At 40.6% G+C, this 142,823-nt stretch overlaps 5 protein-coding genes across 8 annotated transcripts; 2 read left to right on the top strand and 3 right to left on the bottom strand.

Moving 5' to 3' along the window:
* Positions 1–31,840: 31,840 nt before the first annotated feature.
* Positions 31,841–46,793, bottom strand: SLC7A9 (solute carrier family 7 member 9). 2 transcript variants are annotated; one of them, XM_039383046.1, is made up of 14 exons: positions 45,554–46,793; positions 44,656–44,961; positions 44,338–44,464; positions 43,036–43,183; positions 41,872–42,114; positions 40,139–40,264; positions 39,716–39,815; positions 38,246–38,290; positions 37,799–37,922; positions 35,509–35,612; positions 34,573–34,669; positions 33,696–33,845; positions 32,968–33,142; positions 31,841–32,092 (listed from the first exon to the last, which is right to left on the bottom strand). In XM_039383046.1, the coding sequence occupies exons 3-14, from the start codon at positions 44,440–44,442 to the stop codon at positions 32,028–32,030; spliced, it is 1,482 nt and encodes a 493-aa protein (XP_039238980.1). In that variant the 5' UTR covers positions 44,443–44,464; positions 44,656–44,961; positions 45,554–46,793; the 3' UTR covers positions 31,841–32,027. The 2 variants fall into 2 exon arrangements, with proteins under 2 accessions (XP_039238980.1, XP_027600538.1); XM_027744737.2 differs by having other exon boundaries at positions 44,656–44,939.
* Positions 46,794–46,975: 182 nt separating this feature from the next.
* On the bottom strand, positions 46,976–79,942 carry CEP89 (centrosomal protein 89). 2 transcript variants are annotated; one of them, XM_027744732.2, is made up of 19 exons: positions 79,837–79,942; positions 77,746–77,852; positions 76,368–76,523; positions 75,628–75,829; positions 74,715–74,820; positions 73,094–73,125; positions 71,824–71,878; positions 70,536–70,754; positions 70,011–70,153; positions 69,627–69,677; positions 68,700–68,783; positions 67,820–67,923; positions 65,819–65,934; positions 65,040–65,220; positions 64,013–64,180; positions 63,219–63,360; positions 60,957–61,046; positions 55,879–56,048; positions 46,976–52,628 (listed from the first exon to the last, which is right to left on the bottom strand). In XM_027744732.2, exons 1-19 carry the CDS (start codon positions 79,873–79,875, stop codon positions 52,391–52,393), a joined length of 2,403 nt encoding a protein of 800 aa, XP_027600533.2. In that variant the 5' UTR covers positions 79,876–79,942; the 3' UTR covers positions 46,976–52,390. The 2 variants fall into 2 exon arrangements, with proteins under 2 accessions (XP_027600533.2, XP_027600534.2); XM_027744733.2 differs by having other exon boundaries at positions 73,094–73,122.
* Positions 79,943–80,037: 95 nt separating this feature from the next.
* Positions 80,038–83,665, top strand: FAAP24 (FA core complex associated protein 24). The gene is made up of 5 exons (XM_027744738.2): positions 80,038–80,116; positions 81,245–81,397; positions 82,186–82,325; positions 82,622–82,774; positions 83,349–83,665. Exons 2-5 carry the CDS (start codon positions 81,286–81,288, stop codon positions 83,589–83,591), a joined length of 648 nt encoding a protein of 215 aa, XP_027600539.1. The 5' UTR covers positions 80,038–80,116; positions 81,245–81,285; the 3' UTR covers positions 83,592–83,665.
* Positions 83,666–84,347: 682 nt separating this feature from the next.
* On the bottom strand, positions 84,348–114,123 carry RHPN2 (rhophilin Rho GTPase binding protein 2). Its single transcript, XM_039383045.1, has 15 exons — positions 113,790–114,123; positions 104,394–104,509; positions 100,478–100,606; positions 97,595–97,670; positions 96,788–96,865; positions 95,980–96,104; positions 94,888–95,054; positions 92,428–92,615; positions 91,016–91,172; positions 90,445–90,564; positions 90,154–90,348; positions 88,886–88,962; positions 88,093–88,239; positions 87,103–87,258; positions 84,348–85,851 (listed from the first exon to the last, which is right to left on the bottom strand). Exons 1-15 carry the CDS (start codon positions 114,033–114,035, stop codon positions 85,600–85,602), a joined length of 2,229 nt encoding a protein of 742 aa, XP_039238979.1. The 5' UTR covers positions 114,036–114,123; the 3' UTR covers positions 84,348–85,599.
* Positions 114,124–120,483: 6,360 nt separating this feature from the next.
* On the top strand, positions 120,484–134,192 carry GPATCH1 (G-patch domain containing 1). 2 transcript variants are annotated; one of them, XM_027732861.2, is made up of 20 exons: positions 120,484–120,687; positions 121,686–121,820; positions 122,105–122,190; positions 122,613–122,773; positions 123,121–123,218; positions 123,339–123,397; positions 123,715–123,960; positions 124,750–124,897; positions 125,599–125,678; positions 126,747–126,951; positions 127,535–127,819; positions 128,975–129,156; positions 129,464–129,591; positions 129,858–129,991; positions 130,317–130,486; positions 131,103–131,310; positions 131,996–132,106; positions 132,356–132,477; positions 132,969–133,114; positions 133,884–134,192. In XM_027732861.2, exons 1-20 carry the CDS (start codon positions 120,519–120,521, stop codon positions 133,903–133,905), a joined length of 2,895 nt encoding a protein of 964 aa, XP_027588662.2. In that variant the 5' UTR covers positions 120,484–120,518; the 3' UTR covers positions 133,906–134,192. The 2 variants fall into 2 exon arrangements, with proteins under 2 accessions (XP_027588662.2, XP_027588660.2); XM_027732859.2 differs by having other exon boundaries at positions 131,100–131,310.
* The last annotated feature ends 8,631 nt before the right edge of the window (positions 134,193–142,823 follow it).

Genomic DNA, 142,823 nt, shown 5'->3' with positions numbered 1-142,823 from the left:
TTATTTTGAATATTATGAATTTCTCAAGGATCAAATAAACTGTGCCTACAGGCTTTCTCCATGGTCTGTCTTCTTTTCAGGTGAAAGACCATTCCCACCCCATCAGAAAGTGAATATACATCGATGTGTGCTCTACCTAAGACTGAATGGATAATTGCTGCAACCTGCCTGACCACTGGATAATGTTATTTGCAGAGTTACAGGTTCCTCCTGTGAATGTTAAGAAGAGATTAGAGGTATGACTTTCATTTGAAAGGTATTCTGGTTATATTTGTGAAGGCTTGTTTGAACCTATTTTGCACAAGGTTTGCCAGTCTTTTTAAATGAAATTCAAGAACTTCTTCAACCTTTGGACAGACTGCAAACACTCTGTGGAGTCTCTAAAATTCACAGAACAGATGATGATGCACACACCATCTTTGAATTTGGTGTCCATGTTTAGTTTTATTTTAAGACATTTTGTCTTCTGTTGAAAGATCCTTTGTTTCAATTACTGTATAAACCTGGCAAACATCTCTTGTCTGCTCACATCTCTGCACACTCCCACTCTTTATTCTTTGTGTGCCCTTGGGTGGCTTTCCCCCATGTGGTTCAATTCATATCAACAGTTGTGATTGAAGAACGTTCATTTCTTTACTGCTCTTTTTGGTTTGTAGTTAAATGACTGGGATTTGAAATCAATGAGGCTCCTTCTCAGAAGTTGTTCAGCACTAGTTAGGTCACGTTCCTTGTGCATAATAAGGCACTGAACAAGTTAAGGTTAAATGGATTTTTTAATCAATACATACAGACCAAGAACCAACTCAATGTAACAATTTTTCCTCTCACCCCTTTCTTTTTAGAACAATTACTGATGAGAAGCATTTCAGGAACCATTTCTTATGGCTCACATAATTTTTTCATGCTCGTTTAACAGTTGTTTTATTCCACCATTTCCATTAGGGTACAAGTTCTTTGGGATAAAGCCCTAAGGATGGATATTACAGATATATGTGCTAAAAACTGTGTTGCCACTCAAACAGTGAAATGATAAAATGCACCAAAGGACCTACAGCTTCAGAAAGCAGAGTGGAAAACTTATTGTAGGTTTGCAATCACTGTATGAGCAAAAAGAACAAGATTGAGATCATAGAATAGAATCCCAGAATCATTAAAGTTGGAAAAGACCTCCCAAGGTCATTCAGTCCACCCTTTTCCTGGTGCCCACCTTGTCCCCCAGCCCAGAGCACTCAGTGCCACGTCCTGTCCTTCCTTGGACACCTCCAGGGCTGGGAACTCCAAACCTCCAAGGCCTGACCACCCTTTCCAGCAGGAAATTCCTCCTGATGTCCAACCTGCCCCTCCCCTGGCACAGCTGGAGGCCGTTCCCTCTCCTCCTGTCCCTTGTTCCCTGGGAGCAGAGCCCGACCCCCCCCGGCTCCCCCATCTATGATTACTTTATTTATTTTTAATTTAAAATTTGTTTGGAAACAACACTATATGGCACTACCTTAGCACAATGTGAATTTGGTGACCATGAACTAATTAAAGGTAAAACAAGGTGGGCTGAGGCATTGCACTGAGAGAAGTAAAATGGTTCCCAAGATGCACTTTATTTTCTTATACCCACTGTAGAGAGTTCCAGCCGTGCTGATTTCCTGCCAACGGTGCTTTTGCCATTTCAGCATCTGGAAGCCTGGCTGTTAAATAATCAATATTTATTATTAAACATGGAGAAACATTTACTAAACTTTCCTTGGAGATTTTTCCTGACATACCTTTGCCATCCCTTTGTTAATGAAAACTCTCTGAGCTGCTTTTCAAAATTGTTCAATGTATTTGCAGAAAGGAGGGCAGGAGAAGAGACTTTCCTAGTTCCAAACATCTCAAAATTAGCCAGATACAATAAATAGTGCTTAGCAAGTAAAAAACTTGAAATTAGCATACGACATTATGATATTACCTCTCTTAATAGTCTTAAACTTTTTTTGTTGTTGTTAAAAGAAGAGTAATTCTGAGTAATGTCATTGGAAGTCCATGGGAAAAATCCCATTTCCTTTATTGAGGAGCAGAGTCTCATAAGCATTTATTTCTTCTTCCAAGATATTCTGAGTGGTTCTGAGTTTTTATTCTGTTCTTTGCTGTAGATTAATAAACTGTTTAAACCTTTCTTGCTGTGATCTGATATTCTTAGCCTGGTATTAAAAGACTTGTCATTCCTTCAAATTTCACAACACGAGTGAAACATTTCATCTTTTCATCTTTTTTCATGTATAAAAAGATTTTGCTTATTAAAAAGAAAAAGGATCATATTCTAGATATCTGCTATCAAGGGCAGATTGGTGACTTTTTAGTGTCACACAAACATTAATCAAAAGCTGAGCTTTCGTGAAATCTTATTCTGAAATATGTTAATAGCATGTGCAATGTCCATTTCTTTTATGAAAATGGAAAAATATGGATTTTATAAAACTGGAAAAATATGGATTTTCTGCATAATCAAAGGAGACACACAGAGTATCCCAATGGTGTGTGTTCCTGTGAGACTCTTTGTCTATTCAATTAAATATTTCATTGTGTTTGGGGAAATTCTGGGCTTGATTTTAATTATAGGGGAAAAACATAGGCAGTTCTTTAGCCTATAAAAAAAACCCGTTTGACTTCAATTAAGGTTTCTCTCCTTGTATGTTGTTTATAATTATGTAAATAAGAATGAATTTTATATGGAGAGACATATATATATATATATCAGGAGCTAAATTTGTGATGTATGTGAGTCAGGACTTAAACTTGTTCAGTCACGTATTGCAGCACTGAGGCTCCTGAAGAATCCCATTTTTATCACTAAATGAAGGTAATATAGATAATTAAAGTCCAGCTAGACGTGTGGAATTCTTGAATAAGTTCCTTGTTTAACCAACACCTCTCAGCCCACTACTGTGAAGACAGTTTTCCCTTTGCTTTCCTCCCTGGCTCAGATAAAGCTGTTCTGTGCTGTTACCTGGTGGAATTCTAAGGAATTCATTGAAGATCCCATTGTATTCATGCTGAATGTGGAAGGAACCCACCGACTAATAATCTACCAAATGTTTTGGGATGAGAGGAAGAAGCAAACTGATCCCTTGAGCTTTCTCCTGAATTAGCATCAGGAGAAGCTCTGGTGGGAAAAGCACGGTAAATCTCACCCATTAGTGCACAGCCCCTTGGAATCAGGGGGTCTGCTGGGATTCTTACAGACCAGCCCTACAGAGATAGCCCAGCCAAGAGCCCAGCAACCTTCCTGAATGCCTGAGTGACAGGCGAGGCTGACACCCCCCCGACACAGGCTTTGGCTCCTCTTTGCAACAGGGGAGTTTTCCAGGTGAGAAACGCGGCATTCACTGCGAATCGCAGAGAGAGAAGGTCAGAACTGAGTGATTGTGTATTTACTGAGAATCCAAAGGCTTCAGTAACTTCACTGAGATATGAAACTTTCAGAATTTCCCTGGCTCTGCAGTAATCAAGATAACCTTCAAGTCAGTCTTGCAGAACTATCATGAACGTTACCAGCTGAGGCAGAAAGTTTGCCCATCTCTGCTGTGCTGTGGCAGCTGATGGGTTTTGAAGAAGAAGAAAATCCCTGGTGATATTTTATTTACCTCTTAGAAGAAAATCAGTTGTGAGGGCAGAGTGTTTGTGTGGAATCATCGCAGAATGGTTTGGGTTGGAAGGGACCTTAAACCTCATCTTGTTCCACCCCCTGCCATGGGCAGGGACACCTTCCACTAGCCCAGGTTGCTCCAAGCCCCGTCCAACCTGGCCTTGGACACTTCCAGGGATCCAGGGGCAGCCACAGCTTCTCTGGGCAAACTGGGCATTTTGCAGTGCCCTTGTTTGCACCTTTGGAGATACTTTCTTATTTGTGAAAGAGAAGAGGAAGGATTCCAATACCAAGTGGTTTAGTTGGGTTTTTTGGTTGCCTTTACATGTGACCAGGAGAGGTAAGTTTTCTTCATCTGGAAAAGCAGGTCTGTTGGGACAGTGTAAAATCCCACCTTGAATTGTAAGGCTTTAGTAAATACTCTTCCTGGATGAGGAACATTATTACTGGAGAGGCATTTTGCACTTTTTTCAAACACTTCACTATAGGAACATTTGTTGCCTTCCTTCCCAGGGACAAGGGTAGAATCCTGGGATTAATCATTCTTAGCCTAAATCCTTTAGTCACAATCTTCTCTTTTAAAACTGTGCTTTCTTGATGTTCCCAATTGGTTTTGCCACAAGTAGGAAAATTTCCTTTGGGAGCTCTTGCTAATTCAAGTGACTCAAAACAGCTCATTCAAAACAACCCTACTGTTTATTCACCCAGAAGAACATATGAAGGCCTTTTCCTCTGGGGTTTACATTAACTTTCCCACTTTTCTGAAAGTTTAAGCTCGTGCTTGACCCAGATACCTTGAGTTCAGAGGTGGGAGACACAGCATCTCTCTCTCCATAAAATATGACATCCCACTCTTCCCAGTTTGGGATAGCTCTGCCTAAGAGACTGTCATCCCCGTGAGATGAACCACAATCCATTTCTGCCAACTTGGTCAAAAACAGACTAATTTATCATAGGGAAGTCAATAGTGGTTGAAAAAATAAGTGGTCGGGTTTAATTTCTTATCAGGATATTTTTTAGTAACCTACATTTAGAATTAGGAGTGAATGTAAGCTGAAAAAAAGTCTCAGACATAGGATTTAATCTGCTCTGATTGCTGAAATGATGTTTAATTTGGTGAAGAGAAGGCAGATGCACATGTCAGGATACTTCTCGAGTATTTTAATTAGAAACTGCTGAAACATTTCTAGGCATTTTTATTACACCTCTGTGTGATATAAGGGCTTAGATAAAAGCCAGTATAGCAGTCTGCTCTTTTCCCAGTGTTCAGGAATGTCGGGACATGTGTCCCTGTTCATTCCAGAGTCTGTGCTGCTTAGTTTGTGTTCTCTGGGGAAGTCAGGACCTCTCCCCTCTGACAACTTCAGTTTTTCTAGTGTTTGAGTCATCTTGTCATCCTGTGTCATGGCATCAATCCATCTCCTGCTGCTATGTGGGGGTTTTGTGCCATCCTTAATATACATCCTTTGACTCCACTATTACACTTAATTTTTTTGATTTGATTTGATTTTGGGGCCCTAAAGATGCCAAGTTTCAAAATATGACTGGCATTACCAAGTGCAAACTCTTTAAAAATGTTGTTTCTTGTAAGAAGCTCATTTTGATGTTAAATAAATCTTGCACCACCACCTGCTTTTCTTTCTCGCTTTGGCTAAAATCATCATTATTTTAAAGGCACTGCTTCTAAAGTTTGGAAGTGAAAGATAATTTCATTTTACCATTTTTGAATTTTCTAAAATTGAAAAATAAAGTATCTTTTCTTCTGCCTTCTCCACCCAAGTCTAGCGCCAGACACAAGCAAGGAAATGGGATTTCAAATTTTCTATCCAGACTTACTCTACTGGAAAAAAAAACATTTTCTATTTGAAGTGGCGAATTTGTTTAACTTAACTTGATAAAAGCTAGAATTGGTGACAAGATGATTTAATACAGCCCTTGCTAACAACTTGCAGACATTACTAGTGTGTCAAAACAACATTGCTAGAGGCACTCTGGCATCAGGCTGGCCTGATAACTACAATGCAGGGAAACAGCTTTTTGGCAGCTATTTTATTCCTGAATGCTGCTGATTAAAGGGAGCTTGAGCCACTATTCTTTTTTTTGTCCCCCCCCTGATATTTTCACTCACGTGCACTTTTATTTTTGTTTACAACTAAAAAGGCAAATATTTTAAAATCAATACAACTGAAAACCTGGAAGCCTGTGTCTTTAGTAGATGCGAACTGGAATTTTAGGTTTAGTTTTTCTCCTACAGTCAGGCTGCTGTGTCTCTGCTGGGATCTGCAGCTCAGGGATACTTTGCAGCTAAAGAATTTCTGGGTTTTTACCTTTTGTCTTTGGCCACCTCCTCCAGGTGATGTGTATATGATCAAAAAGCCTTGACTTGATATGGGAGTAATTATTCTTGTCATTTTAATAGATATAAAGTGACGTTTGCTGATATACATATGTATAAATAGTTTTAATGGATGGTGTTGGACTTGAATCTTCTTCCTTTGATTTAAGAAACCTGTTGGGCTCAACCACAAATGCTATGCAAAACCTTCAATTTTGATGTGAAATAGAAATGCCATTGAATTTTAGACTGTATCTTATCCTTTCCCAGTTCTGTTCATTGCATTGGTAATGTCCAAAGATTTCTCTCGTAAGTGAAGAATTTGAAAGTGGAACTTCTACCTTTGCTTTTCTTCCTGTGTTCACCCAGGAAGCCACTGCTCTTTAGTTTGCATGCTTTATATTAGGTTTTCCAATTATGACAGCATTACACATCAAAAGTGTGAGGTTGAATTTTACTCGTAAAACGTGCTATTTTGATTATTTTTTTAAATTGTTTTGCATATCCTGTGTGCAGGCAAACGTGTGGGAGAGATTTGTGTAAGAGGGGATGGAAGGTTGTGGGTGCCAGAAATTGAAGCTCAAAACTCAAAGCCCTGGGATTGCTCAGAGGGGGATTTTTTCATGTTCTTCTCATCCCCAGAATGGCACAGACAGGCAAGCAGTCAATTTTGGGAATGCATTATGTGCTTGTGTAGACATCTGCTGTTCATGGTGCTACAGCCCCTTCTCCTGCTGAGCTGGAGTGGGCAACACAAACACAAGGTTCTCCTACATCTACTGGGCTCTTTGAGGTGCTGCTTTTAAAACACAACAGACCTGCTTCCTGACACTGAGAACAACTGCTTTTGTGCTGTGTTTGTGTGTGTTGTGGTGCAGATAGCTGAGCACAGGCACCTGTTGCTGTTTGGGACACACCGGTGTGACCGGGGCACCCAGAGCAGCCATGGCAGGGCAGTGAGGGTGGATGACACTGTTCTAGAGCAGCAAGTGAATATTTATGTAGAGAAGGTGTCACTAGATACCTACCTTAGTAATCTCAATTATTTCCCAAAGCTCATTCAGAACTAACTCAGGAACATGCATTAGACAGGTCTGTAAAACATATAAAAAATATCACTGAGTCCTGTGCCAGTTCTGAGCCTCTCATGACAAGAAAGACACTGAGGGGCTGGAGCGTGTCCAGGGAAGGGAACAGAGCTGGGGAAGGGGCTGGAGCACCAGGAGAGGCTGAGGGAGCTGGGGGGGCTCAGCCTGGAGAAAGGAGGCTCAGGGGGGACCTTCTGGCTCTGCAACTCCCTGACAGGAGGGGGGAGCCGGGGGGGGTCGGGCTCTGCTCCCAGGGAACAAGGGACAGGAGGAGAGGGAACGGCCTCCAGCTGTGCCAGGGGAGGCTCAGGTTGGACATCAGGAGGAATTTCTCACTGGAAAGGGTGGTCAGGCATTGGCAGGGGCTGCCCAGGGAGGTGGTGGAGTCCCCACCCCTGGGGGTGTCCAAGGAAGGATTGGACGTGGCACTGAGTGCTCTGGGCTGGGGGACAAGGTTGGACTTGATGGTCTTGGAGGTCTTTTCCACCATTAATAATGCTGTGATTCTATAATACCTCAGTGGAGTGAAATGCAAAAAGTAGTTAAAAGTGATGAAGAAATGAAATCACAGAGGAAACACTGTAGATAACACATGGCAACTCTTATTTTGCTATGCCTTGTTTTCAAGTGAACAGGTCTTTGTGTTTTAAATTGTAGGGACACTAGTAATAACTGATTACGTGGTTCCAGATGTTGCATCAGTAGTCACAGATTTAAAGATAACCCTTGATATTGTCTAAGGGCTAAATTACCTTCATTTTCCACTCTCATTAGTATTTATATGTATGTGAAATGTCCCATCTCAACACTGCACCACACATTTACATTCTAAACTCTGATATATGTTGAGTTACAGAACAAAATGCAAAAGATGTGTCAGTTCTGTGGCACATAAAAAAGAAGAAGTGAAATGGGCCCTTTCCTTGTACTCTTGACTTATCCATTCAAGCATTTTAACTGGTAGACTCCTTCTAATCCCCTGACAGCACCTGGAGGGGTGCTGGTAGAACACCAAAGGGATGGTGGGAGGATATGACATATGACACCAGGGCAAGATCTGAACTCAGACAAATGAAATCTGTCAGGCAGCTCCTCAAAGCCTGCCACAGTTCTTATCACTGCTTGGTTGAGCTGGCTTGATACACAGACTTATTGTATTATTCAGCTGGTTTGATTTTCCTTTTTATGACAACCTTACCCTGGAGACCATCCATCTCCTTGCAGTGTTGGAGAGCGACTCGAACTGAATGATATTTCAATATAATTTATAATCCTATAGTGTAAACAGAAGTGATGGTTGCTTCTAACCCCTGTGAAGAATTCCAATAGGTGCATTTCATCTCTTGTTTCTTGGAGGATTGGAAATACTTTGGATTTGGGAAGTTTTTCATAGTTTAGGATTGTAAGTCTTATAGCAGAAAAGCTGTGAAATACCCTGAAAAAGGCAGCATTTTTTTTCCCAATGTGCCCAGGCAGTTAATGGTGCATGTGAACAACTACAGCTGCAACAAATTATTTGCCAAAAATTCAAATGGTAGTTATTATTACCAGCTTTCTGGATAACGTGCTGGAATGAAGGGCCTAGCAGAAAAAAGTTGAGCTCAAGTGAAAGATCTGGAAGAAATCAGACAGGGTTGTCTTCTGTAAAACAAGCATTGACTGAGGAACTATTTTGGTTTTCACTCCTCCCATGAGCAACATCATATTTTTGTTCTGGTTACATTTGGGTCAGGCCAATAATGATATTTGACACGAATTAGATTGATCCATCTTTCTCAACTACATAGCACAAAAACAGGAGCCAGATTTAGTGTTTATATAAGTTGTGGCTGCCCCATCCCTGGAAGTGTCCAAGGCCAGGTTGGACGGGGCTTGGAGCAACCTGGGCTAGTGGAAGGTGTCCCTGCCCATGACAGGGGGTGGAATGAGATGATCTTTGAGGTCTCTCCCAACTCAAAACATTCTGTAAGTCTGTGAAAAAATTAAAAATAAATTTTATCATGTGGAGCCTCGTTTAACCATAATTGGTTAAGTTTCAGTATATTTTTGAAATACAGGTTATAAAATTCTTTAATGAAGCAGTCTGCAATTCAGTGTTTTATTTTTATTAATACAGTTACGTGTGTTAAGTACAAAGAGAGGCAATGTACAAAGGCTGTAACTGAAATAGAAGTGTACAATATAGCTCAATCTTAATCCTGTTAAGTAATTCTATTTGCTGATGCAATACAAGGCAAGTCAAGAATACATAGTCTTTTTTGCACACATGTTAAATGGCTCTATAATAATTCAAATGCTGACAACTGGCATTGTTCTCTGACTGGCAAACAAAACAACTATTTCGGTGTTTGATCCATTTTTTTTTATTGTGACTGTGTAAAATGACATAGTGCATCAAACATTTATAAAAAACAGGGGGAAAGTTTTTCTTCTATTCTGTGTTCAAATGAACTAACAAGTGCTGCCAGATTCACGTTTAGCAACACCTAAACAACAAACAACATTAAAAATAAATCCCTCTCCTGCCTGGCCGGGTGATTTTCTCTGACCAACGGTGAGAGGTGCACTGTTTTCTTGATCTTGGTTTAGTTAATACAAGCAGCCCACAAAACAATATGTTTCTTGGAAGACCCCATTTCAACCTCTTTGCCATTGCTCTGTTCTGGTATGTTAAAGCCTCAGAATCACAGAATCACAGCATTCCTCCAAGACCATGGAGTCCCCCCTGTGCCCCATCCCCACCTTGTCCCCCAGCCCAGAGCACTCAGTGCCACGGCCAGGCCTTCCTTGAAACCTCCAGGAATGGGCACTCCAAACCTCCCTGGGCAGCCCCTTCCAAAGCCTGACCACCCTTTCCAGGGAGAAATTCCTCCTGATGTCCAACCTGAGCCTCCCCTGGCACAGCTGGAGGCCGTTCCCTCTCCTCCTGTCCCTTGTTCCCTGGCAGCAGAGCCCGACCCCCCCCCGGCTCCCCCCTCCTGTCAGGGGGTTGCAGAGCCAGAAGGTCCCCCCTGAGCCTCCTTTTCTCCAGGCTGAGCCCCCCCAGCTCCCTCAGCCTCTCCTGGTGCTCCAGCCCCTTCCCAGCTCTGTTCCCTTCCCTGGACACACTCCAGCCTCTCCATGTCTTTCTCATCATGAGGCTCCCAAAACCAACCCCAGGACTGGAGGTGCCTCAGCAGTGCCAGCACAGGGACAGTCACTGCCCTGGTCCTGCTGCCACTATTGCTGGTACAGCCCAGGTGCCCTTGGCCTTCTTGCCCCCCTGGGCACACCCAGCTCACGTTCAGCCACTGTCACCAGCCCCTCCAGGGCTTTTCCAGCTTTCCAGCCCCCCTGTCCCAGCCTGGAGCTGCAGGGGGTTGTGGTGACCCAAGGGCGGGACCCAGCACTTGACCCTGTGGACCCTCACCCTGCTGTCCTCAGCCCATGGATCCAGCCTGTCCAGACCCCTCTGCAGAGCCTTCCTGCCCCCCGGCTAAACAACCCCCCTGCTCAACTGAGTGTCATCCTTGAGCTTACTGAGGGTGCCCTCAATCCCCTCATCCAGGTCATCCATAAAGATCTTAAACAGGACCAGCCCAACACTGAGCCCTGGGGAACCCCACTGGTGACCGGTTGCCAACTGGAGGTGGCACCATTCACTCCTGTGTCACTCAGCTCATGCCGTGATTAGAGGAAAATAATGAACAAGGTTCCCAAATGTCTTTTTTTTTTTCTGATTTTAAAAGAATAAAATGTTGCTAAGAGAGATTTTGGGGGAAAGGACAGTCACTGAATGCTACAAGGAGATATTCCAGCAGCACTCACAGGAGGTTTTGCACTGACACCACTCAGGTTCAGAAAAGTTAACTCACTGAGGCAAACAAAGGAGACAGAGCTCTTGATTATCTGACATTTGTGTGTGTTTGGGTGGCAGAGCTCAGATGTTAGTAACTGTTAGCATTTGTCTGCTGAGTCTAAATCTTCTTTACAGCCTTCCTACGACCTTGCTTAGTTTTATGCTGGATTTTTTCTCAGAATACAGTCAGTCTCAGCAATGTTCAGACTTCAGGAAAATTGGTTTTAGAGTTAAAATAATTAATTGGTAAAGCAGAGACAAAATCAACAGGACTGAGAGTTGCTTAAAGAAGAAGATTTTGATTCAGTCTTTCCTCTTACTCTGCCTTAGACTAACTTTTTGACCCAGCAATAAAATGTAACCAGTATTTCCTAGAGCTTGAGAATTTAACCTTTCTATTTTCCTTTGTTTTTCAAAAGGCTCCCTGAAACAAAAATGGTTCACTTCAGGTTGCAAATCAAAATAAATTAAACTCCTAAAGTTCTAGAATTGATGAGGAAAAATGAGCAAGTTTTAGTTTTAATTTGATCTGCACAATTTTTCTTAGTTTTTATTGTCTGGTTCAGCAGTTGAATCAAAAAGTAAATTATTCAAACAGCTTTAATGATACTCTCCTTCTGAACAAAGATTAAGTCATACTGTTCCCTGAAGGGGTACTAATAATTGTGCTGCCCAGGAGTGGCAGTAAGCCTCTTAGCACATAAGCAAAAATTAGGTATATATTATATATTATTAGAGAAAATAACATGTTAAAGGGACCCATCCCCGGGCTCATTTGTCTGGAGAACAAAATCTGTAGAAAAATAATCATTTTGCTTATCAACCACAAGTTGGCAAAGGGAAGGTCTGTGTAGGTGTGAAGGTCTGTCTTTCCCATAAAAATCCACATATCATAAAACACCTCTTGTGAGGAAAGCTGTGTCCATCTTGTCTAGGAGGCTGGTGCATTTTGGCATGAACATTCCATACCCATCAATAAGCAGAAGCTTCCATAGCCTGGAGTGACATCATAGCAGAATATGTGTGAAACAGAGCAAATAAATTCAATTTTATCTCAGTTTTTGGGAGCATTTGGCTACATCATTTTATTGCTATGATAGCTTTATCTCTGAAACATATCTGAAACAGTTATACGCATGGAAAATTATCATGTGAAGGGCTGTTTTTATATAGGGTAGCACCTAATTGTGGCTTTCCTGTGCCTGAAGGGAGCTGACAGGAAAGATGGAGAGAGACTATGTCCTGGAGTACCAGGACAAGGGGGAATGGCTTCCCACTGCCAGAGGGCAGGTTTAGATGGGATATTGGGAAGAAATTCTCCCCTGTGAGGGTGCCCAGAGAAGCTGTGGCTGCCCCTGGATCCCTGGAAGTGTCCAAGGCCAGGTTGGACGGGGCTTGGAGCAACCTGGGCTGGTGGAAGGTGTCCCTGCCCATGGCAGGGGGTGGGACTGGATGGGCTTTAAGATCCCTTCCAACCTGAACCTGCAGCCTGGGAATGCAGGAGTAGGAGAAGGAAGAGCAGGGTAGTGGGGAGTGCTATAGGGGAGGGTGCAGCATTAGGGGAACGTGGGGTTGGCTGTTAATTTGAGAGGAGAGGTGTCATACAAAGGCATGGGTGTAAACTCCTATTTGAAAGATTAATCTTCCTAAAAATAGACCAGTACTCCCACTTTGTACTTGGGTTTGGAGTTTATTTGCATTGAGTCAATAAGGTAAGAACCAAAAGCCACGTTGTTGAGGGCATATACATTTAAAAAAAAAAAAAAAAAAAAGCAAAAGAAAAAAAAAGGCAGCACAGTGTCCTTACCAATCAAAGTGTCCTTACCCAACCAAAGTGTCCTTACCCAATCAAAGTGTCCTTACCCAATCTGTGGCTCCCCCTTTGGTTGCTGAGGGCATGTTCACGTTTGGATTTCGGTTTCCCTCACCAATGAACATTTCCTTTCTCGATGTGCAGACGTGCAGTCTTTCCACTTCATATTGAGCTGGAGACCTTGAGGAAACACAACACTGAGCGACTTCTCCCTGTTGGAAAAGCCTTAGAAAATCCACCCAGCTGGAGCCAGCCCGGGGCACTACCAGGGGCAGTAACTGAGGAGCCAAGAAGGGGCAGCAATTTCTAGTGCACCCCAAGCAAAGGTCCCCGTGTTCTGTAGAGCTACGATGAGCTGGATGGAGCTCTGAGCAGCCTGGGCTGGTGGAAGGGGGCCCAGCTGTGGGGGTGCATCCCCCCCTCACCCACCCATGGCAGGGAGGTGGAACAAGATGAGCTTTAAGGTCCCTTCCGACCCAAACCGTTCTGTGATTCTCGCAGAGCTTTACTGCTCCCACTTCTGAAGACTGGCATAAGTTATCTTGGACATCGTGGCTCCTGATAAAGTTGCACTGATAAGAAACCAGCAGGTTCTCCTTCCTCCTTACCCTGGCATAAATTTTTCTCTGTCCTCTGAGATCACCAGTTAGTTCCCAGTTCCCTCCTCTTTTTTCCTCATCAGATTTTAAATTCTCGAGGCAGGGATCATCCCTTTCTCTAGTGCTCTTCTCTTTTCTTCCCTTTCCTCCCCAAAACTGAGAACACTGCCAGAACATTTAAAAAAAAAAAAAAAAAAAAAAAAAAAGGCAAGAAAGAACTCAGTAGCAAATATTCCCTTTTCAGATAGAATCATTACCATAGCCCAGCTATCCTTCAGCTACCAGCAGCTGCAAATGGAACGGGGAGATGTTAGTGTTCCCTTCTACTGATCTCATTATACAAACCACTAAGAGGAGCAAGGGAATACATTTGGAGAGCTTTCATGTGGTTAAAGCGACCGGGGAAATTCAGTCTTTGATATCCCCTTGTTCGGTGTATCTGCCTCACTTTGTGCTGCCCCTCAAAAAGCAAGGCTGAAAAAATATTAGAGGATTGTTGAAAGGGATTGGAAAAAATGAGAAAAGGCTCTAATTAAAAGGACAAAAATATACTTGGAAAGTGTTTCTCAGTGTTTTTAGTTCAAAACCAGACCACCTATCCAAATCTCCTCATTAAAAGTCAGATTCAGTTTTCATGCTGAGAGCTTGATCCCAGGTTTCTACCCAGCCAGACAAATACTTATTACTTTGATTCCTACATTACCAAGGTGCCTAACAGCCACTGATTGATGCGTGTGTTTGTGAGTTGATGGTCTGGGTAGGCAAAAATCAGCATCCCCAGTTGTTAAATTGGCAATGAAAGCTCAGAGGTCAAGAGATTTGTGCATAATTGCCTGGAAAGCAAGGCACAGTCCCTGTCTCTGGAATTCCATGTCACCCAATATAAAACCAAGGACCTTTCCTTCATCTTTTCTTTTTTCATTTTTTAATCTTATTTTTGATTTTCAACCCCGTGGTCTCTGTGCCTTGCTGACTCTCTTCTGTTGGCAGGCCCACGATGTTAGATAAGAACTATGGAAAATTTAGGATAAGAAGCAAAGTTGGTACTAGCCAAAGGTTTTCTTGGGTAGCTGTGGCACATGGTAAGGCTTGAGGGAAAAAAAAAATGTACCAAAACCTGACAAAATTTATGTGAAGTCCAGCTAAAGAAGTGCCAAAAACCCCCAATGGCTCTGTATAATTCACTGCCTTCAGAGTATGAGACTTTATATAACATGGGATATAAGGATGAAATGGAGCCCTTTACATTTCAGGCTGCTGGAGAAATGTATTTTCTTTAGGTTTTACTTTCTTTTTTCATTAGAAGAGTTTGTTAAGTCCCTGCACAATTCATTCTTGCTCTCCAGAGAATTCAGCTGCACAGTATTTCACTTCTCCAGTGTTTCCAACCTGGGGGGGATGTACTGAAATGTGACAGTAGAAGGAGATGTGTGCGTGGCCACTTTGATGGGAATTCCAAGTTATCCTCATAAATAGCTGTGTGGTTCCCCCAAGAATTCAGTCATTTCATTTGAATTATTCACTTGGAAAAAGATGCACTGGGTAGCTTTTAATCTAATTAGGCTATTAGCTACTAGTAGAAGATGAACATATCTAAATAGAAGGTGAATATGATATTTCAGTCAATCAGTCTGTGAGGTAAAGCACAAAGTTTTGTAGTTCTCCCCATGACCATTAAGCCAGAATCACTTAAACCCGAAAAACAAACCTGGAGGTTAAGCTATGTTTTGTGGAATTTAGCTACATGTTGCAAAATTGAATGAAAAACTTTATAGAGCGCAGAATTGATCTGTATGTATAAGAATTAAATATATATATATCTATAGAAAATATTCAGAGAGAATATATATAAAAATATATTTATTTATGCCTGAAAACATGTCCTCTAAATAATGTGTAGTTATCAGTTCTTACACAGTAAAAATAAGTACACCTGCTTGAAATTACTAGAATTACAAGGCTACGTTTTAATTTTACTAAATTATTGGGAATTGATGTAAAGGTTTATTTCACAGAACAAAAGCACTTAACCAGGACTTAATATTACTGTTCTGCGTCAGTGATAGTAACACTGGGACTTCAGTCTGCATTACTACAATGATTAATTAAAGGCCTTGTTCAGGATGAGTGAACATCATTATTGTTTTTAAATAGGAAAGGCAGATAACCATTACTGATTACTCCTCAATTCCCAGTCTTGCCTTTTAAAGACTAAAGAATACTAAAGTAGGTTGTATAGTTTTCATGAAGCTAAAAACAGAGCCAAGAATAATACTGTTAATATACAACACATACAAAGGTAAAGAGTGAGAGCTGGGTGGGCTTCGAAATTAAAGTTACAAAAATGCTGCACCTCTGTCAGTGTGAGTATTACTGCCATTTTTAGTGATATGGAAGAAATGTAGGGCTATAGCTTTCCTTTAAACAATTTTTGATAATTGCACAGCAGTTTTGAGAGTGCATTCCTGGATTCAGCAGCAGTGTTTAAAACATGTACATAAGCACACACAGACTACCTGGCCTAAAGAAAACAGAGACAGAAATTCTGTAAGCTCAAGTCTTTAAATATATCAGTAAGAATACTGAAATGCAAACCTGACCGTGAAAATCTACACACGTTGTTTAAAATATTTTAAATAATTATTTAAATATATTCAAATTATTATTTTAAATAATTGAAAAATCACTGAGAAATGCTGTTGTTGACTTGGCTGAAATCAGGAGTTACAGCCATAAGAAGTTTACAGTAAGGCTTCAAGCGGGCACAATAATTTTTAGGATGGATTTCTAGGGAGATACGAAAGCAGAACTCCAAATTTATTTTTTTTTCAGACTCATCTTGCAGAGGACACTTCATTTTGCACGTCTGAGTGGCTGGCTTTGGTTTCCAGGTAGGAGAACAGAGAGTAGATTTCTTAACTCAATCAACTGTATAAGCAGGTGCAAATTGTTCTGGCCTTACAGCACAGCAAAAAATGTACAGAGCTTTTAATGTCATGATGCCCAGAATGGAGCTGGAACTAGGAAGTATTGTAGGAGCACCTATGCAATGTCAGGGATTAGAAAGGAATGTTAGGGAATAGGATTCAAATCAGTCAAGACAAAGATGATAGATTTAATCTTCAGAGAAATCAGAAAGCTGGGGAAACATACATTTCTGGTTGTGAGAGGCTTCACACTTCATTTTTTCCTGGAAAGGGTGGTCAGGGTTTGGAAGGGGCTGCCCAGTGAAGTCCCCAGCCCTGATCTCTGGAGGTGTCCAAGGAACAACTGGACACGGCACTGAGTGCTCTGGGCTGGGTGACAAGATGGGGATGGGGCACAGGTTGGACTCGATGGTCTTGGAGGTCTTTTCCAACCTCAGTGATTCCGTGGTTCTGTACAAGTCTGTAGGGTCTTGCTTGGCCTCTGTTTTACTGAAGAAGGCATTTATTCCCTTCCTTCAGGGAAGAAATGTGGAACAGGTAATAGTCTGAGCTTTATCAGAGCATCACACAGTTTAAACATGATCAGAAAGGAAGAATAATGTCAATATTGTGTTCTTCTCTGGCAGTTCTTTGACAACAGGCCTTAAAATCTCGTTGTCCAGGTTCTCAGCATCCTTAACTGCTCTGATTCAGTAACATAATTTTGTCCTGCTGTATCCCTTCACCTGAGTCTTGCATCCTGTTTTTCCCCTCCAGTCATGATTTCCTTCTGGCACAGAAGTCCTAAATACTGCAGGGCTGGAGGGACTGTGTGTAACAGCTACACAGGGAGTAGCTCCCAGCAGCCCCTGCACCAAAAGGAGTTCAATAAGTACTTTGTTTGGCCTCAGCCACTGCTGCATCACGAAAAGGAGTGGAAGGAGCGTGTGTCCTTGTAAAGCAACAAGAGCAAGAGCACAGCTCTCCTCTCCAAGCTGTCCTCCGTGTGCAGCCTCCCAGGCAAAGCACAAAAGCACGGGAGGGAGGTCAAAGCTATTTGTAGTTATTATAGTGTTAATTTAGAGACATCAATAAGTCAGAGAAATGCTTTCTGAATGAATCCATTTAGAGCACACGTGGTCTGAAAAGATGAAACCTCTATTACGGGAAATGCATGCAGCAATAACAAAACCTCTCGAATCAGCTTTTAAACATAGTATTTTAGGGAAGACTTTTTTGGCCACGTGTTGCAAAGAACAGAAAACAACCTTTGTGGTTCACACTGGACCATTATATTCTGTTACCTGTCCTTCAGAAAACTACAATCAGCTTCAGCAGCTGGGCTGAAGCTACATCATAACAGTCTGAGTGACTAAGAATTCAAATTCAAAAGGAGATGCAAGGACAAAAATATCATCAAAAGGCATAAGTTCACAAATAAGTAAAAACCAGGCAAGTAAAAGAGATAATGTATTTTCTGATAAAGAACAGATTTCAGGCACCATAAAATGAAAGACAAATGGAAGATTCTGGTGGTAAAATGATTGCTCTAATGGCACATAACAAATCATTATGAAGTGTGTAAATCAGAGCAACTAATAGTTGATCCTAGAGAACATTTTTCAAAAAAACCCCTTAGCATTCAGGATCCCACTTGGCTACTTAAAACTTGCACAAATATAATCGCAAGTGAAACCATGAAGTTACCATTTCAATATTCTCTCTCCTTCCTTCAAAAGCACTTGCTTCCTTCAGCAACACTGGAGGACTAGAAAATACAATATGGATAAAATCCAGAAATATATCACCACAGAAGCATGAAATCTTTCAGATATTTGGTGTGGTACAGGTTAAATACATTAATTATTCAGTATCTAAGGGGTGATCTCATGGAATAAGCCACACTCTTGTTGGTTACAAGTGGCAGCAGATGCAGTTACCATCCAGTTGTTTTGTTTAGTATTAATGAAAACAGAGCTGAAATGGGAATTGATGCAAAGGGGAAAGATCAAGGTCTGTCTTCTGGCTGAGTCTTACTACTGACCTGGGAGAAAAACCTGAATTTTGACCCTTCCTTCAAGTTTCATGGGGAGCTCAATTAATTTTATAGGTTTTGTTTCTGGTCTGTGGGGCCACCTCAGAAGGGCAGGGTATGATATGTCTCCGTGTGAGATTACTCAAAACTTAACCTTAAATGCTTAAAAGTAATGTGTTTTTCTGCCTTTTTCTCCTAATTTGGAAGAACCACACTTATATTCCACAACTACTCTCTCAAGAATCAGAGAATCATGGAATCCCACAATGGGTTGGGTTGGAAGGGACCTCAAAGATCATCCAGTTCCCACCCCCTGCCATGGGCAGGGACACCTTCCACTAACCCAGGTTGCTCCAACCTGGCCTTGGACACTTCCAGGGCTGGGGCAGCCACAGCTTCTCTGGGCAACCTGTGCCAGGGCCTCCCCACCCTCACAGGGAACAATTTCTTCCTAATAGCTAATCTAATAACTAATCTAACTTATCTAACTCTGTCAGTTTGAAGCCACTCCCTCACGTCCTGTCTTTGCAAGGAATGCATTTCTAATTATTTATTATACACCTCTATAAATATTTAAGAAAATTTATGGTGTCTGTTTGGCTCTTTATTAGAAAGATCTGGCAGTTGTGTGTAAATGGGTTATTCAGTGTCCAGTGAAGTCACTGAGAGTCATGCATAGAATCAGGTTTAGTTTTGGAGGAGTTTCCTAGATGTTATGTCTTGAATCTGTTCTCTGTTATGATACACTTGTTCTTTCCAAGGTGAATTTTCATTGCCACCACAGTAGAAATTTATAAAACCTGGAGGAATTTTCCATGCTCTGCCCCATCCCCTGATATGTTGGTGGTGATCTGTCATTCAAGGATCGTATCATTTGTCTCCAGCAGCATTAAAAGGAGATTTCCCATTAGACTCCAAGACTCTGCCTGGCACGCACAAATCTTTTTTTTATTTGTTTTTAGAGTAAACAAAAATCCTTTACATTTCATTATTGGAAGATTAGGACATTCAAGATTGTTTTTGTGGATTTCTTCTGCCTTTAAACGAGCTCATATTCTGTTGGCACATCAATCAATTCTATAAAGAAAATATATAAAGGATGAAATTATCGAGCTTATATAAAGATTGAAAGGCTGGAAGCTGAAAAATGTAAATTCAAAGCCATTTAGCTCAGTGACATCAGCTGACTGTAAGTTAAATTTTTTATATATAGCCTGCATCTTACATATATACAATATATATATATATCTCCAGTAATATTCATCACTTCTCCTAGTTCTTCCTTATCCTAAAGGAGAAGGAAACTTTTAGTGCCTTTATATCAAAATTAGTAATAAGCAAGTGATAAGTGTTTCATTATTGTCTGTTTCAGAGTGAAATACTGGATGAAAATCGCCTCTTAAATTTAAATATTTCTTCATTTATTCCCCCAAACAGCATTTTTCAGTGTTTCTATGCAGTGTTTTTGTATTAAATACTTTATTTTGTGGTAAGTGATGCATTGCAGGCTGTCCCAAGCCAGGACTGGTTTTTCCCTCCCCATTTTCTCTCTCTTTTCCCTCCTCAAGTTCTGTTAAAAGTCAGCCAAGCCACCCTCTATTTTTGAAAGCTGGGCACAGAACTGAAACGTCCCTTTTTTTTTTCCCCACCTGTAGTAAATGTTCACTCTGGAAAACTAAGCTGGAGCTGCAGAAAAATGGGTTCGTTAAACGTTATTTGCACAGCAACGCACCACGAACGACTTTATTATTCTCTATTTAAATTGCTGTAAGTTAGAGGAGAAACTGGATTGAAATATTCAGAACAGCTGCCTGCAGTGGTTTCAGCTCTGTATTGAGGGTGACAAAATGAGGTGTTCGACTGGAGGATTTGGGCCGGTCTGTGTGACACCAGTACCATCTTCAGGCGAGTCAGAGCACGACAGATGAATTTCTCAAAGCCAAAAGGCCAGAGGGTAAATCGGTCTGAAAATCATTCCTTTCACCTTGTTCGGGTCTGGCGCTGCGTTACAGTAAAAAATTTTGTATTTTCGCCCACTCTCGAACCTACAAATGCTCGCACAATAATAGCAGGTTTTTAAATACGTGCGCAGATGTACAGCCTTAATATTCAGGGGGCGAAAAAAAGTGGATTAATTTTCGTTTTTTCACATACAGGCTGAACGCAGACAGACTGAGGGGACAGAGGTGAAAATTAGTAGTCAGTACTCATGTATTAATTTAAAATGTCATAAAATTTACCATTGACCTTGTTAAGCACTGCAGATCCCCACTGAGAATTTATTTGGATTTTTATGTGACTCAAAATTATGGAGAAGAAATCCACTAAGAACTGTGAAGTAAAACCACACCTGGCTGAGGAAACCCCTCGGTGTAAATTGCTGAGAGAGAACTTTGCAACTACTTGTCCTTCCTTGATACTTTTTCCTAAACAACTGGTTGGAACTCTGAGAGCTGAACAACTAAAGTAAAGGGGGCTTTCACCTGAGCCAGCCCAGATGTTCTCATTTATGTTGGAAGTGTTGTTGGTAACCAGGTTTTTGGACAGCACTTAGTTAATATGGTGATTTATACATTTTTAGAAGATTAATTGGACAGTGCACTAATATTGAAAAACCATCCTACCTCATTTTCCCCAGGACACACCAGGTTTAATTCCATCAATTCAAATATTTCAGATCGATTGCAGAATCAATTTTGTTTTCATGCTCCCTGAGAGAAAACCTTCTTCCACTTAAGTCTTTTTTTTTCTTTCTTCATACTTTGTTGTCCCTTGACTTAGTAATTTTTTTCAAGTTTCACTAAAATCAGTGTTTAAATGCTGCTTCTAGAAACAATCTGACCTTGCCAATCACTTCTTTGCTGTTGGATAACGTGTGGTACCTTCCAACTTCTACTTATGACATGCCTTTGAAATGGTCACTGGGGAGTGTTACTTCAGATTTTTATCCTTCACCCCTCAAATTCAATATTTATTATCAATGTGTCGTATGTTTAGGGTATTTAGTACTCTGTATATTAAAATGCCATAGAGTAATTTTAAAATGTCATTTTTTGAAGATTACAGTAACGGTAAAAAAGGTTGCACATAAAACATGTTCTATTTTACCTGGCTAAGGCTGTATTTTAATGAAGAATTATGGGTATGATGGCTGTTATTGCTGTATAAAACTGCACTGTGGTTCCCAGGAGATTTAGGGAACCTTTTCAACAGTTGGATCTTGAAGTTTTATTTTCTGTTTCAGAAAGGGAAAACTCATTCGAGGCTTTCAGGGTTCAGTGATTTTGAAATTAAGCTGCTATACAGAGCTATCACAGCACTCCTTATCCGTGTGGAAGCCCAAGCCAGACGATCCAAGCTAGAATTGTGTGTCTATAGGTCTCATTTCTCAAGCTACTGGTATGTGGATTAACATGTCAGAGAGAAACTGTAGCATCAGTATGAAATGCCTTTGTAAAAATATTTGCCAGCCCTTCCCACTGTCCACTGCAAAGCAGGCTGGTTCCTGAAATCCTCATTCATTTTTCCTGGGCACCTGGGAACATTCTGAAGCAACTCCATGCAAGCAGACTGGGAGTGCTTCTGAAAAGTTTTCAGGTGTCAGAGCTCTGCTGGGGGCAGATCCTGCTTCCCTTTGCTTCCTCAGCTTTGTATTTGAGCTCTGCTGAGGAAGAGGAGGAAGTTTGCTGTCTCTGTGATGCTTTGGCATTTGTTGGGTTTGGCACAGCCTGGTAACCTGCTCTTCCCTGCTGGAACTGCTCCTCCTTCAGTAGGAATTTGATACAAATATTTTTAACTGGGAAAATATTAAGGATGACTATATTCTATTCATAGTCCAAATCCAGTTCTTCAATCACTCTGCAGCAGCAATTAAATGCAGTGCAGGGCAATTTTCTCTGAAATAAATTTCACAGAGAAGTCCTGAATACAGCAGAACTGCACTTCTAGCTCTGCACTGTGATCCAAACCTGTGTCAGTATTAGAAAGGGTAAGAAAAGCCCATCCTTTGCTTTGGGTCAGTAGAAATGAGTGCCCAGTGCTGGCTGTGCTCCACAGCTCGTGGGAAATACATGGATGACAGTGGGAATAGCTGTACAGCAAGGGCTGTCAGAATTTATTTGCCAGAAACATTTCCTATTGCCCTGGATCAGTAAGACAGCAGAGGACACATTACAGCTCTAAGTGGCATTCTGGTTTAAACAGGGCTATAAACATGACCCTTCACCACAGATCTACAAAAGTATTGCCTTTGCTCTAATAAAAAGGCCTAATTTGGGTAAGAAGCCTTCTTAGATGGAAACCAGCAAAAAGAATTAAGGTGTGGGCTGATGCAAACCAGGAATTTTTCTTTGCTGCTGTACATTTAAGTTTATCCAAGTTACCCTAATTCTGGGGGATGTTTATTCATTCAACAAGGATGGGAACAGACAGTAACTCAATTCAGGGTGTCCCCAAGTGCCATCAGTGTCACACAGTTGTCTCTGGGACTCCTGGACTCAAGCCTTGGCTTCATGTTCTGAACAGGGAGAGACCATTAAACTCCTGGAAAGGCTCAGGTGAAAAATCCGGTTTAATTATCAGATCTGCTTTTATCATAAACACTGGGTTTAGGGGTAATAGTTGGAGTTTAAATTTGTTGATCTGATGCTCAATATTTTCTTTATGGCAAGTTTGTCTTTCATGATCTAAAATGATCTGCAAAGCTCTTTGAAGTCACTGGAGTTTTCTGTTGATGTCAAGAGTCTTTGGGCCGAGCACTGAGAGTCAAACACACTTGCACTCATTTGTGTAAAGGCACAATAAATCTGTGTTAATGGATAAGCAGAAGAACAGATTGTGTGATAATTCTGTGGGGTTTATATTAATGTATAAATGACTTTACATGTCTTTGCATTAATCTAAATCTTCCTTAACACCACTGCTAATCTAGTCATCAGGAGTTACAGCAATGCCCAAAGACAGAGAAAAAGCAGTCAGGTATCTCACTGTGTTAGTTGTATGCTTATTGCAGTCCTTGAACATGAAGGTATCTTAATTAAAACCAACCCTAATTCAAACAAATATTCTGTGGATGTATTATGAAAGCTCTGATTAATCTAGCAATGCAATGTTTGTTTAATCAAGATATTGCAGAGATACTTTTATAAAGCCTGATAAATTACACTGCAATCCAAGCTGGCAGCAGATATAGGTGATAGCTACCTAAATATTCAAATCCTTTTAGGAGAGATGTGTATACAGAAAATAGGCAGAATTGTTTACTTTTTAAAGTCACTAAAGCTGTCATTTAATGCAAATGAAATAAAGTTCCCAAATGTGAAACTAAATTATTTTATGACTACATATTTTTAATCATGAGAAAAAAACTGTCTAGACTAAAGTTCATTGTGATGAATATTATGATGATAAAGAGAACAGAAGTGATGACACTTGCTATGAGTGCTCACTAAATATGCACAGAATTATTTTGTGTTATATGTGTGAATGCCTTTGAAGAAATGCTGAAATTCAAACTTTTAGTGTCATGTGCCAGTGATTTTTTTTTCAGATTTTTAAAATGCAGGCTTGCTCTTGAACTTCAATTCATTATGTGAAATTTTGAGGGTTTCTGATGCAAATATTCTACTTTCTTTGCAGCCTGTACAATGCAGCTGTATGGTAATTATTGCTCTTGCCCTGCTTTTTCTAACAACCCTATTGCACTTCTGCAAAGTAAACTTACAATAAGTAAAGACTCCTCAGGAGAGTTAAGGAAAATAATTTTGCCAAGTAGCTCAGGATTCTGTCAATCACACAACTTTTCCAGGCTCACTTTGGAACAAGAAGTGCATATTCCTGTTGTTATCTACCAAGATCATTCCTGCCTGTTCTTACAGAAGAGGAGGAAGGAACATGGAGCTGCTGGAGCGAGTCCAAAAGAGGCACCAAGAGGCTCAGAGGGCTGGAGCAGCTCTGCTGGGAGGGAAGGCTGGGAGAGCTGGGATTGTTCAGCCTGGAGAAGAGAAGCTTTGGGGTGACCCCATTGTGGCCTTGCAGGGCCTGAAGGGAACTACAAGAAAGATGGAGAGAGACTCTGGACAAGGGCCTGGAGGGCCAGGACAAGGGGGAATGGCTTCACACTGACAGAGGGCAGGGTTAGATGGGATATTGGGAAGGAATTGTTCCCTGTGAGGGTGATGAGGCCCTGGCACAGGTTGTCCAGAGAAGCTGTGGCTGCCCCAGCCCTGGAAGTGTCCAAGGCCAGGTTGGATGGAGCTTGGAGCAACCTGGGCTGGTGGAAGGTGTCCCTGCCCATGGCAGGGGGTGGGATGAGATGATCTTTAAGGTCCCTTCCAACCCAAACCATTCTGTGATTCTATGACAGGAGGTCGAAAATGGAAAATGAAGCCAAAACCCATAAGTGATAATGGTTTTGGTACCATCTCAGAAAAAAAGTCCCTTCCAGCCTTATCCAGTGTGTGATTCCGTGGTGACACCTCCAGTAGGTGCTTCCCTACCCATAAATCGCAGCACAGAAATTAAAGTAAATGTAGTGCCTGCAATTAATGCAGGGCAATGCCACTAATGTCCATAAAAAGCCATCTGAAACTGCCTGAAATGATGGCTTTTGAAAACAACTTGCACTCCAATCACCCAGCTGCAGACAATTTTAGTAAAAACATAGCTGAGCTGAGCCGTGGGTTGATGGTGTTTCCATTGGCTGTGGTTTGCAAACCTCCTATTAATTTCCCAACTGAAGCTGCACAGTCATTCATCTTCAGAACAGCTATTCCGAGGATTTATGAAAGCATAATATGAAAATAAGACTAATGTATTATCTGAAAAGGGCATTAATATTCGTGGTACTGCCAGCATAAATCACAGGTCAAATGGTCATTCACATCAGAACAGGGAAGATTCCCTCAAGCCCACTAGAATGCAATTTATGTTACCTGTATTAAGAACTGAGCCAAAGTACAAAATCCTGTGGCCTGAACCTAAGAATATAATCCAGTATAACACCTCACAGAAAGACTGGAACAGGGAAAGGCAAATATACTCAAAAGAGAATACCTCCAGTCTTCCTGTGGGTTTGATCATTTGGAGTCAAATGCTTTTCTTGTACACTACAGAGTTGGGTTAAGAACTAAGAAACGCTTTTTGTTCTGAGACAGTGGAGCAGCAAGAGTTTTTACATAGTGGCTACTAGGAATGCTTTGCATTCCTTGGAGGTACCTAAAATAAAGAACATAGCTGATAGGAGTGCCACGGTTGTAGAAATGGGATAAAGCACTCCAAATCCCAGCTAGGTGAATCACAAGAAACTCCTGAAGCAGAGTTTATTCCAGGTCTGCTGTACATTAACCAATTGTAAATATGCTGGGTTCATGCTTTGTAGAATGATAAGAATGAAAACATTCTGAGGACATATTTTACAGAGGTGAAAAACCACCTTCCAATTTTATGTCTCTTTTCCTTTGAACGTTTTGAGGTTTATTTTTGCTTTGTGAGTGCACCAAGGGAAAACTGTTCCCAGCATCACAGAAATCAAGGTGAAATGCAGCCACTAGAAGAGTGGCCAGCAAAGCTACAGAATGATTGTTGATAGGGATGTTAAGAGTATCATTAAAAAATTGTAGGTGTGAAATGGCACTTGGTAGTAGATACCTCAACTGGAATGAGAGCTAAGAAGGCAAAAAACTTACTGAGCAGGCTTCAGTTTTCATATTTCCTGTGAGAAAAAAAGCCTTTATAAAGAATCTTTTAGGTGTGGGACATCCAGGGTGAGAAGTGTCAGGTTTACACAGCGTGGTACAAGAGTCAACCCCTTTCCATGAGAAATGCTGGGTTCCTTTAGTGCTTGCAGAGACCATTCCTGCCCACATCCAGGTCAGGAATTCTCTCTCTTGACAAGAGCTTCACAAGCAGCTCTTCATGGCCCTTGTATTTAAACTGAGTTATTAGTTTGCTTCTTGGAAAATAAACATTGAGTAAACATTAGTTATTTCTATTACCAGAAATTTCCTCAGAGATCTCATCTTAATGTTCTGGAAGTTTCCAACTGACTTTGTTCATTAGATATAAACCCACACACACATCCAGAGCTGTCCTAACTTCAGGAATGGTTTGTTCTAAAACCAGGACCAGTACTTGGCCAGAGTGAACTCAGCTGATTATTCTTTTGACTGTCACATGGAGATGCATTCAATTTTGGAGTCAAGGAGTGATGCTGGGAGCACTGGGAGGGAACTGGGAGCACTAGGATGGAGCTGGGAGCACTGGGGAGAGTGAAGAAGTGATACTGGGAGCAGTGGGAAGGAACTGGGAGCGCTGGAGGGAGTGAAGGAGTGATACTGGGAGAAGTGGGAGGGAAGTGGGAGCACAGAGGGGAGTTAAGGAGTGATATTGGGAGCGGTGGGAGGAAACTGGGAGCTCTGGGAGTGATACTGGGAGCAGTGGGAGGGAACTGGGAGCACTGGAGAGAGTCAAGGAGTGATACTGGGAGTGGTGGGAGGGAACTGGGAGCAGTGGAGGGAGTCAAGGAGTGATACTGGGAGCAGTGGGAGGGAAGTGGGAGCACTGCGGGGAGTTAAGGAGTGATACTGGGAGCAGTGGGAGGGAACTGGGAGCACTGGCAGAGTCAGCGGTCACACGGGGCAGCCCCAGGAGTGAGCGATGAGGGAGATGAGGGGGCGGGGCCCCTCAGGGATCACCTGGGCTCAGGTGCCGGGGGGAGTGGCCGGGGGACCATCCCGGGGTCTCTCGAGGATCGACGGTGAGAGGGCCGGGGGAGCACCGGGATGCAGCTGGAGAGGGAGCTCTGCCCCAGGAAGGTGCCGGGGCCAGCGCAGGAGAGGGGACCCGCATCTGAGCGGGTGGGGCAGCGTGGGGGGGTGCAGGGAAGGGCTTCCTCCTTTCCAACTCCTCTTCCCGGTTCCTCCCCAGTAACCACAAAAAAAAAAAAAAAAAAAAAAGCGGGGGGTTGGAAGGAAAAGAGTTTTAAATTGTGGGAAAAACCTCCTCTGCCATCACTGTGTGTGTTTAAATTGAGGGTGAACCCCCTTCATCAGAGATTTCAAATGAAGAAAAACTTGCCTTTAGGCAAGTTTTAGGGGATTCGTTCAATTGACAGGGATTTCCTAATTTTCTGTTATTTTCAGGTTTAAATGGAAGGAGAAAACGCTCATGGTGTCATTTTCTGGCTTTGAACTGAGGGCAAAAATCCCCATTTTTATCATCTTAAGGTTCAAGTTGAAGGGGACTCCCTGTTGTCCTGCATTTTTAAGGGTTTAAATGGAGAGGAACCTGGTTATGTGCCATTTGGGACTTAGAGGGGATGGGGGTGATGGGGATTCAGGAGGCGATGAGGCTTTTTGGGGGCGACTTGGAACCCTGCAAGTGAAGGACAGCCCTGTCCCCCAGGGAAGAAAGGCTGTAGCCTCGGGGTCTCAGGTGCAGATGATGGGCAGCTCAGGTCACTCCTCGGGCAGCAAGACCTTTCTGTCCTGGCACCTTTTCTTACGGAGCAATCCCTTGACATAATCAATTTTGGAGGTGGAAGGGAAATTTCTGATGCGGTTTCTTGACAGGGAATTACAGTTCTTTCCCATGGGAAGGAAAGCTCACAGCCCCAGTGTTTCAGTGGCAGATGATGGGCTGCCCAGGGCAGAAATAACCAGCCAAACCTTCCTGCCCTGGGAGCAAGCCTGGGATATATTCCATTTTGGAGATGGAAACCAAGTTTTGGTGGTGGTTTCTCGAACGTGTATTTATGGTTCTTTCCCTTGAGAAGGAAAGCACATTGCCCCATAACAGTGTTCTAGCATCAATCCTTGGTTATTTTCTATTTTTTTTTTTTTTTGGGGGGGGGATGTTTCATATTTCTTTTGAGATGTAGTGTCGTAGTTCCTCTCTGTGGCATGGAAACCAGTTTTAGATCCACACATTGGGTGATCTTGGTGTACTTAATTTTTTTTTCCTAGTTTACAATGCTATTGGTTAGAGCTTTTGATCCACTACAGGGGGAATGCAAAAACCAAGCTGTTGAGCTTTTTGTCCTGTTTTTTTACTCTCTGAGCTGTTAGTGGTGGGGTTTGGCTTAGGATCCTGACTCTGTGAGACTGAAGGATTATGATGGAATGTAGAGTTGAAAAGGAAATGCAGATCCCAGGGTGTGTGGTGCTCTTCAGTGGGTGCACTTGAAGGTGACCCAGCAACAGTTTGCTCCCCTGGCACTTCTGTGAGCTGTATGTTTTTCAGGATGTTTTTAATTTCGTAATCGGACTCTGTGAGAGGGAAAAAAATTATTAGTACACATAATTAATTGGGAAGGAGTTCACGTTTCCGTTTGAGTGCGGTGCAAATAAGAGTTCGCACATGAAAGGGGAAGGTCAGCCAAACCTTTCTGTCCTGCCGCACGTCGTTTGAGAGCGGTGACTAAACCTTTGGATCCGCACTTCGGGGGGTTGTTTTCTGTGCTTGCAGCGCCGTGCGGTGGAACTGTTGGAGGCTGGCACTGGGCAAGGTCCACTAGATAGCGCTGTGTGCTCGAGAAAGACGAAAATACATCAGGGTTCCCTCCAAAACACTGAATGTGACGATCCAAAGCTGAAAACGTCCTCCACTGCTCTCCAAGGAAATGTACGGGCACAGAAGATTTCGCTGCCTTCCCCTTGGAGCGTGTAAACCACCGCGAACACCATCTGCTTCTCAGCTCTATCTACCGTGGCATTCTTTCGATCTCACAGAGTCCAGAGTTTAACCAAAGAGTTTCCAGCTACAGCTGTCTCAGAGAAATGTGCCAGGACAGAGAAATGTGCCAGGACAGAGAAATGTGCCAGGACAGAGAGCTTTCACTGACCTTCCCCCTGGTCTGTGCAAACTCGTACTCGCAGCTCAGTCCCTGTCCCACACATTCAGCGTCGCAGGGTCCAAAGTGTCCATCTACATCCCACAGAGAAAAAAGTGTCGGGACAGAAGGAGTTCCTAGATTACCCCTTCTCCTTCCCTAAAAAAAAATATATATATATATATATATATAAAAAGAGGTCCTAGAACAAAAAAGACAGTGCTGGGCACACTCTTCCCATGCAGCATTAGACTGCACAACATGCACTGGTGGTGTGCTTTTTTTCCAGCTGTGGGCACTGTTACATTTTGGCTCTCTCGCTGAGCCCAGCTCCATAATTTTAATCTGAAAGCCAAAGGGGAGAAAAGAGTTACTGGGTTTCACAGGCACATCGAGGGGTGTCAACATCACCACGTGCACCGGGGCTACGAGCTTTCCTTTCAAGCTCTAAGTACCACCGCAGTCCTTCAGTCTGGCAGAGATCCTCTCCCTGAACTAACTGTATCAAGTGTAAATAGGTGCCTGCTGAGCCAGCTGTTGTTGTCTCCATATTTAGCTCTCATCCTTTGAAAAGAAGCTCACCCTCTGGAGCTGAGCACTTTCCTGCTCACCATCGTATTCTTTTCCTCTTGCAGAGCCCAGCTTCAAACCTTAATACATCCAGCAATTGCTCCCATACCAAAAGTCCTGGAACAAAAAGTCAGCTCTGGCCTTCACCTTCCCTTTGCAGTGTAGGTGTAGACCCACCCCGGTCTATGTGCTCAGCTCTGTGTACTCTCAAACACTTTCAGTCTCACAGAGCCCAGTTACAAAACTAAAAACGTCCCTCAGAAAAGGTTCTGGAAGAAAGAACCAAGTGCTGGAATTCTTTTGCAGCCTATAAACCGCACAGCAACCATGAGACGACTCGCCTTCCTTCCCGGCTATGTGCAGGATCACATCCTTTGAGTCTGGAAAAGCCGGGATCCAAAACTGTGGGACAAAAAGCTTTTACCTGAGCACTTTTACCTCTCATAGAAACACCACACGATGGCGGTGTGGACTTGCATAAATTCAGCCTCGGAGCCTCCCTGTATCTCGGGACTGAGCTGTCCCTCTTGTGGCTGCTTGGTCGTGCCAAAGCGGAGGACCAACAGTAAGTCACTCCCGTGCTTTGGAAGCATCGTGCTATGTTTTCCATCTGACCATTCGGTCAGCTGAAAAATTAAGTGGAAAGAGAAAATTTTCTGGAAGCCGTTCTCTTCAGCAGCTTCGTTTCCCGAATGGTCTGTCTCAACCTTTTGCCGATTTCTAGGCTTTTGTTTTTCTTACCGTGCCTCCCCCCCAGCAGTTTCATTGTCGTTTGGAAGTCGGAGTTAATCTAATGCTGTGATGGGTATTTGGGCTGTCACTTGCATGAGCAGGGCAAGGATTGTGTTACTTCATTGCCATCTTGGTTCTGTTAGACAGGACGAGCTACTAATTGCTTGAGCAATTACCCTGTTTGAAAAAGGAGAGAAAACTAATTGCCTATAAATAAATGGATAGGGCTGGGTGTAAATAAGTAGGGCTGTGTTTAAAGTGTTACTTAAAGAACAGCTTTGAGTTGCAGAGAGAGCATTTAAGAACTGTGGTTTCCATTTATCGCGTTGTGTAATTCAAGGTCGGGGTTACCAGCCTTTCTAGAATGAAGGTGTGGATCAATGAGATTTTGCCCACGGGTCTGGGAACTATCCAGAATACTTAGCAGAAATTCAGAAGTTGTGCTGACATGTGCAAGTATCGCTTTTGTGAGTGCTTGCAATTTTTTTTAAGCGTATACTTTAGTAAGACAAGAAAAATTATTTCATTTTGATTGAATATTTCTATGATTACTGGTAGAGAAAAGAGTGTTTGTGGTGCGTCTGCTTTCCTGTAACTATTCTTTAGCCACTAAACTGTTGAGGAACACACTTGGTCCGGGCAGCTCGGCTTGCAAACTGCAGGTCGAACTGCAGATAGAAATGCAGATTGAACTGTGGGTGGGAGCCCGAGACAAGGGGCCACGAAGTGCCAACCTTTGGGATAATAAAGGGCATGAGGATGGGTGATGCCAACCAGGTGAGGGGCCACAGAGACACAGCAGGAGCCCGGAATTGATGAGCTTTTGGATAACAAAGGAGATGAAGACCTGTTACCCAGCGAGGTGGAGGGACGCGGAGAAAGAGCCAAAGATTCGGAAGGAAGTGCATAAAATCTGCTTATATATGTTAATGTAAGATCTGTTTCTTGTATTTTATTTTCATCAGCTACCAGGTGGGGGGTTTCTACAATGATCATTACCTCACATTCATGCTAAGGGTAAATTCTGTGGCATTTAATTGTTCCGTAGCTCGGATGGCGTTGAGAAAACACACCTGAGAAATGAAGCTTTAGTTGATTTATCTTGTTTGAATGTAACTAAAAAAACCAAACGAACAAACCAACCCATGAAAAATCAGCTTCTGTCAACTGTGCTTTACATTTTTACTTGATTCCCACTTTCCCAGCCTTTAACTTTTTGACAGCTGGTCTGAGAACCTGAGAACAGAGCAGCTCTGGTGTGATATCTGTGCTTTCTGTGATGCTGTTAATAAGAGCTGTTAATAACAACTATGTTGTTTTTTTCATAGTGTCATCAAAAGCATCTCGACACTGTTGCTGCTAAGTTTTGCCACCTCCATAATTGAAAAGTTCCTCTTGTGTATTTTGAGTAATTTTCATGCAGAAAACAAGACACTATAACATACTAGCAAACAATGGAAACAGCTTTGCTGTAACCTGTCTTAGAAATCTTTTTTTATTATATATATTTAATGTTTTCAAGTACTAAAGGGTTGCAAAAATAACACACCAGTATGAACATAACAATTTAGCAAGTATATATATATATATATATCTGCCAAACTAAATCAAATCTACTTCAACCAATACAGCACTTAAAAGCAACCTGGTAGGAAGAAAATATTTCATGTGGCAACTTCCTCTGGTGGAACAACTTCCAAAAGCATCTGGAGGTGCATAGTGATGGGATCTGAGGGAAAAAGTTATTGTTAGAGGCTTTATGAGAGAGAACAATATCTCAATTCAGACTACTGAGTGAGAAAATTATCCTTCCAAGCAGTTGTCCTTTTTTATTCCTATTTCAAACTTAAAAAATAACAGCTGGGGAATAAAAATAGTCTTAAGATCCAAACTACAGCATTCCAGGTTTCCAAACTTGCTCTTACTAGAGTACAATGCTTCTAATTGCATAACTGAATTATAATTAATAATCCCAGGGGAGGGGAGAGACAGCTGATGGATTTTTTTGAATGTCTGTAGAACAACTAATCCTGTTCTATTCAGCCAGTTCCAATTAACCTCTTACCTGTGTATCCTGGTTTCCCTGAAATAATTACAAGGAGTTTTTCTGGAGACTAAGCAAAATCAGTTTATAACAGTCACTGGGTTCTTGCAGCTTTCACTGTACTCAGCACTGTGATCATTCTTTTATCTTAATGCTGTTAACATTTACTTCAGTAAGTATAATAAAAACTCTCTTTGGTGGCATCAGAATTTGTGTCTGCTAATCTCTAGTTCATGGCTAAAGCAATGTTTTGAAACACAGATAACCAGAAAACCAACTTCACAGACAGAATAGTTCTGTTAACTTTAAAATTCAGTTTCTTTGTGCTACTACAGTGCTGTGTTGCCTTTTTGTGAATTAAATTTAATTTCTCCTCAAGTCAGACATCCCTTTTCTTTCACAGGAAGGAGTAAAATAGAGTCTTCAGCAAAGCTCAATACACATTTGGGAAATTCCTTCCCTTCCCAGGACCAGACAAGGAGCTTCATCACAGTAATTAACCTCGAGCTTAGCAGATGTACTCTTGAGTTTGGAGCTGCCTACCTGAGGTATGTACTTACTTGATATTTTCTGGGCCCAGCTGAATTTAAAATGAACAAAAAGTGCATAAACTATGAGTCCACTGAGTATAAATAAAATACAGTACAAATAGGCCAGTTCAGGTGCACTGATGATTGGTGCCAACACCAGGACAATGGAGACCAGAGTCACTATGACAGGAATGATGACGGGCACCTGCAAGGCACAGAACACACAGTCACTGCTCCACTCTTTTGCTGATCTGACAGAAGCTGCCTGTATGAAAGAATATTTTGATTGCCTTTTTTTTTTTCCTTTTAAAATTTCTGGAATCAGATGGGGCAGTTGAAAGAGTAGCAAGAATATGGATGGAGAAAACTCTTCTGCTAAATCATTCGCTAAGATCTCTTTGTCAGTATTGCCAATTGCAGTGTAAAAATTTGCATTTTAATGAATCTGGGACCAAACTCCAGTGGAATGACCCGAGCTCTTATTTGGGATACTCTTGCAGTGTAGTCTGCAGACTGCAGGTTCCCATTCCTGGAAATTTGGCTTGTGCCCCGTGGTTTGTGCAAGTGAAAATCAACATAATGCACTCTTTCCTCAGCTCTTATGAGCTTTGTCCTGATGCATAACTACAAATAAATGGCTGGTGAGGGGATAAAAAAACAAGGAGTCTGCCCAAGGGTGCTGTTTAAATATATTAGGATGAGTTCATCTATAGCATTTATGGGAGTGGAGGAAAAGCCACGTGGAATGATGAACTTACCCTGATAGGCCTTTCAAGTTCCTTCCTTGTAAACCTCATAACAATGAGTGCAAATACTGTTAAACCATAAAATATCCAGACTGCAAAGCTAAAATAATTGATGAGCGTGTCAATGTCACCGGGAATGATATAAATAATAGCAATGGCCCCCTAAAAATGAAAACAGAAATTAATGTAGTCTATTACAGAACCAGGCAGAATTTTACTTACGTGTCACTACAGGTGCTTAGTGTTCCAAAGTGTGAACTGTGAATGCTTTTGCTCAACCATTGGAGTGTGAGTGTGTTGCAGCACCTTTAAAGGCTGTGCTCACATCCTGCCAGCACGTGGTTGCTTTTGTGTGCAATCTTATTCCATTTTAAGTCAAAAGACTCATAATTTCTACGCAGTAATCTGTTTTATTGTTGACTGCTTCTCTTGAAGATACTAAATGTGGTTTTAGGTTTTTAATGTTCCTGGGGTTGAATGTATCTTGTTATGCCCTGAAGATAAAATAAAAAACCCCAAGATGCTCTAGAATTATTTTTAAACATATTTACAGACTAGAATTTTTTTTAGTGAGATGTAAGTGTATTCTTCCATGGAGGAAACAGGGTAGTGAGAGTTTGCTTTTGAGCATCCTGGGAAAGGATTGCCTTATGGTAATCATACATTTAACTTTATGTTTTCATGCTGTTGAATCTTAAACATTTTGATTTTTAAAATCCGGTTCTGGAATGAATATATTCAAATGGAGAAGCTGGGAGGGGGTAATATAGTCTTTTTTCCAATTTTCTTGCCTGGGTACTCATGGATGCATGTCAGGACTGCTTGTAAGAAACTGTGTTGCCGGAGAATTTTTGTTGGTAGTTTCTCTGTACTCAGAATTTCTACTTACATAAAACATGATGGCAGGGGCTGGTGTTAAACGTTTAACACTGATGTAAGACAACACCTTCAGCGTGTGCCCCTCACGGCCTGCAACATAAACGAGTCTGCCAAAAGAAAAACAAGGAGGTGTCGTCAGTTTGGCACTTAAAATCAGATTTTAAGTGGCATTACTGAACAATAGATGAGTACCATTCATTTTCAGGTTTGTTTTATTGTGTGGCTATACAATCTGATTATAATTTTGTCAGTATTTTCTTTTTAAATATGTTTGCAGTGGATTGTAAGAAGGGAAATGGCCAGTATTAAAGCAGTGAACTAGAAACTGATTCTTAACCAGTATTAAAATAGGAAATTTGAAATTAATTTCAGAATCATTAGTTTGCACATTTAATAGAAGATTATTTTGGAGAAATGGAAACTGCTGTGTCCCTTTTAATTAACTAATTCCTTTTTCATTTGCTTCTTATCAAATAGCTACCTTGACAACTTTTTGTCACCAAATGGTTTTTACAGCCCTATTGCATTCAGTTGGATTTGAAATTTTAAAATATTTGAAGTAGTAAATGGAAGCATTGAATAACTGATAGAAAGGAATAGCTTCTCTTTCCAGTTTCCTTTATCTTTACTGGTGTAGTCGTGTTCTTACTGGTAATTTTTCACTGTTTAATTCTCAGCTTTAAAATTGATCAGAGGTGACAAAACCCTTCTGTACTATACCTGCTTTGAATTAAGAATATGACCTTATTTTCTAATTTGTCAAACCTGAATAGCCACTGTTTCTTTTTGAAAACTAATCAACATAGGTAGATTTACAGGTATTTTCAAATTACATTTTGTATAACGTGGATGGGAAGAATGTCTTTGTGTGGGTACATAAATGTGAGTATAACTTTTTACACCCTTCAAAAACTGTCCTTTGAAGATATTTAGAACAGGAACTTACCTGCCTGCAGTAAAACAGGTCCCATTGGCAGATCCAATTGTAGAAAATGCCACAAAGAGAGGAACTATCCACGAGGCTGGATAAAGGACTCTGTCTCCAAATGTCTGGGATATGGGATTAAAATCAGCCATTTTTGTCATTTTAACAACTTATACTGAGGTATCTTTTATTTATATATGTATATATAGTGTATATATATATATATATAGTGTGTATATATATATAGTGTGTATATATATATAGTGTGTATATATATATAGTGTATATATATGTAGTGTGTGTATATATATATAAAATATATATATACTTGATATATGGTTTACTATATATATGGTTTACTATATATAAAAACGAGCCATTAAAATTATTAAAATGAGCCATTTTTGTCATTGTAACAACTTATACTGAGGTATATTTTATTTTTATATATATATAGTGTATATATATATATATAGTGTGTATATATATATATATAAAATATATATATACTTGATATATGGTTTACCATATATATGGTTTACCATATATATGGTTTACTATATATATGGTTTACTATATATATGGTTTACTATATATATGGTTTACTACATATATACCTATACTTTAGGTGTATATATATATATACTCTTTGTGAGTGAAGTAAGTGGGTATCTGAGACATTCTACCAATAAAAACAGGTTGTATATTTTGTGTAGTTCCTAAGGAATGCTTTGCCAAATGAAAACCTGGATTAATTCATGGACCACTCTATAAAATGGAGTGGAGTGCTGTTGTTATGATGTTTAAGATGCAGCACCTGCAGGAAATACTGGAAGACAGATGTAAAAAGTGTACAGAACTGAAATGCTGTTAGAGCCACCTGCTTTGGGATGTGTCTGCCAAAAACCAAAAGGGCAGATGGCATTGCTACAGAGCACTGTCCATCCAACAAGCTGTTTGCAGCCCCTCCAGAGGCAGTAACAGCAGCAGTGACAGCCCCAGCCTGGGGGGAGCAGGGAGGGACAAACTCCCTGTGGTCCTTCAGTGCATCGAGTTGTCACCTGTGCCGTGGGATGGGAGTTGTTGCTGCAGGATAGATTAGGTCTCATGTAGGCACGTTGCTCTACTGCAAATTAATTTGAATTTAAATGTTTTTGACAGGAAGCTTTTGAGTTTTTAGGTGGGGGGTGGTTAACTTTTTTTTTTTTTTTTTAAGTAAGTCAGGCATAAAAAGAGCTTTGTTTTTGCCCAGCTCTGACATCAGTGCTGTTCCAAAGGGTACTCACAGCTGTGCAGACCTCTCTGTCCTTTTGCTCAGTGCCAGGTCTGAGATACTGTCAGTTTAAACTGATGAGTTCAATGCTAGATGTTTGTTCAGACTGTAAATTTAACGGTGTGCTGAAGAGGACTGGTTCTTAAACAAGGTATCATTTGACACGTACATTGCTGTACCCCCTGGTGCAAACAAGATACTGAAGATCTGAATTAGAAAAGCTTTCATTTTTAAACATTTCTAAGTATTTCAACATTAGTGTACTTCACTCTGCCACGCTGTGTTTTGCATGCTTGTCACATACTGTTTGTTTTCCCCAAAAACTAACATCATGAAAAATTGCTGCATGACCTCAACAGCTGCTTCAGAGACAGGTGTCCCACTGAAAATTTACTGAGTGGAAGTGAGGGGACAGGTGTATTTTTTTTTAGGATTTCAGAAATCTACGTCATCTTTAATTTTACCTATAACAGTATGTCTTGCAATAAGGTAAAAATTGTATCTTTCAGATTTGTTAAGGGAAAAAAAACCAAAAACAAACAAACAGAAAAAAACAACAACAAAAAGAATAAGGTGAAAGTGAATTATGGACTATTTGCTGTTATCTCCAGAACAACAAACTTTGATCTACTGTCATTTGGCATGTGCTTCTTTCTCAGAAATCCTGAAAACGCTGAAAAGGGCAAAGCAACTGTCAGATGTTATTTCTCTTTCCATTCTTTGATGCCTGTGGAAAGCCCTCTGAGCTGCACTGTTTACAAAACCTTAGCTGAACACTGCAGTATTTTGCTCCCTCTTTTTTTTTTCCCCGTTGGGATATGACAGAACTACTGTAGAAATTAAGCATTACTGAAATCTTAGAGTAAGAAATGACAGTAGATAAGGGGGGGGGGGGGAAGGTGACACTGATAGCTCAGACTGAAATTAAGTGTAGCTCAAGAAGAATTCCAGGTTCCTAAGGAGGAACTTCATGATGTGCAGGACTGGGATGCACACCAGCCCTCTTGAGATGCTCTGTTACAAAGTAAAGTGGCTTACCACAGCAACTGCCTGGGACTGCAGGAGTTCTGTTGAAGTCATGACGGTGAAATAGGAAATGTTGATCAGAACGTAACAAACTGTCACCAAGGGGATCCCAATAATTATAGAGAGCGGTAGATTTCTAAAGAATGCAAAAGTAAGACCCCATCAGCATTGCTGTATCATTTCTAGAGTTGTCATAGTACACTGTGGACTCTGCCACATATGCTCTTTAGGTGTATTTACATTTATTTTTTTTTACTGCAGAGCTATGGAAATCAGGATTATAAAAATATAAATTTATGCAGAAATACAAAGCCTGAAATACGTGCAAATTAGCTTTGTCTGTTAGTGCTCAAACCTTGAATAATTGCTGCTTTTTTAAAAAACAACCCAAAGTATATGCTTGCTTGTAGAAAAATATTAAGAGTTTGAATTTTGCCAATAGAAACAGTGCTCTCCTACCTGTAAGGATTTTGAAGTTCTTCTGTGATGTAATTGAGTTGATTCCTGGAAGGAAAAACATTCATATCTTAGCAGTTTGTTGTTTAAATACTTCTATACTCTGAGGTCAGGTGTTAATTTATGTTATTGCTTTTTACCTTTTCAGTTAAAAAAAAAGCCCAAACCACTATAACCAATCTTTTTAAGTGGGAAAACTGCAGGACAAAACCTATGTGAGCTTCTCATCCAAATGCCAGCCTCTTGATTCACCATGTCTGTCTCCATTATCTCTGAGATTTTGAGATATTGGATAAAATATCCCCGCATAATGAAAGGAAAATTTGGCAGAAATCTCAGATTTACAAGGTTGCCTTTTAACTTCAAGCTTTGCAGTACCTGAGTCTTTTCAAATAAAACCACAAGGGTGCTGAGGGCAAGGGGTGAAGCAAATCTGCTGATATTTCATCATCCTGTCTTTAGAAAACTGGCTTTAAGGAAAACCTCTTTAAGGATCACACCTATCTGAATTTTAATTTCCAAATAGTCATTTTTGCCACAGCATGTAGACCAGATTGAAACAAGATTTTTACTCCTCTACTCTAAAAATGTGAAGAAATGATTTTTACGGTTCAAAAGGCAAATTTTCAAATGTTAGTGCCTGGTGTTACCCATGCAAATCATTATTTAGGCACCAGCTTCTTTCCTCCTCAAAAAGTCCTCATGAATGTCTGAATTAGCAGACTTAAACGCCTGAGTTGAGACACTCAAGTTTGGCAATAGAACCCGAAAGAGTCACCTATTTAAAAATAAATTCGGTTTTAAAAGCTTTTAAGTGGGACTTGTTTTGGTGTAAGTCAAGATACATATATATATATATATATATATAAGTCAATAGTATAATATATATATTAAAATATATATTATATATATAAGATATAATATATATATATGTATTCCTTCCAAACTACAGACCTATATGCAGACTTTTGCAGTTTGAACATTTAAGAACAGCATTAATGGATTTGTGCCAACAGAGCCCTGGGCCAACTGACATTCCCTAAGAAAAGATCTGCAAGTTGAGCTTTATGACTTCTGATCCAATGTTCTTTTCTATGTGCTCTTGTACTGATCAAACACCACCAGATATTTCCCAAGAAATGGAATTTGGTGGGGTAACCTGTAGGGAAAGCTATTTTGCCTGAGACAATGGAACTAAATTGGGTTATATTTCTCCCATTACTAAAGTATGAAGTATAAAGCAGTAGGTCCTTTCAGGAATAATTTCAGAATAATTTCAGAATAATTTCTTTCCCTAATAAAAGGGGGTGGAGGTTTTGATGCTTTTTAACCAGTGGTGTTGTTTCTCCAAAATTCACCATGAGCTTCTCAATAACAAGTCAGATGTTAACTTTTCCCGAGTTCAATGGGGAGAGAGTGAACTGGTTAAAGGCTGGTAAACTGTAATTGTCAAGGCTAGTAAAGATTCCTCACCATCCATCATATGCCCAGAGTCCATTGTAAAATGCCAGACTGATAGAGCTGACAGAAATTTTACTGTCCTTGAAAGAATCTTTGAAGTTTTCAGTTTTTCCTGCAAATAAGATGTAAATTACGGGTCAGTGTTGAAACTAGTTCTTGTAATCCCCATCAGAAGAAGAAATATTCCATTATCTTTCTCATGTTTTTAAACTTCTCACTGTTAGAATACCAGAAGGTGTTAATTGATCTGTAGTGTGGCATTTCCCACCCAACCCCCTCCTCTAAAAGAAATTACCAAGAGATGCAGAACTAAAACCCTGAGTAAAGAGATTCAGGGCTGTGCCTTATTACTGTGCCACTTCCACTAGTGGGGAATTTATTAATGCTCACAGCAGAAGCTAAATTAATTTTTTCAAGGAATGTATAGTTGATTACCTTGTGCAAGGAGAACAATGCCACTTACAATAATGATTGTGACAATGATCATTTTAGCAGCCGTGAGAAAATTCTGGAGGTAACTTCCCAGCTTCACACTCAGTGAATTCACAATTGTAATCACCACTAAAAGAAATAAAATGAGGAATTTTTGCATTAAATATGTCAAAATTGAAAGGAAGGTTGCCTCTTTAACCCTAAACACACCCCCCTCCTTCAATACTGTACTGCTTTTTCCTCACACTCTGACTATATTATATAGAGTTTTTAACATACTGTGTTTGGATAACTTGTAAAATAGTGAGGAAAAACACTTTTCTGAATTAGATTTTGAGAGTACCCTTAACAAAAAAACACATTGAAGCTGCACAGCATTCTGATAAGTACAGAAATAGCTTATTATTTCTTCCTTTTCTGCTAGAGGTAAGCGTTCATTATACAGCTGTATCTATCTTTTAAAAAGGATAAAAAAACCTTGTACTGGGAGCAAACCACCTTTAAACCTACCCTTTTTATATGCTGTTGAATCAGTTATTATGGGAAGGACTGACTATACTGTGCCTTAAAGATTTCTGGTGTCTCTGTGAAGGTGAAGCTCAGGAAGTCTCAGGGTGCTGATGTGCACTTACTGATGGGGCCAAACCCAAGTCATTGTGCAATTTTGGGTCTGATATGTCTTTAAAAGACATATCATACTAAGACCTTAAACCACCTTGTCCAGGAGCTGCTTTATGCTGATGACGCCGCCCTTGTCGCCCACACAGAAGCAGCTCTGCAGCGTTTAACATCCTGCTTTGCTGAGGCTGCTGAGCTCTTTGGGCTGGAAGTCAGCTTAAAGAAGACAGAAGTTCTCCATCAACCTGCACCTCAGGAAGTCTTCCATCATCCCCATATCACCATTGGCCACTCAGAGCTCAAATCAGTCCAGCAGTTTAATTCCCTAGGCAGCCTCATCTCCTCGGATGGTGAGATTGACAGAGATAGACAACAGGTTAGCAAAGGCATACAGTGCCTTTGGAAAGCTCCATAAGAGAGTTTGGCGAAATAAACACTTGAAGAAAAGTACCAAGATCAGTGTTTACAGAGCCATAGTGCTGTCTACTCTCTTATATGGATCTGAATCATGGGTCATCTACCGCCACCACCTGCGACTTCCAGAACGCTCCATCAACGCTGCCTCCGCACAATCCTAAACATCCCCTGGTCAGATGATGTGACTAACAGAACAGACTATGTGTCTGTTCTAGAACAAGCAGCAGTCACAAGCATTGAGGCCCTGCTGCTGGGCAGGGCACCCCCTCCCTAAGATCCTGCTTTATGGGGAACTTGCCACCGGCTGCTGCAAGAGAGGAGCCCCAAAGAGGAGATACAAGGACTCCCTGAAACAACATCTCAGCCTTGGCCATATTGATCACCATAACTGGTCTACTCTGGCCTCCAGTGGGGAGGTCTGGAGACACACCATCTCTAACGCTGCTGATGCCTTTGAGAACGCAGCAGGATCACCCTGGAGGAGAAAAGACAACGCAGAAAGAATCGTGTCTTGCAGAATTTCCCACCTAAGGAGTCTTTCTGCTGTGCCTTTTGCAACTGGATGGGTCTATCTCATATTGGCCTTTTTAGCCACCAATGTGCTTGTAACAAATATGGATAGAGCCCTTCCCAAATCTTCATTTGCAAAGCCCGGCCATGATGATGATTGATGATGATTCTTTAAACAGTGGGACTCTTACCAATGGCTGCTGCTGCAAGACACTTGACGACAGCCTGGGGCGGATCACAGCCTGGGTAAAAAGGAGTTGAGGCATATTCTGCAAAGCTGAGACAAATGATGGCAAAGGAGCTGGGTTTGGTGACCAGTAAACTCGTCCAGGAAAACAGGAATGCTGGAATGGGGCCAAATGCCTCCATAAGGTAAGGATATTCCCCTCCAGATTTTGTGATCATCGTTCCGAGCTCCGCATAGCAAAGTGCACCTGAGCAAGGAGAAGAGCAGGTTGAGGTCGTGCCCTTTTTAACCTGTGACTGGCTAGATCAGATGATCACTTTTTAACAGCTAGAAAAGTTAAGGAAATTGATATCTACAGTGCATCATTACCCTCTTCATGTTTCTGTATATTTTACTGTATGTGCAAAAATCAAATTTTAATTACTTGTGAGCAATTGGAAAAAATACCCTGAAATTAATAAGATACAGTCCAAAAATTCCTACTACTGGTGTTTAAGACTTGGCCAAAACCAGCACAAACGTTCTCATTTCATATTAGATTTATGTTTAAGAAACCAACAGTGCAAGAAGCATTTAAGTGAGAACAGCACTTGCTGACATTCCTTTTGGAAACCTGAAAAAAACAGACTTGCTGCACAGTTTTGAAGCAACACGTCTGCTAAGCTCATCATTAAAGTACAGGGACACTTCCAGATCTATTGCTGTATCTGGCATCCTGCATTAAGGTTTTTTTCTATGCTGTGTCCCCTGATACATTGCTCAATGTTTTACTTCTTGAAATATTTGGAGGTGCTTAGTCTAAATTTCCAGATAATAGAATTAGAATTACACAAGTAGAAAACCAGCAGAAGCACCCAGGTGACTGCCAGGAAATGTCACATTCTGACAGTGATTTAAGTAGAAGAGTATTCTCTTTATTACAGTCAGTGGATGAAGCCAGCAAAATTAAAAGTTGATTTCAAAATAAATTGAGAGTGCGATTTGCAATTTTAAAAACTTAATTTATCTTTTATAAACAGCACATTTTAAATTTATGGCCCAGTGCTGCTATGCATATATACATCAGTATTTCATTGATTTTAGCTAATTTGTGAAATGACAGTAGTCTGCAGAAGCAGTAGACATAAAGATTTAGGCAAAGATTCAGATTCTTTGTTGACTCCTTTACCTAATGTTGCCAGAACTCCACAGGCTGCCCAGACGGTCAAACAAGGACCCACAGCTTCAACATTGGCAAGTACTGATTTGGGAGAAACAAAGATACCCGACCCGATAATTGTCCCGACAATCATACAGATCCCGCTGATGAGGCCCACCTGGAAATGAAAGGAGACATTTTCTGTAAGTCATTTCTAGTTCAGTAGCAGAGAACTACAGTAATTGTCATTACTGACTTATTTTTATCAGTTTTTACCATGTAAGTTCGAGAAAGAAATTTATTAAACTATTTTGTGAAGTTTCACTCTTCTTTCCAAGATGCCCATGTGGCCTACCCCTGCTGTTTTCAAAAGAACACCTCTTTGTATTTTGCCTGCCTGTGTATTTCCTTTATTAAACTGTCCTTTGCATTGGGTCTCAAATCAAACCTTGTACAGGTGAACTTCCCCTTTCCGCTCTGATTAAACACTGAAATTCTTTTATGAGCACTTGATGAATTCTGTTTTCTAAGCTTCAGAAATTGTCTTTTATGGATGGAGTCCCTTTTTTGTCGCTTAGCAGTTGTTCTCCTCTCCTTGCTTTAGGTATCTGTGCACAGGAGTTATCTCCATACTGATAGGTGGTGATAAGACCATGTTCTGATTTTGTTTCATGTTACATGAAACCACTGAAACCTGAGGCATGTTCTGCTAAAACAAGTGCCACAGGCTACTTATTTTTTCCTGATATTATGGCTACTCTAATAACATCAGTATTTTTTCCAGTCTTGGCATCAAACTAAAACCACATAAAGACTCTTTTTGCACGTTACTTAAATTTAAAGAGGAATTCCACCCCCTCCTGAGAGCAAGTGACACAACTGTTGTCTAAAGCATCTCTAATTTTTTGGAGGAGACAGATTTTCACTTGTCTTTGAGTACCAGTGCCTATTTCTGAATGTTTCTTAGTATACACCAAGAAACGTTCAGAAACAATGAGCTGAACAACCCACTGCAACCCCTGAGAACTACATGGGGGAAAAAATAAAAAAGAAAAGTTTATGAAGTGCCTCAATTGACCAGCTTCGAATTGTTATTCTATCTGATAACTTCAAAGACTTAAAAACATATTGTTAGTTTTCTATTGGTTTATATCACGGCTTTTTAACTACGGTAATTAGCAGTTTCTGGAAATGTAAACCAACCAGTTGAGATATTAGCACATCGTTGCTAAACTGGGACATAGTTGTGGTTTTTGTGCACAAGTACCCACTTCTGCCTCCCTCTGCCAGCCCCTCACACACGGACCAAAGAGGGAAAAGAAAAAGTTTTGCCTGTTTTTGTAGGTTCGTCCTTTGGGGTTCATGACTCTGAATGGATTGTTTGTCCCCTCTTCCTTTGTCCTCTCCTTTTCTTTTCCTCAAGCCTTCCTCACCCATTTGGTTTTTCTTGTTGAAATCTCTAAGGAAATAAAACCAAAATTCTCAACTCTAGCACATTGTTTGCTTGAGTTTTGCTGATACATGTGGGTCCAAAATACTGGAGGTAAAATATTGCCAGAAAATTAAAAAAAAAAAAAAAAGGCACACTCTCAGAGGCAAAAGGCCTTCCATCCAACGATGGAATCCAGTGAGGATTTTCCTCATACTCACCTGGCAGGGAATGTCTGTGTCAGGTTACATCCAGTTTCCAGGAATGATCCTCACTGGAATGATCTTGCTTTTATAGCCAGTCCTTCCTTGGAATTCCTCCAGCGGTCCAGTCAGATTTTATCTTTCTCCCAAAAGCTGGTCTGCTTCTTATCTAGGAGACCTTCTTTCTGATCTTCATTAAATTAGGCCTTGTCTCGGTTCCTTGGAGGTGCAAGGATCTGCTAACCCAAGTGTGGGCTGCTGTAATTGTCTAATTAGCAGCTCTTTGCACTCAGTGTTTTGTCCTGTATAGAATTAGAATTTGTCCTGTATAGAATTAGAATGTAATGTTTGTTAGAACGAACGTTTTCAAATTTAAATTTGTGATTTTTTTTTCCGCTGAGGATTTTGCTTGTTTGTCCTTGTGTTTGTCTAAAATACAGCCTGAGATAGTGAAGGAAATGCATCAGGTCAGGTCCTGAGTCTCCAAAGTGGATTCAGTCAAAAGTCTCTTCTAAGACATTAAAACTATATTTGCTAGAATCTGAATGTTGAAGATCATTTAGCAGTTATACAGACAGTAATTCAAAAAAAATTAGGCAACTTAAGCTGGAGTGTTTTTGGAAATAAAGTAGTTATTGGCTACAAAAACTGTAGCATTTTAAATTGACAGAACACCTATCTCATTATTGTTGGTCCTCAGAAAAAATTGGGCTATAAAGACATCGAGTTTATGTTTTGAATCAAAGATTTAAAAAAAATAATAATAAATCTAACTTTAAGACTAAACCTATGATAGAAAATTGCCCACATGAGGAATGCAGGGCTTGGGTCACTGAACTTTACAGCTTTGTGCCCAAATTCCCTCTTTAAAGTCATGTTTCAATGATCACCTTTAGCAATTCTTGGGTTTGCTTACCTTATTTATTTATATTTGTTTGGTGTTACTCGGGTCCAGGAATCTTTGTCTTAGGATGTTTCTCCCATCAGATTTCCCAGGCAGTTACACAGCAAGGCACGTCCGAGTCTGAAACCAGAATCTGCAGAAGCAGCAGCAGATTAAGTACAAAGGTTGTAAAAGACAATCATTAAACCCATTCTCGGACAAAAAGCTTTGAGATAGGAACCCCAGGTAAACCCACAGTTTATCTTTGAAAAAAAGAAAAACCATCTTTTGTTCCGTTTGTGAGAATGTTTATCCAGTGCCTGCTGTGTCACAGAGTGAGAGTGAACATTTGGAGGGTCTATTTTGATAATCCTTATACCAAGCAGTTGCTAATTTAGAAATCCTTTGGAAAGGCGACCTTGAAGTAATTGTCCTTTTATGGGTGTATTAAAACCATCTGTCCAGATGTTGGTTGCATCCTATAAAAATAGATGACGTTTTTATCTTGAGACAGTAGAGAAGTGTGAGCAGAAATGTTTTTCATTAACCTGAGGCAGCTGAGTGGGCACCTTGTGTTCCCTTTGCTTGCAGTTACAATTATTTTCCGTTTTTGTAAATATTTTAAAGCCTTACTTTAGTGAAAAATGCCATTCTCTATTTCTATACAGTTGTATATCCAGAAAAAAAAGTGCTGTTATCCTGCATTCTGGAATAAGGTAACTTCTTCGAGCTAATCATCCCTAAAATATTTGCAAAACCACCCCTTAATTGTGTTAATCATTTGTTTTTAGCAACGTAGTTGTACAGACAGCTCCTTTGCTGTATGACATTCAAATCACTAAGTCCTGATCCACCCCCTCGAACCGCAGCTGACTTTTTTCAATTAACATCAAGTGTTAAAAGCTAAGGGATGTTGTGGTATTGATCGCTGATGTTAACATTTGTTATAGTACAGGGCTGGAAACGAGACCAAACAAAACTATCCCGAGCACGGTTTGACGGTTGTTTTGCTCACTTTTTTGTTGTTGTTTAGCCTGTTTAAGCACACAGGCTTGATCACCAGGAATTCCCTCTGCAGTGATGATGTAAATCTGTGACTAAAAATGGACTCTGAGAACATGTGAAACACTTGTTTATATTTGCTGTGTTTTGGGGTGGCTGAGTCAGACTGCACTGGGAATGTCTTTCTCCAAGGCTGAGGCTGCAAAGTAAAGCCAGGACTGAAAAAAACCCCAGAGATGTATTTTTTAGTCACTGTGTTTTTCTTGTCTTTGGGGTTTTTTTTGTTTAATTCTCACAAGAATAGGGTTAAGCTACAAGAGAAGCTCTTCCATCTTAAATAACTTCTTGTTGAAAAATTACCACACGAAAAATGGTCAGATAAAAGTTCTTTTTTTTCCCCCTGCAGGTAAAGGTAATAAAATATGTTAAAATTATAGTCTTAGTACAAGCATATGAAAAGGCAAGTATTTATTTCTTTTTTTGCATCTTTTACAAGAACTTTGACAATATTTTTCATTGCAATTCTGACATAGGGTTAAATAAGATAATGTTTTCATATCCTTCGACTTCAGCTCCCTCGTTTGGGGTTGGATATTATGTCATGTGCTTCTGTGTTCTCTACAGTTGATAATTTTGAAATGAAGATTTATAATCTTTTTATCATTCCTGAAATGCCACACAGAGACTATTGAAACAGTTAATGTCAAAAAAGAAAAAAAGAAGGGGGGGTGTCATATTATGGGGCTGACTTTGACCTCAAAATGAAGCATCACATTAACTCTACCCTGGAATTTCCAGACCAACAAAAAGAGGAAAAAACACATATGTAATTTTGATGAAAAGATAATGGAATATGTCATCTTTAATGCTGTGTTAAGTAAAGTTTTGCTTAGGATTTTTTTTTTTTATTTGGTGTAACGATCTTTTGGTTTTTTGTGCAGATGTTTTGCTTGCCTTTTCTTTCTGCATCAGATCTTTATTCCACTTTGTATCTTCAGAGACAATAGGGGTAACATTGAAAATATGGTGTTTGAGTTTTTGCCTAAGCAGTTGGCTTCTTTAGTTAACCTGGAATGTGGATCTGGAGAGTTCCCACCTGTTCAGGAGGTGACCAAAGTCTCTGCAGTGACTTGACCTTAACTAGTCTGTGTTTCCTTATAAAATAGGAAAGCATTTTCATTTATGGTTAATTTTAAGGGTTAATCTTTTTGGAATGCCTTGGTAAACTTATTAAAGGAGTTGCAATTCTACCAGCAATCCTTCTTTTCCTCAGCCACTGAAGGAAAAAATAAACATTGACTTCAAGGATTCCAATGTTATTTTCTTCAAGGACAAGAGAAATGGCATTTTACAGCCGTGGGAAAAGACTCCTTCCCTCTCAAATAGGGATGGAGAGATAAGGATCTCACACAGATGAAGTGATAAGGAGTTCAAATTCCAAGGGACCAGAGAGGCAAACACTGTGCAGGCTGCTCCTATTTAAACAGTGCAGTTTGAACCTTTTCAAATGCTATTTACCAATTAAATCGTAAAAAGTAATTTTCAACTTTAATTCAGGAAATGGCAACGGCACAGTGTATAAATAAACCTTTTATTATCACTAGCCACTAATAATAAAGGTTAATATTTGTCAGGGTTGGTATTTATTGCTTTAAAGCACATTCTGCTTTGACCAATACTAAAGCAAATGAGGATCATCCTAACGAGCAGCTTTTAATTGCAGCTTAGCAGTATCTCAGAGGGGATACTTTCCATTCTAACCTCGCTGCTCACAGGTTACTTCACCAGAGCACCAGGCTGTTCCCTTGCATTTGCTCTTCTTTGAATCCCACCGTTCACAGATGTGCCCTAAGATGTGATCTCACTCCTGTCATCCTTAAAAGCAATTTTTTTGTCCGAGTAATTGCAGGAATGCTGCAAGTGGAATTTAAGAAAACAGTCTTTTTTAACAGCTGTGGTGATGCCACTGGCTTGCAAGATTTTTGCATCTTGTGGGAGTCAACAGAAAATATTAGATGACTGTAGTTCCTAATGCCCACAGAGTAGATGGGATCTAAATAGCCTTATTTTTTCCCTAGTCAGTTCTTGGTTACAGTGTATTTGCTTTTGTCTCTGTGACAAATAAGCTTTTGAAAAGCTTTTCAGGTTTGCTAAAGGTTTTGTACTAGACCTGCACAGTCTTTAGTCTAAAGACAGATTTTTGTTTGTCTCATGTATTTTTTAAGCACAGCTGTTCAGAGACTCTTGATAAACTTCTAAAGGCTGGGTATGGTTTTCTATCCAAAAGGTCACAAAAAATCAAGGAGTCTTAAGGATGTTCTGAAGGAATTTAAATGGCCTCTGAAGAAAATTAGCTTGAGTATGTCACGCTGGTTTTCTCCAAAGATTTCAGTTTTTCCCAGCGTTTCAAAGCCTGATCAGAGTCAGCGATTCCTCTCATGCACAGCCAGCTCCTCACCTTTTTCCCTTTGAAGAACCAGGCCTGGCTATGATCTCCTTTTTGAGTCCAAAACTCAGGTTGCATTCCACTGGCCTTTCACTAAGGAGGGATTTCCAGATAACACTGGCTTTGGAAGAGCATCTGCCCACCTCCAGCTGAGGAAGGAAGCAGTGAATACTCAAGAGGTTGTGATGTTCTGTGCTACTTTTGAAGCTTCATTTTATTTTTACCAAATCCAGACATTTGAGGTATAAAACAATTTTAATTGCTAAAATCTCTCTCTCTCTTTGTTATATATCTGAACATGTGCTTGTATAGGTATGTTGAAATAAATCTAGTACAGGAAAAAAATATTCAGGGCTAAAAAAAAAATCTGGAGAGCTCACTCACTGAGAAACCATATTTTTAAAGGTAAAGAAGCCTTCAAAGTGCATCTGCTTTTCTAAATTCAAAGCAGGTTAACACTGTGGAATTTTTACCACACCAATTTACATTAAATTTGTGGAGTAGGATGAGTGCTTGGAGCTCTCCTAAAATGGAAGAGTTAGGCCTGGCCAACCAAGGATTTGTAGTCCCAGGAGAAAAGCCCTTAGAACTCCTGATGTAATATAATGTGCCAGGATGAATTTCTCAGGGTGAAGAAGTCTTAGGAGGTTCTCTCTTCTGAGCTGCTGAAAGGCAATTTTCTGGCCTGGAAGAGAACAGCACCTTTCTGGCTTGAAATTAAAGAGGTAGGGAGAAAGAAAACAGCTGGGTTTAAATGACTTGTTAATGGACAGGGGGAAGTTACCTGGAAACTGGAAATGATAAGGATGCCCCAATTCCCTGCCAGTTCACAGGACATTAGAACACACCTTAATTTGACTGCTGAGTATCTGACTCTCCCTCATATTTACACAGCAACTGAAGCACAGAAAATGCGATGCTCTGCTCTGCCAGTGGAGTAAGAAGTAATGCTGATATATTTTAGCAGTAGTTGGCAAATGCACTGAAGTACTGAGCTTTACTGCAGACTCTCCTGTGGTTTTGCTTTTGGAAAGGTGGTAGCAATGCTTATTTTTTGAATATATAATCACATTATTTAATCATTTAATCCAAATGTTTTTCTAGGGAAAATTATGGTCAGTTATCATGGACAGAACATGCTCTGTCCATTCAGCAACGAAACCTCAACGTGACATCCAGAAATCCTGAACTGTTTTCTCAGTTTCTTGGTAGGAATGGAAGAACGCTGCATGTTTTTATGTTGCCTTGTGAAAAGAAGCAGGAACTATTTCATGGGCTCAGTATAAAGACTGGAAGATGCTGTAATTGGAAGGCAGGTGGAACATATGGGAATCAGGATGCTCTGTCATGGGTAGTCAAGGGAAAACAGCAAGTTGCTGATGTTGGGTAACAGAAAATGATAATCTGGCATGGGTAGAGTTTTTGTAGTAGAATAAAACAGTCACATAATTTCTTTAGTGTAGCATCTAAATTTAGTGTAGTATCTATGAAACAAGGCAAAGCTATGATTTAAAAATCTCCTTATGTTCTGGGGGTTTAAGGTAGAGTTCTCTTCAATACCTGTTTAGCAACCAAGCAAAATTCCAACATGTTCACACTTGAATGGGTTTTGAAAGTCTTGCTTCTAGTTCTGAGGAATTACCAGTATGATAGTTTTTCCTCATGAAGCTGCTTATTTTTACAAGCTCTTGAGACATATTCAAAAGGGCAATTAAAACCATGAGAATATGTAAATAATCTATATGTGCAGTTCGGAATTTGTATTTTCATACTCAGAGATGCTTATATTAAAAAACATGGTATGAGAGGCTTCATTTTCAAAATCTGCCTTCAAAAACATGACAAACTGTGGGTACAGCCATGCTGGATGCTCTTTCAGGGTCCCTGTAAGGACACCTGCAGATTGGAGCTTGTGTGGAAAGCAGGGGAGTGTATTGGCCCTGTTTGTGTTGCCTGTGTCTGACTTGTCTGAAGAGGTATTTCACACCTGACATTTCAAATCACTTTTTAAAAAATTCAAGGAAGACAGGAGACAGAACTAGTTTAGCAACAGACCATTCCCCTGACAACTTCACATATTAACAAAGGGATTTAAGGCCATGTTTAAAAATAGTTTCTGGGTGCTCTTTGGAGGCACAGAGTCCTAAAACAGTCAAGTTGAAAAAGCCAGGGGAATGAAAGGATTTGAAGATGGAGTTCTTGTTAAGTCTCTGCATGGAGACCTTGAGATAGTGGTGCTGTGAGATTGTGGTTCTGATAGTGCCTGAGTGACCTTGGGTGCTGAAGTTCTCTCTTGATGAGCCAGTAAGGTTGTTGCACTTGTTTTATTCCTGTCAAAGAAACAGGGCTTTAAAAGCCCTACATCCACCCATCCCATCAAGGTGGGATAGATATGAGAGATAGATATGAGAGATAGATATGAGAGATTGAGAGATAGATATGAGAGATAGATATGAGAGATAGATATGAGAGATAGATATGAGAGATAGATATGAGAGAAGGTGCTCTCTCCACCCTGACCTGAATAATGCTATTCTGCTGAGTCATGGCCTTATCCTGAAGGAAAATACCACAGGAACCTTTCTGGACACAAACAGTATGTATTCCTTTTGGCATTTAACTTGGTTTTCTGCTCTTTTCCTTAACTTTGGTCAAAGCCAATGAAATTCTTCATTATTTTTAATATTACACAACTATGAGAGTTATAGGTTTTTTGTACTGCTACAGTTTCCTGGTACCATTTAGGTTTTGTCATGAAAATGAAGCAAAAGCAAAAAGCTGATCCAGCAAGTTATAAGTAAATCCAAAATAAAGTTATTTCATACTAATAGATAGTACTACAAAGCTGATGTGCAAAATTGTGAAAAATCAGCATTTATGAAAGCTCAGACAAATAGGCATCAATAATCTAAAGGCTGTCACTGCTGCAGAGAATGCTCTGGAAAAAAGGTGGCTTTTGAAGTAGAATGAACAAGACAATCTGGAGAACTGCACCCTGTGCTGGCAACTCATCCCCTTGGCAAAAGTCCAGCAGGAGCTTCCCAACACCTGGGCTCCTGTAAACCTGTGGAGTGGACAGTTGTGCATTCAGGCACCACCAGTTATCAGGAGGATGCTTCAGTCCTGGCTGCTCCACAGTCAAATTTTATCCTGTTAACTGGTTACTTGTCTTTTCATGTTAACTTAAAGCTGCATCACATTTTGTCTTAACAAGGAATAGCCTTTTCTTCATGTATTAAAGTAATATTTCAGGCTAGATTTACCCTGTTGATGGCACAGCTGGAGAATATGCTGTTGTCGTTGGTATGACCTTAAAAATCCAGTCATTTTGAAGGGGGGAAATGTTCCATCATATCTTGTGTCGCTGAGAAAGTCAAATTCAGGCACTGAGTTCTCTTTTTTGGATGAGATGCAGATCCTTATCACTGAGACTCCTCTTGAAATTCATTCTTAGTAGGGGATGAAGTCTTCACATCACAATAGCTAAAATCATCTCTGTAAACTAGGTCCTTCTGAGAGCTTTCATCAAAGTGTGGCTCATGAGCTGTGCCAGCATTCCACGTGGTGTTCTTCCTCAGGGATTTATGTAGGAGTTCTCTCATTCTCCTGTTTTCTTTGGTTGTGGCTTCCCAAATGATTTCAAGTTCCCCTTCTGTCTTCCTAGGGGAAAAAAACAAAGAGAAATCCTAATTTTAACAACGTTTCAGCAGAAGAGAATTACAGTATGTGGATAAGCAAATTAGAAATGGCCTGTATTTAAGTGCTTGAAATTACCTGATTAAAATTCATGCCTATTTTGCTTTTGAAAAAGCCCACTAAATGTAATGCTAGAGAGGATATGACCAAAAAATAAACACTTGGACCCATGTAACAACTTGGATCAAGTCTCAGCTAATGCCTCTTCGTGGCAGCCAAACAAAGGTGGGGTAAACTAGGAGGGGAGACAAAGCTAGAGGACAGTCCTTAAAGCATTACAACCTCACAGATTCATTTCTCTGATGCCCAAGCATAAATGAATGAATTGTTTAGCATCTTTCTCAAGAATAGGTTATTTTTTAAGCATGGAAGTCAACATGATTTAATAATACAGTGTATTCCAGCACAGGCTTTTTATTTTAGTAAGTTATGTTAGATCAAGGTTAAGCTCTTGGGTTTCCTCTGACTTATTTCTAGTATGTATCAAAGTACAAAAAAAATAAGGATATCAAGATAATTGAGGTGGAAAGCAAAGCTGTTGCATGGAAAATGAGCACACAAATTTGAATGCTATACAGACTAATACAGCCCCTTCAGGGCACTACCTGAAGCACTGGACAGAGCTACCCTTCTACACAAATTCTCCCCAATACCAGGCTCTAAACATGAGAAACAAATCAATGCACAACATAAATGTGTTGAGAGCCCTTTGTGACTGATCACCCTGAGAATGAAGTGGTGAAAAGTGGCCCAGCCATAGTCCCTGCCCACTTTGTGTTTCACCTTATGACTTGATATACAGATGGAAGAAGAAAAAAAAACCTCGTAGAGAAGGGCTTTAGATTATTCTTGCATATATTGCTTGGAGTGAACTTTTGGTGGTGGAGGAGATCAGTAACCATTGAAAATGGAATTAAAGCAAAAGGCAGCAGGTGAAAGCAGTACAGGTGCTAAAAGTAGTCTAAGACTCTGCCCAAGAATGTGAGAGGCCACAGTTAATTAGTTGGACCTTTCCATTTCTGCCAAGTTGCTAAAAAGCTATTGAGAAGCAATCTCTCATTTTTAAAACACCAAAACTGTAGATGACTTTGCTCTCACAAGTATATTTCTCCTTGAGACAGGATGAGAGTGCTTGGAATATGCTTCAAAATGCTTTACAAAGGCAATTATCATTCCCCTCAGCCTACATCTGGGGAAGATGTGAGGCACAAAGACTGAATTTACTCCCCCAACTAGCAGGCCTCAGTGTCACCCATTGGTTGACCCTGGCTCTCTGTATTGTGATTTTGGAATGTTTTCAAATGAACTTTTATATCTTGATAGGTCAAGCTCCTGTTCCCTGTTGCCCCTGGTCTCCAACTGGAGTCTGCAGGCACTGTGCACAGCACCCTCATGGTCAACAATTAATACACAAGAGCTTAATCTGGTTTACTGTTACTGTAGTGCAGAACACTACCCAAGCTTTAGTTCATCCTCTAATCTCTAAAACCAAGACTTTTTTGAAGATGATGAAACTAAAGATCAGCAAGTTCTGAATTGTAGTTTAATGCTGTCAGCATGCCTGACCAACAGGGTGCTCATCTTCAGTTCAAGTGATTTTAGAAAAAACATTAGTTCAAAAAAACTGGTTTTAAAAGTGTCCACATGGTTCAAATTACTTGAGTAGCAAGGAAAACAGATGCCTTTAGAGATAGTGGTGTATCTGAACTCTTCTTGGAGGATTAGTTTTTAAACAGATCTGAGAGATGCAGAGCCAGAGAGCACTTGCTGACTTTGCTCTGGAGTGAGCAGTCACAGCATATTGTTGTCCAGGAAGCACACACAGCACTCCACAGTCACAGGTGAGGCTTCTCAGTGTGGCTCAATATCCTGCTTCATAGTTCAGCTGGTTTTCAGGTGAGCTGAGGAGAAACAGCTGCATCCCAAGTGCAGGTTTTGTCTCTGCATGGTTTTCGTTCAAAAATTCGGACCCCACCAAAACCTAAAAATGCATCCAGCAGAATGGGCTAGGGAGGGGGTGTCTTCATTCTTATTAGTCACAGCCTCCCTTCCCTTACAAACTTGGATTACAGAGCAGTTTGGTTACTACAGCTGCTGATGGTCTGGGCTTTTTTCTTGACACTAATATTTCCCTGCCCATACAGCCGGTTCACCGCTTCAAACACAAGTCTTTGCCACTTGGCATTTAAAACTAGATACATGCTCAGTTTAGGTACATGTGCTGTTTCCAGATGTCTTCAGGCAAAAAGCATTAAGTTTGTTGTTATTAATGTAGGCTGTTATTACTTAAATACGTAAAAATAAAAATTCCATTCAACTCCAACCTAGCCAAAAAATAAGGCTCTATACCTTGTTGAGAGTAAACAAAATGCCAATGCTGTACTGATTGATGTTTGAGGATGAAAAAGTTAACAGAAGCAGGTTCTGAAGGCAGATTCTTCTTTACAAAAGACAGAGCTTTCTGCCCTTACTGAACTAAATTAATTCAGCCTTAATCTTATATTTGGGCTGCCGACTCAAGAACTAATTTTCATCTCTCCTGTGAGAGTTTATTTAAATATTCCTTCTAACAAAGATCAACAATTTTTATCATGGTTACAATGTTATATGTCACCCCCCAGGTAAGACAGCTCCTCTCCCTTGCCTGTGCACAGCTGCAGAGGTTTTTTGCTGTTGACCCTCTCCCGAGGACAGTCTACGGCACTTTCACACCCGCCTTTTCCAGCCAAAGCACAGCAGCTGTAACTATCTCCAAGGACTGTTTCTCTGCAGAACACTTAGGCAATAAACTCTGACCTAGTAAACTCATAATAGTAAGTGTCCTGTGAAATAAGACTGGAAGTATTTATGACCCTGTTTTTTTACTCAAGACCGCATCATCAGCTTTTATATCTCAAACATGCAGCGTAGCTTATTTAAGGGAAGGTACGTGAGAATGATGACTCTGAGGATTACTCAGCAAGACAGATGCAAAAGGAAACAAAAATCTTATGTGTAATCATGAGATTCCTTTCATTTCCTACTATTCTGAAAACTGGTGAGGAGTGTGGACGGGCAAGTGTTCAGCCTTTAGCAGAAGACTTTAGTTTATTTATAAACTAACACATATCTTGATTTATAGAACCCCCTCAAATCATCAAAGATTGGGCTCAGGTTGATACTCTTAAGAAGAAGAAGTCTTAAGAACAGCAGTTCCCCCCTATGCCTCACTCACCTCTTCTGCTCCAGCACTTCATCCAGGGTTTCCTGCTTGTCTTGCAGCAGACGCTGGAGGTGCTTCATTTCCTGCTCATACCAAGCAGTCTTCCCAGCAAATTCCTTCTCCTGCTCAGTCATCTTCAGATTGATATCTCCAAGCTTCCCAGCCGCTTTCTTTTTATACACCTGTAAGGGGTAAAGATAATAGGGGAAATGGGATTGTGGGAGAAATAAGGACAAGTCACTACCAGCAAAAGAAAGAGCTGGAGACACTGATTTTCCATCAGTCCTGCCCTGCTTAAATCTGTCAGGTGGGTTGCATTATGGATTTTTTTTAACCTGTTTGTTAATTCAAAGGTACTAAACTTCATTTTGTTCTGTATATAAAACTGGTGTGTACAGTGAATACCATGCTGTATGTTTGTCTTAGGAGTGAACAGAATTAGGTGCAAAAAAGGGTTTATTTTCCAAGATGCAAAGCTACACATTACAGCACCTGTTGCTTAGCACTTGTCCAACAGTCATATTTAGCAGTACATACCAAGAAAAAGTGCTTATGTTTTGTTAGTTGTTCAATATGAATACTAAGAGGAAGGAAAAGAATAGCTTTGTGTTTTAAACTAGCTTGCTGCTTCTCATAATAGTCCTTCTGTTCAGTGAGGCACAAGTGATTTTTTGCTTAATGGCTATAATAACCAAATTTATTGGTCCCATCTCAAAAATAAGAAATAATTTTTATACAGAATTATTTTGCTTTCTGAAATTACATCCCCATTAAATTGCATGAGGAACTGAAAAACTGTGGCTTGTGTACTGTTACCAATGTCTAGCTGCTGCTGCTCTTGACAAAAAGCAAATCCAATATTAGCTATTTTTCTCATGATTACAAGCAGAATGTGACATTTCCTACAGGCTATAGGACAGAGTTTTGGGATGGAAGCACCTCCTTTAGTAAAACTGTAAACTATTTAATAGTGAAGCTTTGAATATACTGCTATTTTTGTCTTGCTACTACAAAGTTTTACCTAAGGTGCTAATCACTAAGGTTTTATCTTCATCTGAATCAGAGCAGAAAGACTGAGTCTGTCTTTTAGAAGAATTAAAAAAAAATTGGCCTTTTTAGGTATATGCTGTATATAAGGCTGTATAATCCCCTCCACAAACTGTTTCCTTTTTTAGCTCTTGTAAAATGTGCCTTCGTGGAGTTTATTTTTCTAGAGCTTATAGGACAATAATAAATAATAATATTTACCTAGAACATTAGTAATTCAATATTTAAGAATGACTTACACAGGGGGTTTTCCCTAGCTTTTCCCTGTCAGATCCAAGAAAAGAATTAGAAGCCTGCAAGTCAACCAGTCACATCATTCAACTTTTTAGATTCCCAGAGAAGAGTCCAAAATGCAGAGTCAGGTGCTTGCACTGTAATGCCGTGGGAGGCTAAAGGAAAACAAGTTCCTTCTGAGCAGCAGGTTGCTCAGAGCCAGCAGAGGAAGTGCAGAGCACAGGGAAACAGCAGAACTTTCCCCTCTGCCAAGAAATTCTCCAGCTTTACTCAGGTCCAAGAGGGCCCTGAAATGCTCTCTCCAGGGTAGGTGCCCATAATTAATAATTTCAGAGAACTAGAGAGACCTTCTTATCACAGCAAAGGCTGATAAAGCAGCCAGTAATGTTGGTGAAACCCGTTTTTCATCTCGCGGTCATTGACCTCCCAGCTGCAGAGAGCTCTGGTTTAAGGTGAGTGTTGTGTTTTCAGCTGCACTCTGCCTGAGATGGTTCAAGCCTCTGGCTCCTGGAGAAGAGGAGGCTCAGGGGAGACCTCATCTCTCTCTACAGCTCCCTGACAGGAGGTTGTAGCCAGGGGGGGGTTGGTCTCTTTTCCCAGGCAATGATCAGCAAGACAAGAGGACTCGGTCTTCAGCTGTGCCAGGGGAGGTTTAGGTTGGACATTAGAAAGAATTTCTTTCCAGAGAGGGTGCTCAGCCATTGGAATGGGCTGCCCAGGGAGGGGGTGGATTCTCCATCCCTGGAGGTGTTTAAGATGAGACTGGATGTGGCATCAGTGCCATGGTCTAGCAACCGCAGCGGAGTTGGATCAAGGATTGGACTTGATGATCTCAGAGGTCCCTTCCAACCCAGCTGATTCTATTCTATGATTCCTCATCTCCCCTAGCTGCCTCTTTTGGCTCTGCTCCTCCTTTGCCAACTGAAGCCGTGTGTAGAATGGTTGCAAAATCTGTGGGGCACAAAGGGCAAAAATGCACCATTTTCTTATTGCCTGAAACCAGATATGAGGGATACCCAGCTCTGATCCTGCTCCTCTGGATGGATTATAACAACATCTACGGAAAATGCAGCCTGTGCAGGTCAGGGTGGTTCTGGGCACACTGACAGACGTGGCTGCTGGCACACACAGATCCTTTGAATTGTCCAAGATAAGCTATTAATGTTCCTGGAAGTGAAGCAGGTAGCAGTAAACAGACTGGTGGAGATATCACCACCAGGAAGAGGCTGATAACACATGTAGCTAGAAGTCGTAATATTTTCCTCTAGAGCTAGAAAGGCCCAAGGTCATGGCATCAAGTATAGAGTAAGCAAGATGAGGAATGATCATGGATGCAGCTCTGGTACTGAAGAGGACATAATTTACACTCTTCTAAGTCATTTGGGGAAGGTGTACTCCTGGGCACCACAGCTCTGTTTCACCTCGAGTACTGAACTACAAACTGGCAGAGAATTCTGACTGCAGAGCCCACAAAACATTATTTGTACAAACAGAGGCTGCTGGCTATGGTACATGTAATGATCTGATCATTTGTTGAGGCAATAAAGCTATTTTCTATCAATCATGTGTTGTTTTTCTCCAATCCTTTAACAGTAAAATTGGTATTGTCCATTCCAAAAGAGAGCAAAGGACCATCTGAATGAAATCTTCTCACTGCTCTTATAAGAAGTGCTATAATTCTCACAGAATAGCCCTGTAATGGGAACACTGATGGCATTTTTATTGTGTGCTACAGAACATTGCCAACTGTCTCCCATGGCACCTAAAAATACTTTCATTAAGATCACTAACAATTATCTTCAGGGCTGTGTAAAAAAATCAGTTTAAAATATGTAATAAAGCTGTGTGTATTATTGACATGGGTTCGGGGCTTATTTTAGCAATAACCTGCTATTTAGCTTTAAAGATTTTCACAGTGATTTTGTCTTTAATAACAGATCTGCCAGACCTTGACTTAATTTGAGACTTCTCAATGAAAAAGAAAAACTACAGGATTTTATTAATTTTCTTTCTTCAAAAGAATTAATGAAAAAGTCTTCTGGACCAGAAGACCAGATCTGTTTTATGTGCAAGGCACAGATGACCTGAGTTCAGAGGGAAGTGATCCAAAGGGAATGGAACTGCCAGCTTTTGGAACAACCTCTATCCGTAGGGTGTCTGATGTGTTTCCAGTGGAGAAGGGTTGTCCCACATAACCTTCCTTCTTTCCTCCCCTCAAATAACAACTGTAGTGATGTAAAAGAAGCCCCAGAAAATCTTTTGAGATGCACATGGTGCATCTGACCTGTAAGTTTGGGATGAGCTGCTTCCTGATGCGACACGAGGCAACAAACTCAGCAAAAGGGAAACATAAGTAAACCTGGCTGTGTCTAAGAAGTAGAAAAAAAGTGTAGTTGTGTCCAAAAATAGATTCACACTGTAGGCACTTGGAAGTAACTCAGAGCTGTAGGCAGGAAACTTTTCTCTCCCCATACCCTGAGGACTCCATGCTCCGGTTCATATAATTTGTATTTCTTATCTTGTATCTTGAGGAAATAGCTGCAGGTGGCTAAAAGCCAAGGCCCAGTAACCTTTTGTGAGATAAGAAATAGCTAACACTCACATTATCAATGGCTGTGTCACCCTGGCGGGAAAACGACTGTGTTTTAAGTACTGTTATCACTGGAGACAGATTACACCTAAATAGAAAAGGTTTATCCTGAAACTCAAGATACAGGGCAGTTACCAAACATGTGATTTCCCGAAGCAGCAAAGAAATAAATTATACCAGCTTTTAGCAAAGTTCATTTAATACAATAACCGAAGAGAATATGACATTTGTAGGTGTTGTGTGACTGTTTAAGCCCTCTGCTTTACTGACAAAAATAAAGAATGAAAAGGTTTTGCAAGTACATTAGTCTTACTTCTATTAAATTGAAACAGCTGTGTTTAAGAACTTTATTTACAGACTTTTTTTCTGATTTCCATTAATAGTTGATGGGTTAAGGATTTTTTAAAATTTGGTTTTGCACTTAAAATTCGCTACAAGTAAATGTTCTTAATCTTATGCAAACCTCTTCTCTATCCCTTAGATACAGATCTATTAAATTGCATAAAATGTGTATTTAACAAGAATATAAGCCACTGTCTTGGTAGGGAAGATAGACATGAATGAGGGTGAAAAGTGTTAAAAACATTTTATGGCTGTATTAGTATAATTAGACAATTCTTTTAGGGCAGTGTTTCATGTATTTAGATATTTTATGAAGTGAAACTTTTGAAACATAAGTGTTTCAAATTTATATAATGCTGTTATACTGCAATTCCACACTGTGCTTTGCATTTGTTTAGAGAGTTGTAAAGATAACCTAGAATATATTCTCTAACTGGGCTGCATGTTTGAACATCCTCTGAGTTCCTAAACCTCCCACCCTTTGGCCACATGAAAGCACCTGATGGTAACTGTACACTTGAGATACGTTTTTTCATTCTTCTGATTGGAATTGGAATGGACTTCAAGCTGAAGCATTAGTACAGCCTCAAAAAAGTAGGACTTGGGTCACAGTACAAAGCAAAACCGAAATACAAATAATCTTTAAGTATTTTTACAACTAGTCCTAGGTTCTCCAGGTGTAAATGCTGTGATCTGGCAGACATGCAATGTATGAACACAATGGTGAAACCTATATTGAGGATCTATTTTGCTTTTTAGAAACATTTTAAGATAATCTATAAGTCTTTCATAAAAACACTGACACAAATTAACTGTTGACTTTTCTCACCAGAAAACCCAAAACACAATAAATATTTAGCTTAGAAACACTGCTTACCTTAACTTTCTCTTCCAGTCTCCCTAAGCGTAGACTGCCTTCTATCATTTTATTGAGAACACCCTGCTTCTCATTTTCCAAACATCTGGCCTGCAACCACACAGTATATACATAACTAAATGTAATCATTATGTTAGAGCAGACAAAACACTGACACTGAGCAAGACACAGCAATTCCATTTTGAGCTCCCATAGTCTGAAAAACCAACACGGAAAACAAGTCCTGAAAATTATTCTTTAATGGCTGATATTTAATAATTTTTCAACTGACTGTGAATACTGTGAAACAGTATTATTCTGAAAGGATACTAATACTGTAAACTCAACCTATTCTGTGTATTTTTCTACAGGTATATGTTTGTAGGGATCCCATTTTTCACTGTTTCATAGGCACTACATTCCCAGATGTAAAAAGTAAACCAAACAAAAATGCATAAGCTATGAACAGTGAAATAACTTTAAAGCTGTAAGAGGCTTCAATTGTTAAATCCACTGAAAGCATTCAAAAGAGAAGTAGCTTTTAGAATCAAAAATGTCTGACCACCTTGAACTACCCATATCACTGCAGAGACACATCTCCTTTCCCAGAAGTCAAAATTACCTGGCCCTGCTGGGGTCTGTGAACTTCGTGCTCAGTAAGTGATAGTTTGATTTACTGAGAGGCAGCTGAATCATACAATACAATACAAGGACAGTTTTGACAGCTGCTAACTCAGGATTACAGTTCATCATCACTGTTCCACTATCAGAATTGATTTAAACAAATTTGTTGCTGCTGTTTTAGGCCATCACTGTTCCTGGAAATAGTAAGTTTAAGACTATCCCTTTATTTTTGTGGAGATGTGATTACTACAGATTTTCTTTTAACCCTCAATAAGTAAGAATATAGGCTAATTTTTTAGTGCTGTACCATTCTGCTGACCCTCTTCTTCTGGATGAAATCTGCATGAAATGCATTTCAATGATTTAATTCAATGAATGAATTAAAAAAGAGTAAGGCAAGGATTAACAGCTGTAGCTGAACTGAGTAAATAAACTAGACATTACTGAATTTTGAGGTGGGGAATGATACTACATTTTAAACTTTGTCATAAGCAGTAGTGATTCTGCAGAATCATTAGGGTCTACCTCTAACTTTTTGTTTGTTTGCTTGTTTTCTAGGTCTTCCCACTAGAAAACCTTATCAGAGTACCTGCTAAAAGAAACCTGCAGTCTGACTTTCTGCTAAGATTCAGCAATTAAAAGTAGGAACGGGTTGTTTTGATACAGCTTTATGAGGCACCAAAGTAAACTGGGTATTTTGAAGTTTTTTTCTATTTCAGTAGAAAATTTAGTCTGAATATCTCTCTGCTGTTGGCCCAGACACAGTGGATTCATTAAAAAAAGGCAAGACTTGGGCAATGTAAGTCACAAATCAAGATCTAAGAATCAATACCCCTAATTCCTAAGAGACATTTGTGCCCAGTTGTAAAATCCTGAAGCCTAATTTGTACTGGACAAGGATTTGAGTTGGGTCACCATAGTCCCTCTTGTAGAATTAGGAATGAACTGCTCTTTTGTACCCAATACTGATGACAACCTTTGTGTACAACTTGAACAACAGAAGACAAAAAAGCTTTGACAAAGTTTTGTGAAACAGTTTCAGGACCAATTTGAAGACAGAGGACCAATATGTCAAATTGAAATTGTTTCCAAGATCTTGTAAAGGAAAGAAAATGTGCTTATGAAAAGCCCAGTAACCATGCCAGACACTTCCACTAAAGAGAAGTTGTTCCAAAACTCTCAATTAGCCTGTTCAAATGACTGCTAACCAATAAAATGCAATACCACCAAGTGTATCCACAGGAGAAGGTCCATAGACCCATTTCAAAGATAATACCTTACCTTTAGATTAAGAGACCTGTATTAAAATTTTAAGATTGCAAGCTACTTTTACATACATGTAGCTCAACACCAATCTCTAAAATTAAGTTTTAAAAAGTCTTACAAGCTTGATATATAACACTGCAATCCCTAACGCTCATGTGAATTAAGGCTGAATTATGTTAACTCCAGAAATAAGGGTAGTTGCTTTTAGTCACTCTTCTAGAAAAAAATCTTTTGCTGTTCCCATCCTATTTGCTAAAGTCCACTCAAATAGCTAAATCCTTAAACTGAAATTATAGTTTTCTTTTTTGATAATTCAGATTAACAGCAAGTTGTGCCAGTAGGATGATAATGGTGGGAAATATCAATTAATATTAATTATTTCAAGGTAATTACCAAAGATACAAGGTGATCACGTTCCTGAGCCATCTTCTCCACCAGACCAGTAAGGTTTGTCAGGTAATAATGGGCTACAACTTCTTTTTCCATCACTTCCTCCAGCTGCAGTTGTAAAACACGTATTTTCTTCTTTAGTCGCCTATAAAATGAACAGATTGGGAATTAATAATGGCATTAAAAACTTGCATCACATGTGCAAATCAACATGCACAAGTCTCAAACAATCAAACATGCTGCTAAAAATGCACTGGCTCACAATATTTGCAGTGCCAAAAGTACCATGTCCCACTTTTGGGGCTGTTTTTCTTTACAATATGTTGTCTGAATAAGAGTGACAATGATTCAAAAGAACAGTTTGTGCAATGGCTACAAGCTCATAATCCTTAAGAAATACAACAATAATATTGTTTTTATTTTTTAAAGTATTGTGACCCCATCTCTGAACCAACTGGGTGCATGAGAAGGTTTGCAAATAGTGTAAGGCCTTATTTCCAGTACACGAATGATTCATTGCTATAGCTAACTGTTACTCACACTACTAACTACTACAGTAAAGAAATATTCTCAATGTGCATGTAGTCACAGAAAAGTGAGCATGAAAACATACAAAGGTCAGCAAAACTTGACAGCCAAGGCTTTGGACGTGACAAAGATATGTTTAGGAAACATGTTTTTTCTGCAGTAGGTAGAAAACACTCACTATGGGAAGCCAGACAATTTTACAGATATTTCTGCTGTTATTGTTAGAAATACAAGTATTTCTGTACAAGAAAATGAGACTCTGGTGTGACCTGTTTGTCTTCTGTGTCACTTCCATTTCACTTTGCAGGGCCTTGTTGTCAGCCAGGCAGCTGTTTTTCTCCTGGAGCAGTTTCTGGTTCTCAGCTCTCAGTGATGTGACCCTTCCCATCACATCTTCCACCTCACAGCGCTTCTTCTCCTGCTCCTCCTGCAACCGTCTGCAAAACCCAACAGCACAGGACAGGTGTCATGGACAGACCTTCCTCACTAAAAAGCTAAATTACAGGAAGATCACCCTGTTAAAGGTATGAAAGATACACTGAGAATGCCTAATGTTCAGTGGTGACATCAGACAGGTATGACATTCTCAAATCATGAATTATTTAAATAATTCATTCTGACTGCACTTCATTTAAATTATAAAAATATGCAGCCAAATGTATTCCTTTTTTTTTTTTCCAAAGATGTTACTAGCAATGCCAAAATACAAAGTCTGAGAACTTCCCAGGACACAAAACAGCAACTTGCACTATCCAAAGGCTTGGAAGCAAATAAATTTACAGAATGCCTTCAGGGAAACAGTACTCTGCAGGCAGTGCATGGCAGCACTTTGGAGTTGTGCTGTTTCCTGTTATTTCTATATTGTAAAGACTGCAGAAACTCAGAACTCCTGGTTTAGAGTTTCAGGATCCTTTAGACATGTTCCCAAAGATGAGAACGAAAGATTGAAAACATTTAATTTATAGCATTGATAGAAATAAATAGATTTGACAAAAAAGATATTTTTAATGCCTCCTCTTCTACTATTTAAGACAGTACAATTAGCAGTATGTACTCTATGGTAGGAACACTCCTACCCATGTTTCTAGATCTGGGATATCCTTTGGTAAATTTAAATGTCCCTAAAAACCAAGAGAGTATTTTTTAAATACTTCTTTCCCTTTCTTTGTACTTTGGTAATTGCCTTCCTGGATTACCAGCAGAAGTTTGCACTGGCCTCCTACCTCCAGAGTGCAGCTCTGTTCATGTCCACGCTTTGCAGAACTGTTTCTCCATGCACCACACATAAATTCATACCTGTTTAAATCATTCACCAAAGCCAAGTGCTCCTCTGCTGCTATTCTGCTCTTCACTCTGGCTTTCAGCTCTTCACAAGTAGAACATAAAGCTTCTAATTGCTTCTGGTACTCTGCTATCTCTTCTTCTTGGCTTTGTTTCTTCCCTTCTAAGATTACTATCTGCTTGGTCAACTTTGAAGCTTTAGGGAGGGGAAAAAAAAACCCAGCTGGGTATAACAGAACTAATTCAATCACCTAGTGAAACTCCAACTAAACCATTAATATGTTAATTCCTAGTTGTTCATAGCATTATGGAACAGCGGATTTGTCTGTTTGTATTTTATTTTTTGTTGTCTCAAGCAACTTGTTTTGGTAAAATGCTGAAACTTCAAGACTGCTGCTTTTCTGAGCTGTAGGATCATTGAAACGTCATTTTACACTGAAAAATTCTCATTCAGTTTAAAGTGTTCTTAAATAACAAAAATGAATGGTTTGATATTAACAGTTCTTGCCACTTTTTCAGAAGAAGTCAAAATGTTATTTAGTGGCACTAGGTGACACTGACATTCTTTTCAGGATCAGTTGACATCCAGAGCTTGATCTCATATTAATGTCACCAACATTCAGCAATGTCTTTTAGGCACATATAAAGTTGCAAAAAAACCCCAACCAAACAAAAGCAAGACCTCCCAAAAATGACAACAATAGAAAATAAACAAAAAACCCCACAAAAAAAACCCCAAACCTGTAGTACCATCTTTAGTGTAGTTCAAATGACTGGCAACTCAAGCACTTTACCTTCTTGCACATGCTGCCTGTGACTGTCTTTTGCTTTAGCTTGTTGGATTTTGAGCTGCTCCATCAACAATCCATTTTCTTCCAAGACCAGCTTGGCCTGAGTTTGTAGCTGCTGCCTGCAAAGATAACCAGCTTGTAAATAAAATATAACTCAAATGTTAGCTTATGTCTCCATTGACATTCAACGGTGTTAAAAATCATGTTTGCACCTCATTAAAGAACAAAGTGAAAACCCTCATTGGAAGCAGTGTCAGGACCTACGGTAAGCTTACTGGAGACAGGAACTCACAACCATCAAAATGTAATTTATTCTAAATAATGTTTAAAACCTTTGAGTAACAAAAGCAAAAAATCCCTACAGAAAGAAGGAAAAATCAGTATGTGTGCATTAGGAGTGTAGCATCCTAGAATGGATAAGGTTTGAAGGGATTTCCAACTTCAGGAGGTCATCCTGGAGACAGCATCATAACTAGTAACTGAAGCAGATTTGTTATCAAAACGTGATAAAATCTTGGATAGCATTTGGATTTACTTGGCTTTGACCTCCAGAAAAATACTGCCAGTGAGCTTTATGAGCCTGTGAGGAAGATGGGCATTTAAAATGAACTCTCCTGAGCAGAGAACTCAACTCTCTGCTTTTTAACTTGTATTAATTCAGCCTTTAAGAAAAACAATACCAGTCTTTCTGATGTTAAAAAAAAGCTTAAGAAAGTATTTGCTGTTCTAGTAAGAGTTAAAAAAGTTGAGAAGTATTAGCCAAAGTGTGTTTTGCAATTTGTGGACAGTATATAAGCAGCCAAGGACACATAAAATATCCACAGTATTTTATTAAAGCACCTGTGCAACACTTTGACCCCTTAATAACAACCTACTTAGCAAAATCTATGCAGAACTATCACCTGTAATTCTGCCTCGAGCAGGTGCTCATTGAAAGTCAGTCTGTGCTATTGGGTCAATCTGCAGAAAGACTTCACAGTGGAAGAGACAGCTGGAGTCAAAATGCTCCTCATGTAGACACTGAGCCACCTGAGCCCTTCCACAACTACCACCTGAGCCATGGGTGCAGGAAGAATTTTTATGTTCACTCACAGGGGATGCTGTTCCAAAAACTGTTACTCTGGTTAGGAACTATCTTCCAATTTCCACTTCAAGTTTGTTCATGGTGAATGAATACCCAGTTATTGTTCTAGTAACACTGCCCTGAGTCCCATAACAAAGTTCTTTGTACACTCCATGTCTCCTGTTCCTGCTGCTCCCAGAGAGCAATACTGTCCTTCCTCAGCCTTAGTTCTGGAGTGAGAAAGGCCCATGTGCCTAAGCTCCAAATAAAAGAGGCTCTCCACCCTTTCAGCTTTGATACTCTGCACCTAAACCTGTGACCAGGACTCTCCAGAGATTTCCATACAGTTGTGTTGTTCCTGCCCAACCTCTACTGGGAGGACTTATTCTAAAATAGCCCAGGACTGTACTACCTTTCTTTTTCTTTATAGCTGTTGCCTTAAAAAGCTCACAATCATCTTGCAATGAACCAGTACAAACAGTCTCTTCTCCATCTCAGCTACCAACAGATGAATGTCTCAGGTAAATTGTTCTTAAGTCTCAAGTATTTTCTACTACTTAACTTCATTACATTTGCATTGTTTCATTTCTCAAGAATATTGAATTCTTCTAACGCCACACTCCGTTGCCATTTTATATTAACAGAAAACTGATGTCACTGGCACACTGTAAAAGTATGTAACCTTCAAAATCTGGGACAGAATTACATGGGCTTCAGGTGCAAAACTGCACATTCATATTGAACCTTTGCTCCAAAATGATTCCAGGCATTGCACATCAGCACTGTTCCATCAAGGCAATCGTGACCCTATTACCCCTTCAGCAAAACAATTTGCCTGAAGGGAAAAAAATTTTTCCTTAGAATCTGTAATCTTCAAAGTTTGCATGCAATAAGCAAAATAATGAGTAACTTTTAAATTAATTTCCAGTAATATAACTTGCCATTCTGTAGAGGTAATGAAGTTATTTTTATTTAATCGCTCATGCAGGTCTTCATTCTCCTTCACCAACTCTTCAACTCGTGCTTTAAAATTCTTCATATCCTCCTGGAAGACAAAGGATTTCACATAAAATTCTTTAGAGGTAAGTATTTTGTTTTAATTTTTACATCAAAAAAAATCTTTATAAACATATATGTTTCTAATTCCTGACTTAATAGCATATTATTTCACAACTCACTCATCTCTAATTCAGATGTGCATATTTTATTTCTAAATTGTTTCACCAATCTAGTAATAGCTGATTAAAAGAATGCTGATATTTGATTTGTGCCACATTTTTGCAAGTCGTAGATCCTTAAAATACGTATTTAAAAAACAGAATTCTGGAAATTACTGGATGACACTATACATTTTTAGAAGGAATGACATGGATTTGAATATGGTAGGACAAGACAGAGAATTTACAGTAATAAAATCCTTGGTGTTTTCTGCTCATTTTATGGCTTAATTTTTTGAAGGAAATAAATCTATTTTTAAAGCCTATGGAAGTTCTGCTTTCATACCCACAAGCAGGTGGAAGAGAAGCTCTACAGAGCACTGAATCCCCATTATGGATGACAGCAGTAAATTCTTTCTACCACTGTTTATGATTTACTCTGTTCTTAGAGCCCATCTTCCACCTCTCAGTGTAGTGCCCACTTCTGAAGCTGAACAGGCTGACAAAAACAAGCAAGTCAAGAAGGATGAGACACAATAACTATGCATGGAAAAGTAAAACAAAGTCACTTCAAACTTGAAGCAGAAAAGAGCATTGACAAATCCCTTCAAAAAATGTCAGTCATATATTTCCACTTCAGTGTGTATTTTAAATGGCAACTTGCCTCATGTTCAAGAATAAAATCTTCCTTTTCTCTTATTCTGTCTTCATAAGCCAACAGAAGAGGTGACAAATACTTCATATCCAACTTAAAAGAAAATTTAAAAAAAAAAATCAATAAATAGAAATTAATTACAAAAACTAATCTCCTCCGTATTTTTTACTTCTCCTGCTATAGATTGTTAGTTTTAAAAGCTGTGAACAGTTTTTGTATATGACTTGCTGACAAAAGGGCAGTTGGACACTATATTGACACACTTCACTAAAAAGCAGCTCTAACAGCAGAATGTGGCTGCAAATGAATACAAACCAAAACTGAAACACTACAGTGATTATCACTAATTAAAAAATTATCCCAGATTCATTAGTAAGTGGGAAAGAAATTTCTACTTTCTCAAATCTGCATTTTTAAAACTAAATAGTACGTGATTACTGGCTATTATGGCTAGAAAGACAGAGCAGGAGGATTTTCCTGTACAACACAGTTCTGAAAAACAATGAGGAAGGGAAATGTAAGATCTGATCAGCATTTCAAGGAGAAATTCTTTTACCTATTACAAATGCATTGAATCTCACAGACTATTTGCCTTCTCCTTGCCAGAAATTCATAGGCTACCATCAGAATGACTGAAACATTCTACTTTCTTTTAGTATCATCTTAAAAATAATAACAGCAGAAGATTGACAGTTAAGGAGATTAACAATTAAGCAGTAGAACTTGGGAGACCTTGAAGCAAACTATATGCTAGACAATGGTAAGTGAAGAAGGTATTTATATTGAATATATAGAATATTTATAATATTCTATTAATTTGTGATAGTTCAGCAAATTAGGTAAATAATATCCTGAATGTTTTGTTTCCAGTAAAGAAATTCTACAGCTTTACTTAGAAAGGAATTAACAGAGAAGTGAAAATACTATTTGACTTACCAGCCATGGTGGTGGTGGTCCTTTCATGGGTAAGCTTTTCAGCTTTACATGCTAGAGCAGATTTTTAAAAAGATACTGATATTATTTCCTGCTTTTTGAAGCACCAACTGCAGTCACAACAAAGCTTATGTTTCTAATTACATGTGTTGCACATCTTATACACACTCAAAGTCAACAAAACTGGAAGTTCAGTATCTTACTAACACAGGAGAATACTACTGACTTCTTGAAGTTAGACTTAATGATAAAGGCTTATTTTAAATTTCAGGAAAAGCCTGTGCAATTTGTAGACTTTGTAATAAACTCGGAGAAAATAAAAACCTCAAAAAATAAATAACAATGGGACAATTTAGTAGAAACTGCCTTTATAACCAAGACTCTCACCTCTTCTTGGGACAATGACCTGAATTTAGTTTGATAGCGACTTAATTCTACATTTAAACGATGGACCACCATTTTCAAAGCATCATTTTCATCTACCAGTTCTTGTGCTTGTTGTCTGAGAGAAAGTAATTCTGTTGCCTCCTCTGTTAAAACAAATATCCAACAAGAAAGTTCAATCAACACTCATGAAATGTTCACAACAATTTGTTAATTGTAATGAAAAAGAATTAATTTCAATAAACTAGAATCATAAGAGAACTTATCTCAAAATACAGTTATGGAATAATCCCATGAAAAATTATAATAAAAAACCCAACCACCAAGTATTTTTTTTTTCACGGTTATGTAAGTATTCCTTGACAAAATTTCTACAAATGTAGAAAACTTTCCAAAAGTTTGGAAACTACTTCTGCACAGATACTTGCCTAAATCAATGACTTGAAAGCTACTACTACAGGAACAGGTTGTAAGAAATCAGAAAAATCACACCAGATAGCTACAGAATGGCTTGTGTGTTTCTCCCACCTTCTCTATGTGAGTCCTCTGCAGCTTCTTTAAGCCTTCTGTTTTCTTGTTCTAGTTTCTTCAGCTTTAACTGCTGTTCTTCCATTTGCTGTTTTGTTCCCTCCAGCTGCTGCACCACAGCCTGGTATGCCTTGCTCAGAGACCAGTTCTCTTGTTTTAGTTCTCTGAACTTTTCTTTAGTCATATTTTCCCATGCTTGCCTTGTCCGAACAGACACATCTGCAATGGCACAGCCCAAGGCATTTAAATGGTATTCAGACCAGAATATGAGTTTCAGCAAATTACAATCAGTTTTTTCCAATATCAGCATGATGTATGAGTGATACTTTATAAGATATAAATCAGCTCATGGCTCCCAAAAGATAAGATCAGAAAGAATTAAAAAAAGTAGGTTTGGAGAGAGCTGTGGAGTGGCTGCAAGCTCCCACCTTTTCTCTCAGACACTGAAAACATTCCTTCTTTAATTGGGAAAGAAAGTGCCAGCAGATCTCTCTCTCCCAAGCATCAGTGACCAGAGAGATGAGACAAAAATGTTCACTGCATGGACTAGTCAGTCTTCTTGATCCCTTCTTATTTTCATCACCTATACAATGAAAGCTTTACCTTTCTTCCCACAGTTTCAATGATCTGTTACTGAAAAGAAGTTACTTAACAATCCTTACAAAAGTAAAATGTTAGATTATCTGCAAAACCGTGGATATATTGTTGCATCAGTAATAATGGCTCACACTTCCAAGTTTTCCTTGCCATCTGTATGGGATAAACAGGTGACCTATTAAAATGAATTTTAGCCTTGCCAGTATAACCTAATAGCACACAGGCACCAGTGTAACTCAGCACAGGACAGCTCCTTAGAATAAGATTTATCTGAAGCCAAATAAAGAGCTATCCCTTGTTACTGAGGAAGGCAGCCCATGGATCTTGTGTGTGTTCACCAGCTCAGCTGCAATGACACACTTAATAATGGTGACACCCTCCAGTGTAGATTAAATTTAAGGTATTGGAGAGGTCCAGCATGACTTTATTACATCATTTTACAATCATTTAACTTTAGACTTCAAAAGTCACTCAGATTGGAAAATAAAAAACAAGTCTAAGCCACCTAACACAAAAAGCCTGGGACTGTTGTTTTGATACATATCACAGAGCACTCAGCACTTTCTCATCTCCTGTACAGGGAAAATACTTTCACACACACACAAATACAAGCAGAAAAATGTATTTTTATATAAAAATGCCTATTATTAAGTGAAGAGGTGTAGTAAAGGCATAGAAAAATCCAAAGTACCTGGGGATGGTGGAGGTTTTTCACTTATCAGATTTTCAGCTAATGGTTTTTCCTCCTAGTAGAGAAATAAAATATGAGATAATTTGCTTTAACAGTCACCCTTTCTGTAGTTCTCTGAACAGCATCACTGTTGGAGAACTTAAGAAACAAAACTTGAGAAGGAGTTTCTCTTATATTAACAAAATTTAAGGCTGGATTCACTGCTGAGAATACACAAACTTCTCACTCATCTTGGCATCATTTTGTCACTTACCACTGCCTTCAGTCACTTGTGGACATTTGAAACTGTCACTATTATTTTTAGTTATAAGAAATGTATACTTCTCAAAATATTTTTTTTTATGGCTGACATAAAAGTCCCATAAACATAAGGCGTCTTGACCAAACAGGATGGATATTGTTCCCACTAACATAAGACTTTAGACTAATCAATTATGATATGAACTTGAACTGCCAGTCCCTAACTGGGTATCAGCAAATAAATAAAAATGGAAAATGTTCTTTAAAGTTGAAGAATTTTGTTCTTGCTTTGCTGTAAAAAAAATAAAAGTACCTATTTTTACATTTCTGGAAGGTTCTTTCACCAGGAAAGAAATCCAGGCTCATTTAACCAATGTATTTACTTGAGGTGAACATGATAATAGAGACTTTCTCCATGTTCCTATAAAACAGCAGTGAGGTTTTGTAAGGATGTGATGCCATGAAATTTAACACAGTGATGACACTGAGTGACATTGATGACTAAGTGAGTCAAAACTTATGAACAATTTCAAAAGAAAACATATGTGCTCAAGAACTTGAAGGAAAAAGTTATGATAACCATGGAAAAATTGACCATTTCTGTAAATAATATTCCAGCAAGTTAAAACTGAGAAACTAAACTTTTGGGTATTCTTTTTCTTTTATGAAAGCAGCCAGACGGGCCCAGTTGGAAAACTATAGAAAAATGTGGTGAAATCAGGCTCAGAATTTGAAAATTATCAGTAAGAGCCATGTCTTGCTGTAGTGTGATGTGTCCCATTCTCAGTTTCTTTCTTTCACATGAGAAGTAACAGAAGACAAGAAAAAAACAATCCAACTTTTGTATGTATATTTACCTATATAGCTGTATTTCTTCAAAAGGAATGGTTAGCCATTCTTGTACTCTAAAAGAAAAAGATTCCCTAGTGGCAATAAATTAATTTTCTTTTAAGTGACTGCAAACTAACAGCTCTTTATGACACCCTATTTTCCAAAATACATCATAAATCAACCTTTATCTAAGTCTTACCTTTAAGTTCAAGCCAAGATGTTGGTCTTCTGCTAAAGAAAAACAGATCTTTCAGTCAACTGAAATAAAAACTGTTTGTAACTACAAAAATTATTTGTAAACTATAAGGGTTCATAAGGATATGTATGCACACATATGTACAATGCAAATAAATGTAAGAAAGTCCTCCCCAACCCACAGATTAGCTCACTAATTTTCCACTATCCCTTTCATGGGGTGTTAGGACACTGCTGTGAGACCTTCCTTTCCCTCACACTGTATAGATGCAAGTGGGGAAGAAATGATGCTGCACTGTTGGCTTCTATTATCATTTTAGAATTTGACTAAAGGACAAGTGAAGTATTTTCATTGATTTCACTGGGCTTGAATCCTATTGCATCTCTGAACAAAGCAAGTGCAGTTCTGGCAGCTTCCAAGACCTGCAGCACGTACTGTGTAGAAGAGGGATTAGAAATGGTGTATATATCCTGTTCTTTTCAGTTCAATGCCTTCATTTTCCAAATGGTTTTATGAAAGGAACTTATTCTTTTTGGATATTATTCTCTATAAAACTTCTCAAATATCTCACTGATATAATACTGAAAAAACACTGGGATCTAAAACAATAAAACTTATAAAGACAATATTTTTTCAAAACAGACTCAGTTCTGCTTTCTCTTTCCTGTTCAATAGCTACAGAGTGCTGCCATCCACTGTAAAAACTGCATTTTCCAGCTCTGAAACTAATTATTTCCCATTTTCCTGATTTTAAAAGAACAGACGAGACAATTATGCAATAAAACTGTGACACAAGTAGATTGGTCTTGTTGTATTGTTTTAATTTTTTCTCCACAATATTGTATTGCTACAAGAAAACAGCTTAACAACAGGTCCAGTTACAAACCAAATGTCTCTGATCTAATGAAATTACTTATTGAAAAAAAGTTATTTGTGAAGCTTAACAATTCAGAGCTTAGGGTGATAACCTGAGCCTGACGATCAGGGTAATTTCTCTATTCTTTAGAAACATCCTCTGTGACCTGATGTACAGTTTTAAGGCCTAGACCTTAAAAGACAGCAATAATGATTCAACTTCTGTAGAAAGGACAAGCAACACTACTATCATGTCATTTGATTATTAAAAAACCCAGAAGCTCTTACTGATGGGTTTTTTTCGTACAAGGAACATGACTGATTAAAAATGTTCTCCTCTATCTGCAGCTTTTTTTTTTTAACATTGGTAGTTTCTATAGTTCCTAATTTTTTCCAGTTTTTGAGCACAGTAACACTCCAGATTTCCAGAACATAAATTGAACTGATTCACTGGATTTATAGTAGAGAATGACTGTACTGGACAAGACAGAGTTCACAAAACCTTTTTTTCCCCCCCTCTCTTTTTACACTGGCTGATAGTGGATATTTAGGAAGTCATTCCACAGTGAATATAGACCAATCTTCCCTCTTTATGCATCTTTTCAATGTTCTATAATTACTTAAAATTATTGTTAAGTAAATAGTAGCATTTTTAATTGCTCTTTTAAAAAAGGGCTATACCATTATCACATAGTATTACATTTATTTTATTCAAAAATTACTTTCCCTATGGTTTATGGCATTTTGAAGTAACAGTAAGTTTATTTACCTTCTATTTGCAAAGTTGATTTATCCACCACCACCTGAGACTCAGCTTCCTGGGAAGGAACCTCTTTCTTGTCAGTGTTAGAGGTGAGAGATGGTAGAAACTCTTCCTATGAAAAAACAAGACAAGCCTATTTTAATCATGGTATCAGTGTTAAAACAGCCCTTCTGCTTTGATATCTCTCTGAAATCTGTAGTCTACTACTGTCTCTTCACCTAGGGGTGTTTTTTGGTTTCTTACAATACAAACCACAACTCCAAAATGTGAAAGACTGATGGTTCCACTTCCCTAGTGTTGTTTTTTTTGAAGAAGCATTTTTTTGAGAGGCATTTTATTGCCTCTCTCCTACTCAGGTACCTCTTCCCATTTGTTAAATTTTTGTATCATTTTGGACTGAACTTTAAATATGCCTTAGGAGTATTAAGTTGTGCATGCTGTTTAAGACAATCCAAAATTATAACACAGAAGAAGCTCCTGATCTTCAAGGTAATTTATTTCATTTGATTCCCAATCTCCCTGTCTCTATAAGTCTGTGCTCATTAGCACAATACTGAAACATGAACTAAGCTTTCACCATTTAAGAGTAAAGTGCTCTTAACAAATCATCTACTATGTAAGTACCATGGCAACATAAATTATTGGGCATTTTACAAGAATAAATTATGCATTATAATTATATAAAATACCAGTGTTTTCCCAGTAAGAAAAGGCTCCCAATAATCAGAGAGAGGGAATCTGTGAGAACCAACAAACCTAACTCATGTAAGAGTAAATGAATCACAAAAATAAGCATGTGAAATAAACACTGAATAAATGTCTGAAGAATAAGAAGAAAACATTAAGCATCAGAAATATTTAACATGTGCATTAATATATTAAAACATGGTAAAGTAATTAACACACTTAAAAATCCTACCTTTTTATTTCTGCAGGGAACAGCATAAACAGCATTTGTGCTAAAGCTTTCTTCCCTCTTCTCATTACTCTGACAGCTGGACTCTGCCTCTTTATCAGCATCTGAGACATAGGTATCCATGTCCTCATCTTCACCATAGTGGCCTGATGTTTCCAGGGACTGTACAGGAGATTTGTCACAACCATCAGGTTTCCAGGTGGACCTGCAGGTAAAAAGCAACTTAATGCCACTTTCAACTCTGCTGCTCACTCTTCAAAAAAACCCACATAGTAAAGTAGAACCATCAGTTTTACAATGTACACCACAAGTCCACACAGCTGACAGAGGCGAATGTCTGCACTAGGAATCTAGCCTATGTGTGTGCTCTAAACCAGACAATTAATACTGGAACTACCTTGTCCTCTCCATCTTAAAGAAAATGCCACATTAGAGATAGAAGGTTGCTAATTCTACCTAAAGAAATATCTGTCATGTAACTGTAATATCTGCCATGTGTCATTTAACTCAGTTAATCACACCTGGCAGAAATAATATATGATTTTTACTTCTGACTGCTGTACAATCCAAGTCTGCCTCTCTGAAGACTTCACAAGAAACGGCAGAAGGATTGTAGACACTTCAGACTGAATTTATGATGTGGTGAGAAAAAAAGCAGGAGTTTGCTGTAACTCTTTGGTAAAATTGTATCACTGGCAGGTTCTATTTCTAACCTGAGATAGTAAACCAGAAGTGTACAGTACCCTATTCTGAGCTGGGTCACTGTTGCATATGGTTCAAACCCTTCCTGTTCCAAAGAGGTGGAATCACTCTCAGAAAGGGATCTCTGCCGAGGCTGAGGAATAGCAACAGTGCGCCCTGTGAGTGCTGTGGCAAGGATTGCTGCTGCCAGAGCAGACCTGCAAGAGAACAGAGAAAAACCAAGGAAGCAATGCTGCTGTCCTCTTGTGCTCTCCACATTTGACATATCTTCCTTTGCAAAACGTCTTCACTATTTAAGCAAAGCAAAGTGTTCACAGTTCACAAGCATAAATCCCACTGAATGCCCACAGGACTGGTTATAAACTATTAACTCCCAAAGGAAAGCACAAAATGGGGCAAGCCATTGTAATGCAGCTTTCCAGTACAATACCTACTGTTTTTCCCAAATCACATGCATGAAAATCATGACATATTCTGAGTTACTTTCCTAAAATTCACATCAACCATTTACAACATTTAGCATTCACTTTAGTCATAACAATACTACCTGGCATTGTGTAGAAAAAGTGTTCCAAGTCCTGCTATTTTGCCTCCTAGTTTCCATTATTCCCTACCCTGAACCTTTTACTGATGACTCTGAAGTTGTTAATAAATGTTGGCACACTGCAAACCAGGACAAGTAAACAGAAGTGCCTATTTGTGGGACACTGTGGAGTATGGGAAAGGATATGATGAAGAGGAAAAACTAGTAGGAACTAAGATTAAAGCAAAGAAATGGCAAGGACTCTAAAGGAAAGAAAACAACTGGAAGTCAAAAAGGAAGAAGAAATGAACTAGGATTAAGTAGGAATCTTATAGAAAGGCCATGGAAAACAACTGGAACTGAACTAAACATGGAGAAAATATAGACTAAAAACTGTAAGAAACTACAACTTAGAAGAAAAACAGATTTGTGGTTTTTTCTATGTGACTTGCCTATATTGCTACATCCAATCCAATGGATTATGCCAGTTTTTTAAGTCCCTGTCATGGGACTTAAAAAAAAAAATCCATAACATTTAATTTACGGTTTTCTAGTGTGCTAAAATTTCCTGACTCACAGCACTAGTGCTGCTGCAGCTCTACGGTCTACTGTGGCAGCCAAATTAAAAATTACTCTAACTTTAAACAGTCCATTTGTCTTTCATTGACTCAGACAAGTTCCATATTCTTAATGGTTATTACCCTAAGTATGTAGCACACTTAGGAGTGGGAGAAAAATTTGAAAAGAGGGGAAGCGACCCACTTAAAAATATATTGGTTTTGTGAAAAGCTTTATACAAATACTGCAGCAAGGACATGTGATTCTTTTAATCATGCATTTCTAGTAAGTTATAGTACTTGAGGAAGGGAAAAAAATAAAAAAAAATCAGAACATACCTGGGCCTTTCTGGAGAAGGGTTTGGACTACGAGGGGGAGGGGTGCGGGGAACTGCAGGTTTAGGAGCTATGGTGGCAGCAGGGACCAGGCCATGAGCTATATGTTTCTAAACAATTTAAAATAAAATTAGTTGACAATGACTTTTAAGGATTACAATGAAAAAAAAAAACAAACAACAAACCACAGAACTGAACACGCACAAAAACTGACAATGCGAAATAATGTAAAAAGGAAGAACAATGACATGCAATTGATGCAAACTGAGGACTTGAAATGGTTCCAATTTAACTTTTTACATGTATGAACAGCTGCAAATGGAGGTTAGAAAGTAATTTACATGAGAACCATGAATGAAGGTTTTCTACCCACTATATGGCACAATCTGCAAAACCAGAATTTTAACATCATCATTTTTTCCTGTATATACATACAAGAAAAACAGGACTAGAAAATAACTTCTTTCAAAATATTCAAATGCTGCTTCAGAGTGACAATATTTGTCCCTTTCTTCAAGAATCTGTCAGTCAGAACTAACCCTCAGTCACAGCAGTATGAGATGGACAAATAACCCTGTCATTAAGTCTTGCAGTCAAGGGTTCAACCTGAATTAAAAAAAAAATCTAATGAATGCTTTAGCAGCAAACACAGTAATTTTTTTAAAAGGGATAATATTAAACACCAGCTCAGAAGAAGTGGGACCAGAGTTCCCTACAAAGAATGGAATCATGTAATAGTTGAGGTTGGAAGGGAGCTCTGGTCTAGTACAAGTTGCTGCTCAGAGCTGGGTCAACCAGAGGGAGTTGCTGGGGACCCTGCCCAGTCACATCTTGTGTATCCCCAACCTGGTCCAGTGTTGAACCACCTCACAGTATTTTATTATCAGGTTTAAGCTGAATTGTCTGTGTTTGAATTGGTGCTCATTGCCTCTTGTCCTGTCTCTAGGCATCAGAATAAATGAGGCCATAATAACATCCATCAACTTTGGATGGAGTAAAACAGGCCAAGTTCCTGCTATTTCTTCTACAGAGATTCCCCCTCCCTCTCCAAGTTATTCTTTAATTTACTACTCCAACAGGGGAATGAAGAGGCAAAATGGGAAATACTTCTGTCTTCACAGGAAGGCACATCAAATAACTAAATGGTGCATTACAAAGACAGCATTTTTACTCAGCCTTATCTTACTGCATCTTAATGCACTGCTCCTGAACTCTGCAGGTCTGTCTGGGACACACCGGTTTGTTTGCTAAAGGCTGGTGACTGGAAATATCTTACTGTGATCAGGGAATACGGGGAATCAGGGTATCAGGAAATACAGCTGAACTAAGAGTAAAAAGCATGATAACAACAGAGGATCGATACTTTAATTCTAATAACAAGAGTTCAATCAGTTCAAGTGCGTTGGGAGATAACATTGCTGGCAACTCTGCAACCTTCGGCTGCCCTGAGCTCTCATTACGTTAATCTCCCGACGTTAATTTCATTACATTAATTCAGTGTTAAGAAAACGCCAACGTGCTTTCCTGTAGTTGGTAACGGTAACATATAAGTGGTTCCAATGAGAATAGTGTTTTCCTCTAAGAGAAGGTAGATCCTGGTGTTTGCTACACTCACAGCTGTGCAGTCTGCCAACTATGAGTAGCTACTGTAACACTAACTGGAACCACTTATGTGTTAACGTCACCAACTACAGGAAAGTCTGCTGGGTTCTTTTAACAGTAAATTAATACAGTAACTTGTATCAGTTCACTTTAGAGCAGTGAATGTGCGCTTCGAGGATCGCCTCGGTAGAGAGGGAGCGGCACTGCCAGCGCGGAGCCAGCCCGGGATCCAGCCTGGGGTCCAGCCCGGGGTCCAGACCTCTGGAGAAGCCAGGCAGGACTGGTACTGAGGGAAAGGAGCACACCAGCCTCCGGACACCTTCCTGGCTTTGCCTGGGGTTTATTTTCCCCCCGATTTTCACCTCGGTCAAACCGCTCAGCGATCCCTGGCACCGGCCGCTTTCCCCGGGGGGCCTCCCCTCGTCCCGCCCGCGCACAGCCCAGCGCTGCGCTGCTGCCCCCACTCCCGGGGATACCCCGAGCGATACTCACGAAGGGGCCGGGGCGGCCTCTCCTGAACAGGAACGACATCGGGATGGGACAGGACGGGATGGGACAAAACGACCCGACCCCGCTGCCTCCCGGGCACCGCCCCAGACGCTTCACCCCCGCAACCCGCCCGGCAACAACGGCGCGGCGGATTCGCTGCGGGCCCGCGCTCCTCCAATCGGAGCGCGCCTTACTCAGCCGGTTGCCAAGGGCGAGCGGCCCCGCCGCGGGGCGCTGGGGCTGGAGCGGGTCGGGCTCCTGAGGGCCAGGCCGGGCCGGGCAGGTGAGCGCCGGGTCGGGGAGAGGGTCTGACTTTTCCTCGGTGTCTGTGCGCGGATCTGTGACCGGGGAAGTGATTCTGCCCCATGCTCGGCGCTGGGGAGGCCGCGCCTCGAGTGCCGTGTCCACTTTTGGTCCCCTAGGTTTGGGAAGGATGCTGAGGGGCCGGAACAGGTCCAGAGAAGAGCAGCGAGGCTGGTGAAGGGTCTGGAGCACAAGTGCTGTGAGGAGAAACTGAGGGAGCTGGGGTGGTTCAGCCTGGAGAGGAGGAGGCTCAGGGGAGACCTCCTCACTCTCTACAACTCCTGACAGGAGGGGGGAGCCAGGGGGGAATCGGGGTCTGCTCCCAGGAACCGGCAGTAGGTCACAGCCTTAAGCTGTGCCAGGAGAGGTTTAGGTTGGCCATCAGGAAGAAGTTCTTTACAGAGAGAGTGATGAGGCGTTGGAAGGGGCTGCCCAGGGAGGGATGGAGTCCCCGTCCCTGGAGGTGTTTAAGGACAGACTGGATGTGGCATCAGTGCCATGGGCTGGGTGACAGGGTGGGGTTGGGTCACACGTTGGGCTTGATGATCTCAGAGGTCTTTTCCAGCCTGGTTGGTTCTGTGATTCTGTGTTTGCAGCAGTACTGTCTTGTCTGTGGTGTCTCCTCAAATCATGCCTTGGCCTCCCAGACTCCCAGGTGCCCCTGAAGTCAGAACATCATATAAGGCTGGCAAACCTGACAATAATCTCTTCCAGCAATTCCCTTCTAATAATGTGTCTGGAGACTCCCACCAGCTGTGGCTGGAGGTGCCTCAGGAGTCGGCTTTGCAATTCCAGCAGACTTTCTCCCAGGAGGGTGGATGAAGGCGTGGGAGAGGCAGTGTGGGGTTTTCCACCATCCCTGTATTTTAATTCAGACATTTTTCAGACTTAGTGGTAAAGCTGGAAGTGGAATTTGAAGCCAGCAGCCTGTGTTCAGGTGAACAGAGCTGCTGACTGGTTTTGATATGCTAACCATAACTGTAAGGAGTCTTGGGGAAGGAGATAAGTGTCTCTTCTAGAATATTGCATCTTAAGTTTATGATTAAAATATGTAAGTTTGCAACAGGTTTTTAAAATATGTTACTGTCCCTTCCACGTTTCCTTCTAGGGTGTAACTGCTACTGAAGTAAAGATTTGAAAGGAGTCCTGATGACAACAAAAGCAAACTTCCCTGTGACAGCAGGATCTGTAGTTGTCCCTTATGGTCATGTAATTGGAAATGAGAAGTGGAGAGGGTCAGAGGTAGCCCAAAGGCTACAAGGTAAGCACAAACAAATTGGAAGAGGACAAACAGTTCTGGCAAAGCATTGCCCGTCTATCACCCAGTAGTGTTAAGAATGGCTGGAATATGCATTAATCTGTGCCTGACTGGTCCCAGATTTGTGGTACGTTTTTTTTACTGAAGAATCCTGTGATATATCTGTGTGATCAGCTCTGTCATGTGCTCATGGGTGCAGAGCACTGAAGAGAAGCAGCAGAATCTGCTCTTGTGGGGCTTTGTGGTTGTGCATCTCCACTAGACATGGATACTGATCCTGTGCTGTCATCTCTTGGCACAGCAAACTAAACCAGGATGATCCTCCCAGAAAAGTGTGTGATATTTTTGTTCAAGCTCAGAGTTTACTGAGCAGCTACAACACTTACAGATCTGGAGTGCTATTAATTGGCATTACCAAAGTACATCACACAGTGCTTTGGATTGTTTGTCTCAGTTTTACTTAAGGAGAAGAAAGGCTTTTACAGAATATAAAGTTCATTGTGAGGTCACTAGGATTATTGACACATCAGGAAGGTTGTGCTGTGCAGTAATTGTTATAGTAGTTGTATAGTATATATACTATAAATATACTATATAAAAATATAGTATATATTTCATATTATATATACTTTATATATATTTATATGTTATATATTAGTATATATTTATATTTATAGTGTATATATATAACTATAGTATATAATTTTTTTAGTTACTGTTTTATATATATATATATCAGTAATTGTTTGTTTTTAACCACTGTATTTTTCTTACAACAATCTCACCTTAAGGGAAAGTCAAACTCATTTTTGAAGATGGCCTGGGACTGGTGGACTTTCATCTTTCCAATAGAACTTGCATTTTATATATTTCTGAAGCAGATTTGGTTGCAGGGGATGAATTCAAACGAAGATTGGTGAGGTTTAGAAATGTAAGTGCTAAATAAAAAGGTTTCAGTTGATATTTGTTTATTCTGTGCTTCTGAAAACATTCTCCTTGTGTTATTTTTACATTCTAGCTAAACTTTTAAGATAGTTTCCACTGGAAAGCTGAATCATTCTGAAGCTGTGGGATGGTGCTGCATTAAACCTCAGTAATGCTGCTGCAACTTCTGTTCTTCCTCTGATTTGCCATCAGGCAGCTCATACTTGAAAGAATTTCACTCTGTTATGTTGCATCAGCTTGTCATTAACAAGGTCTTTTCTTCTTTTTTCCCTTTCAATACAGGGCAGCAATCTCAGGGGACTTGTAATTGTAGAGAAAACCCAAATAAGTGATCAGTACTTCTCAGCAGTACAGAAACTCGTTGTACTCGAACTTGGAATGGTGTTGCTTCCTGTGGCAAATCAAGGAGAAGCTGCTCAGCTCATTGTTCAGCTGGTGAGTGTCTGTGTTAGTGGGCAAATATTTTTAAAATGTGGGGCATGTGGGAAAGCTCTCGATCTGGGATAGCTGGGATCTTAAAGGAGCACGACATTGTTTGAATGTAAGGAATAAATCTCCTGCAACAGTGATATGGGGGTATAGCTCAGTGGGAAGAGGGCTCCTTTGGGAACAAGAAACAAGGAAAAAAAGGTTGAACAATATGATCCTGGATTTTTTTCCTGTGATCTTGCACCGAGGTACCACTAGATAGCATTAGGCAACCTCACTTAAGTTCTCTGTCAAAACCAACTTGAGGTTTTGCTTTCTCTAAGGCTAAGGAAATTGTTCTTATATTGTTTAGCCTTTCTCTGCATCAAAAAGATGACAAAAATCATTGTTTTCATTAAGAAACCGTTCCCTAGTGAGACTTTGTGGAACTGCATCAAAATCAGGGCACACACAGAAGCAGGGAGCTCGTTTCTAAAACTTCCCGGTGATTGCCCTGACCTGCTTTGCCATGAAAGAACCAACTTTAAAGGCTGAGAGCAGAGCTCCTGCTCGGTTGGCTCACGGCTGTGTTTGGCTGCAGGTGCGGGAGCAGAGCCGGGATCAGGGCACCAACCCCTTCCTGCGCAAGCAGCGACCTCAGCTGGCAGAGCCAGCGCTGTTCCAGACAGCGCAGCACATCCCGGGAGTCGGGAAAACAAAAGCTCTGCTTCTACTGCAGCACTTTGGGAGCATCCACCGGCTTTGTAACGCGTCCATCAGCGAGCTGGAGCAAGTAGTTGGGCAAACAGCAGCACAACAAATTCATGCCTTTCTCTGTTCCTGACACGCTATTTTGCAAAGACAGACTTTTTGTATGGGTTTTTTTTCTTGTGAATAATAAAATTTTGGTTTTAATAATCACGTATTATGGTAGTTTTTATAATCACGGCTGGCAACTACTGCAGGGTGCTAACTAATTGTTACAAATATTCCTCTGCTCTGAGCAAGAACATAAGGCACACACTAATTTCCCTGCAAGTTGGCTACCACTCAGTGTAGAATGATTCTTTAGTTAGCTGACAGAAAACAGAGAAGTTTTGACTTGAATTGAGGAGTGTTTTAAATTTAAAAAGACCCTCGGCCCAACCTTTCCCCAAGGACTGTGATGAGGGGAGGAGGAAGGCAGTTAATGATGCAGCTAAGAGGGGAAATATCTGCAAGAGGACTGGAACAGGAATATCTGCAACAGAACTGAGAGAAATGAAGAGCTAGAAGGGGCATTCAGGTGACTTTGCTAAAGATTTTGTTACTTGGAGAGCCATTTCAGCCCCCCAGGCAAAGTGAATCTCTTGTGAATGGAATATCAGTATCTGCCCACTGGTGCTTGGGTGTGTAAAAGCAGCCCAACTACAAATACATGGGAAAGAGTATTAAGTTTTTTATGTAACTTTTATAGGGAAACTCTAGAAATATATTTATACTCTTTATAAGGAAGCCACTTTTAAACTCTTAAGTTCCTGTACTGTCCAATACAAACTTTTAAGAAAGTTTTTTAGATATTTGTAAGCAACATCACAGAAATACACGAGGCACAGCAACAGTAAATAGCAAAAACCTGTAAATTATGCTGTATCATTCAAAAAGCTACTACTAAGTGACAGCATCTGATTTTTATTCTTAAATAAATGTCATCAAGATATTTACACCTACTACATAAGAAACTAAAAATAAACGACAGCTTTCAAGTTTACACCAAGATGCAAACTCTCCTTATTTAAGTTTTGAGTATCAAACAGCATATATCTACTCTGTAGATGGCAATGGTAACTAACACTACAGTGTTAGCAATTTTCAGTTCATTTAGAAAAGAGAAGAATCTCAAAGAAATGCTCACCAGTTGTCCTTGTCTCCCTCCTTACTATATATGTATAGCTGCTCATGAATTTTTCCAAGGACAGAAGGATTTGATATGATAGTAAATAAATATTCTGCCACTTGCACAAGCACTCTTTTCCTCATCACTGCAATTTATATATTCTTGATTAATATACTATAATATGTCCACTTTGAGATTTGTTTCACAGCTAATTCATTTTATCAAGACTAATAAGATACAAGTCTCAAGGTAAGTAGGTTAAATAATGTCATTTGGAATAAAGCCTGTTTTTAACAATTGCATCAGCAGGCATTTAAAATGTAACCTAGAAAAAGAGCAGAGTACAAGCCTTTTGGAGTTCAGAAGATATTTTAAATTTTAAGCCTTCTAATTCTCTTCCAGAATTAAATTACCTATTCAGCAGAACACACCAAGTGTCTGCATAAAAACCACAATGCTATGACACCACCCCTTGGCACAAGGTTAGTTTCTCTGAATAACATTATTCTCTCTCATTTGTGGTTTAAGATTAAAGTAGTGTTAAGCGACTTATTATTAACTCTAAGACTTTAAGAGCAAAATCATCCTTTAAAGTGTCCCCTATTGTTTTGCATGCAGCATCAAGTTTGTAATAAATAACTCCCATCTAGCCTAGTCATAAAAAATTAGTCATGATAAACTGTATCTTGAAATTCCAAAGGAATCCAGTCCTCATGTAAGCAACTTATCCTCTACATATTGTTATTGCATACCTCCCAAACCACTTCATTCTGACCTTCAAATACTTCAGTTTTACAGTCTTTGCCAGGCTCTGACCTTCATCAGTGTCTCAATGCACAGGCAAATGAAGTCCAACGGTATTTGTCTGAGTTTATACACACATATATAAAGATAAAATTGATTTTTATAAAGGTAAAATTGATTTTTATATACATTTTAAACAGAAGCGTCACGTTAACAGATCCTTCTGGAAGATTCAGTACAATGAACTTTCCGTGTTCAGAAGTGTGAAGGGTAAAAGCTTCTTCTTAGTCTGAGAACTTCCAGCCACAGCTGAAGGCAGGCAGAGGGTGCTTGCAGCTTTCTGTCTGTTTTTAGATCCCCAACTTAGAAAAGGGAGTTTCAGCGGGGCTTTCTTGGTCTGATCGATTTTATCCTCGTCCATGGCTAAGCAGATTAAAGAGTAGGTCTTCTGCATTCCCACAGAGTAAGTTGCACTCTTGCTATGCTGTAGGAAAAAGAGAAGCATTGTAAGAACCGGTCACCCAAAGTGGGTCAGAATTTGCCAGTAACAAAAGGTTACTGTGCAGGCAGCTTTGCAGGGCAGCTTTCTGGGCTAATGACATTACTGAGCCCTTGGCAGTGCTGTGCTCCCGGGGTTTGGCACACGGACACCCAAGGGGATCCTCTGCACAGCAGAAAGGAACTTGGGAATCTTTCCATGGGTCGTTAAGCATTTATTGCTTCTAGGGTAACTATATAATATATACCCTGGCCTCCCTACCAAGCTGAAATATGTAGTTCTTGCACAAATCTGAAGGGGAATATTTTGCTGTCTCTGGACAGGTTCCATGGTGATCCCAACTAGGACAACAAGAGCTGCTGTAGGACATTCTTTTGGGAAACCTGAAAGGCACAGCCTTCTGTGTCTTATCTTAGCTGTGCCCGGGAGCAATCTGATTATATCCCAGCCTTTTGTTTCCAGTTTGCAGCTTAGAATGGCAGGTGTGTAATTCCTTATTTTCAATAAGGAAAATCAACTTCTTAAAGTAAGAAAACCTAACAGCAGTAAGGGCACCTTGAGGGCTTCTAAGGCAACACTATTTCAACGCCTGGGTTTGCCAGGGAATGTCAGGAGCATGAAGTAGTGGATTTAGCTGAACTACAGGTTCTTTCACACATCAACTAAGTTATTTAGAGCTTAACATTTTTAAATCTTGTGATGACCTTCCCTCAGTCTAAAGCTTCTACAGCAGTTTAGTAACTGACTAGACAGTTAAAGTCCTCCAAAATAAAAAATACGTACATTAGTCCATGATCTAATACACAACTCACAGATCCTTTATGTTAACAGTGCATAGAAAATAAACATGTGGTCTTGGATGTTCTGTTTCATCCGTAGTTGTTTCCTTGTGGTTTTTCCAGTGTTGAACAAGGTAATACTTTCATCCCCCAGGACAAGTTCGGGGAACTAAACTATGCCTTGAAATTTGTAATGCAATTAATCTCGAGTAGCTTCACTACAAAAAATCTCATCACCCAACCATTCTTATGCACGCAGACTACTTTGCCTTGCCAAGGCACAATGATTTAAGCAGATTGTTTAAAACTGAACACTTGCCTGAAGGCTTTAAATATTCCCTAGCAGAGTGGGATATCTGACTACATGAAAGTAAACGCTGATCAGGGACTGAAGGCAGGCAAGTAAAAAAAACTCTCACATCTCCAGTCTGCAGAACATATTTGCCTCATGACATACCAAAGATGCTGCTGTATCCTGGCAACTGATAACCTTAATCTCCAGGGCCTGCTCTCCCACACTCCTCAGTTTTTCCAGCACCTCGTTCACTCCGAGCCACTTGCAATCCACGCCACCGACTGAAACAATGTAGTCACCTTCTTTCAGGCCCATCGACTGTCAAAACATGGTGCACAGGTTATTGTCTTGAATTTGGAGATGCATAAAACATTTTTGTCATCATACAGTACCTGCCTTAAAGGCATTACCCTCTTAGATGCTACAAACCCGTTGTCTAGCCAGACATGTGCAACTTTTCCAAGTACCCAAACTACCTATTGAGTTAGCATCGATAAATGTGATTCTGGTATACTCAAATGTTGGCTCTTTTTACGTCCTTTTTGCTTTTCCCCTTAAGGAAATGAACGCTGGTTGTTGCTACCCTATCGCTGCCCATGAGATATTTTCTGCCCTGTTTACTTCTTCATTATTTTCATTTGTCCTTCTGTGGTTGCTTCTGCCTTTTCTAGAGCTAAACTGTGCTCATCACTGCATGCTGCTTTATCCCTTTGGATTTTCCCCTGAAAGAACAATAGGTTACAAGCCAATAAAATGTTCTTTCCTCTCTTTCTTTGGGCACATGCTACCTTGTCTTCCCTTCCTGATCCTGATCCTTATTCTTGTTGCTATTTTTTAAAGCATTTATCCCTTCAACTTCCTGAATTAAACAGGGAGTAACACCTGCTTTTATTATTTGTGACTTTTTAACTACTAAGAGTGAACAGAGGAAGAAATCAACTCTAGTTTCATGTGATGTCAGGGATACCCAAACTTAATCTACAGTGTATATAGCACTGAAAATGTGTTGAGATGACATGAATTGACTATTCTAGTGTATAGAACTCAATAAATACTCCACACACCAGTATGAACAAGCTAAAGTTACATTTAAGGTGTATGGCTATGGCAGAGTCTGCACAGAAACTGTTAATATTGCCCCAGGGTACTTACTGCTGCAGGACAAACTGGATCCAGACAATAAATCTGTACTGGTGAACCCCCTTTGAGGTGGAATCCGAGCTCTCCTGCTCCCTGGGGGATGCGAATGGTGCGTGGAGCCGTCCACCTCTGCTTGGCTGAGAACACCGTCAGGGGGCCCTGCAGGGAACACAGCAGGCACAGCACGTTCACTGCCAGTCCTAAGGAAGCATTTCTATTAAGTTATAATGCTTTAAAGCTCATCTGGCACAGAGTTTACTCGTGTTAACTTCCAGCTACTCCCCCTGAAGTGCTAAGTCCTGCTTTATGGCTGTTCAGGTGCTACTCCAAACAGTGGGATAAACACAACGGCCAGGCTGTCCCAGGATCTCGGAGGTGTGCACAATCTTTTGGCTGCAGCGGGCTCTGAGATCCTGTATTACTGATCCCAACCAGAACTCCCAAAGCCTGGCTGTGTCACGCCCAGGTCACACACCCTGCAGCCCATCTCCAAGCACCACCAGCTTCTCCCCACCTTTAAGCTGTGTGCAATTATCTGTTAAGACTCCATGGGACTTTTCTGAAGGTTATCAAGGCTGAATGCTCTGCAAGCCACATACAAATGCCACTTTTTTTCTTTGCTAGTCTCAAGTGGACTTATACCTCTAAAGCTAGGAATAATCTCTCCAATAAGTTCAGCGAAAAACCAGTTACTACAGGATCATTTTTTCAGGCTAAAATACTTGTGTCCCTTTTCTCACAGCAGAGTGAATTTATACTTGCTATCAAAATGACAAAGGTTGGTCAGCATTAGCACGTCACATACCAGCTTGTGAAAGAAGTCTTTAACCTTCACCTTGGAAAACTGAGGAGCGATTGTTTCTATTTTATGCTCTGTTTTAGCTAAAACAAAAAGAAAACAAAATTAATTTTCTCTCAGCTATTAGTTAAAAGACATTAAAATTTGTTTTTCTTGCATTCCAAGCTAGATAGAAATTTCTCCTAAGTTCTTGCCAGGCTGTAGAAAAACCTCATTTTCGTGGACAATTTGTAAGACAAATATCTGAATGGCCTTAAAAATATCTTCAGATCTCATAGTAGCAACACAGGAAACTTTAAAAAATCCATCCAAACAAAACTATGCTATTCCCCTCTTTAATTTATTTTTCTTTGGGAAGTATTTAAAGCCAGCACTCATCTTTCCTCCTCCTTCCAAAGAGGAAAAAGTTGTATGAGCTGGACTAAGGTAGAAAAAAACCAAGAGCAGTCAAATTGAGTTAACAACCCAAACTAGTACAAGAGTTGTGCCTCAAGAAACAGCTACCAGTTTTCCCTCATGTGATTTTATCTTTCAAAATTTCCCCATTTTTCCTAGTTCTCAAGACAGCCACCATAAAAAGCTGAATTCCAACTAACCACCAATTATCTACCCCAGAAAACAGTGTTGGCTGAGACAAACACTGTGGAACAGCTGTAACAAAATTTATTTCTCTGTGATTGAGGAAACACGTGAAGAATCTGAACTCTACAAATGTACAGCATATACTTGTACATTATTTATGTTATGCATGGATGCATATTACGTATGTATCCATATATCTAAATTAAGGGCATTACCACCAGTCCTAAGGAAGCATTTCTATGAAGTTATAATGCTTTAAAGCTCATCTGGCACAGCGTTTACTCATGTTAACTTCCAGCTACTCCCCCTGAAGTGCTAAGTCCTATTTTATGGCTGTTCAGGTGCTACTTCAAACAGAGTGGGATAAACACAACGGCCAAGCTGTTCCAGGATCTCTGAGAAAGATGTGCAGAATCTTTTGGCTGCAGGATATGACAGCATGTTCATGTATGGTTAGATATCACAGAATCATAGAATCAGCTGGGTTGGAAGGGACCTCTGAGATCATCAGGTCCAACCCTTGATCCAACCCCGCTGTGGTTCCCAGCCCATGGCACTGATGCCACATCCAGTCTGTTCTTAAAAACCTCCAGGGACGGAGAATCCCCCACTTCCCTGGGCAACCCATTCCAATGGCTGAGCACCCTCTCTGGAAAGAATCTCTTCCTTTATCCCTGGCTGTGCCCACTTACGAAGGATATCTGGAGCCTGGATTAGACTCAGAAAGTCATCTTCTGTCTCTTGCTGAGCATATTTGAGCAGTGACCGCTTGTGTGCAGCTGTCAGCACCTCCTGGAGAACGTCAATGTTCCGCAGCTTTTTGCACAGCCCGCAGACCCTCAGAGCTTCCTCGTGGTAAACGACGGCCTGGCGCAGATGTGCCTTCCCTGCCAACACCACAAACCACGGGCTGTCACCCCCAGGCAAGAAACACAAAGGAATTTTCAAATGATAGCGAGCAACTGTGTGAAAGTGGCAGTTACCTAATTGTTTTCTCCTCACTTTGTCCTTCAGAACAGCCAGAGCCACGAGTCCTTCGGGCATGTGGTCATAGAGCTGGGACAAGGCCTTCTCCTGCTGGTCCTCATCATCACCAGGCTGCACTGCAACAAGGGACACCGAACACCAACCATCACACACCTCCTGCTCCCCCCTTCCTTCAGCTGGATTGTTGGGGAGTTATTTTTTTTTATATACATATTAATAGGAATTTCAAGTTTTTAGGAACTTTATCAGTTTCATCATCTTGATCAGTCTTGCATCAATAGGCAAATAATACTTCTATGCCAGAATATGTGGATAAAAATGGAACTATTTAGTAGCATATAATTTTTCTTTTGTTTCTGCTAAAGTTGGTTTATTGAATTTTCAGATTCTTCTGTAAAAGACTACAGAGCATGGCCTCATGGTTGAGTAGGAAAATTTAACATATGAACACAATTTAACATATATTGAAGTGCCAAAGTTACTGTCCTATTTACAGACCAAATTATAACTGTTGGTGTGTTTATTACTGTTATTTATGTGAACATAGAGAGGAAGTATGATTCTTACATTCATGGTCACACAGAATGGTGGCAGTGAAATAATGTGCCAGAGCTTTGTAGTGGTCTGACTTTATTTGTGCCAGCTTAGACCAGGAATAGGGAATATTTTCTTTCACTGGTTCCTGATTCATTGCAGTGTTAACCAGCATGTAAACCTCTCCCACCTGAAATAAAGCACAGGTATGAGAATTTAACATTAGCTATTAGGTGCTCAAGTAAGGGATATCATATTCAGTCTTAAGATAACTTCACATGCAATCACATCAAAGAGGGAAAAAAATACAGTTAGAAAGGATTGGAAATAAGTTTGGAAAAAATCTGAAATTCCATCTCTGATTTTTCCCTTATGAGAAAGGCAAATCTGTGTTGTACCCAAACAGATGGACTGAGTCAGTAAGCCTTTATGGGTTCAGAGTTGAATAAAAACACCATATAATAAAGAGGTTTTAATTTGTAAATATATCTGATCGAGTTAATTCAGTTGAGAAAAGGGGTGAAGCATATTACTTATACAGTAAGTTTGTGCTTCACTTTGAAACTGTGGAGTCACACCTAGCCTTAAGTTTGTGTGGTCTAGTTAAAACTGGGATACTGTACTTCACATAGAGGAAATAAAAGTTTTCCAAGCAGTGAATTCTGGTTTAATGGATCAAACTTCTCCAGCTGACAGAACCAAAAGGTCTTTCCCCAGCAGCTGATCAATCCTACAGGTAAGTCAGGGCAACTTTGCAGGCTTGGTAGGAAAGGCTTTGCCTGTTTATCCAGCGTGGAACCAGCTGATCTGCTACTCTGAAATGACTCAGAAAGCAGGTGAATGTCTTAGTGGCAGACCCAATTTTTGGGATGCACTTCCAAGTAGGAGCACTACACCTTCTGGGCCTGCCTCATTGTCTGGCAAGTCCCAAGACAGTTCTGCAGGTACCAGTCTGGCTCTGTTCATCATGGTCCTTCCCTCGGTTACAATTTAGTTATTCTTTCGGACCTGGGTTTTTTAGGTTTGCTGGGAAACAAGACAGGTTGTGTTCAATACTTAACAGGGAACCACACAAACAACCCTGGCCTTTTGTGTGTAGTCCTGTGGACAAAATCTGTACTGTTTGCAAGAGCAACATAAATAGCAACATAAAAAAGCCTTCAGCAAATTTACTGCCCGAGTGTCTCAGCATGTTTCTGTTCAGCTCCGTGAATTATTAACTAAAAAACTGTAACAGTTCTAAAACAATGTTTAAATTGCAGCTATTCACGTTTTAATCTTCTGTAAGGTTGTGATTCTCACTGAAGCTTGGGAGCTGTCCCTTTTTATTTTTAATAAATGCTGAATTTTTAATAAATTCCATTAATGCTACTAGAAGCTGGAGCTATTAACACAGCACTGTAAACAGTTATTTTTAAGACTAGATTTAAAGTCCCATATTTCACCTTGGCAACTTCCTGTGTCATTTTTACAAGTGTGAAAAACTCATTGCGTATTCCAGAGAGACCAATCTGCTCAAAAACACACTCCTGAGCTTGGGCAAGCATCATCTTCACCAGCACATTCAGCATAGCTGGGCTCATGTCATAACTTGGGGTGTGAGTAAAAGTCTCCTTTAAGTAGCTTAGGACTCCTGAAACCACAAAAAATGGTTTTGTTAGCATGACAAAGAGAGAAACAAGTGAACTTAATTATCATGTACCACAATAATTAGGATTAAAAGCATATCTTCTAGTATTGCACTGCAGCAATCTGAAGGGACTCTTGCTGTACATGGAATTAAACTGACCTATAGGTTTTGCTTTGTGTTTCCATCAGTCATCCCCAGGCACAGTTCTCAAAACTACAGTTCAGAGGAGCGACAGAGACTGCAAGTTTTGAGGGCACTGCCTCCAGCTTTGTTTGGAACAGTTCTTGGGATGGACCATAAAACTGTGCTGAACTGGAGGTGACTTGTATATGGGAGCAGGAGGCAGGGTTTATACAGGGGACAGAAAGAAACCTGCATAGCTGTAAACAGGTGACAGCAGCATGGAAGGAAAAAACACAAACCTATCAACTTAATTATAAATCTCCCTTTCAGATGCTGCTCAGTGCATTGTTTGCCCCAGGGAAAGCTCCATTCTATGCCTCTAAGTAAACTAGAACCTTTCTGTGTTGATATTTAATGGGGTAAAAATAAGATTCTTCTTTAGACATTTGTTTCCACCAAAATGTAATTTCTATTAGTTATCAAATTAAAAACAAACACTAAGTACAGTGCAAATATTGAGTAACAGGTTCACAGATGGAAGCATAACCTTCAGTGTGCCTGTCATCCAACTGGTTTAGTGAGTTCTACCAGCTTGCTAATTGCTGATAATCCTGCAAAAGTGTAACAGTAAGACCTCTGCCTTTTGAGTGTCCCAGCTTCTGTAACCTTCCTTCTTGCCACTACACTCAGTTCTGGCCACGTTGTGCTGTATTTTCCTACTAACAGTTTCTGTGTTTTTTATTGTTCCATGTTACACTTATACCTTAATTTTTAATATGCCCTCACAGAAATTTGAATTATGGCCATCTTTACCTTTTTGCACTGAAAAAACTAAGGCCAAACTTGCCAGGTGCCTCCCAAGTACTGATGGAGTGCCCTACTGCAAGGAACTGAAAGCACAGGGGAGGAAATATGTGGGGTTTTTTGTTCTTAACATATTTCTGCTCAGGCAGAGAGCTTTGCTGATGCCAAACTCTGTGCAGTACCTTAGTTCAGCACTGAGAAACAGTTAATTCAAGCTCTGTATCATGTCTCTGCCAGCATAATGAGGTGTCACGGAGCCATGCACAGGTACAATGAAATGCCTCCTGAGCACATTGCTCTGGGGCCCTGCAAAGGTTCTGTGGGAGCAAACAACACCTTTCCAGTTTGGAATTCATTCTGTTCTGCAAACACATTGAAGTGAAAAGCAGTGATTTTTTTTTTTATTATTATTTGCAAAATGGAAGGTGCAGCAATAAAATGGGAGAAATTTCCCAACTTTTGTAATGCCTTTTAGATGAAATACAGAAGTTGAAAAAGAATTTTTTAAAAATGCATGAAGAAATGGTATAATTTTTTTTTTTTTGATAGCTGTGTACTCAAAAGAGGGGGTTCAGGACAATTCAATTTGTGGTTTGCAGCTGTTTCCACCCATACAGTGGAAACCAACAGCCACAGATTGTTAGTGCAGAAATTAATCTTACAGTACATACTAATTACACAGGACATGTCTTCCAGCATTATGTGTAGCACAGATGATACTTCAAAAACAAATTAGAAAACCTATTTAAAAACCCCCAACAAAACAAAAGCTTTTATAACATGTTAGTTCAAGTTCTCCCTTTATTAGAATTTCTATTTTTCCTTGCTTGGGACAGAGACTGATTATTTTGAACCTGTTTGCCTTTGGAATCTCTGGAAAACAGGTAGTTGACTTTCAGTGAATTCCAACTTTTACCAGAGAATACAGCAAGATGAATTTTTAAGACCTCCATCTGGAAAACTAGGTTTTAAGGCTTTTTATCAGAACTTTAAATTGCCTCTTGTACAGATTTAACAGCAATGTGCTCTCGCTGAGGTAAAAGCAGTCACACTGGTGAAACAGGGAATGCACAATGGAGCAGTTAATGCAGTTAATGGACCTTTGAACTGCAGCTCACTAATCACTAACCACAGGATTCACTGGCTTTATCTACATGTTCAGACTACAGCTGGAGATTACAGATCAAGAATTAAAGCTTCATCTGAGCTCCTCACTTGGCTTCTTGAATTTCTCTATTCCTCCTTTTTCGTGTAACAAAGTCAGTAGGAAATGCAGCCATCTGTAGGACATCTGAATGAGATCAGGAACATTGGCATAAAGACCCTCCCAGTATTTTAAAATGTGTACCTGCAGCTTTCTGAAAAGCATCAACAGCATTTTCGAGTCCAGCCTGGGTCTGACGGTTGCATCTTGTTCCAATCTGGGTGTAGAGAGCTCCAATGTTGAATAAAATACTTGCCTTCTCAAGCAACAGATTTTGCTGACACACTGGGACACCTGTGAAGGAGTCATACCTTGGGAAACAAATATTAGAAGTGTTAAGATTCGCAGAGTCCATTGAAACAACAGGTAATCTCATTCTGTTTTCTGAGTGAGCAGAGTGGGATTCTAAGTGGAATTCTTAAGAACTGCTCTGCTGCAGTGAAAATGGAGATGAATAGAAACACCATCATGTACTGCAGGACATGCTGCAAGCCAGAGAGCAGCTGTGTTTGAGCCTCAGTCTTCAGCAGGTCTCACAGCAGCGCCTCCAGAAGGTTGTTATATCTCACCCAGAAGAGCCTATAAAACATCACAGAGGCCGAGAGCAGGAAGTACCCACGTGTGCTGCTGTGCTCTCCTACTCAGATGTCACCAGAGATCAACTATAGGCATGGTCAGATTCTCCACTGCTGCTGGTTAAAGTTTCTATTTGCACTTATGAATAGAAATTTAGCAGTTCCTCCTGGCCACAGGAGTTCATTTTTTTCATCATAAATCTTTGAATTCAGAGTCGAATTTTGCTTACAGGTGTAGTAAATATTCCCCTATAATAAATTAAGTCACTCCTTTCTCTCTTGTGGCCCAAATGGTCTTCTTAAGAAATGGAAGGAGGGGAATTAAGGTCTGACCCATTCCTCATCCGCTTTGTGTTAGAAGGTTTGGAGTTCAGAAACATCTGTAGCTGTCCAAAATGGTTATTTTCTGTCTTTTGCCCTTGAGCTAACCTGTAGCCCAAATCATAATCTAGCCAATGGTTTCGCTCTAAGCATGAAAGGGGTGTATTGTACTCAGGTTTACACTTAACTCTAAAAAAACCCAACAACACACACTGCAGGGAGTCAGGAGGAGACACACACTGACAGGCTTCAAATTCAGCATGAGACAGTTAATGATTAGCACTGTTCTGGGCAAGGAAAAAAAAAAAGTACTAAAGAGAAACATGAACTACACACCTACCATGTAAATAAAACTCCCATGTGCCTGGTGGGTGGGAAAAATCTGTTTTCTACGTAACCAAGTTGCAGGAAGTAGCTTATCAACATCTCAATGCCAGCCTCGTCTCGGCTGGGAGTGCGGCAGGCCTGGGAACACAGCAGAGGAAAATCAGGTGTGTTCTGGGGACTTACAGGATGAAGTGACACACCAGGGAGAAAGCCCTGCTTCCTTTGGACTTCTGCATAGCAGAGAAATGTGTGGAATCCGAGAACAGCAAGCCTAAGGCCATATGGATGTATTCCAAATAAGAGTTCTTCAGCTGCACAGAACCTCTAAGGGAGCAAACAGGATCTGTTTGTAAAGTCTCAGAGTTAATTACATAAAGATTGCAGGTGTTTTATGAAAGCTACAGAGAACACCTCTGTTTTTAGTATAATACAGGAAACAAACAATACTTAGAAATACCTGCCATTCTACTACAATATTTTGCCAGATTCATTCACTTCAGCACTCTTCCTGCTAAATTTAAAATAGTTTGAATTAAAACAAACAAAGAAACAAACAAACAAAAAGCAGGTAAGACAAATCTCGGGTTTACAAGGTTTGCAAAGCTTTATCACTTTGCATAGCTTCATCTTTTCCTTCGCTTGTTCTTAACTCAGATTTTAAACCTCTCGGACAATGGAGATTTGTGTTCCACGCCTCAGAAATGAAGTCAGTAAGAATATGATAAGCTCTAAGTAAAAGTGGCATATTCTGTTTCCATACAAATGTTATTATTTGCAACTGTAGACTAAAAGACCTCATGGTATGCCATACTTGAACTTACCTGTCTCAGATCCATGAGATCTGCTATTTCATCCTCATACTCAGAACTGTCTTCACTATAATGTTCCAGAATAAAGTCCTAAAAAAAGGTAAAAAATTGGAATATCTAAAATTAACTTACTTTTTCTGCAGTTACAATCAGTATAAAATTGATTCAGTTGTGAACAGTGTCTACTCCCTTCAAGTTAACAGTAAAGTAACATACAGCAATGAGACTACAAAAAGACAATAGGACTAATAATTTGATTTGATATCTGAGATAAGAAACTTCACTCCAATGTAAAGGAACCAAACACCTGTTACAGCAACTCCAGTAGGTTTTAAAACAACAATACTTGGTGGTTTTGAAAGGGGCAAACAAAAAGCTGTTACCTAAAATGACAAGGGAATCAAGTGACCATAAAAACTTGTTAACAGAAACAGACTGTCAAATTCTTGTCAGCTCTATTAGGGCAATTCCAAGGTGGTTAATCACTGCATTATGTCCAGTAAAACCTTCAGTACTACTTCCCTTTACACTTAAATCAGTAATCAACGCTCTTAATTAAAACCAAAAACCATAGGAGGAATTTTTCTTCACTTTGGTTTAACTCTGCTGTCTCCAAAGTAGAATTTCTGACAATATTTTCTGCCTCCTTGTCCTAGTTAGAAAGGAGCAGTGACCCAAATAATTGGTAATGAATTTTTAAACACGTTGTGATCTTGGGTTTAGGGCAAAACAAACATTACTTCTGCTTCTTTAAAACAAATCTGAAATGGAAGTTATTTCTGTTAGCTGCTCATTCTGAGATGTGTATGAGAAACTTACCTTGAGGGGGAGTGTAAAGTCAACTTCCTTGGTTTCCTTCAGGCCAAGAGGTACCAAGGGAATACTGAAAGTCTCTCTGTGGAAACACAAAAAAAGCAAATATATTCAGAAATATTTGTTTTCTGTTTGCCTGTTTTAATTACTTTTGTTTATTTGATGACAGGAAGTTTGTACACTGATGTGTGCTCAGGGAAACATTTGGTTTAACATTTATATACCTTCCTGCCCAAGAAAATCTGCTTAATGGCCTGTGACTTCTCAAGAAGAGAGTGAAAAAAGCTATTTGCCTGTGCTTTTTTTTTTTTTCCATTTAAGCCTATTTTTCCTTCAAGGAAAGAAAAGGTGACTCTCAAAGTCTCCTTACTGCAATTTAGCTCCACAGCTGCCAGGAGATCTGCCCCAGTAAGAGCTATGGTAATTATCAGGAGTTCTAATCAGTATTTTCCATGCTGCCAAGGGTTTCATATGCAGAAGTGATGTGTGTGCCTAATGCAGGGGAAAACAGGGCCAAAATACACCAATTTTTACAGGGAAAGGTCTAGGAATAAGAAATCCAAGAACTCCTTAGTTCCTAGACAATGCTAAGTGTCAACCTGTAGAATATCAAAAGGCTATAAGGATGAGAACTGTGACTTAAAGATCAGAACTGTTTCCAGATACACAGATTTTTGAGTAGGTTTAACAGATCACTATCAAGAAGTTCTAAGGTTTATTTAATATTTTCATGTTTTCTGAAAGCAACCGTTTGACCGTCCAATCACTGTTCCACTACCAACTGCAAAATCCCACAGTTCTTTATGGTCTTATCAGCAAAGTCAGCTTTCTTACTAGTGAAAATTCCATCTTGGGAAGGTGGGATTAGGAATGGAGCTTCCCCAGCAGAGGAAGAGTCTTTCACGCTCCAGAAAGGGGCTCTGCTAACTTGAAGAAGACTTGCAGGATGCAGAGCCAAAACACCACTGCAGGAAGTGCAAACGAGCTGATTGCTGCTGAGGCTTTTAGAAGAAACCTCAACGCTTTTGCTACAGATTATATCAAAGCTTTCTCCCCAAAAAGGAAGTGAGACACATGCAAAAGAAATCCTAATCTCCTGATTTTGTGAACTCTACGTCACCCACTGTCCCTGTAGACACCAGTATTTGTCATTCGAAGGAATCGAATGTTTATTTTTGGCATAGCTGAGGCATCACACCCACAGAGCCAACGTCATGGGAGCACTGAGCAGTTAGGGAGGTGATCCTGGATTTCCAGAGCCCAGGAGAAACAGCATCACACTTCCCACTGCAGCTGAGGTGTGTGCAGGCAGTGGGAATGCCAACCCTGCAGGGCAGTCCATAACCCACGGGTGTGCCCTCACCTGAACGACTGGAGGCACAACACTCACAGAACAGCTGCTAAGAACTGTTTGCTCTTAGAGGCTGCAGAACAGCTACAGATAAGTGATTACTTCAGCTTTTGAAACATAAAAAGCATTTACAGCTTAGACTGAACAACATCAGAGAGGTAAAATACCTTTAAAACAGACTGGGGAAGCAGGATTAGGAGAGAATAATAAGCATATTGCTGTCCAGCCTCAAGGATTCTGCCTGCCTTGGGGTCTGACCTACTGCTCACCCTGCATTGAGAATCCAAGTGTTTTTAATATTCCTTAGCTAGAAGAAGAAATAGTACTTGTGGAGTCCTGCTCTCATTTCCACAGCCATAACTTTCATAGTGCTCTCTGTGCTCAGAGGCATCTATGAACACCAATACAATCTTGAACAAAAAGAAAACCAAACCAAAAAAAAAAAAAAAAAAAAAAAAACCAACAACCACAACCACACACACAAAAAAACACACGCACAAAGACCCCCCAAACACACCCACAAAGACCCCCAAAAACACACGCACAAAGACCCCCAAAAACACACACACAAAGACCCCCCAAAACACACACACAAAGACCCCCCAAAACACACACACAGAGACCCCCAAAAAAAACATATACAAAAAAGCAAACAAACAAACAAAAAAAATCAAATAAAAAAAAAAAAAAACGAAACATAACATTTTTGCATTGAATAGTTGTCAAAGTTTGCCATGGAGGTGGAAGGCAGGAACTTTAGCATAGGTTTCTTTCTGAGAAAAACTAAACATAGATATTTTTCATCAAGCCAGCATTCAGTTGAAAGCTGCCCCACTGGAAATGTGCTTTATCAGCCCCTCTACATTAAGAATTCCTTGTAATCCACCTGGAAGTTAACACCTAACTGAGGACAGTGCCAAGAGGGACTCAGACCTGCAGCATGCAGGCAATGAATACTTGGAAGTCTTATCTTTGAGGAATCCATTGCAATTTAAAAAATTCAGTGGAACCTTGGAAAAATCCAGTTTCATCTACTTAAAATTTCTCTGCTTTTAACTACCAAATTTGTGAATTTGTCACTGAAGGGCGCACATTAAACACTACCTGGTCTGCTCTGAACAACAAACCAGTGTTGTACTTCTGTTCTGAAGAGAGGGCTGTTGTATGCACCACACTGGAGAAGAGACACTATCATATCCCCAAGTTTGCTCACTCTGCACTGAGCCCGTGAGCCATTCCAGCACGGGGAATTCTGCTCAGTGCCAGGTTCCCAAGTACAGCCCCAAGAGCTTTCAGTTCTCCCCTCTTCAAAGGAGCTCCATATCTAAGGATTGGTGGAACATTCCTTGCCCAAGTGAAAGGCAAATATGCAGACTAACCCTTAGTCAACAAATCTCCCATCAGATATGTTCTCTTCCTATCGAGCTCCCTGTTCTCTCACGTGGTTATTGTCCAACATTCACACTCCCCTAGAAACAACTTTGTTTCCAAGGGTAAACAGATCTGTTAATAATTGAGTAACTTGGCTTTATACTTACTCTGCATTTTGATAAACTTCGACTGAGATATTAAGTCCTTCCAATTCCTCCTTTAGGATCTGCAGGTCTGAGTTGACAAAGCTCAGCTCCAGCAGTACCTGCTCTCGTACTTTGTTGTTGGTGGTTGCTCTGCAGAAAGAGACACATCATTTTTTTAGTGCTGGGGAAAAGGTTTCCCCACAAGCTCGGCTGACCCCTTGCCAGCATTCTCAACATTTTTAAGATTTTTTTTTTTATCCCCTTTAGGAGATGATACAAGACCTCACGTTTCAGATTTTATTTTCTGTCAAGAGAGTGCCTGGGATAGTTTCCAGATAACTGCACATGCCACAGAAGGTTTGCTAAATGCTAATTTTTGGGGGGTTTCATTAAGGGTCAGGCTTCTTTTCAGATACATTAATCAACAAAACTAAAGCATTAAACAGAATCACTATCCTATTTTCAGACTGTGTGATTTTTTTTTCCTAAAAGAAGACAGGAGGGTGGAGGTCAGGAGACATTTTTTCAAAAGATACTTCCCCACTTTATAAATTGAATCAAGATCTGTTGAGACTTCTGATCTTAAGAATAAAAGAACAGTTACTACAGAAAGATCTACTGGTAGAAAGATATTTCTTTTTAATACAAGACAACTTTCTCTATAATTTCATTTTGTTGCATGTAAATGATTTTTTGTTTCTTGTTTCCTTTGCCATTTATGTATTTAAATCCCAACATTTTGAACTGCTGGCACGGTGGATGGTAGTATCTAGCCCCCCCGAGCTTTTCTGTGTATTCATATCACAATTTCTAACCTGATTCTCCATATAGAGAATTTATGAGAACATTGCTCTTTCCAAGAGACTTAAACCATCTGTATCCATAACCACAGATATGAGTTTAAGATAAAAGGTCTTGATCTGTACCCACAGATACAGATATTATACCCTTTGAGTCCAAATCCTAGACAGTAATAAAATTTATTTCAAATTTGCAGCATTTTGCATTTATCTTTATTTTAAGACAAAATTCACCTTCATAAATATTTAGGAACAACTATGTCATAAATCTAGGCTGTACTTGGAACAGTCCTCCTGTGGACACCTTGGTGAAGAACTAGTTATTCCAAGGCCAAAATTCTAAGTTTGCACTTCTTATTATAAATTAGTTATCTGTGAATTTTCTATGTTGTACTTTAATGAATAACTTGGATTGCTTAAATTAAGCAACGTTAACATTTATTACCATAATAAGACAAACTTGACACAAACACAGGGTGGAATGGATCTTCCTCAGTAAAGGCAGCACTAATAAATAATAAATATACATAAACTCATAATAAATAATATATAATAAATAAAACAATAAATAAATGGGCAAGCCTTGATGCTACAAGCATTTTAATCATGGTATATTAAGGCTCTGTGTTTAGTCTGGTTTACCACCCTCCACAGGAGGGATTCCAATACCTTTTTCAGAAACCCCAATGCTCCCTCCAGGTCACCTTCTCTGTTGGCTCTCTTGCTGTAACATCTATGTCAATTTAGAGTTCCTTTGATTACCTTTTTATGGGTTTTTTTGCACTGTAGACATTCTTTGTAATGACAACCAGCAAAGGCAGCTACAGGGGCAACGTGATATCCTTGAGATCCACATAACTCTACTCTGAATTCAATTTTAACTCAGCTTTTCCAGAACAAAAGACAATGAAAAGGAGTGGGAGACTTTCAGAAATTCTAAAAACAAAAGCCTTTGCACTACATGGATCGTTTGCCTCAAGCCTAGCATTTACTTTCAGCCAAAAGTAAAGAAAACTGTATTTCCAGCTTTTTCCCAAGTCCTACTGCAGAAGGCTCCTTGTGGACAGCAATTTTATTTTTCCTTTTAGAAGCTGATGAAATTCAAATAGAGTCTGAAAACCTAAAGCTTGTTGATGTTTTTCCTTAGGAGACTGTAAATACATCAAGCCATGTGAACTATCTATTTTTAAAATTCCTTCTTTCAAAGAACTAGCAAGTTTTAATAGTCCAACAGATGTAAATTCACTTTAGATTTCTAAAAACTTAAGGAATAAATCTGAGCCTCTTTCCTTAAATAGGCTTAGTTCCCACTCTTGTGAACAGCAACTTCAGTATTTCAGCAGTTAATATTGGCATCAGAAGCTGAACTTTAGGACAGCTTTAAGTTGAATGTTCCCAGTGTCACTTTGGACACTGCTCATCTCCTCAGCCTTTACAAAACACTCCTCTCCTGAGCTGACAAGCAAAACCACGAGCTGAGTGAACAGTGCTCAGTTTCAAATAATAATTTTGCTAAACAAACAAAAGGTAGCAAAAGACTCTAAGTCTTACTCCTGAATCAACTACCAGAAAAGCAAAACAAAATTAAGTCAGTCAGAGGCTAAAACTACCTAAATTTTCAACCTGTCCCCTCTCGTGCAAGAGTGGAGATAAAGGGAGGTGACAAGCAAAGGGCAACCTATCAATTACAGCAGGTTTAAGAAAACTGAATTTATCCAAGCATTTTCACTTCTTTAAGTATACTTCCTAGATTTGGTTCTTGAAGAACCATTGTTGCTCCAGTTGCAGAGAAACAGACTCTACAGGAGACTATTGCAGATGAGAATTGAGAAAATTTCTGTGCACCAGGGGGATGGATTGGCTGTTGGAAAGCTGCAGCACTGTTTGCTAAGCAATTAATCAAGGGCTGTAACAGCCTTAAGACAGGGCCAACACAAGGCTATTCCTGTGGGGACGCCCAAACAAGGAACCATGTCCTTAAAAAAAAATTTGTGGACAAAATACAGTAGATGAAGAGCAGAAGCTCTTCTGGTTACCTCCAACTTCAGGAGAATTTGGTGGCAAGTGTAACCCCAAAGTACATTTGTGCTACCCTGCTACTCCTGTGCCATCACTACATGGAATAAAGGAGGCAACTGATGGTCCTTTCCACTGTGGGGCACAGAGTTAAAGGATCTTGGAGAAAGCAACCGCACAGGGGCACTTTGCTTTGATTTGAGGGGTAAAAGGACTCATTCCAACATTCACCACCTGTGACTCCCAGAACGGTTCCACCAACGCTGCCTCCGTACAATCCTAAACATCCCCTGGTCAGATGATGTGACCAATCCATCTGTTCTAGAACAAGCAGCAGTCACAAGCATTGAGGCCATGTTGCTGAGAACACAGCTGTGCTGGGCAGGGCACGTCTCCAGGATGAAGGACCAACCACCCCCTCCCTAAGATCTTGCTTTATGGGGAACTTGCCACTGGCATGAGAGGAGCCCCGAAAAGGAGATACAAGGACTGCCTGAAACAACATTTCAGCCTTGGCCAGATTGATCACCATAACTGGTCTACTCTGGCCTCCAGTGGGGAGGTCTGGAGACACACCATCTATAAGGCAGCTGTCTCCTTTGAGAACGCAGCAGGATCACCCTGGAGGAGAAAAGACAACACAGAAAGAATCGTGTCTTGCAGAATTTACCACCTAAGGAGTCTTTCTGCTGTGCCTTTTGCAACCAGACCTGTCTATGTCATATTGGCCTTTTCAGCCACCAGCGTGCCTGTAACGAACGTGGGTAGAGCCCTGCCCAGATCTTCCTTTGCGAAGCCCAGCCATGACAACATTCAGCGAGGTTCCCTGGCCATCATCACCAGCAATAAAGGTGAACAAAGAGAGCCACCTAAGGCAGTGTAACATCGAGCTGTTTGCTACAACAAAGCAGCGCTGAAAGAGAACTTGAGAGCAGGTAAAGACCCCGTAGAGCTTCAGCTTGAAAAAACTTCAGGGCAATTCACAAAGCATCCAGCAGCGATTGATGCAGCGTGTTAGGCAGACCGGGAAAAAGAAACTGCTAAGAGACCTTTACAAAATTAAAAGAAAATTTTTTTTTAAAGCGTATCTCGGAAGAGAATTAGCAAGCCATGCCATTTACCTTAACAGATTTTCAGCACCAGCTCTCATTCTGACTGCTCTTAAGATCTGCTGGTTCAGGACAGCTCTTTGATTTTGCAGTTTGCTTCGTCCAGTCTCGGCAAGAGGATTGCACCCCTGGAATTAAGAAAACAAGTTTTTTTGTTGCTGTTGGAAGACACTTCAGAGGAAGTAACAGTGAATTTAAAGGAACGTTAGTGGCATGGGCTCTGTTTGAATATAAATTAACTACAATTACATCAATGACAGTGTTTCTTCTCAGACTTGGTCATTAGAAGTAAAAGAGACAGCACGACCACAGTATTTAACGTTTAAATCCAGACAGAAAATATTTGTTTTAAAGCTTAAATACAGGTGTGAGACAGTCTGTTCTCCCCTAAAAACATTTTCAAGGTATTTTGCAAATACAACCCAATTTGACAGAATATTATTAAGCATCCTACAGATGCTCAAAAAAAAGCAGTACCTGGCAAGGTAGGAACTCCCATCAAAACTTCTGCTTTGATCCGAGTTCCATCCTGGGATATATGCAGGCTTGAAACACAACTCTGGCAAAATCAGGCTTTGGTGGCACCACTGCTCACAGTTTTAAGAACCTTTCAAAGGATCTCTGCCCTTTCCTTCTGGTGCTCAGACCTTCGGTACAACTCCTACCCCTCCTTCCATCTGAAACTTATGAAAATAGAGCTTGACAGGGTGAGATGACGATTTTACCTGCAGACATTCATGAAATTAAGCCCTTAAGAAGTGTGAAATCCAGAATTCCCAAGAATGCTCTGGTATATGTGCACACCTCACACAAGAACAAGACTCAAACTACTGAAACCTGTGTTTGAGCAGGACTGAACCATTGTATTCTGGTGAGCACCGATAAGCTAAAACTGTTACAGATGAATAGGACTGCATGGTTGCCCTTTTTTTTAAGGGAAACACAAATTTAACACCTTTTTAAATAGGCGAGAAGTTTCCCTTCCACACTTTTATTCTTTGCCCCCGCCACTACTCTTAAAAAAGAGACAGCCAGCACATCCCTGCAGCCTTAACTACTAATTCTGAAGCAATTATTCGCTTTTTATTGGTTTTATAACCACTCAGCTTTAAAGCCTTACCCTTAAATAACGAATGTGGCCTCGCCCGATGTCATTACAAAGCTTATCAGTCCTATCGATTGTGTCTTACGCAAGAAGGAGGCTCAGATCTCTCAACACAAGTCTTGTCTCAACTACTCCAGCCACTAATTATGCACTATTTTGAACATCTCCCTCTTATTTTTGACTAGAAAAACTTAATTTTTATATAAGAGCATTCAAAAGTCTCTCAAGGAGCTCTAACTATGAGTGGCCAAGCGTTGATATATGGGCACAGCAAAAGCAAGCATTTAAATAGGACAAGAAATTCTGATCATCTACTTGAAGTTCAGTTATTTGGGTTGTCAAGTGAAAGCAAACTGACCTGACAATAGAGAAATGAGCTGATCAAACCAGATTACACCAGTTGGACTGAGAAAGCACACAGCCCAATATTGTTAATTTTAAATCACTAGTTTGAAAAGCCAGTGGTAAATAGGTAAAATGACAGGAAGCTTGTGCAAACATCTTCAAAAGCACCATTTGACAGACAACCTGAGAAAACCACACCACATTAAATTACTGATATTGCAGAAATGTTTCTGCATTGAAGTACCACTTGCAGCAAAGCCCACACTTGGGAGTGCAGTGGATCCTCTCTTTGTTGGGAAACCACTCACAGTGAGCACAACACAGGGCAGATGAACTTCTTACTGGAGGGGACACACACACAGGGAGCAAACTCCTTCATCTCAGATTAAAAGCAGTCCTTTACCAAATACTTTGTGCTCCTTTACAGACCTTTATACCCAGAGACATAAGCAAGGCACACTTTAGTGTACACATGGTCTTATAGACACAAGTTGCTTTCTGCTCTCAGTCTGTTCCTTTTTCTGGGATGCAGCCATTTTTCCTACTTTGCTTTTTCTTCACTTTGTGTTGCGTAATCTTTTCTGCCACTGGTATTCAAATCCTCATTTCCTTCCATTCCATCCATGCCATTTTTCATTTGAACCTCACCAATTATTTCCTCTTGCTCTTAGGATTCATTTTGAATACTCAATTCTCATCTCAGGCCCGTCATCTCCATATTCCTGCACAGCTATTTTCTTCCACTTCTTTCTGGACCATTCAGTCCAAGCATCTTTCTTAAACACATCCTTGCCTTGCCCTTTTTCTCATTTTTTCTGTAAAGCTGCAGCTTCCTTTTACAACTCCCTGCCCTTCCTGTGTGCCAAACATGTTTGATGACATCATTCAAATACTTTTTTACAGCTCTGCTTCTGGGAAATTTTTTCAGGAAGATCAACTGCCTGACTCCCAAGCCCATGAAGCTCCTAGAATGGGCTGTTCATTTTAGTGACCCTTTGATCAAGCTCCAGCCCAGAATTCAAACAAGCTCCTATTGAACAATGAGTGCAAAATGTCAATGATCTTAAACTCTGTGCAAAGAGAAAAAGAGTTAGAGAAGTTTCCCTGCATTTCAGGTTCAGGAATAATCTCTGTATGAAGCTTTAATGCAAGAATAGCCCTGGGCCCTAAGAGGACAAGCACTTCTTGGAAAATGTTGCTTTTTGCATCTCCTACACAGGGGATGAGGACACTCAGCTAGTCTGTGTTCATTTGCAGGCTTAAATTCTTTACTGTAATCCGGCTGCCACAAAACTGATGGATACAGGACAGTGAAATAATAAATATCTGGGAAAAAAAAAACAAAATCATGGGAAATACACAATGTGGAAAAGATATCCCCTTGTGTAAAGCACAAATTCTGTGTAACAAAACGTTATTTAGCAGACAAGTTCAAGCAAGTGCTTAATTTTGTTTTCCTCCATGTAGAAGATCCCTTCTCCAGACAGCATTTCTATCTGGTTCACATTTAGACAATCCCAAGAATGTTAACATTCAGTTCATTACAATAAATGGAAGCCAAACTTCCCAGTGGTTTCCACACCTGCTGTTTCATTTCTTGTCAACAGGATACTAGATGCTTCATTTAATTATTGTTTATTGCTTTGCCAAGCCAAGCAAACCTGGAGAGTAAACTGGATTTTACCCTGGCTTATACACTATCAGTAAAATTTTTAATTAAACAGCAACAAAAGAATGGTTGTTACTAAGGAAGTTGTAAAAATAACCAAGAATGGAGTATAGTTTAAGCTTTCATTGCATGAAGGAGCCTTAAAATCCTGCAGTCTGAGGGGTTTAGCCAAGTTTCTGGTTTTCCAAGTTCCTAAACTCTAGGCCTTGAGAAAGTACCTGCCACAGAGGGAAGACAGTATGGGTCTGTGAAAAGTATGGGTCCCCAATAAAGAAACAGTTGTATTTAATTTGGAGGTCAGGAAGCTCCTTCTTCAAGAAAATGTCAGAAATCCAGTCGTGATGGACACAAAAATCAGGACTCTGACAAACAGTGAGTAACAGCAGCAAGTATTTGACATTAACATAAATATTATTTATGAAGTAGTGGTTTGAACTTCGAGGGTGAGTCACTGTCTGAAGGTGACACAGAGTTGAAACTGGGTGTGCTTCCTTACTCAAAAGAAAACATTCCTTTCCAGCCAGAGCAACCTGTGCTGCTTGTCAAGCCCAGCAGTGGATGCAAATGGCCCTGTCCTCCAGCTATTCAAACACGTACCTATAGAACTCATGCACAGAACTTCTGTGGCTGTCACAGAAATGGCAGCAAACAGCATGATTCACACCAGTGTTTCTAGGACTGATCCCAAGTCCTGCTAAATTGTTATTTCCTTACCTTCTTCAAGGATTATAATTAACGTTTCTTTTTGCATATTCCTACTACCACAATTTTGAAAAATTTAGCTGTGTGCTATAAATCTTTCAGAAGCACAAGTTTTATTTGAGGGTTTTATTGTTGTGTTTGGTGGGTTTTCTGTGTTGTTTTTTTTTTTATTTAAAGAAGGAGAGAAGATCTGGTCTTCTAGAGCCTAATCTACTTGTACCATGAACAAGTATTTTATAGTTCCAAGTGCCTGGCCCCAAAGATTAATATAAAGTTAAAGAACTAATTATTGTATTAAATTCCAAAGATGTATTATTTCCCATGCAACACTCCATCTTGTCACACCACTCACAAAGTGAAATTAAAATTAATATTTCATCAGAGACATCTGTCTCTTGGCTAACCCAGTTTCAGGTGATTCTTCGTTTCACATGAAGGCCTACTTTCTGGTTTAGGTTTCATGAATTCGTATATAATGAGTGGATCCGGGATGACAAGTGTATGAATCACTGCAATATTGTTTCTATCCTGCCAGACAAGCGGAAAGAGAACAAATAGGCAAATAAATATTCCCGTGTCAATGCTAATGGTGATGGTTGCCTGGCTACTAACGACTTAAAGAGAACCCCAGGAGCTAAACCACAGTAGAAGGACAGGTGCAGCAGGTTGGTAAACTGATACATTAACCACAAGTGGGGGGAAGCCCTGCAGAAATAACCCCAAAAGTTAAGACAGAGAGTTAATGAGGGAAGTGCTGATTCACAAGCTGCTTCCCATACCTATCATCTTCAGCCCGGTGCTTCATTCGTGGAGCTGCTCAATTGCTGATTTCAGCTTCTCCCCTGGCATGGGGGACTAACACACAGTCTGTCTTTCTGAATCATCAGCTTGGGCTACATGGTAAATATCTAGGCTCACAGATGGAACCAAACTTTAAGGGAAGAGAAAAAAAAACAGCATCTCCCTTTGACTGATCAGTCTAAAGCTTCATTAAGCAGCTGTCCTACTGCTCTGCCTCCACGTAGCACAGTGCACTGCTGTCCAAAACCACCAAACTGAGCCAGAACGCTTCGTGTTGAGCCAGCAGATGCTGCAGAAAAGGTAACCTTGGAAAACGAGCTGTGGCTTTTTGTCAGCATTTATTGCAACTTCCTGACTGATGAGGGAAATTGGAGAATTTATGGTCAGTGTAAGGCATTACAAAGCAGTAAGCCAAGGTGGGAAAACATCGCAGAAAGAATCCTGTTAGACGTCTCTCCTTGCTCCTACCCACCCAAAAAACCAACCAACCAAGCAAAAAACCAGGCAGGCACAGCCCTACTGACAGGTCATCACTGGATCCTGTTATTGAATGAGTACTATGTTATAAATATCACGAGTTCTGGACGTTGATGTGTTTCAGGGATATTTACTTTGTGAAAACTTCCTGGTCAAGTGGAGTGGTTGCTGTAATGGAAAAGGAGGAAAAACAGAAGGGGAGAACAGCTTGGAGAAGAGAGCTGTTTCTCTCACAGGAATTCAAAGGTAACTAAAGGAACTAAAAGGTAACTAGGAAGAGGTCTGAGAGGCCAAACAATCCACAGACCCATGGCAGGCTTAAAGAATAACTTCCCCTTAGGTGGGAGAAGCATCTGGCATAAACAAAGCAGCAACAAGGACGGATCTGCTTTAATCACTGTTGGTCTGTTGAAAAATCCTTCCCGTCTAAATGCCTTGCTCTACTTTTAAAACAGATGGTTCTTTGCTCTTATCATTAGTTTTGTCATTATTTTCACAGAGAAAAAAGACTGGGGGCAGAACTTGGATGAATGTGCAGGACATGCATGGCTGATCCTGCCAGTAACAGTGAAAGAATGTGGAACTGCACACAGAGGAGGTCAAGGTACGAGGCTGATGGTCCCAGAGCCCAGGTACAGTTTGCCCTGGCAATGTACACTGAATTAAGTTACCCACATGGATGGCCAAGATAAACTCAACAGAAGCAGAACCAATTTCCTGGTACATTATCTTCACAGAAACTAAAATGTTCCAGGCAGAAGCTCCATCTTCTTTTTGATGGAAAGTAAGGTGCTTCTTCCACTTTGCCATATCCTCTTCAGGATACCAGCAAGGATATTTTTGGGTGTTGCCTGCTTTGCTTCTAAAAGTAAAATGCTTCTCCCAAGTTTGGTTGCAGCTGATCAAACGGTTTAAGAGGGTTGTTTTGGAGGGGAGATGTAAGGGGAAGGGAGTAGGGGCAACAGTGACAGTTATATGTACCCTGTGTGGTTCCACAGGTAATCTCCTTAAAATTAGACAATTAAAAAAGAAACAAAACGCCGAAACCCATACATGCATCTAAGACAACTCAAAACATCTTATAAGTTTAAGGAAAATTTAGTTTTGCCTATATAAATTGCAGGCCTTTGCCATGGAGATAATGGAAAGAGATGGGGCAAGAGGAAGAGGAAAAAGTTCTTCCAGAGCAGCTGTGACATCACTGGAAGGGAATGGGAAGGGCAAGTCTGACAAAGGGTGCAAGTGGACTGCAGTAGCTGCTATCCATCATATCTCAGACTCACCTGGCAAAGTCACTTCTAGTGACAAGAGAAGTCAAAGCAGGAAACAGGACCATGCATCTGTTTCCCCATTTTTGGCCCTTTACATAGAGCCAGTCATAGTTTCACAGGGCCCACTCCCTACGTAAAAAAAAGGCACCAAGCAAGAATTAAGTAAATAAGTTGGTTTACATACTGCATCTTGGGGATACTGAGCCTTGCCTTCTGGTATGCTGTATTTAAAACTTCAAAAAGCATAGCACACAAAAGGGCACTGTAGAGACTTTGAGCATACTTCCCATAGTAATCCATTCATCAAAAGAAAATGTCAGGAGTCTAAAACAAATGGACACTGTATGAACTGCTCCATTTTTCTCAATTATAAAATTTCATTGTGCATATTATTCTTAGAAAGCATGGAAGGCAGCCTCATTGTGTAAATATTGCTTGGAAGCCCTTTTGTGAGCAGGATTGATGAAAAGTGTTTTCACCTTGCTCCACAGCTCACAGAATAAAAAGGTAAGTTAGGTATTTTGACCTAAAAATACAAGGACTAACCCTGGAAATTGCTGTGATGCCGCGCCAACAAAAGCGGTAAAACAACCCTCAGATCCTTTCAGGAAAACGAAAAGTGGTGTGATTTAAAAAGGCAGGGGAAGGTGACAGACCCAGGGACACTCATTAACAGCTCCCTCACCAGTTTCAGTCACATGAAATCACCCAGCACACCATTCCCAGGGGCACGTGAGGGATATTGTGTCCAAAGTGCCTCCTTGGGTTTGCAGCTTCCAGGAGTGTGATTGTTTTGGGTTGGGGTTTTTTTTGGTGTTTTGTGTGGTTTTCTTCCCCCCCCATTAGAACTATTGAGTCAGAAAGAAAGCTCTACTAACCTTTGAGACCATACAACTAATGTATAACAGGGAATGCTGATTTCTGCTTACTTTTAGGGACAGAAGGCTTTGAGCATCTAGCCTAATCTGAAGTTTGTAACTATATTAAAGACACTTATGAGCTGGTTGAACCCTCGAAAGACCTGAGGGAAGAATGTTTCACTGCAACACTGGTTCACTCAGATTTTATCAGGTTCCTATCCATTTTCTACTGCTTTAAGACATAAGCAACGAAAAGTAGGAAAGATGTTCATGATTAGGTATAAAATTGATTTTACAGTATTTTCACAGACAAGAAAAACTTCATTCCTGTCCAATGGGCTTTACACTGATCTAATGTTTCAATGACCTTAACTGTAACATGGAACAATTTAATTTAAAATAAACTCAGTCCTTTAGCAAGTCTGAGCATAGAAGATATACTCCTCTTAGGACCTGAGGCACAACTTGGCTACTAAGCTTCAGTTAGTCCTTATCAGTAAAAACAAACAGGTGGAAGACTCGATTTATCTAAGTTCATGAAGTCAACTTTTTTACTAACGTGCCTCAAGGCAGCATGAGCTTCCCACAGCGCAGAAAACACAGCTATGAAAACTAAGTAATTACAACTTTGCCACACTTCATGATTTCCTGCTATGGACTACTAAGAAAGAAGTGATTTATTCACCAAGTATTATAGTGGGATTACACAAATGGAGAAGCCAGACAAATTTGGTCAAAGTCTTGTTTCAGTCTGTCTAGTTATTTACCAGGTGGTACCGATTCCTTGCAGCACGGCTGGCACGGATAAAACTTGGCTCTTTTCAGCCGCAAACAGTTCCTCTGCTAAAGGGCAATATTGTTGCTTAAGCTCCTGCAGGCTTATGAATTTGGTAAATACTTGGGGAAAAAAAACAGCCCGTAAAGACGCCAACGAAGCAAAGCATCTGTACCTCCCTACCATGTAATCCAAGTGGTTGCTAATGTGCGTCGTGGGGATGTTTTTGTGCAGAAGTGAACCTCAACAAACTGATGTATGCAGCTTTTTTTTTCTTCCTTTCACAGAACGGATATTTCATGGTCTCGGGTCCAGAATCTACACAAAAACCCCCGTGTACGTACACCCTGACTTGAAACAAAAGTTACAGGAGCTGAGAACTTAAAAACAGCGAGGGGAGGCTGAATCAAAGCTCTCCGAAAGCGGCACTTACTGCCCTTTACCTCCGGTGAAGTTCACAGGAGCCCACGGGGCTGCGTTACAGGCGATACTTATCCGTAATTACTGTTGTGCAGAAAGAGCTCGGGTGCTGGTTATGGCATAAGCCGCCCACTCAGTCTGAAGAGTAATTAGGGCAGATGTTCATTAAGAACTTCCTAACGAGTCTGTTAACTTACTCCAGTAAACTTTCTTACAGGTACGTAAGGCGATTTACTCGAGAGCGAGCGAGGAGACGTAGTGAGGAATCGTAGGATCACAGAATCAACCGGGTTGGAAAAGACCTCCGAGATCATCAAGTCCAACCCTTGATCCAACACCGCCGTGTTTACCAGACCACAGTGGCACTCAGTGCCACATCCAGTCTCATCTTAAAAACCTCCAGGGACAGTGAATCCACCACCTCCCTGGGCAACCCATTCCAATGTCTGATGAGTCTCTCTGTAAAAATATTTCTTCCTAAAACGAGAGAACAAGGAAGAGCGCAGAAAAAAAAAATAAAGGCGACAAAAAGAACGCCGACAAGTGGAATTTCACTCATTTTGTAAAGTTCCGAGCTCTCTTGTTCTTCAGGGTGACGCCCAGCTCGGGAGCAGGGAAGGGCCGCCCGGGACCCTGAGGAGCGCCGCGACAGCTCCAGGCGCACCCCCGAGGAGCCCGAGCCCAGCTCCGGGCACGGCCCCCGGGGACACAACCCCTGTCCCCGGCCCGGGTCAGGTCCTCATCTCGCCTCCCTCCCCCGTCCGCCACCCAGGGCTGCTCCCCAGGGCTGCTCCCGCTGCCGAGGGACGGAGCCCGCGACACTCCGCCGGGACAAAGAAGATCGTGAGCGACGGAGCGGGGACCGCCAGCCCCGAAGCGCCCTCGGGGGGAGCCCCCCCGGGCACGGAGCCCCCCCCGGGCACGGAGCCCCCCCCCGGGCACGGAGCCCCCCCGGGCACGGAGCCCACCGCCGCGCTGCTCACCTTGCGAAAGTAGCCGTCCTCGGCCGGCTCGGCCGCCGGGCAGCCGCGGGGCGGGAGGGTTTCTGTCATCTCCGGCCCGGCTGTGTCTTCACCGCCGCCCGAGCGCTGCTCCGCCGAGCCCGACCCTGCGGAGCCGCCGCCGCTGCCCCGGGCACCGCCCGGCCACACCCCCGGCAGGGCGGGGAGGAGCCGCCCCGCCCCAAAACGCGGCCCCTCCACCGGCCCCGGCGAGGTCCAGGTGGGCATTATCTGGCCGCTGCCCGCGGTGGGAGCCCCGGGGGGGTGGCCGAGGTGCCCCCCCGTGCGGGGACGGGCGGTGTCGGTGGCTGTGGCGGGGTGAGAGCGGGGCTCGGCGGTGGTTCTGATGGCTTCAGATCATTTTAGGCAACTGTTCCGCCGGCTCCTCCCCGGCCGCGCTCCGCCGGAGCGTGCCCGAGCCTGGCCGGCCGCCCCGCCGCTCTCCCGCTCGCCCCCCGGCGCTCCCCCGCCTCTGAGCCCGGAGACAGCAGACAGCAGACAGCTCCTGCCCCCCGGCACCGCGGGGCCGCCGCCGGCTCTCCCCAGGCCCGTCTCCAGGAGGTTGCGGTTCCCCGCGGGTGCTGCCCCTCGGCGCGGGCTCGTTCCCAGGAGAGGGGCGCTCCCAGAGCCGGCGGTGCCCCGGATCACCAGGGTGATGCCCGGGGCCCGCGGGGCCACATCGCGCTGCAGCGCCGGGCTTTGGGATGCTGGGGACCTGCCGGCTCGGTCCTAGGGCTCTGGGTGTGTATGGACCTGCCGGCTCGGTACTAGGGCTTTGGGGTGCTGGGGACCTGCCGGCTCGGTCCCAGGGCTCTGGGTGTGTATGGACCTGCGGCTCGGTCCTAGGGCTCTGGGTGTGTATGGACCTGCCGGCTCGGTCCTAGGGCTGCGGGTGTGTTTGGACCTGCGGCTCGGTCCTAGGGCTGTCCCTGTCGTTGGGGGGCCCGGCCGCCCGCACCCCGATGTGTGGGGCAGGAGCCCAGCAGAGGTCCCAGAGCTGCGGTTGCTCCAGCCCCGGGCCGCTGATAAGAACTGCGGTATCTCGGTGGAAGGCAGGGTTGGCCCCGCTCGGGGAAAACTGCTGTGGGTTTGACCTCAGCATTGCAAAACCCTGCAGTGTCCGCTCTGGGGAGAGACCTCCTGTCCGAAACGCTGCGTTGTATAACCGGTTTCGCAAATGCTATTGGACACTTGTGTGAGGAATTTGCCAATATTGGTTCCTATTCCCAGCCGTGCCTAACCTGCAGAGCTAGATGGACATTTAGCGTTGAAAGGTGCAACACTTAAATTGGTAATACCAAACTTGGCTTCTTCCCCACCACCTCCCCGCCTTTTTTATCTTTTTTTTTTTTTATCTTTCTTAGAATTATATTATAGTTGTGTCAGGCAAAAAATCTGCAGAGACAACATTTTTTTGTCAAATGAAAAAATATCATCGGAGTTACGTCTTTAACAGAAACCTTCTTTGAAAATGCTGGTGTCTCCAGATAGTTATGCAGAGCAGGCCGATTAAACTGTGTGTCTACTGCATATTTTTGAAGAAGACTACAGTCAGCAAATGAGAAATTGGGATCCAAAGATTTGCTGTCTTCAAATCAGCTGAATTTTGTTCCTTGTGATTTTGTTCACTCTCGCCCCAGTACTTTTCTTTTGTCAATAATTCTAAAAATATTTGGATGAATGTATGAAAATATATGTCAAATAGAAAAAAGTTAAAGTACGAAAGTGGTTTAAACTGCTCCAGTTTCTGATGTGAGGATGTAAAAAATGGTTTAAATTATTTTTATGATACCTGACAAAAAGGATTTTAAAATTCAAATCTTACAAATCAGGGCAAAACTCCAATGCAATACGTAGGAATTAGTTTAAGATAAATGAGTAATTTGGCAGTGTAGGCTGTGCTGATACAATCTGGCAATTAAAATAGTATTAATGTGACCACCTTGTGAGTTCCTCTCACTCGGATAAAGGGCACTTCATCATGACTGTATTAGGGCTGAGACTGTATTTCTTAAGTAATTTGCCTGCATACAGTGAATATGGGGTTTTTTTGCAAAAGCACACACTGATTGTATGGTCTCAGTAGAGCTGAGCTGTGTAATGACTGGGTAGGAGTGCTCTCTGCCCCTGGAATGTAAATTGCAGCTTAGAACATTCCAAAACCTGATTTACCCTCCAAAAAAACCCATGTCCCTGCTCTTCTGACCATCTTGTCTCCAGTAGCTTTTTGGTTGCCATTAGAATTCCTAAATAGAGCTGGATTTATACCACAAACTTTCTCAGTTTCTCATGATTACATGAATCAGAAGGTTTAGCTGCAGCATTGTAAAGGTTGAGAAATACAGCCCAGAAATGTGGACTCATGCAGTCAGAAAAACGGGATGTATAAATACAGACGTTCGGTTGACATTTATCTTTAGTATCAGAGTAAATTCAGTGATCTGGTGCACTGGGCATGGCACTATCTTTACGAAAGCATCACATTTGCATCCAGAGAATATCGGTATGTTGTGCCTGAAGTGCTGAATTTGAAAGCAATGAATCTTATCTCTGCATCAGATCTCTCTCTTAGTTCTGTAGTACTGGGTGCTGTCTGGATTTGTGCATTTTCCCAGATAAACCAGCCAGGTGATCTGGACAAGGACCATGCTGGAAACAGGCACAGAATGGCAGAGATTGAGTCGCCCAAGATTCTGTCCCACAATAGTAAAGGTAAGAGGGACCAGAATCTGGACGGCCTTACATACAGTACATATGATAAATATGTACATATTTATCATATGTTTGTATAATTCCACTTGTTCTTCTCCTCCATCTTGAAAAAATATGTGACTAAAGGAAATCCTATCAATAGTCTTTCCTTTGGCCACTAGGAAATAGCCTCAGTTTGGGAAATTCATTTCCTGCTGGGATACCTGTGGGTGCTCTGTTACACACTCAAGACAGGAATCTGCCTGCTCTCTGCAAAGAGAATGTTTCTCTTCTGTGGTTTTACAGACCTTGTGTAGGTAAAGGTAGGTAGCAGGTGTCTCCAAACCAGCTTTTGTCCCAGAGAGAGCCAGGGGCTTACCAAAAAAGCACTTTATAGAATAAAACTACGAAGGGAGAAGTGTGCATCAACTCCTGCTGTTTCTCAAGGCAGGTTCTGAAGGTTCCAGTTCTTAATGAGCAAATGTTTGCCTGCTGTAGGGAAGTGTTAGGTGAGGAGAAAGGAATCATAGGTCGATTTTTTTTTTTGTGGCTTTGGATGGCCACAGTATGATTTGCTAAAGATGTTTTGCAGCATTTCACTGCTTCTTCACCTTAACAGTGTGAGGCACATATTAACTGCAGCTTTATCTTCACTGAAAAAGAACCCATTTGCTGTCGAATAGCAAATATGCTTTGCCTGTTTCACTGTGAAATCACATTGGAAAAAAGACATTGCAGCTTCAGTGGGAATTAAGAATGTAAGACCAAACAAGGGCAAAATCACCACCACTTTTCCCAGCTAATGCCTCGCCTTTAACTGAGATCCATAGATAAAAATCCGTGTACTTAAGGACAATATGTGTTACCTCTTTTTTTTGTTTGTTTGTGTTTTTATTGTTGTTGGGTTTTTTTTGTTCATTGCTTTAAAAATTGAAAATTAGCACTTTGTAGAAGCTAAAGCAATACCTCAGGGTCTATACTTCAGGTGACTGTTTTGTCAACTGATCCAGCAGCCCTGTGATGGTAGGAGGAATATTCAGGGGAACATTCCCATTGAATACAAGAAAATGCAGAGGTGAAGTCAAGCTAGCTGTCTCTTTTCGTTGTTTTGGTTTGGGGTTTTTTTTAACTAAAAAGGTTGTATTTTTATACTTCCTGTACTTAGGTCTTTTTTTAGGTGTTTTTTTAATGTGATTTTTAGGTGGTTTTTTTTAATGTGATTTTTTAGGGTTTTTTTTAATGTGATTTTTTAGGGTTTTTTTTTAATGTGATTTTTTAGGTTTTTTTTTTTTAATGTGATTTTTTAGGGGTTTTTTTAATGTGATTTTTAAAAACCCTGTAAATTAATCTTTTATATATCAATTGTACCAATTTTAGTCTGAAGTTCCAGTGACTTGCATAACTTCAATCAACAAGAAGTTATGTATTTAAAGAAGCGGTTTTAAAGAATATAACAAAAGGCATAGGAAGACACTTCTGTAGATGACCTTCTTGATGAACTAATACAGAACCAGATGTTGAAAACGTATTGGAAAACTAAAGTCTGAAGTCCACCTGTGGCTTAAGGGCTCAATTTCAGCCTTACATGAACTAGCAAGGATGTGAGCTTTAATTCAAAATTACTGTATTTTTTTTTTCTCATCAGACAAATTTCTGTAAAAACAGTATTTTAAAAGTAAGTCATTCAGATCTACTAATATTTTAGTTTCATTACAATTAAAGACATTGGAGTTATTATCTTATTTAACAGCTACAAATAGGAGTTGTCACTTGGTTTAACAACTGTAAACAAGAGAGAGTTAACCGTGGAGAAGGAAATACCACTGGGATGCAAAAGTAATTCTAATCTGATAAGAGCCGTAAAGGGAAAAAAAAACCTTCAAGATTTGATTACTCTAACTGTTTGAGCCTATCAGACAAGACACTCAAAATATTTTCTATTAACATTGTGCAAAAAAGGCCTGTGTGTTAAGTCGAAGTCACTTAGAATTGAGTATTCAGAAACTATTATTTCCTAAACAAAGAGAAACAACAACTGTGTTAACAACTCATTTTGTGACCGTATGTTCTAGCTAAGTGCTTCCTAATTAGTAATGATGAGAAAAGATAACGCACGTAGATATGTGTCTGTGGCACCTACTCTATTGTTTCTAAGTGAATTAGAGACTTAAATGAAACAGAGTACTCCCTGTTTACATGGAACCGTGTAAATATTTCCTATGGAAACCTGAAACCACATGAAACTCTGCTGGTTTCGCTTTGGAAGAAACCAGTTCCATTATACAAACAAACAGAAATACTGGGTTAGGGAATACTCAGATAAACTTGCAGAATACTTATCTGTTAAGGGCAGGAATCTCCCAAGACTGTGTTTTATTTTCAAGAATTTCAAAGAAACTGGTGATATTTGCTTCCAAAAGCAAATATGGATGTATAGTATCTTCAGCACATCTGAAGTGGGTTTGGTTTTGTTTTGGGGAGGCGGGGAGTTGCAATGGTTTGGGGGTTGTTTGTTTCTTTGTTTTAAAAATTTTATAATATATCGCGCTTTTAGTGAATCTGAGTATTAAGGTCAAATATAAGCTTGAGAAATCAAATTAATAAAAATCGACAGAGGAGTTTCTCATGGGTAACACGGGAAATTAAAATCCAAATTTTGAACGCTTGGGTCCTACCGGGGCATACTGGTCTTTGTACAAAACATAGTCAGTAAAAGTTTCTCTTGCCATACAGGATTTCCCAAGGAGGTGCAGAGATACCTGAAAGCGTTCAGGGATGAAGCTCTTTGAGGGAAGGCTTGAACCTTCTCTGAGAATTTCTTGTTTGAAGTTTTGAGACGTCTGCCCTGATTTTTGTGCACATTCTTCTCGAATAGCTCGTAAAACAACGCGGTAAGGCAAATTTTGCCATGTGTAATTCAACGAAATCCACACCTCCCCCGATTCTGATTGAGGCTGGCGTTCCCTTCACTCCTTGTTTTGGATAAAATGTGGTTCCCGGAGTCGTCGCTGCCCTCTTCCCTGAGTGCCGAGAGAGCCTGGCCTGGCGCAGCCGCTGGTTCGGGGCGGCCCGGCCCGGCTGGTGCCCGAGGGTTCCACAGTTCGTGCCGTTGGGCGTTTTTACACTCCCGACACCGTTCGGGCCCGTCGATGGGAAGCCGCGCAGGCAGCGCCGCACCCGAGGTGGGGATCCCGGGGAGCTGAGAGGTCACGGGGATGCCGGGGATGGGGAGCCCGGGGTTGGGGGGCGCCGGGGATGGGGATCCCGAGGGTGACGGTGTCAGGGATGGGAGTGCCGGGGATGGGGATCCCGAGGGTGACGGTGTCAGGGATGGGAGTGCCGGGGATGGGGATCCCGAGGGTGACGGCGTCAGGGATGGGAGTGCCAGGGATGGGGATCCCGAGGGTGACGGTGTCAGGGATGGGAGTGCCGGGGATGGGGATCCCGAGGGTGACGGTGTCAGGGATGGGAGTGCCGGGGATGGGGATCCCGAGGGTGACGGTGTCAGGGATGGGAGTGCCGGGGATGGGGATCCCGAGGGTGACGGTGTGAGGGCGCTGGGGGGTCCCGGCGGTCCCGATGTTGGAGGTGCCGGGGATGGGGTTCCCGGGGATGGGGAGGTCCCGGGTATGGGGTTCCCGGGGATGGTTCCCGGGGAGAGCGGTCCCGAGGATGGGGGTTCCAGCGTCGAAGTTCCCGGGGTTGAGGATCCCGAGGATGGCGGCCCCGGGGCGCTGAGGGGTTTCGGGGATGGGAATCCCCAGGGTTGGGGGATCCCGGCGGTCCCGGAGTAGAGGAGTGCGGGCATGAGGATCCCGGCGGTGGCGGTCCCGGGGTTGGGGGGTGCCGGGGGTGGCGGTCCCGGCGATGGGATTCCCGCGGATGGGAATCCCTGGCTGGGGTTCCCGAAGGCGGTTCCCGGGATGGAATTCCCGGGATGGTGTTCCCGGTGTTCCCGGAATGGGGTTCCCGGTGTTCCCGGGATGGGATTCCCGGGATGGGGTTCCCGGTGTTCCCGGGATGGGATTCCCGGGATGGGGTTCCCGGTGTTCCCGGTGGCTCCGCCCCCCGCACGTGACGCCGCCGTGCCCCGCGCGGCCACCGTCGGGCAAGATGGCGGCGGGCAGCGACAGCGAGGAGGAGGAGGACCTGGTGAGCTACGGAGCCGCGCTGCAGCCCCTGCAGGAGGGTAAGGACCCTCCCTGCCCCTCCAGGCCTTGTGGCGAGCGCTGCGGAGCGACCCCGCGGGAAGCGCTGCTGTCCCGCAGGGCCCGCACCGCCCGGGCCGGTTCGCGGCCGGAGGTCCTGCGGCCTTGGCTGTGGGAGCTGTGGCGTGTGGGCCCCGCGCAGACCCGCCTCCCCTTCCTCCCCTGCCTCCCCTGCCTCCCCCGCCTCTCCTGCCTCTCCTGCCTTCTCTTCCTCCCCCTGCCGCGGCAGCCGTGCTGGCCTGCAGAAGGGTCTGGCTCGGCCTGGGGACGGAGCGGGGAAAGGCCCTGCCGGCACCACACCGGCTGTGCGGGGCTGGGCTGGGCTGTCCCTGCTCTGCGTGGAGCTGGGGGCCAGCCTTTCGTTCTGTCCTTTCATTAAGCCTCAAAAAAAGGGAAAAAAATAGAGGTCAAGTGTAACACTTCAAGTGCACGCAGTTATGCTAATGCGATCGTCCTACACTTATATTCGTATATTCACCTTATATATTCGTATATTCACTAGTCCAAGGACCAGCTATGGCTGTGAGTCCCAAGTCTGTGCCGCTTTATGCAAGAAATGCTGCTTAAAAGGTGTAAATGTTCATGTCAAAGCCTATAGCTTTTGTGGTTCATTTCAGTTTTGGACACATCTGGTGTGTAATTTCTCAAGCAGTTCCTGAAGTGATGAAATCCTCTCAGGGGTCTCGCGTATCTAAAAACTAAAAATGTCCTTTCACAGGAAAAGACCATTGTTCTCGGAACTTATCAGAGTTCAGGGGTTTGATGTGAACACAGTGCTTTTCCTTTAACAGTGTGCATCAGCAGTGTATGCAAATAGTTACAGTGGAGTGGAAATAGATGTAAACTGATGCTTTCTACTTCAGGGTGGCCACTGTTTGATCCAGTTCTTACTTGCAAGGAAGAAATGGCTTCTGGAGGGAGTGGAGGGTCTCTTCTTCATGCAGTGTTGTGTCTGATTCTCTGATGTATTTGGTTGTAGGTGAACGAATTAAAAAGCCAGTTCCTCTGCAAGAACAGACTGTTAAAGATGCAAAGGGGCGATATCAGCGTTTCCACGGAGCCTTTACTGGTGGCTTTTCTGCTGGTTACTTTAACACCGTTGGCACAAAGGAAGGTTGGATGTTTTTCTGTCTTCTGGGAAGCATTAAATTGAGTACTTGAGTTTGATGTTAGTGAAAACAAACTAACTGTTGTTAAGCATTTGTTTTCCCCTGCTGTTCCTTACACTGTAAATAGCTGGAACAGTGTTGCTGAAGTTATTTCCTCTTGAGTTTTTGGACTGCAATTTTACAAATGTTCCTTTGGTGTATCCTTAAGGTGTAAGGTTGAAATGTTTGAATTGTTTTCAAATACTGTGCTGCCTTAAGTACCTTACTTAAATATTTACCTCCTTTAAAGGATGGACACCCTCAGCTTTTGTCTCATCACGGCAGAAGAGAGCAGACAGAACCATTCTTGGGCCAGAAGACTTCATGGATGAAGAGGTAAATTTGGAAAGGAATAAAAAACTTTAGTAAATAGTTTTCATGACAGCAGGTTTTTCAGGCAGTAAAGTTTTCTGAAGAACTTAAATAGCAAAAATTGAAGTAACTTTAAAAGTACTTCTTGCATGCAGTGTTATAGTGCTAGGTCATAAAGATTGTTTCATAGGTTCACTGAAGAAGCTCCTGTAATGTCAATATTAAAAAATAAAACCAGAACTCAACCCTTTCACTTTGTCAGAAAAGGCAAACACTTCTAAAGCTGTTTAAAACATGTCTATTCAAAGTTATTCAAAAGACAACTGTATAAATGACTGAAGAAAATTAGCCAATATGAAGGTCATATCCCTTTCCTTTAGTATTACAGTAAGTAGGAATTTGAGGGGTGTTTAATTTTCTTTTTACATTTTGTGTGTATTTTCCAGGATCTTAGTGAATTTGGGATAGCACCAAAAGATATTACAACCACAGATGATTTTGCATCCAAAACTAAAGACAGAATAAAAGAGAAAGCCAGACAGATTGCAGGAGTAGTTGCTGCCATTCCAGGAACCACTGCATTTGATGATTTAATAGGACCCTCTAAGTAAGTGAATTTACATAAAGATTAGCCAAACAATTCCTTTTACTTAGAAGTGTTGTGTTGGTTAGAAAAGTAACTTTTGACCACAGTAGTCTGCAAAAGAGACTGGAAGATCTGCAGTGTTGCACTTCCTAAGTGGCCTCCACCTGGATTTCTGTTTTGAATGTGCACACCTGTACCAGGTAAACATTTACAACTGGCATGCAGGGTGTGTGAAAATGTTGATACATTCAGATTTGATTTTAGCTGGGGTATAAAAGCAGAAGTTCAAATGTTACATATGTACCTGGTTGATCAATAAATAGTATAAGTGTTGTTTGAAGTAATTTTGGGGTTTGTTTTCTTCTTAGAATAACAGTTGGGGTTGAACTGTTACGAAAAATGGGCTGGAAAGAAGGACAAGGAATTGGACCACGAGTCAAAAGAAAGCCATGCAGGCAGAAACCTGGTAAGTTCAGTGAAGTTCCTGAGCTCCTTAGTAGAAAGTTAACATTCACAGACAGATTAGAAAGTTAATTTTAAAACCTTCTCTTATTAATTTAATATGATGCTCTGATGTCTCTTACAGATCCTACAGTGAAAATATATGGTTGTGCCTTACCACCTGGAATGTCCGAGGGTTCTGAGGTATTAAACAAGCAAAAGTTGTTTGTTGATTTATGTAAGAATGTGTGTTAACACAGTAAAAAACTCCTGTAACTTCTTTAATGTCTTTGAAAGTATTTTAAAATGTAGTTTCAAGTCTTCTTAAAAGCATTCATACGTACTGTGCTTAATGTGAAGAAAGGTTTTAGTGTAACTAAATTTCTTCTTAAGCAGGTGTAGTTCATATATAATTTAGGAATTGCAGACTTTCCCAGGCTCATGTTAACTGAATGGTGTAAAAGCTCAACATACAGCACTTTTAATCGTATTTGCTCCTGTAAACTTTTATTTTGTACCAGGAGGAAGAGGATGAATACCAGCCAGAGAATGTGACCTTTGCCCCAAAAGATGTAATGCCTGTAGATTTGACTCCAAAAGAGAATGTCCATGGACTTGGCTACAAGGGTTTGGATCCCTCACAAGCTTTGTTTGGTGTATCTGGAAGAGAACACCTGAATCTTTTCACAGGTGGTTCTGAAGAGACAAGTAATTTACTTGGGGATCTGAGACATAGTAAAGGAAGAAAACTGGGTATTACAGGTCAGGTAAGGACAATTTTTAATGCATTTTATTATTAGTGCAGTAAAATATAAATAAATTTTGGGTTTTTTTTAAGTGAAAAGCTCCTTGTCATTGCAGGGTTATTGTAAGAAATCTTAAATGTGGGTTGACAGTAGGATTTCTTTAAAACTTGTTTTGAAGATGTGGAAAAATCCTTAGGACTTTCAAATGCCTTCACTTATCAATGTTGTTAAAGACAACTATACAAAATACCTGACTCTGAGTAGCTGGATGGAGAAAAGTCTTGTGTTACTTTGGTTAGAGGGAGTTGATATTCGGTATGTTTTTAGTTTACATTTTTTTGGTCTGTTTTATTTCAGTAATGCTGTATCTGTTAGCTCGAGAGGTTTTGTGTTGCTCCATGCTATTTGTAGTTCTTATCTAGAAGCACGGTCAGTTTACATTTCTGGGAATTCTCCTTGCTTAATTTCCATGCCAGCTGACAATCTTTTCTTTCCCTTTTGAGAACTTAACCTGGTCTTAGACAGATTGCAAATGTTATTTTGTGGAATTAGTCTGCTGCCCTCATCCTGTACAGATCAAACTTGCCTGCCAGGGGAATGGAATATCTTTGCTTTTGTAATCAGTGAGCTGGTTTTTTTTTTCCACCTCACTTCTTGGGGAGAAACTGTACATTTTTCCCAATGTATATGTATATATATACTCTACATTTTATATAGATGAGTAGATATATATGTGGATGTGTTCTGATATGTGACTTTAAAGTATTTGTACATTTCTGAGCTTTCATTTGTATTTAAAATATATTTTAGGCTTTTGGTGTGGGAGCTTTAGAGGAAGAAGACGATGATATTTATGCAACAGACACACTGTCAAAGTATGATACAGTTCTAAAAGATGAGGAACCTGGAGATGGCTTGTATGGCTGGACAGCACCAAAGCAGTATAAATCCAAAAAAAGTGAGAACTGTGTGTCTATCTAAACACCTAGTGTAATTTGGGGGGAAAAATAGCATAATGTAGTCTCTATTTGCCAGATATTTTAGTTTTTAGCCTTGATACTGAAACTTCAACTAGTCTTCCTTCTGTATTTTAGTGTCCAAATACAGAAATAATTTCCAAAGTCCTCCAATGTTGGTTAAACCCCCAAATTGTCAAAACATCTGCTGCTTTCCGGGGTGCAGAATTCAGTTCCACTGTACGAAACAAGTGACTGTGAGCAGTGTTTACAAAATATGACCCCATACCAGCAAAGAGAATTTTTTTTTTTTAGTGGTACTTTTGTATTTTGAATAATTTTTGTAAGTTTTATTTTGACACCACTTTGGTTCTGCTGCAACTTTTAAGTGCTTGAAATACTGTAATGATTTCTAGAGTGTCTGCTCACGTTTATTGTGCACATTAATGACACTGATGATGTGAGCTGTTCACAGTGGCTTCACTACAAGCCATGTTCACCTCCCAGCAGTCACTGGTAGTAGTTTTTTAGCTGTATAATACCAATCCAGAATCCCTTAATTTTAAATGAAAGGCAGTGAAGACAAAGAACTACAATTATGTCCTGTAACAAATCATGACAAATGGAAAATATTCAGAAAAAAAAACCCTTTTTGCCTAACATACATGTTTAAATATTTACCAACTCTGTGGTCACTTTGTAGGGCCTGAAAGAGAATTTAAATATATAGGCAAAATCTTGGATGGTTTTTCCTTGGCATCAAAATCATCAATTCCAATCAAGGTAAGCAAATAATGATATTTTTTGTATTAAGAATAACATCAAGAAATTGTCATGGGAGCTGTGTGGACTTTACTGCTGCTCTGTGTTTTTTCTGTTCTTAGAAATGAGTGCTCTGATCAGCAGTAAAGACTGAGGAGTGAGCAAAATTATAGCATTGGGGGCTGTTCAATAGAAACCTAAAATCTGTCAGACTCCTTCAGGAATTTAAAACTTTGTCTGTGGCGCTGGCTTTGAACAAATGCCTCCCACACTATGTACTGTTATTTGCCATAAAGTTGGGGGAATGGTTTCATTTGACTTCAAAATAAAAAAATTGCATCTTCTGCTCCTGGACCTTTCAGATGTAACATTCAGTTCTCTGTGAAAATCAGGCCTCGTGCTTTGTCCACCTTGCTGTTTTGGTGACAAGTTTATTTGTTAGTCCTGTTCTCAGGTTTGTATCATTTATGCCATATATATTCACATAAATTAGGATGACAAACAGAACTGTATGACATGGTCCTCTTTCTAAGGAGGAATATTTGTGTGGTGTATGAAATTGGACTGTATAGGGAGTGCAGGGATAACCTTTGAAGTAACAGCCTAAGTGAAGAATATGGGGGAAAATACAGGAAGCACACAAGTACTCAGTAGTACAATTAATTGATTAAATCAAGTGACTTTAGTTCAAAAAAAACCCCAAAACCAAAAAAAAGCAATACCAAGAGCATTTTCTCAAACAAAAGCAGTGCAAATTAAGACTCTTGGTAAGTTTTTTGTTGCTTGATGTGCCTGTTTTCCTCTTCTTTCATAGTCATTACATATTGTCAATGTTTGTTCCCAGAGTTTGTATTACAGTGCTGCTTACTGACTGGGTCTAAAAGAATCAGTAGCTTGTAGTATGTAAGTCGAGGAATTTTTAGGATGTAAGTCGAGGAATTTTTAGGATGTAAGTCGAGGAATTTTTAGGATGTAAGTCAAGGAATTTTTAGCTTGAGCCGCCTTTTTCTGAAGCACGTTTGTAAGTGTTAAATACAAAGTCCTCTCTCTCTCTCTCTGAGTGGCATTTTTTGTTCTGTGGCCCCAAAGGTTTACCCACCACCTCACCTACCCCGAAATTACAGACCAGTTCATTACTTTCGACCTGTGATAGCAGCTGGCAAAGAAAACTCCCATTTACAGAAGGCATTGGAGGAATCCACTGGGAAGCTCGGGAGTGATCCAGCGCAGCAGGGCAGGCATGCTTTGGATGCAGCTCAGAGGAGGGAACTGCTGGGAGAGACTGGGCTAAAAGGTACTGAGATCTGTGACCACACCTTTGCTTGTGTTTGTGTAACAGTAAAAACTGGCCTTGAACACTTTATTTTCTAATATAAACATACCAAGTCTAGTTCCCATAGCTGCAATACCATTCCAGTGCTTGGTTTCATCTCAACACTTGAATTGTTGGCATAGCTGGCTGTATTTTCATTTACTTAAATATTTTAAAGCCAAAAAGTATGTGTTGGATTGTGTTTTGTTGTGCTTGGTTGGGTTTTCCTGTGGCCTTTTATGAATGTAGGAGGCTCTGAGGATTTTTTCTGTAAAATGAGGTTTCACTGAAATACATTCAGATATGTAGCTGTGCCTCACATTTGTGTCTACAATAGTGAACTTTATAAAGTTATATGTAAATATGTGGTAAATAGCATAAAAGATGTAATAGTGGCCAAATTTTTATCTGTCGTCTCTGCAATTTTATTTTTTATTTCTGCTTAAGAGCATTTTCTCTGAATGTTTACCCATAGTGACAGGGCTTTTTCCTCCACTAAAGTGGAAGAAATAGTTCTAGGAATTTCTCATTTCTGTTTATCTTTTACTACTCTTTTCTACTTTAGGTCCAACTCCTTCTGTTTTGGAATATCTGTCTGAGAAAGACAGAGAAAGACTCAAAGAAGTGAAGCAAGCATCTGAACAACAAATGAAAGCAAAACCAGTGGCTCAGCAGCCACAAAACAGATTCCAGCCAGCTCCCCCAGAGGATGCTTCTCCCAAATGGCAAATGCTGTTGGGAGGGCAGTTGGCAAATGCTGGTTCTAGTGACTTCAAACCATTTGCAAGAAATCCAGAAAAACAAAAAAGATATGAAAATTTTGTGAAAAGTCTTAAACAAGGAGAAAAAGGTAAAATATTTCTTGATTAATTATTTTCTTTTTTTTTTCCTCCCCCTTCCTTTTTTGGTTCCAATGCATTATATGTCCACTGTGAGTTCTCTTCCTGAATTCCACAGTGCCTTGAGGTGAGTTCTTCAGTGCTGTGATTTTTCTGTAAGGCTGAAAGCAGATCTAGGGAGTTCCTCAGCAGCCTGTGAATATAGATTGCCTTAGAATTAAAAAAAAAAACCAAACCAAAAAGGGGTTGGTTTGTTTTTCAAATTTTTAAGTACAAAGGGACCATTGGAGAAGAAGAAAATGGGCACCAGCAAAATGTCATGGAGGAAAGCATATAGTGACAGGTAGAAAACCTGGGTTTGTTATTTTAGTTGTGGGTTGTTATTTTGGTTTTTGGCTTTTTTTAAATAGTCCTTTTCATTCTATGAAAAAACATTTCCTGGTTAGTAGCCTCCTCTGGTTATCACAGTGGGACAGATTACTTGAGCTTTGAACCCAAAGTTCCTCTGTTCAGGACTGGGATTTTCCCTGTGTAAAATTGAGTACCCTCAGTTATGACTGTTATGGCTGTAAATGCCTCCTTAGTAATAATGATGAAAGTGCAGGAATATTTAAATAACTGGAATGATTAAAGTTCTCTTTTCCTGTAAGAGTGTTTGCTTGGCTGGTGTTATTTCCTCTTCCTTCTGGGAGAAGAAGTGAACCTGCTGCTGTAAACAGGGTCTATATTGTTTATATAAAAACCTGTGTCCAAACTCTGTATTTATCAGTGGGCACTTTATATACCAGAAAGCCCCTTAAAGTTACCAAAGCCTAACCAGGCTTACTCCTTGGTCAACTCTGTTGTGTGTTTTAATTATTTGATAAATCTTTGCATTATACTTTTTGTTTTTAAACACATTAAGTATTCTGATCATTCCTTAGAGGGCAGTGACTAAGGAGTCAGGTTTGCAAGCAAAATTATTTGAAATGTCTGTTTTGCATTTGGCAAATGCCATCTTGAAAAACTACCTCCATTTATCAAGGATTAACACAGTTGAGATTAATACTGTCCTTGAGCTAAATACTCATTAAATACTTGCAAGGATGTTTGCTTATGATCTTACTGTTTCAGAAGTGTTGGAGCTCATAAGCTGTAACCTCTGCTGGGCATTTGTCTCCTTACAGCAGATGCACTGGAGCGTTTTTTAGACCCAAATATGACGGAATGGGAGCGGGGAAGGGAGCAGGAGGAGTTCATCCGAGCAGCCGCCTTCTACAGATCCTCCAGTTCCACCCTCTCCTCCAGGTTCACACGGGCCAAGTATGAAGATGACGTTGACAAAGTCGAAGTTCCTCGAGACCAAGAGGTATCTGCTGTTCTTCTGGATACACTGCAGCTGCAGTTGCTGCCTCAACCCTGACTTTCTCCTTCTTTGAAACCCTTCTGTAGATTTGTCACTGTTTTGTTGCCCTTCTGTTGAACCAGCTTTTGGTGTTCAGACATTCAGACATCAGAAGGTGTTGCCCACCTTTTGAAAACACTCACTGCATGCAGAATAGTGATTTGTTGAACGGCACTTAAATATTATGTTTCTGTCTCTTTTAAGTCTTAGAACAGTAATAGTTCAGTAAGTTGTGACTTATTTAGCAGCTGTAAATGTTTGACTTTTTCAGAATGATCTTGATGATAAGGAAACTGCTGTGAAGATGAAGATGTTTGGCAAACTCACAAGAGACAAGTTTGAGTGGCACCCTGATAAGCTGCTGTGTAAAAGATTTAACGTTCGTGATCCGTACCCTGAGTAAGATAATTGATATTTATGTTTTTATATTGGAAAATCCTCAGTTTTTCCTTTGCTGATGGAAAATCTGGCTTGGTGTTTTCTTCTTGTGTCATAACGTGGTACAGAACTGCCAATATTTTTATTTGCATCATGGAACATGGTGACCTCTGACAAAACAGCATGCATTTGAGGGACTGCTGTAGGTGTTTCAGCTCCTTGTAGATAATTTGAGGCCTCTTGTATGTTGAAAGCAATAACCAACAAACATTTTCATTTCCCTCTAGTTCTTCCATAGTTGGTTTACCAAAAGTGAAAAGAGACAAGTATTCTGTGTTTAATTTCTTAACTGTCCCTGAGCCCACCACGTCTGCAACGCAAGCAACAAACAAACAAAGCCAAGAGAATAACAACCTCAACAGTAAGTTTGTTGTTACTTTATTAATTTAGCTATAAACCAGATAATAGTACAGAAAAGGGATCTTTTTTTAATTTAAAAAACCCAAAACTTTTTTTAATTAAAAACCCTAAATAAAGAAATTGAAAGAAAACTTCTGTGACATCAAAACCCAAGTTAGTGGTATAATGCTAATTTCTTTTACCTAGAAGATTTTTATAGGTCGAATATTCATTGGAAAGATTTAAAAAATGTCAAACTGAAGAAGCAGAGTAATTTAAAATCAAACAGACAGTGAAATGCAGGATAATTTGGCATGCAACTGATTTGAATGTTTTGGATGTTTTAGAACCAAAGAAACCTTCAAGGTGGGATATGTCAGATAAAGAAAAGGAGAAAAAAGATTCTATCAGTGAATTCATTAGTCTTGCTAGATCAAAAGCTGATGTTCAGCAGCAGCCACCAGTGCCAGCAGCAGAAAAATGTGCAAGTGGGCCAAGTGAAACTCTTCCCACTGAGGTGAGTTTACAAGGTTTGAACCTTGACAACCCAGAAATAAGATTGGATAATACATGAATTGATTTAATACAGACCAGTTTGCTCAAGAGCCAACTCAAGAGCAGAGGCATGAGACTGTACTTTGAAGAATTTTGAGGTTATAACTCTGAGATGTAAAATGTTTACAGCTTACAAGGACAGCAGGTTTGACTGTATTTGAAGTAGCAGCTTAAGAGGAGAAAAAATGTCGTTCAGCAGACCGGGAACTGAATTCAGGCGCCCTCACTCTGCTCACAGGCAGAATGGAGGAGGGTGCATATTCTGGGGAGGAAGGTGATATTTTCCTTTTGCTTAAATTTAGTATTATATAATTGAAGTTTGAAATAATGAATTAGATCCCCAAATATTACAAATTCTGTTTTCAACTGTGTAGCACAATCTGCACTCCCATTTACAGGACACTTGCTTAGTTTCGCATCTTTACTGTTTTGGTTCCTCAAGTTATGACTTCCACAGCTATTGTGATATCTGTAAATATCTGTAAATACCTGCCAGCACGTTTGAAGTTGTTCCTTACCAGAGAGAGATTGTTACTTTCTTTAGTGTTTAAATGCAGTTTGGTCTTGCTGTTTAGCAGGGAGCTAACGAAGGAAAGGATCAGGAAGAAGAAAGCAAACGACCACCCATGGATTTATTTAAGGCCATCTTTGTGAGTTCCTCAGATGAAAAATCATCTTCCTCTGAAGAAGAGAGTGATGAGGAACAGCAACCAACGACTTCAGTAACAGAGTCAGAAACCACCAAGCAAGTTGATAAACCAGACAGTTCTTCCTCTAATGTACAAGGTAGTACCTAATGGATGTTCATTTTTATGCAACATAAAATAAATACCTTGTAAAAGGTTAACTTATGAATCACATGCTCTAGGACTGCACTCTTGTGCAGATCATCTGGAATTGGTGGGACTGGGCATGTAGAAAATGTGAATAATACAGCACTGAATAAGGCCTTGCATGTTATCGTGTTATTTATGTTGCCATTTGTCTTGTGTAGATTTTACAAGCAAAGTGCCCTATGGAATATGCTTGTTAAACAGTGAGGGGGAAGAAAACATCTAGTGCTAGAGCATACTTAAAATGGAAATACTTTGTTCACTTCCTGTCACAATTGGTTCTATTAACATTTAACTTTTAGCCTTTATCAACTTCATGCATCTCGTGGAATTTTTTATTCATTCTAAGTAATGGAAAAATATTTCTGCATTAAAAAATAAAAGCAAACAAATGCACTGATTAATTAATAATTGTGTAGTGTGAAAGGCAAACTTTGATTTAAAGGAGAAAAAAACCCCACAGTACATTGACATGTTTCAGAATTCCAACTGTCCAGTTGGCCAGAGCATCCACAGAGGTACAGGATTGCTTTCTTAAAGATTTTTAGAAAGCCTCCTTTAACTTTCTTCTACACTTCCTGGAAAAAGTGTTTTCTTATTTTCCTTTCAAGTATAGAATTCTTTGGCTTTTTTCATAGAGAGTGTGGCTGCTGCAGCAGATCCTGGCACTTCTTCCTTGTCTACTTCAAAGCAGGAACTGGATGCAGCAGAGGAATTTGGACCAAAGTTGCCTCCAGCTTTTTCTTCTGGTAGGTTCTGTGAGCTTTTAGAGTGTAAATTCTGCACGTTTAATGACACAGTTTAAACACAAAGGCATTTAATTACAACAGGGATGTTGCAGTTAGGATTTTTAGACATTTCATTTCCATTTTAAAGCTTAGGAGTTTTGGTTGTTTGTTTTAACTATCCTGTTAGGTTAAAAGTAATACAGAATGTAATAATCAAATTACTTTTTTTGTCCTTCTTTTAACTGTTCATTCGTTTGCTTTGTGTTTTAGGTGCTTGGCAACAGCAAACAGTGGTGCCAGCAAGCTTTCCTGGGCCTAGTAGGAAAGAAAAGCATAGGAAAACAAGAGAGAAACACAAGACAAAGAAAGAACATAAACGCAAAAAAGAAAAGGTATTTTATTTAAATAAACAGTCTGTTGATTCTTTGATCTACCAGTCAGAATTTTATTATTATTTATGCCAGGTTGCAGGAAATACATATACTGGGACTAGAATTTAAGCAACAGAATTTCTTGGGTGTTTTGAAACCAGGAAGTTATCCCACTGTGGTGCTGCTTTTTCCTTATATACAACGTGGCTACAGACACAATACTGTGGGTGGGTTAATGTTGTGTGCTGGAGGTGTCAGGCACCTTCTGGGAGCTGCATTATAATTCTTGGCTTATATACAAATAATAGTAATGAAACTTCTATTTTAGAGGGAATTGAGTGCTTAGATGAAATGAAGGGTCTTGGTTTATATTTTCTTTAGCTCAGTCTGAGTAGTGGAAAAGAGTCACTGGTAATTGTTCTGTTTTGGTCAAACTTTTTTCTGTTGTTGACATCCAGAAAAATCCAAGTCTTTCACAAGGAAATAAGGGACTATTTCTCTTCTTTTTACAGAAAAAGAAACATAAGAAACAGAAAAACAAAGGAAAACACAAGAATAAAAAATCAGAAAAAGACAGCAGCTCAGATACTACAGAGAGCAGTGACAGCCTCAGTGATATGGATACCACAGGCTTGTCACCCAAAGAACTTCTAAGAAGGTAAACAGAAAGGTTACTTAAACACTTGCAAATTTTGCAGTGAGTAACTAAAACATCAGTTTATTAGTTGTTAAATGCTGCTCGCTTCGGTGAGGAAAAATTACAAATGTTAGACATCCTAATCTACAGGATAATTAGTTTTAGGATAGAGGCCTCTTAAGGTAAAGGGCACTAAATACAGAGCCCTGTTAGTTAATGGACATTGTCATTAAAGATGACTGATATTTTTGGATGGGATTTTGAATTGGAATTACAAATTGAACAAGTGCAGGTAGAGATTCATATTTTTATGACTTTTATCTACTTCTCTTTACCTGGAAACATTGAAAGCAACGTTGTCTGCTAAGATTCAATTCAAATAGATCCATCTGACCTCATGGCAAAGTGGTTGGGGTTGAGGTGTGCAGTGGAATGGACGTGTGCCAGTGGGAAGACTGGCATTTGAATGGCCTGTACCTTCATTCCTTTGCAACTGAGAGTCAGTTATGTCCTGGTGTTTTCTTATTAAAAAACAAACTACTGCTTGGATTTGTGAATAGCTAAAATATGGGTTTATGCATTTTGCACAAAACAGACTTCTTTGTACAGGCAGTTGTCTTGGAAATCTTCACATCTGCATGTCTCACATCACTGAGAAAATGTTTTTATCTCATATACTCAGATCTCTCTCTTAAACTAAGATTTAAGAGGCTGCTCAAGTAATGAGATGTTCTTAATGTTGCATGTTACTGTTCAGAGTGACCTTTTCCTTTTTCTTTTTCCTTTTTAGATTAAAACAACTCCAGTATTGAAGAAGCTTTCCTCAGTACTGTGTGACTCGATCTCAAATGTTTGATCTCCTCCATGATGGTAGATCAGTGGTGTATAATGTGAAGCACTATAGATACAGTATTCATATTGAATTTCTTCGAAAGTATATGTGCATATGTTTTATTTTGTGATGTTTCATGTGTTCAAAATGTATGGATTATAGAACATTGAAAAGACCCCTTTCTGGGCAGCATAATCTGAAATACCACAGGCTCTGTTTTAATTCATTAAACAAAGCATTTTAATAAACTTAAATGTTGTTAAAGAATGGTGATATTCTTATATGCCTAGGACCTCTAAAGTGCTGGAGAGTCTGAGTTAAGAAGTTAAAAACCAAAGCAATGCAAAATTTGTATTGGGTGCAAGTATTTTTAATGCAGAATTTCACATTGCAGTTTTGCAGTATCTGTCTGTGTTTAGAGTTATTTTTACCTGTCCAAATTGTAGATAGCATTTACTGTAACAGCTATAAACCACTGAACTTTCATAGAATAGGCTGAGTTAGAAGGGATTCATCAGGCTCATCTAGTCCAACTCCTGGCCCTGTGCAGGACATTTGTGTCATTTTTACACAAATTATTAAGACTAATGTGCTACAAGATTAATACTATGATTAAAATCTGCCTTATTTTATGTAGTTACAAAGAAAACTGTTTATGCCACTCTTTGTCCCCAGTTGTCATACTGTAGAACAGAACCACAGAGAAAGGTTGGAAAGACCTCTGGGATCATTGAGTCCAACGTGTGACCCAACCCCACCCTGTCACCCAGCCCATGGCACTGATGCCACATCCAGTCTGTCCTTAAACACCTCCAGGGATGGGGACTCCATCCCTCCCTGGGCAGCCCCCTCCAAGGGCTGAGCACTCTCTCTGGAAAAAATTTCTGCCTAATACCAACCTAAACCTCCCCTGGGGCAGCTTGAGCCTGTGCCCTCTTGTCCTACTGCTGGTGGCCTTCAAGCAGAGCCCGACCCCCCCAGCTCCCCCCTCCTGCCAGGTGGTTGCAGAGAGTGAGGAGGTCTCCCCTGAGCCTCCTCCTCTCCAGGCTGAGCCCTCAGCCTCTCCTCACAGCACTTGTGCTCCAGTCCCTTCACCATGGACCTCGTTGCTCTTCTCTGCACCTGCTCCAGCCCCTCCATGTCCTTCCTGAGCTGAGGGCCCAGAACTGGACACAGCACTTGAGGTGAGGCCTCAGCAGTGCCCGGTCCAGGGGCAGAATCCCCTCCCTGGTCCTGCTGCCACACTGTTCCTGATCCAGACCAGGATGCCATTGGCCTTCTTGGCCACCTGGGCACACTCTGGGTCATGTTCATTATGAACTCTGAAATAATCCTGACCTGCCTGATGGCTGCTGCCAAACCCAACCCTGGCACATGCTGAGGGTGCAGGAAGGCTGGGGAGGGCGGGCAGGCTGGTGCAAGCCGGGCTCTGTGCCCGGGGGTGGTCACAGGGCTCTGGGCCGAGGGTTGGAAAGCTCTCTTGGTGCTTTGTGTGTGTAATGCACGTGGCAGCTGGGGTTTGTTAGCTCTGCTCACACCAACACATGTTGGACAGTCATGAGCAAACTCCCAAATGACTGAAGAGAAACCTTTTCAAAATATCTTCGACAAAATTTTTAATAGTCTTGTCTAAAATGTGTGGCCTAAGAGTTTGATGTGCTGCCCTTGGATGGACCAGAATCAAGGAAACAAGCATTAAAAAGACTTAAGAGAGACTTGAGAGGAAGAAGAATTGGGAAACCAAACCAAACCTCTAGAAAAACAGAACTACAATCCATATCCATCAACATTTTTTTTCTCAACCAGATTTGGTAAATCTGCTCCAAAGTAGTACCAAGGAAAAAATGTCAACTTTGCACAGGCAAGTGGAACTGAAGGTACATTCTCCTCTGCTTCCTGCTTTTGTACTCCCCCTCATGGACTAAACTGTCAAAAATAATCTCAAAGAAAACTATTCCTAAATGTTGCTCTGTTCCTTTCCAGATTGCATTTAAAATTCTGAGAGGACACGGTGATCCTGTGAGCTCCTGCCATTTTTGCTTTGAAGACACGAAAATACTTTCATGCTCTTGTGCAGTGAAACTCTGCATGTGTTCCAAACACAACAACAAATTAAAGAAAAAAATCTTAAAGCTGAAATCAGACAAGGAGTGTTACACAGGCGTGAAGATGGACTGAATCATCAGAGAGCCTCCTGAGGATATTTACTGAAGTTAAAAATAGCAGCTGTCAATGTTTTTGCAGTCACAGATAAATAGAACTATTTCGTACTTCCAACACGTTCCTTGACATTAAAGAGTGACTCCTGTAAGCATGTGTAGCACACACCGAATCAGAGCTCCAGTTCATTAATATTTTAAAGCTGAAAGCTGATGCACAAAGCTTGCTCTTTTTCTCTTGGAAGTTCCTTTTTCTGACTTGTTTATGTGTGGGATTCTTTGTGGAGAAAGATAAATCAGGGATCAAACAGTTGTTACCAGCCTAACCATGGTGTTTTTATACTTGTCACTGGCTTTTTCCTTTTATTTCAATCTCAACCTCTGTTTTCTTGCTCTGCTAAGTTTTGTGTTGTTAGCTGGGATTTCCTTAAAATTCCAACCCCTCTGGGCAAAGCAACAGCGAGATCTAAATAGGGGAAGTGTCGAGGTTCCAGGTGATCAAATCTGAGTTAAGTCTATAAGAAGGCTTGGAGACATACAGTTCTGTGTTATGCAAGCAAATAACAACGTATCTGTGCTAAGTAGATTGCAGGTCTTGGGCTCTGATGTACATTAAGCAGTCATGACTTCATCTAAGAATTGGTAACGAGTCACAGTAGTGCCTTAATGTCATAAGAATTCACATGAAATCATTTATAAAGTATCTAAAATGTTGGCTTCTTGCTGTGCAGTAGGTTTCTACCATAACCCAACCCTTTTTCCAGGCATAGTGAAAAAGCCCCAAAAGTGCAAGAAGTCCAGGCAATGTTCAGGTTAGCAGCATCATGTTATCCAAGGGATTGCCAGCTCAAAGAAACCAAGAAATCTGGAATGAAAAAAGTCCCAGCTCTTAATAACGAGTTCCAAAGTAAACAGACATCTGGCAGTCTTAAGCAAATATTATAGATAGGAGATATAAAAATAACTATCTCAGTGTGTTAGTCATGACATTTACAGTTTAATAACTGCCACATTGACAGTTCCAAACTTTTTTTGTCTCAAAGGCAGCTGATGTGATCTTTTTGGATTTCAGCAAAGCTTTTGATCCTGTCTCTCCCAGTGTCCTTCTGGACAAACTGCCCAGCCCACAGCTGGATAAACACATCCTGGGGGGGGTGAGCAATTGGCTCAGGGCTCGGGCACAGAGGGTGACAGTGACTGGGGTGACATCAGACTGTGACCTGTCACTGGTGGGGCTCCACAGAGCTCCATCCTGGGCCCTGTGCTCTCCAACATCTCCAGCAACGACCTGGACTCAGGACTGGAAGGGACACGGAGCAAGTTTGGAGATGACACAGAACTGGAAGGGCTGTTGAGTCCCTCGAGGGCAGGGAGGGCCTGCAGAGAGACCTGGACAGATCCCAGGGCTGGGAATCACCACCCATGGGAAGTTCAACAAGGGGAAGTGCTGGATTCTGCCCCTGGGATGGGGCAACCCCGGATGGACGGACAGACTGGGAATGAGAGGCTGGAGAGCAGAGCCGGGAAAGGGCCCTGGGGGTCCTGGTGGTGCCAGTTGTCCCTGAGCCAGCAGTGCCCTGGCAGCCAGGAGGGACATCCCTGTCCTGGGGCACCAGGGAGGGGATTGTCCCGCTCTGCTCTGCCCTGGGGCGGCCTCACCTCAACATTGGGGCAGTTTGGGGGGACACAGTGGAGGGAAGGGATTGAGCCATTGGAGAGTGTCCAAAGGAGGGACACGGAGATGGGGAAGGGCCTTGATTTGAAGGGGTGTGAGGACACTGAGGGCACTTGGTGTGTTCAGCTGGAGCAGAGGAGACTGAGGGGAGACCTCAGTGCAGTTCCAATTCCTGGGCAGGGGCAGAGGAGGGGCAGGGACTGAGCTCTGCTCTGGGGGGACCAGGGACAGCAGCCAGGGAATGGCTGGAGCTGTGTCAGGGCAGGCTCAGGTTGGATCTCAGCCAAAGGTTCTTCCCCCAGAGGCTGGTTGGGCACTGCCCAGGCTCCCCAGGGCAGTGGGCACAGCCCCAAGGCTGCCAGAGCTCCAGGAGGGTTTGGCTGATCCTCTGGGGCACAGGGGGTGACTCTTGGGGATGGGCCTGTGCAGGGCCAGGAGTTGGACTGGATGATCCTTGGGGGTCCCTTCAAACTCAGCATGTTCTGTGATTCTGTGAACTCAGAACTGGAACTTTCATTTTTCTGCCTTTAGCAAAATGCCATTCAGTTTGTCTTGCATGTAAGTGAGCTGAAATCAAGACCTGAAAATAAGAAGATAATCCATTAATTTTTTTTTAAGTACAATAAATCCATGAATGTTCATTTTGCTGGAAAGGCTATAGTGTGCCACTTGCCTGAAGTGTCTAATTTCTGTTTAAGGAATTTTTGTAATCTTTATCTAAGAAAGGTTTCTTCAACACTTGTTGAACAACGCTTATTTTTCAGAATCTACCTAAAAGTATTTTCCTGAGTATTGGGGACTTTGTGATAGCAAGAATTATGTAAGATGTATTAAGACATTAATTTCCTCCCCTGAAGAAAGAGCTGAAGTCATTTTAGAATTCTGGAGAGTGTGGTGGACTTGATCTCAGGTGGCTGGGCCAGCCCTGAGAATTTCACTTTGGGGTTGTCTTTTTTCCCCTTTGAAAGACTGGATATCAAATGACTGAGTGCACTGAGAAAGTATTTGAAGTTCCTCTTGACAACAAACAGCATCTCTGTGGACTGACAGTCCACATATCTTTGGGAAAACAAAGATTAATAGCACATGCAGCAGACAAAGCCTGGGTAAGTCTAGAAGGGCAGTTTTGACTGCAAGACTTTTTTGACTCATAAAATATAGAACAAGAACACACAGTAGCTTTGATCTGTTGTTTTGGTTTTTTTTTCTTTTATCTTAGAGTCATTCCTAATGATTCTGGTGTCAGTTAGTGCATTGATACACACTGAGAAAATAAGTGAAAAAGTGAAAAATGAATTTACTTTCAAGTTTTGTCTGTTATTAGGAGCTGCCAAGTGAGCAGGAGAACTTGCAATGAAAGTCCTGGTGAGGAAGCAGCTCTAGATGTGAGCCTTGATGTCGAGAAGGGCACTAGTGGTCAGAAGTACAAGGTTTTATTCTCATATTGAAGACACATGAAAGAACACATAATAAAGGGAGTTTAAGCTTTCAGACAGATTCTGAAACCCCTTGGTACTTACACAAACAAAAATTTGATTGAAATAATTGGGTTAATCATGGAAATAGAAGATGGTTTATCTAGAGGAAGGTAGGATGACTGATCTCATGATACTTTGAGATATGAGTTACTCTGATGAATTAAACAGGAATCTTTCTGGCATCTTAAATGTATGTTGGAATACTTGGATAGATTGTAGCCTCTTTTAGGGTAAAGGACTTTTTAAATTCTGCTTCTGAGTTACACAGGCCTGGAAGTCTCTTTTTGCCATATGTTCTAAAGGAGATATATAAATATATATCACTTGTATAGAAGAACAACATTGAATTAGCCAAAGTTTGGGGGTTGGTTTGTCAGTGAGATTTATGCCTTCAGAAAAGTTCTCTTCTGTCTGTGTTTCAGTATTCTGTGGCCTTTCCACTGAGCCTCTCTCATCAAACAAAAAGAAATGCATCTTGATCCAGTGTCAATCTGTGGACACAATAATTAAAATAACTGCAGCATATATTAACATTTGGTTAAGTGGGTCATGCAGTGCCTCCAGGGATACTATTTATTCCATATTTTGTCCCTAAGTCATAGATTAAATCAATTTTTATCAGACTGTAGTCTCAACTGATTCATTTTTTGATCACTGAGTAGTACACATGCTACACTGCCCATTGCAATTGTGTTTATTTTGAAAAATTGCTGAACAGCAAGTAAAATACCTTTGTCAACAGCCCCAGAAACAACTTTCCAATCAAAAATGCTGCCAGTTCATAAACTTTGTGTGGTCTTTTGCTTTAAGTGTTTCTGTTTAGGAACAGAGATTATGTTGGTTACAGAATTTACACACATATGGAGAAAATAAGAAGTTTTTAGTCATATAGTTGTCTTTTTAGTTGTCAGAATGTTAAGGCATCAGATTTCTCAGATGAAATATATAAAAGTGATGGTTCATGAACTTCCTGAAAATAAAAAGCCAAAATACTACTAAAATGTTTCTCACATCTAGTGACTTTCAGTATAAATATTACTTTAGATATTTGGGAATATTTTAATAAAACCACGGGAGGGAAAAAATTTTGAGCCCCCATTTAGTGGAAACCTGCCAGTTTTAGTAAACTTTATTGAATAGCTTTGATGTCTAATGGAGCTTTGTGTTTGTGCAGAGCAGGGTTTGTGGTAGAGGGTTACCCAGCAACATAACCACTAAAAATCAGAAAGAACCCACTGACAAGAGCACATTCATTAAAGACATCATAAAGGCTTTACATTTATTCTAATGTTAGAAGTAATTAAGTGTATTGTAATGATGTAATTGACTGCTTGCACTGCAAGTTGTGTACATGACATTTTTATTATTACTTTCTCACTGAAACATAAATAATCCCTTTTTCAGCTAAGCTGTGCAGTAATTTTTGCTGTAGCCCCTAAGAATCTGTTCTTAATTAGTGGGTGTGAGAATGTCAAATCATTGTCAGAATTAGATGTTGTCGTTTATTTTTTAAATATCTTCTTGTAAGTGAAAACATCGATTTGCTGCTTTCATTCATGTAATTTTTAGAGTGGCAAAATCAACCTCTGATAACACTGTCAGGGCCTGGGGTATGGCAACAGGAAGAATACTTGTATGTGTCCTTTTGAATGCATCTTGCAGAAGGTACAACTGCAAAGTTCTTATTTATTGCTTTATTATTGATAAACAAGAAAACACAACCTTCTTTGTTAGCACATTAAAATACAATTAGGGTAGGTAGGTTTGATTTTAGTCCTAGTTTTGCTGCTGCTAATTGCTTGAGCTCAGGTGAGTCTGAACATATCTCCCTTTTTTTTGGGTACAAATGGGTATGATAATAATAACCAGTCTCAGAAGAGACATTTAAGATTGATTAAATTAAGATTATAAGATTTGAACAGGGCGGCCTTATCTAATTCTAAGTTTATTACTGACACAAAAATAGAAAAATTGTGTATAAAGACATCCATCAGGTTTTACCAAAACGAAGGACTAAGGCATTCTTTCTGAATCTGCTTATAGGTTATAGAAAATCTGCTGTAAAACTCTCTCAAACCCTCAAGCATGTTTTTAAAACCTTTTATTTTCTCTTCAGTGGACAGTAAAACATGGATGCATTGTAACTTCACGTAACATTTCTTGTGATGGGAGGTGAGGGGTATCTGGTTCAGACAGAGAAAATAGCAGGAATGTTTTTGATGCAATCTGTGCAACAATAGCGGCACATCTCCAAGGTAAGACTTATGACTTTTGCATCTTGTTCATGCAGCTCTTATTTTTTTTTTTAATTTCTTACAAAAAATTTGAGGAAATCAATTAATTCAGCTTGAATATCCTTACTTGAGGAAGGCAAAAGGGACTCATCTGTAAGACATTACACCCAGTGTTCCTCAGCATAGGCTTACAAAAAAGAGATAATGGGCCTAAATTAGACCAAGAGTGATTTTTTTTTTTAACAATAATTTCCCTTTTAAGGTAATTTTGCTACCAAGACCTCAGTTTTGTGAAGCTTCCACTCAGGTCAGGGAGTTTGGCATTCCTTAAGAACTGGCCTCAAAATATTTGAGCAGTCTCATAAATGTCAAGTTAGCTACAGCGAATCAGAGCCTGGTGATAAAACCAGTTAGATTTAAAAATAAGAAGAGCAACAAATGGATTGCAATGATTAGAACTGTCTCTGTCAGGTGACACCATCCGGAGATCAGAGATTGTTTTTCCAGCTCCTTTTTCCTAGAGAAGGTCATGTCCAGTGCCAGAAGCTTTGCTCAGTACCACCTCCTGAGCCTTCAGCTGCTAAACCCTCTCTGAAGTGAGCAGTTCAGGAGAAGCACTATGGCAGTTCAGGGCACTGGTACCATTTTACGTTTGCAACAGCAGAGATGTCAAATGTTAAAGGCATCGATGGCATTAAATAAACTCCACCAATTCAGCTCTGCATTCTTAAAGCAGAGAGAGTCTGCCTTTAGACACTGGAGTGAAATTGTCTTTGAGGAATCAGGAATTACTCTGGAGGGGAAATTCAATCTGGAACATTGTAATGTTTCTTTGAAATTGCAGCGACGACTGCATTGTTTCCTGTAAGAGATGCTCATAATCTTTCCCTCTCTCTAGATTTCAGGAAGCACTGGAGTCCTCACACAGATTTCTTTTCTGACTGCTTCCAAATTTAGACTTTGATCTAGAAATGTTTAATCATTTTCCTCTGAACCTTTGAGTTGAAATTTATGCACAGAGATAGGTGGATGCTTTTTATTTAATGAAAAAATGGCTGCCTTTTGTTTATTTGTAATTTATTAAAATGTGAGTTTGTTGTAGCTGCTGAACAATTTCTTATTTAAGCTACATTCAACAAAAAAAAACCCACCTGGTCATTTATCCCATAATAGCTTGGATTCAGTCCTGTGAAATGACCTCATCCAATAAGGGACTTAATCCTGTGCTGGCTGTGAGGTTTTAAGCAGCTCCAGGCAGTTCACAGAATCGTTAGTGTGGTTAAAATTCAGAATATGCTCGTGATGCTTTGCTGGCTGGAGACAGGGATCTCTAAGTTGCAGGTTTTGTAACC

Source organism: Pipra filicauda, unplaced genomic scaffold, assembly GCF_003945595.2.
Source record: "Pipra filicauda isolate LSUMZ 115617 unplaced genomic scaffold, ASM394559v2 scaffold296_size2174093_pilon, whole genome shotgun sequence".
Taxonomy (NCBI): domain Eukaryota; kingdom Metazoa; phylum Chordata; class Aves; order Passeriformes; family Pipridae; genus Pipra; species Pipra filicauda.
This window is presented reverse-complemented; position numbering and strand designations above follow the sequence as displayed.

Coding starts and splice junctions, on each gene's coding strand:
- SLC7A9 (XM_039383046.1), bottom strand. CDS start 44,442: ATGGGTGAGGAAGGCTTGAGGAAAAGAAAAGGAGAGGACAAAGGAAGA. Junction 40,265..41,871: donor TCTTGCAGCAGCAGCCATTG/GTAAGAGTCCCA, acceptor TATTTCTTTTAG/TGGTGATTACAATTGTGAAT. Junction 38,291..39,715: donor CTCTGGGCATATGATGGATG/GTGAGGAATCTT, acceptor TTTTCCTTCCAG/GAATCAACTCAATTACATCA.
- FAAP24 (XM_027744738.2), top strand. CDS start 81,286: ATGACAACAAAAGCAAACTTCCCTGTGACAGCAGGATCTGTAGTTGTC. Junction 81,398..82,185: donor GGTAGCCCAAAGGCTACAAG/GTAAGCACAAAC, acceptor TCTCACCTTAAG/GGAAAGTCAAACTCATTTTT. Junction 82,326..82,621: donor GATTGGTGAGGTTTAGAAAT/GTAAGTGCTAAA, acceptor CTTTCAATACAG/GGCAGCAATCTCAGGGGACT.
- RHPN2 (XM_039383045.1), bottom strand. CDS start 114,035: ATGCCCACCTGGACCTCGCCGGGGCCGGTGGAGGGGCCGCGTTTTGGG. Junction 104,510..113,789: donor AGGACGGCTACTTTCGCAAG/GTGAGCAGCGCG, acceptor TCTTAATTCCAG/GGGTGCAATCCTCTTGCCGA. Junction 85,852..87,102: donor AGGATACAGCAGCATCTTTG/GTATGTCATGAG, acceptor TTTTTCCTACAG/CATAGCAAGAGTGCAACTTA.
- GPATCH1 (XM_027732859.2), top strand. CDS start 120,519: ATGGGATTCCCGGGATGGGGTTCCCGGTGTTCCCGGTGGCTCCGCCCC. Junction 120,688..121,685: donor GCTGCAGCCCCTGCAGGAGG/GTAAGGACCCTC, acceptor ATTTGGTTGTAG/GTGAACGAATTAAAAAGCCA. Junction 126,952..127,534: donor GGGAGAGACTGGGCTAAAAG/GTACTGAGATCT, acceptor TTTCTACTTTAG/GTCCAACTCCTTCTGTTTTG.
- CEP89 (XM_027744732.2), bottom strand. CDS start 79,875: ATGTCGTTCCTGTTCAGGAGAGGCCGCCCCGGCCCCTTC. Junction 70,154..70,535: donor AGAGGACTCACATAGAGAAG/GTGGGAGAAACA, acceptor TTGTTTTAACAG/AGGAGGCAACAGAATTACTT. Junction 68,784..69,626: donor GACCACCACCACCATGGCTG/GTAAGTCAAATA, acceptor TTTTCTTTTAAG/TTGGATATGAAGTATTTGTC.